At 37.4% G+C, this 144,179-nt stretch overlaps 1 protein-coding gene across 2 annotated transcripts; it reads left to right on the top strand.

Moving 5' to 3' along the window:
- Positions 1 to 55,266: 55,266 nt before the first annotated feature.
- On the top strand, positions 55,267 to 143,106 carry LRP12 (LDL receptor related protein 12). Of its 2 annotated transcripts, XM_014868475.3 has the most exons (7): positions 55,267 to 55,543; positions 99,787 to 99,843; positions 121,526 to 121,661; positions 130,400 to 130,602; positions 132,108 to 133,209; positions 134,792 to 134,924; positions 139,096 to 143,106. In XM_014868475.3, exons 1-7 carry the CDS (start codon positions 55,465 to 55,467, stop codon positions 139,960 to 139,962), a joined length of 2,577 nt encoding a protein of 858 aa, XP_014723961.2. In that variant the 5' UTR covers positions 55,267 to 55,464; the 3' UTR covers positions 139,963 to 143,106. The 2 variants fall into 2 exon arrangements, with proteins under 2 accessions (XP_014723961.2, XP_014724036.2); XM_014868550.3 differs by lacking the exon at positions 99,787 to 99,843 and having other exon boundaries at positions 55,332 to 55,543.
- Positions 143,107 to 144,179: the final 1,073 nt, after the last annotated feature.

Here is a 144,179-nt window from a genome sequence, read left to right as displayed (position 1 = left end):
ACTTTTTCTCTCTCATCTTAGAGGTAGTTTCTTGCCCTGCTTGGGCTCATAGAGCTAGTTATTTTTATCTGAATAGTTCCACTCTCTCAGATTCCTATGTTGCAACCAAGTTTAATGGCCCTTGTTTTTATTATTGATATAGGCCATGACTAAGCCACTTCATGTTTGTAACTTTATTTTTACCAAAAATGTTTCTATACAATGACTATAGAAATGATTCCAAAGCAACACAAACTCCCTAAGGGAATAAGAAGATTCTCTCAAAGTCCTATGCCTCAACTTTTCAGAAGTATGGTTTGAGAGAGACTCTTTTAGGAAAACGTCAGAAGAAGCTATGGCATAGATTCGTGGATGGTTAACAGTGTGAAATGTAAGTCATTCAACAAAGACTACGCTCAGAGATGAGGTCTGGGAAGAGTCAATGAAGGGAAAAAGTGAACCTTCTCAGCTGCTCTGATGGCCAAGAGATATTCCAGAGCAGTGATGCACAAATCTTAGGAAACTAATTAAGATCTTAAACTGTGCCTGGGGAAAGAAATGAAAAGAATAGGAAAAAAATTTTAACTTGAATACTGGGAGAACATAAAATTTAGGAAAAAATAAAACCTCACAACCAAAAAATTCTCAACAATGATACTTAAAGAAAAGGAAATCATGTTTTGCACTGCATCCTATGTGCCAGGCACTGAATTAGCTGCTCTTCTTGCAAAAATTTTGTGAGATAGATATTAGAATCCATGTTAAGTCCTAAAAGGATAAAAAAACCTACTGAAGCTTACACAGGTGTTAAACGACTGCTGGGCTTTGACCCCAAATCTGTGTGTCTCCAAAGTACATATATAATTCAAATCAGTAACGACGAACTCTTCAAAAATTGATTTACATAAGACTTCCATTTTTTAGGGCTTAAATATGTGATTTAACTTGACTTCTTTCTTAACTTCTCAACCAAGATCCTGCCAATGTCTCCTAGGCCTATCCTCAGGCTAGGAGCATTCATTCATAGCAGATAAACACCATTTCCCTAGAGGCCATAGGCCACATCAGAATGGCGCATCAGATCTTTGCCAATTAGACAGTAATTATCAACCTTGGGAAGAGTCAACCAGGGCTCGCATCCCTCCTCTACCATCTGTGGAACCTAGGCAAGTCACTTCTTCTCTCCAAGCTTCAGTTTCCTCCTCTGAAAAATGAGCATAATAATAGTATCTATTTCTAGATGTGTCTGAAGCTGAAGTTAAATGATATTAAAACAACTAGCATAGCAGTTGGTGAATAGAAAGGTTTTATCTGGATCAATACGTACAGTCATTTGCAGGAAACCAGGAGTTAGGTCATTTTTGAAACAATCTACAAATATCCTGCAATGAAACAAAAATTCCTATGATTAGTTCAGGTTGATTTAATGTGCCAGGAATTATGGGTACCTAGAGGCTGCTCTGGCTGCATACAAACCAGCGATGCCTGTAGGGACCTAGACAAAGATCTCTTCATGTTGGGTCTTGGGCACTTGTTTAGACAGACCATAAAAGTTAATTATACCCACCTTAGTGGGCTAAGCTGGAAAAACAACACAGCAGCTGGCAAAAAGGGAGCGCTGCCATGGACCTTTCATCTATTCGTGACTGCGCTTTGCCCTTACCAATCCTTCAGTATATAAGGATCAGAGTCCTGCCATTTACCTCAGTCTGCATCTTGAAGAATATGCAATAATTCATCCAGGCACCATTCTAGGGACTGAGGATGTAGAAGAGAATAAGACAAATAAGGATGGTTCCCCTAAGCAGCTCCCATTCCAGTTAGGGATACAAATGAATACAAAACATGATTTTGAATAGCAATGAAGGTTATGAAGGAAATGAAATAATTCATTGGGATGGAGAGTGATGGGAGGTTCTAGAGGCATCTTAATAGGTTTCGCTGAAGGATAACATCTGAGCTGATACCTAAATACTTTAGAAAGTAAGTGGTAATATAGGAAGAAATAGGAGTGGGCATGAAAAGATCAAATTACATAAAAACCACTACAGAAGACCCTGGAGTAGTTCAGAGATGTTTACAGGATTGTAAAATAAATGCATTTAAATACATTCATAATGAAACATCTTAGATCATAGATGGAAGGTTAACCATCAAGATGTGCCCAGTTCTAAAATATTTTGTTCTGACATAGCACTCTGTCTGTCTGCTTATATTTCCTCTGTCTCTGTTAAAGACCAAAATACTATCCTTAAGAGAAAAAGACTTTTACATCTAGGAGCCTCTGTATTCTCATCCATAAAATGGAAATAATCATGCCTCAGAGTTGTTCCATGGGCCTGTGGTGAGGACTAAGAGAGAAAATGTACACAAAACACCTAGCCCAAAGTAAGTTGGTCAACAAGGGTAGCTATCTACAGAGTGTGTACCTGAAAAAAATGACAAATTTGTGTGGCTTTGAATAGACATGAGAGAAACTCATAGTCATGTTTTTAATGTATCCATGTAGGATGTTTTTCATAAAAGTTTACCTAACATCTTTATACTAACAAAAATAAAAGAATCACAGGACCAAATAAGAAAAAGAAAAATGGATGAGCATGAGAGGGTCAGGAAAGAATAGGGGGAATAAAAAATAGTGACATCAAGCCTCCAGATAAAATAATGCTAGTCCCACAAGGATCTTGATGCTTTCCTGCTGCCTAGGAAAAGCAGTATGTTCCTGAGTCATAGGACTTATTCCTGAAACATACATCAAGGGGCCTTACTAGAAAAACTAACAGGCTTAGATCCATGTTTTCCCATAGACAACACTACTTTCCATCTCCTTCAGATTAAATCAATTTGTATGTCTTGTGAGCAGAAACTTTATGGTAGAGAATTATAGTGGTTATTTTTCATTGATTGCACAAACATCCCCTTCTTATGTGCCTGGTATCATGCATGGCCCTGAAGTTGAGAGGGTTGGGAGCTCCCTTCACTCACGCTCACCATGTCAGGGCAATGTTTCTGGGTGTGAATTCCTGATGGAATGAAATCAGCTCACCCAGCCTTTGTGCACAAGTTCCTGAGTGAATTGCAACTTGGGAGAAATGGAATGTTAAGCCATCACTGTAAAGTTAACAGTGAATTAGCATATTCCCTTTGGAGTGTGAAAAAGAGAGTGAGAAGCCTGGTTAATTCTCAGCCTCCCAGAGGAGCTTTGAGAAAACTAGTCAGTTATCTAACAACTTAACATTTTTCAACGCTGTTTAACATTCAACGACTATAAATGGGAGCCAGCTCTGGCTACTACTTGGTAAAACTAACAGAGCCCTATGGAGAAAGATTTATGTTTTTAAGATAGTCAAAACATCATTTCCAACAAAAATAAAAATCAAATAGAAAGAAAGAAATGCTATTTGGGGCTTAGCAAATACTTTGGAATCATCTATAATTCACATTACAAAACCTTTAAAAACATAGAGCGTCTCAAAAAGCAAAGCATCCACTAGGTAGTGAAACCAATACAGCAAATACCATTTCAACAGTATGCATTTCAAATATCTCAGCTTTCTTTCCAATGGTCTTACTGTCTGCATTTTAAATGGTTGTTTTCTCGACCTGAGCTAGAGTTACACTTTTTTTTTTTTTTTCCAAATTAGTCTTTGGTAAACCTGTTTCCCATCATTGCCATTTATTTTGCTCAAAAAAATCTAAACTCAGGTAACTACTTAAAAATATACCTGTTTGGGGAGAAAGAGAGTCTTATGCTCAAAATACGTTAAGAGAAAGATTTGTTCTGGGTGTGAACGAGGGAGTCATGTGCACAAAAGCATAGCAAGTAATTTCAGAACATTTATTTATAACTAAGTCACCTTCACAGAACTTAAAAACTAAAATTCTGTGCATGAAACACAAAATTAGATTTAGTATATGGTATTTCACAGCTCTTTAAAAGTAGAGTAGGTATTGCTATCCCCACTTTACAGTGACAAAACTGAGATGCTGAGTGGTTAAGTAAATTTCCTAGGTCATTTAGCCAGACTTCAAATCCATGTCTATCTGGCTCCAAAATCTGTGTATATTGTACAATATCTTGCTGCTCATTTTGTCCATGGCTCCCTTTCAGTCTTCTGCACATGATGACACTCTGGGACAAACCAAATCACACCCCACTGTCTACGTAGTTTGTACAGAACTAAAGAATTGGTAGGAACTCTAGAAATAACTGGTTAAACATCTGATCTCAGATGGATGAATTTATGGTATTTACCTTCAATGCTCAAAGGTAATAGTAATACCACCGAAAATTGCAATCTGGAAGACTCTTTTTGCTACATGGTACATCATTTTTAATTTTGGAAGGAGTATTGTGATGTTTTTAGCTCAGAATTCCTTTTGTCTCAATGATAGACAGGAACCACATTCATTCCTTCGATTTGCTTTTCTGATTTTTAGCAATTTAGAGGAGTCTTCAGTTCAATAGCATTAAGTTTAGTTTTGGATTTCAAAAACTTCAGGAATCCACTAAATTTGGAGTCTTTTGATCATGTGACAAAAATACAACAGAAATTAGCTTAAGCAACACAAGAAATTTAATGGTATGTGTAACTACTCAGTCCAGAGGCGGTGTGGCTGTGGGCACAGCTTAGCTAAATAGGTTCTTCCCCTATCTTGGCAAGATGACCACCAGCACCTCCAGGCTTGTGTTCTACCAGTTTAAATACCATAGCAGAAGGAGAAAGTCTCTCTCCTAATTGTTCTTCAATGGATCAGTTCTCTGCTGAACTAAGCGCCATGACAAGCAACCGAAATGTGCTGATTGGCTAGACTTGGGTCACCTGCTCATGTCAGGGACTCAGAGTTCGTGGTAGGAGTGGGGCTCCAAAGGAAAATTGAGACACGGTTTCCTGGAGAAAGGAAAATGGATTCTGAGCAGACAAAAATAGTAGGTGTGTGCACTGCATGGTTGTTACTTTCATTGTTTTGTTATGCCATTCTTTTTTTTTTTTTACTGTTAACATAATGAATCACAGAAATTTGTAAAATACTTTCTTGAGAAGTACCTTCTTGTTCTCAGAACATTAGGATCAATTCAGTCTAACAAGTTCAAGAAGTAATTGGTATATAACATACCTTTCAGGCAATGAATGGCCAGTTACGAACTGATATTGCCAAGCTCTGAATGGTTCCCATTGTCCATGGCCCACTAAGTGATAGGCTCAGTCGCTTCCTACCTGAGGACCAAACAAGGCCATTAGGCCAAAGGGTTTCCAGGGGCATGGATTCCATACTCTGAGATTCAGCGTCAGAGTCTGGTTTTGACCTTGCCTCCTTTCTGCCTTGCATCATAACTCAGGTATGCTTGACTGGGGAGAAGTTTTAAGACTTTATGAAAATAGGTCAATAGGCAAGAGATAGGCCATAACTAAGAACTAGAGAGAGAAAGTGACTTGAAATAGATATCCAAGAAGGGATAATTCAACAAGTGAGCCCTGCACCAGGGCATTCCAGGCACTGGTGTTACTTGAAGTCAGGTAAATGATAGCCTCAAGGTTTCCTATAGTTTTTCTAACCAACTGCCCAGCAGAAGACACTGGCAGGAGATTCCAGGAAAGGGGATTAAGATTTCGATAGAGTTCCAGTTCCAGTGGGAAGGAAGACAAGGTAAACATGGCATACTGGAGACTGGATTTACAACTGTCAACTCATTTCACACACCACCAGCCAATGTACCCTTTGTCAAAGGAAAAATTCAGCAGTCTTAGAAATGCCAACAAACATTGTGTATATATATACATTGCATGTGCTATACACTAAGCCAAGACCTTGACACGAAATACAGACAAATAAACTGAGATCCATGAAAATGAAACAGTTTATCGTAGGCCAAAGAATTAGTCAGCAGCAGGGCCAGAATTTGAAATCAGGTTTCTCTGATCTAGAAAACCTGAGCTTCTCTCAGGGATTCATGGTTCCCCGCTGCCCAGTCCTCTGACTGGGTCCTTGTTTCTTTCCAACAAACCGCCTGCCTATTGCCTTTCCAGGTCTCCAAATATCCTCTGCTCCCAGATCCCCTTATGGGGCTCAGCCTTGGGACCCCTCGTGCCACCTGCTCTGACTATTGGGTTGTTGTGGTGAGTGAGCTTCCTCATTCCCTGACTCATCACCTGGGCCAGGTGTTCTAGAATTTATAGCTGAATTTGTTCTCTTGCTCCCTCTCACATGGGTGGGCTTTCTAGATTCCAGTATCTCCCAGTCTATCCTATTTTGCTGAAGTTAATGAAATTAACTTTTTCCAAGTTCCAAGGCAATCACTGTAATCCTCTGTTGGCTTCATGGATACGTTTGGTAATAGAAAAAAAGGTTGCTAGGTTTTCTTTCTAGTAAAAAGCTTTAACTTTAGGCTTTTGATCCACAAACTCAAAGTGTAAGCGCCAGTGTCAAAAGATTGTGACCTATGTAATTTAAAAGTATATTCTGTTATTGAGAAAATATTGAAGGGATGAGAATTGCTGCAGGTACTCTGGAGAATAGCCTGGCAAGAGAAAGAAATTTGATACACACGTGGCCTTTAAACTCTCAGTCCTGCTTCTGGGACTCTACAGAGACAAAAGCTGCAGAGCCTAAGGGTAAACAACAAGGATGTTTGTTACAGCACTGCGAAAGTTGGCAGGAACTTACAACAACCTACTAGGGGAAGAGTTGAATAAATCATGGTGCATTCAAACTAAGAATGCAGCCCTTTAAAAGAATGAGCTAGATTAATAACTACTAAGCTGCAGGGAAGTCTGGTCCCTTAGACCAGCCTGACATTCCAATCACCATGCACACCCAGACCACTGACACAAGTCATGGACCATCCTTTTATGTTCCTCACCTGATCTCACCCTGACTGGGCTCTAAATTCCTGGCTTATCCTCCTACTTCGAATTCATCCTTGGCATTTTGACCTTTGGTACTTTATCAACCTAACATTTAACTCTCAATGCTCCCCAATGATTCTAAATATAGCCCTTAAAAAGAATGAGTTATATTTATAAATATTGAGCTACAGGAAAGTCTAGGATATTGTCGGGAAATTGTACTATATTCATGCACCACATAATGCCATTTCAGGCAATGACGGACCGCTTATACACAGTGGTCCCATAAGATTAATACCTATAGCCCAGGTGTGTAGCAGGCTTTACCATCTAGGTTTGGGTGAATACATTCTATGATGTTCACACAACAACAAACTCACCTAACGATGCATTTCTCAGAACATATCCTTGTCGTTAAGCAACATTTGTCTGTAAAAGATCTCATTTTTGGAAAAACAAACAGTGGCCAAAGATATAGACACTTACATCTAGATATTTGTATGAGTTTGACAAAAGTTGTTGATTTTTTTTTTTACACCCAGCTATTTTCATTGACAACCTCAGATAGAATGAGAATGGAAACCTGATGAGGGTATACTGCTACCTTTTCTAAAATTTAGAAGCCTTTGATTTATTTCAAAAGTTGTCATCACATAATTAGTATAATTTTGGAAGAGAATTTTAATAACAAATTTTTAAACGAAAAAAAAGTTCAATAAATATACCCATGAGGAAAAGGAACCATAAGGAAAAACGCTCCCTAGTACAACTTCAAGGACACCATTTACCTGTGTGAATGCCATCCCTCTCCCACTTCCCAGAGGACAACTCAAGAATACAAAGGAAATAGTGCTCTCTGGAGTTAGACAATACTGCAGTCCAGGATAAGCGACTCCAGGCAAAAGGAACAGCAAGTGAAAAGCATCAGGATGTGAATCTGTAAGCAGTGTGATGAGTCCTGCACGCCTGCAGAGGGCAGGGAAAGATGAGGCTGTACAGACAGCACAAGTACCAAGCTTGCATTTTGCTAGCAAATCTCAATGTGTTTTTCTCCAAAAGAGACGTGACAGATAACATTCTCATTCACAATACATGCCTAATAGGCACACCACGGTGTGACAAAGGCCAGCACTATAATAATTCATAATCACCTTTGGGTAAGAACTATCGGTACATTAGGAAAGGTTATAGCTCACTAAAAAGTTCAGCATACCTAAGGCAGACCTCCGGTTATATGCCATTCTCCAAGACCTACCTGTAACGCTACTTGTAACCTACTTACTTCATTCAAGAAAGCGCCTCAAATGTGAGAGAGACTGACAAAACATGAATTGGAGAATCAATGAGCTCTAATTTGTATTGAAAAACATGCTTCACAAACTCCAGCACTTTATTATGAGCAACAAATTACATGAGACACACCCAAATGTGACTGCACACGCCTAGTTGACCGCAACATACCAGGATGTTGTGACTCCACACCAGAGAGCATTACGGCAAGTGGTGAGATTCTGAGCAGAATCCTCAGCATGTTTGTTAGAAAGGGAGCTGCATGATGAAATTCACATTTTAGAGAGTCCACTTTAACAACTGTAAAGAGAACATATATCCTTCCCTGTCCCAGCCTGACACGCCAACCACCGTGCATGTACCCATTGACCAATAGACCTGAGTCATGACCATCCTTGTAAGTTCCCCACCTGATCTCACCCTGACCCAGCTCTACCCACCTCCAAATTCTTTGCTCATTCCCCAACTTGGAACCTACTGTTGGCCCTTTGGCCTTAGTATTTGAACCCTCAAACATTTAACTCTCCATATTCCTGAAATTCTCAGATTTCAATGTCCCTATTTACTTCCTCCACCTCTACACTGCCCTTGGCAGAAAAGTGCATGCTGGTCTTGCCTTATCATACCCAATTCCCACCACTGGCCCCTTGATGGCAATCCCAACTGGGTCAGTCCCAGGCCTGTCCTAAGGAAGTGGCTAAAAATGATGAGTTAGAGGAAGTGGAAATAGGAGGCAAAAGAAACAAAAAACTGACAAGAGCAAAATTACAAGAATTCAAACCAGAGACAATGGGGAATAAACTAAACTTGGAAATGTAACACTACACAAAAAAGAGCTGAGTTGACAATGACTAATTCTGTGCTAAGAAATGAATTGTGAAAAGTTTGCTAAAGTGCTAACTTAGGCAAATATATAACCCCCCCACACACACACACAGAACACATAATATAAAATGAACTTTTGTATTAACTCCAATCCCTCCACAATTGGAAACTTACTGAGGACAAAAGAAAAAACCTCTTAGCCATGCATGCTTTTAAAATATGATTCTGAAATATTCTTCTTTTATCTTGCTTGCCTCCTTTAGAAGTAACAATTTCTGATTTCAGGGCTTTTACAGTCATCATAGAGAATTCTCTCATTGCATGCAATTGCTCAAGTTCAAACTCTAAATACAATACCTTACGGGTCACAAATCAACCTCAGCGTGTTTTATAAGGTCATTTTTCCTATCTCAAATTGTATCTTAAAAGGCATCATAACTTGATGGGTGTTGTGCTTGGTGGCAATAAAGACACCAATATCTTACCTGCAGTTTGCTTCACACTTTATAGGATCTTCCTGGTCCCTGCGTACATTTATGTTATTTGCTTGCTTCCTGTATGCATTTCAGTTACTATCTCTGACATTATTTTCATAGCTTTACCTATATATCTTTCTATCTGCTACTACTCAGATCTAGACAATATGAGATTTAAGGTGGCTTCACTCTCCTCCAATATTCACCCTTCAAAGCTCTCTGCTGCTGGCTGCCTGCTATTAGGAAGTCTCCTCCCCGCACCTTCCCTCCTTCTCTCTCCATTTCTCCCTTCTTTATTCCTTCCCATACCTTACCCAAGGATTATAAAGAATCCAGACTGAGTGCTACCTGAAAAGCACCCCCACAGTACCAAAGCTGTGGCACCACCGCGCTTGCTGGGTTACGTGGTTAGGCACTAGCCTGGGTCTTGAGCAGCCAACTGATGGAGGGGAACTGTTTAGCAGTTTCATGGCCTCACATCTACAAAGCCTGATTGAAACTATTTTTCCAAGAGGTTAATTTACTACAGCATTTGAAAAATCTTTCAACCAGCTCAAGTCATTTGTAGAGCACGTGACTGCACAGGATTAGACACATTTCTAACCAAGCATCTAATCTCATCATATCACACACAAACCATCAGCTTCACAAACTGTTTACACTACTTATCTTCAGACACAACCTATTTCTCTTTAATTTCCAATGTTTTATATCTATCTACTTGGGGAAAAGAAAATATATTAGCACTAATAACATTTTTGGTTTGGGTTAGGGTGGAATGGACATTGCTCACTATGACAATTACTCTACTCTCCTGGTAACAAACATAATAATCACAAAAATCAAAATTAATAAACTGTAGTTGCAAACCTAATGACTAAGTCATCAGCACATTAATTTCCCTATATGCCAAACTAGCCACGTTTTTTATCTGCTGGTGACTCTGAATGAAATGGGCTACATTAAGATGGCCATCTGCTCTTTTTGAATTGGTTTAAGTAGAAATAAGACAAGAAACCGCCAGTTTTATAGTCAGTATGACTTAAACTTATGTAACAGAAGGTAAATCATCTTTCATTTAGGGGGACTGAACAGAATATTCTCCAAGGTTAGAACCTAAATTAATGCTTGCTCCATAACAATTCAAGTTGGATTTTTCATTTGGCCAGTTTCATCTCCAATGGACATAATGAAAGCTGAATATTCACACTTGTGACTTGCACATTCAATTGTTGCATTTTATCTCTCTTCCATGCTTCATCTGTGATAAGCAACAACAAACATTGTATAAAACTTTCAAGCCAATTAAATCATTCAGTAATTATTTTTACTTTCTGTTTTGCGTAGACATGATGGCATCTTATTTATAGAGCTTCCTGTTGATCATGGTGTTAGAGGATTCTTTGATTCTTTCATGGCAGCAGTGAGGCTGTTCCCAATTTTTAACATGAATGGCTACCTTGCTGCGAGCTCTTTAAATAGATTGTCAGTAGTCATTCTGCCAGAAGCAGTGCTTAAAGCACTAGGAGCTAACTGGAAACAGTTGCCTTGCTGAACCAACCAGTGAAGAGCTCTCAGAATCAAAACAACACGGGACAAGATGTGCTATTGTTCACAATGCATTCTTCCATGAGACCAGGCAAGTTCTGAGATGCTTTAGGCATGCGCACACAGATTTTCAGGATTAATATGCTTTTATTTCTTAACTAGTTATAATGTTTCTAAAGCTTTAAAAAATATGTCTTTTTCTGTTTTTATGGGTAATTCTCTATTACTGCCTGCAAGAGTAATCAAATTATTTTTATCACTTCTTCCAGGTCATTAAAAAGGACATCCAATATAAGTGGCCTCATGATAATAATCCCACCAGCATTCTCCTAAACAACCTCTTGCTCTCTCAATTCACAACAGGACCATCTTTCATTCTGTTTTATGTGCCTTTCCCACCATCCAATTCATTCTCCACACAGCAGTTCAGAGCAATCTTTTAAAACATGTCACTCCTCAGCTCAAACCCTTTCTGGGTGTCTCATTATACTTAGAAGAAAGCTCACAATCTTTAACCTCTTCTGAAAGGCCCTCCATGAGTTTATCCCTGGCTGACTCTCCAGTCTCGTATCGTGCCAATTTCAATCTCATTTAATATAATAGGCACCTTGGCCTCCTTTTAGTTTTTAAAATGTGCCAAAATCTACTTCACCTAAAGGTCTTTACACATACTTGGGGCGTAGAGACCATATTCTGAAGCTTAAAGTTTATCAGCTTCACATTTGCTTCCTCCCCTTCCTTCCGAACTTCTTCATAACATGCAACATCATTTAGGTGATCATTTGCTGACCATCTCATCAATTTGGCTCCCTGAGGGCAAGCCTGTGTTTGTCATATTTACCACAACAGCCTTTTGTGCAGATCATAGGCACTCAATGACTATTTATTGAATGGGTGAGTGGATATATTTTTTAATACTAAGCTTACATCTGAATCATTTAGAATTTTATTGTAGATTTTTTAAAAAGACAAAGACGACATTGTTTTGATTGTAGGAGTGACAAAAGTTTCACTTCAGAAAAATATAGCTCTTTTTCCTTTTCAGTCATCTCAGGAGAAAGTGCCCCCTAAACTGGCAATACGTAGAGAATATGTTTGTGACACAAAACCAGGGTGATATTTTTATTATGCTCGAAAGTTTCGAGTTTTGGACATATCCTAAAGAGACTATCTGGTTCTTCCAGTCTTCTGCTTACATATGGGATAGGTTCCATTAGGTCATCTTTATTTCTCACAAGGTTGCAAAGGACAGAATAGTTTGTAAAGTCTTTGAGCATGAAAATACTACAGAGTGAAACAGAACTGCATCCAGGGTTACACTAGTAAATATTTAACAACCAGCTAGGTATAGAGGGAGGAGAGAAGTATGACCTGTAGCGCTTGCAGGTTTTTGTGATGTAACTACTCCCACCCCAACCAATTTCAAGTTAACTGTGTTTAATAACCAACTTGCAGGTCTCCTGAAAATTTAAAAATTGGCTCTTATAAGCCCATATGAGCATCTTTAGCATACCATTGACTGTTTAATGCCAGAAAGTTACCCTTATTTTTCATACACACAAAATTGTATAGGATACAAGAAAACATCAGTTAAACTCACTTTCAAAACGTATGCTCTGCACAATATAACATGGAAGAAGAAAAAAGAGAGAGAACTTGTAGGTGCAAAGAATGTATTCTGTCAGTTTACTATGATAGAGTTTATTTTGTAATCATTTGATTTTTTCATCCTATTCCCATGGAGAGTCTGCCCCAAGGTAATTTCACAACTTAGACCCTATGGGTTTCACTTTATTCTAAGCTTTTAAGTGGTCAGATTGCAAGTGTTAAGTATCACAATAACACTTTCCCCTTAGTTACTAGGGAAAACAAGAGCTTACCCTTCTCTCTTTCCCCTCCACTTACTGCCTGCTATAATTCATTCACTGTGGAGTACACACGAGTGTTTACCATGAGCTGCTTACTGCAGACGGCTCTGGGGATTCAGACAGACACAACCCCTGCCTTCCAGGAGCTCACAGCCTGGTGAGGAGATGGACAAGGACAGTTCCAGACAGAAAGTCTGAGGACAGAGGTAACCACAGGGCCTAGAAAAATACACAGAATGTGTATGCAACACCGCTAACATTAATGAAGCCGACACTGAAGCTGCACTTGAAGGATGAATAAGAATTGACAATGGAAAAAAGGAGGGGAAAGACATTCCAGGGAGAAGGAGGAGCAAGTCCAAAATTATGTGCAGGGAAGGTGCAGTAATGATGGACATAACTGAAGTGCAGAGTACAGGAGGAGGGGGGAAGAATCCTGAGGCTGCAGAGACAGGGGTGGCAGGCAGGTGGGACCATAAAGATCCTTTTGTGTCATACAAAGGAGCTCAGCTTTTATACTGAAGATAATGCATCAGAGTGCATTTAAGGTAAGTGAGGGGACTGATGCTTTAGAAAGATTATTCAGGCCCCAGTGAGGACTGGTGCTATCATGACTATCTATTGCTAGTTCACCAACTGCCCCAGATTTCGTGGTATCAAACTACAACAGTCATCATTATTCTCTCTCACCGTTGAGGATTGACTAAATTCAGCTAGTCAGCTGTAGTTCTGGTCTCTCAGATGGTTGCAATCAATGGTGGCTAAGGGTTGGATCATCTCAAAGGCCTTCTCACTCATATTTTTGGTAGTTGCTGCTGACTTTTGGTTGGGATCTCAATAGGAGCAGTCAGCTAAGCCTCTCTGTGTGGCCTGGGCTTCCTCGGCCCATGGTGCTAGATTCCAAAGTGAGTGTTCCGAGAGAGAAAGTCAGGCCTTTTCTAACCTAGTCTAGTTCTTCACATAGTGTCATTTCAGCTACATTCTATTTTTTAGAAGTTCACTATGACCACTCCATATACAAGGAGAGGGGAATTACAGAAGTGTCAAAGAATTTACAGATGTATTTTAAAACCATCACAATTGCTTTCACATGTTTGATCAATGCAAGGGATATCCATTTTCATTTTGGTGCACCAAGCAGGAAGTGGGAAAACATAAGCATAACCAATAGTTTCTAGACTATGTTGAAAGGGAGGGAAACCTCTCATACATGCCTTCTGATACAGATTCAGGTCTTAGGCAATGACTGAAAAATAAATACATACGCAAAAGCTTAGACCAGGACACGAGGGTCCCTCTCAAGAAGCAAGTATCTAAAAGGCAGTAAGAAGAGAATCCAAGACTGTTCCCTTAGCACTATGGGGGAAGGGCTAATTCAATTTCCTCAGGGAGAAGAATCTGAAGACCGACAGCAGAATCTTTTTACTTTGAGGCATACACATATGCATAGCAAGTTGTAAATAGTTGTCATTAGAGACTATGGGTTAAATAAGTCTCAAAAAATTCCTTTATCACCTTCACTAAGGTGATAAATAATGCCTCTAGCTATTACATATATAGATACTTGGATCCCAGAGTAGACAAAAATAGGTAGGAAGCTTCCCTAATGGAATTTTCTCTTAACAAGATTTATTTCTGTCCAGGTGTGGTTTACATGTCTATCTTATAAGAGGAGGAATATTTGAAATTCACACAGCTTACAAGTAGGTTAGACTAATGTAGTTTACAACACCTAAAACACCCAACAGTTTGGTTTTTAAAACAAAATCTGGATAGAAGAGGGAAAAAAATGAAAAACTAGTTATAAATATTGAGAGAAAGGCTGAAGGGAGCCATTCCTTCCACCTGGTTTTGACAGTACAATTGGGAGATAAGAAGAAAGCACTTCTATTCCTATCCCTTTATAGATTGCCCAATTTCTCAGCCTGTTCTTCAAATAAGGCAGTTTGGGTTAAAAGAAGAGAATCAGAGACAATTCCCTAAATTCAACAATACTTGGCAGCCCTATATTTATTGATCTAGTAATGATTGTTTTGACAAGACTTTCGCAAATTTTAAAGCTCATAAGAATCATGTCTGGAGCTTATTAAAAATTCAGATTCCTGGGTATCATCACAGAGATTCTGATTCAGCAATACGTTTGGGTGAGAATTAAAATTTATTTGAGTGCCTGCTGTGTGCCAATCAATGTTTTAGGCAGAAGCGATATGACCATGAACAAGACAAAGTCTCTGTCCTTATGGAGCTGACATTCTAGGGGGAGATGGACAATAAACAAATAAATATCTATGATAATTTCAGGCAATGAAGTGCTATCAAAGGAAAATAAGCATTCTAAGTAGGTAGAGAGTACTGATACTGTCTTATTTATTTTAAATGGAAGTATCTTTATTGTTTCTTATAAATATAATACATCTAACAATAAAAAGTAAAACAATATATGTGTAAAAGAGAAAGTGAAAGTCCTTTGAGAGATAAAAATGATTAAAATTGCCCTGTGCTGCTTCTTAAGAAGAAATAATAGGAGAGATTTGGACATAACTGTGCAGAGATGCTAAGATTCGTTTGTGCATTTAGCAACTATTTATTGACCACCTATGATATCAGCCACTATTCTAGGAGCTGCGGACAAAGCAGTGAGGGGGCCAGACTCTGATGTCCTAAGGCTTACAGTCTTTCTAGTGGGAGATTGTGACAAATGCTATAAGGAAAAATCAAACAGGGATGGAATAAGGTTCAAGTTTGAGTTTAAGAGGTGTTGGGGAATAAATGGAACCAAGAATGAAAAGATGTCTTGGCAATTAAAAACAAGAAATTTTATACAAGAAACAGGATAGAAATAACAAAGAAAGAGTAGGGATAGAGAAATCTAAAAGTGAAGAGAGGGAACCGAGTGAGCTCATATCAGCTGACCTTGGCTTTCTTGCTCCGGAAACGGTCTTGTCTTAGGGAGTTGATAGGAAACTGGGAAGAGACCTGAGGAGAACTAGGGTGGAAGGAAAGCTTTTAAATGACTGTAGGGAAAAGCTGATTGAGAGTCAACAAGGTAGGAATCAAGAGATCACTGAAGAGCAGAAAAGCCCAGAAAGCATCTCCAACCTAAAACACTTGGTCCAAGCTCCTGCTGTCTCTCTCTGAACCACTCCTATCTCATCTCCCACATCCCTCAAACCTCCAGTCTCATCTCTCACAGCCACTCCATTCCCTTCTCCACCCTGCAGCCTGGACAATGTGTCTAGTGTAGGTCTTTTTTTACCCATGAGGCTGGTTTCTCAATGGGCTCTTCCAACCTGGAAACTCATGGCTTTCAGCTCTGGGGAAATCTTTAAAATTATTTCTTTGATAGTTGCCTCCCCTCCATTTTAAAATCTTTTTTACTGTAAATTATAACATCAATTAAAACCCGTAAATCTACAATATAATGTATATTTATGAGTAGTAATCTCTGTGTTCACTACTCAGGTCAAGAACTAGAACACCACCAGCATGCTAGAAGCCTGGGCAGAGTAATTTAGATAGGACAGGCAGGGAGGGCCTCTCGGAGAGATAACATTTGATGAGAGACCTGAATTAAACTTGAAGATCTGAGGCGAATGTCATTCCAGACCGAAGGAACAGTAAGAGTAGAGTCTCTGAAATAGGAATAATCTTGACTTGTTCCAAGAACTGCAAGAAGGCCCATAAGGCTAGAGCAGAGTGAATGAGAAGCGTGATGGTAGATGAAGTCAGACGTAGGCACAGAGCAGATAACAGGGCATCACAGACTATGGTAAGGAGTTTGGATTTTATGTTGAGTATGATGGAAACCACCGGAAGATTTTGAGTAGTAGATTACATGATCTGATATACTTTTTGAAATTATCATTTGGGTTATTATGTGGGAAGTTGACAGAGGGCACAATAGGGGAGTGGGGAGACCAGTTGGGAAGCTATTTCAATAGTCTAGACAGCAGATGGTGGTGGCTAGGAGAGAGTGCTGGCGATGAAGAGTGATTGGATCCTAGATATTTTATAAGATAAGCCAATAGAATTTGCTGATGGGTAGACTATGGGGTATGTGAGAAAAAGAAGGGCAACGATGACTCTGATGTTTTGGACCTGAGCTGTTAAATTCATAGTGGTGTTGTTGACTGAACTGGGGTACCCCGAGGAAGGAGCAGATTTAAAGGAAGGCATAGACATAAGAGTTAAGTTTGAAATGTATATTAGACATTCAAGTGGAGATGTTGAGAAGGGAATCTAATATTAAAGATTGGCATTCAGGGGAAATATCAAAGGGACTCAATAGCAAAAATGGTTACCTAGGAAGTGAGAATAGATTAAGAGAGCAGAAGAATGAGACTTGTGGTTCTCCACAATTTATAGATTTGGAATAAATAAAAATTCAAGGAAAAACAAGCCATTGCAGGAGGAAGAAATACCAAATCAGTATGTTGTCCCTGAAGATAGTGAAGACAGTTTTTCAAGAATAAGAAAGTGATCAACTGGGTAAAAGGCTGCTGGGAGGGTAAGAATTGACCATTGGGTTTGAAAAACTGAAGGTTTTAGTAACCTTCATAACCCTAAAAAGGTAAGTTTCTTGGAGTAGTGGGAATGAAAGCTGATTGAAGTTTACTGGAAGAAGAATGAGAAGAGACAAGTATAGAAAGTTTTTCAAGAGGCTTTTCTAAACCAGGAGCAGTGATATGGGGCAATATTACATGCAAATAGGGGTCTAGAGAATTGTTTTAAGACTAGAGATAGGGACCAGACAAGTGGTGTAGTGGTTAAGTTCATGTGCTCTGCTTCAGTAGCCTAGGGTTGCTGGTTCAGATCCTGGGCATGGACCTACACACCACTCATCAAGCCATGCTGTGGCAGCATCCTACATACAAAATAGAGGAAGACTGGCACAGATGTTAGCTCAGCGACATTCTTCCTCAAGCAAAAAGAGGAAGATTGGCAATAGATGTTAGCTCAGCGACATTCTTCCTCACTAAAAAAGGAGACTGGAGATAATACAGCATGTTTGTATACTAAAGGGAAAGATCTAATAGACACGGAGAATTTGATGATGCAGGATATTCAGGGTGATAATTGTGATACACAGTCCTTCGGTGGGTTACAAGAGATAAACCCAGTACACATGTGAAAGAATTGCCTTCCATAGAATCAGGGACAGTTCATCCTTCATAACAGGAGGAAGGGCACAGGCATATACATTTTTCATGACCCTAGGTGATTCTCATGTGGGTGAACCCCTAAGCACATTTTGAGAAGCACTGATTTAGATAAGCACTTCTTATACAAGGAAGAAAAACAGATTCATTCATATGCCAAGGTGAGATGAAGAGTGGGGAAGGGGATGTGAAGAGAACAAAATGACTCTGCAAAGGGCTGTTCCACTTTAGTGCAACTTGGGCTGTCAGCATCCCTCCTGAAATGGAGATGCAGCACAGAAGTAGGAAGGGGAACAGTGAGGTTTGGCTCACATCACTCAAATTCTATAGAGAGTACACTCCAGCCCTCTGCCTACCACCACCTTCTAGAATGGTGCCAAATCCCTTCCCAGTTGCTCCAGACTGGAAACGCTTAACATTCTTGGGGTTACTGACTGAATTGAAGATCTAATGAAAGTTTTGAACCTTCTCTCCAGAAAAAAGTTACATTTTCACTAGAGCTTTTTGGTTGCAAGTCACAGAACCACTTTTGATTACTCAAACAAAAACAATTTATGGAAGCATATGGAGGAGTTCACCAATATAAAGGGGAGGCAGACAAATTGACTAAAAAAATAGGAATCGAGCCATTCTAAAGGGTCCCGGTTATAGGAATTGTTCAGGACACATCTGCTAGAATCAATACACTCCAAATGATTTCAGTCTTTTATTACTTGGTTCATAATTCACATTCCAAAGAGTGACTATTTAATTAGCCTAACCTGGGTCATATGCCTAGACCTGGGCTGAAGAAGTCTGGGACCTTCATTAATAGCCTACTGAAGTTCATCCAGTGAAGAAGAAGTTGTACTCCAAAAGACAATTAGGGTGACACTATTACTAGAAGAATGTGGAATGCAACATACTAGAGTACCCCCAAACATCTAATGTTTCAACGATATGTAAATACAAAATGTTACGTATAATTTTGGAAGGTTCACAGACCCTTTGAAAGCCACACATGTATCTTCTGGGATTCTTGCTCCCACAAGGTCAAGACCCTTTGGTATAAACATAACTACTATATTCTTGGTCATCCCTCACTGAGTGCAGAAACTACTGAATTATTCTGGAAAAGGGAAAGAAAGCGGTGACTTTTCTTCTCCATCTCCTCCCATCCCTCCCAGTCTCAAGAAGGTGAGTTGTTCACACCCTCATGAAAAAGAAAAATGGCACTTAACTGGTGGCAAGACTTTACCGCAGTCCCCCATGATGCAGGAAAAGAGCTCAGGCTCTGAAATAAGAGGATTTGGGTTTGAAGCCCTTCCCTGCCAACCACAGACCAAGAGAACCTCAGCTTGAGACCCTCTTAAGTGATCCTATTTGCCTCAACCGATATTGTGAGGTTCATGTAATTACCTCAGAATGCATTTTCTAAACTATAAAGTTATGAACAAGTTTTAGATATAATCTGCATATCTATATAGATATAGATGTAGATAGATAGAATACTTCAGTTGTTGTCAAGTCTAGTTAAGGACAGAAACATCTGGGAATTTTTTTAAAATTCAAAATCTTGGGTTCCTTCATAGCCTATTAACTCAAAATCTCCAGGGGTGGGGATATATGTACACACATATATGAAAAACTTCTCACATTGTTCCCAAATTAACTAGATTTGCGATCCTACCACATTTTAACTCAGAATTATTCATAATGATCTGCTGTGTGTTGATGATTCTGAAAAAAAGTCAACATTACTACTTGTGAGACTATCTAGACTTTGGATAAAGAAATATGCTATTAACTTGTGCCACTCCATAACATATAGGCAATCATACACAGTCAGAGAATCCAACAACCCCACTGAGGAAGTGCCAGTATAGCAATAACTTGCTTAGAACAAATTCTGCTCTCACTTACACACTAAGAACCATTAAAGTAAGTATTTTACAGTTCATGATCATTTTAAGCACCATCGATTTATGAGTATAGCTGTTTCCACAGTTTCAAAAACTTTGCAGAGAAGTCTATAGCTTCCTGCAGCTCTTTAATGTGGAGCTGATGTAATGTATTCTTCAGCTGAGGGAAAAATGAGAGAGATTAATGAGAATGTAAAATACAAAATAATGGTGCCAGGCTTAGCCTTAACAACATTTTCTTTAACATCGGATGTGGCTTTATAATTAAGGCATGGGAATTAATTTTCTTCTTCAATCTTCCTTAGAGGAGAAAGAAATTGCATAAAGTATTTAAAAATCAAGGCACAGGAGGGGCTGGCCCCGTGGCCAAGTGGTTAAGTTCGCGTGCTGCGCTGCAGGCGGTCCAGTGTTTCGTTGGTTCGAATCCTGGGCGCAGACATGGCACTGCTCATCAGACCACGCTGAGGCAGCGTCCCACATACCACAACTAGAAGAACCCACAACTAAGAATATACAACTATGTACCGGGGGCTTTGGGGAGAAAAAGGAAAAAATAAAAAAATCTTTAAAAAAAAAAAAAAATCAAGGCACAGGAGACCTTCCGTAAACACCTTTAGTTTCCTCAATCTTCTGCAGTCGCAGCTTTGCACTGTTTTATACTAGATATTAATAATCTTCTCACACTGTTTCACGTTTCTGAAAATGTTAACTCTTCTAACGTAAGCCATAGATAAGCATGACACAGGTCCTGTCACCTTTCCTATGGTGAGTACTAAGACTTCTTCCTGGGGTGACATTGACTTTAGCTCTGTTTTCCTGAAGAATAAAGGCAGTGTGTTTTTGCCAAATGCTTTGTCACAGCCTTCCAGGTGGCTGCTTCCCGATAGAAGCACCAACTCCTTCCTTTCTGACCTCTTCTAGACAGAAGGGCCATCTTAGAGATGCCAATGTGGAGTCAGAAATACCATAGGTCAGGATGCTGATCTTTGAATGAATCAACAAAAATATTCAAAGTTTTAACATTTTAAACAAAAATGATTAAAAATGTAAATTAACAAATGAAAATACATCCTTGCATAACTAGAATATCCCCTTTAGTTTAGGTGCAAAAGACAACCCTCAGTGCTGCACCATGGAGCACTGGAGCCCCCTTACCACAGGTTAGAAAGAGTTCAGTCTCTCCTCCTCCTAGGCCCCCTCCCCTGAATGTTCAAAAAGCCTCAGACTGCTTTCTGGGGTCCAGAGTTCCAACTGATCTACTCTCAAGTTCCAATGAAGCCAGAACTCATAGATGCTCCCTTGAGGCTGATAAAAACCCAGCAGTCATGAAGGTTGCCTTTCTCCAGAAGTTAACACAATGCTGCTTTTACAGTCATCATCTAGACAGCCCCTGACATTGTCACTAACTGCTGATGCTATCACTAGCATTAGAGCTCACAGTTGCTACCTGTAGAGACTCAAAGGGCCACTCCTGGTGGTTCTCACCTTGTTGTTAAAGCCATAAAGCTGGAGGATTCTACCAGTCCGACTAGAAGCTGGTTGCTGTAGGATAGTGGTTGTCAACCTTTAGCCTATGTGAGAGTGACCTGGAGGACTTGCTAAAAACAAAATGCTGAACCAGCCCTGATTGCCTAGTCGTTAAAGTTCAGCATTCACCCCTTTGGCAGCCCAGGTTCACTTCTTGGTGGCAGAACCACACTGTCTGTCCATCAGTTGTCATGCTGTGGCAGCAGCTCACATAGAAGAACTAGAACAACTTACAACTAGGATACACAACCATGAAGTGGGGCTTTGGGGAGGGAAAAAAAAAAGATAGAGAGGAAGATGGTAACAGATGTTAGCTCAGGGTGAATATTTCCCTGCAAAAAATGCTGATCCCCCCACTCAGAGACTCAGACTCAGTAGGTCTGGAGTGAGACCTAAGAACCTGCATTTCTAAAACGTTGCCAGGTGATGCTAATGCTGCTGTTCCAGGGATTGCATTTCCCCAGAGCAGCAGCCTTGGAGAAGCCCCTTCCCAAGGCTGTCTGAAGAAATTTCCCATTTGTTTCTGCTGTTGCTTCTATAAGGACATAAACCCTTGCTATTCCACCCCAACGCAAGAGAGCTAGGCTGAGCCACCACTGTGGTGGAGACTCCTGGCCAGACTGTGCTAGTTCTTCTTGGAGTGAGAGAGGAAGATCCTTGTCTGGCCAGGGCTCCGTGCATTCCAGTCCTGAGAATCAGCCACTCAGACACCTCCCCAGGACCCAAGTCTTCCACCTAGATGTAGGTATAGACAGGTTCTGATGTCTGCTGCCTCACAGACCCCCAGAAAATCATTGCTCTTTAACTATCTATCTTGTCCAAACCAATCCTCTGGTTTTAAGTCTTTCCACCTTCTATAGTTGGTGGTCTAGTGGTTAAGATTTGGCACTCTCCCTGCCATGGCCTGGGTTCATTTCCCAGTCAGGGAACCATACCACTGTCTGTCTGTTGTCATACTGTGGCAGCTGCATGTTGCTGTCATGCTGAAAGCTGTGCTGCTGGTATTGCAAATACCAGCAGGATCACTCATGGTGGACAGGTTTCAGTGCAGCTTCCAGACTAAGACAGACTAGGAAGAAGGACCTGGCCACCCAATTCCGAAAAATTGGCTGTGAATATCCCATCAATAGCAGTGCAGCATTGTCTGATGTAGCACTGGAAGGTGAGAGGATGGTGCAAAAAGACCAGGCAGGATTCTGTTCTGCTGGACACAGGGTGGCAAGGAGTTGGAATCAGCTTCATGGCACTAACAACAACCCTTCCTTAGTAATTTTCTCTCAAAATTTTATCATTGAAGTATTTGTGTGTGTGTATGTGTGAGGAAGATTTGCTCTGAGCTAACATCAGTGCCAATCTTCCTCTATTTTGTATGTGGGTCACCACCACAACATGGCTTGACAAGTGGTGTAGGTCTGTGCCCAGGAGCCAAACCTGCAAACCCTGGACTGCCGAAGCAGAGCACGCTGAACTTAACCACCGTGCCATGAGGCTGGCCCCTGTCATTGAAGTTTTTATGCCTGCTCTGCCACTGGACCTTACTCGGACCAACAATGCTGTCTCAATACATTTTTATAACATTGACTTTTGTGATATCTCAATCTCTCTGTCCTGGAGGGTCCTGGGTTCCTAAAGCAATTTAGTTCACCCTTGTCTTAGCAATCATCAAGCTAAGACATTCCGGATGTGAGGTGCTGGAAAGAGGCCAAGTGTTACCATGGAATGTTAATAGATTTTATCACTTTGGGTGATAAACTCTAATTAGTACATACAGTACATTTTTAGTGAGGATGTGAATGTGTACACATGGGAAAAAAGAAATTACAGATTTTATAACAGAACAAAGAAAAAACATACAAGGTTTTCCATTGTAATGAGATTGCTGTATATCCTGGCAGTTCCCTGCAGAATGGTGGCTTGAGCATTAAGTTATTCAGGAATCAATAGTCGTCGGTGACATGGCATAACACATCCCAAATCCTGATGCTTAGCAGTAAGCATCATGATGTTAGCACAAATGTGAGCATCATTACCAAGTAGGTAAGAAGACAGGTAAATCTTTTCTAAGATTGTTGACCTTTATTATTTCAGTATGGTGTTTTATTATATATGCACCCTTAGTAGGCTTGGAAATAAATGTTAATAATAACAAAAGCCTTGCATTCTGGCTAACATTTTCTTGTTTGATATGTATAGAGTTTTAAATGCATAACAATGACAAAATTTGCTCAAGGTTATTCACTACCAATGTTTACTCTGTAAAGTGCCTTAAGGCATTCTCAGCATAAAGAGTATCACATAAAATATTATTTTCCATTTCTGTTGCTGGTGTAATAGCTAGAACAGCTTCTATACGGTTTAAGGTAAAAATAAATCACTCATCAGCACCTTTCATAGGCAAACAGCAATAAAGTAGCAAATAAAAAATTAATAAGGGGCCAGCCCGGTGGTGTGGCAGTTAAGTTCGCACACTCTGCTTCGGCAGCCCAGGGTTCACCAGTTTGGATCTCAGGCATGTACCTACACACTGCTTGTCAAACCCTGCTGTGGCAGGAGTCCCACATGTAAAATAGAGAAAGGTGGGCATGGATGTTTGCTCAGGGCCAGTCTTCCTCAGCAAAGAGAGGAGGATTGGCGGCAGATGTTAGCTCAGGGCTAATCTTCCTCAAAAAAAAAAAAAATTAATAAATATAAGACTTTTCTCTTGCAGATAAACACATTTGTATTTAATAATTTAAGCATTATAAATGCCACGTCTCATTAATAATTTTTTAAATTTCATCTTCATATGTTTTTCTTCATTTTTTACTTTTTGAATAGGAAGCTTTGATTTTGTTTTCATTCTATTGTACAAGTAGTACTCAAATTATGCATGGGTTGCGCTTTCATGAATTTTTTTCTTCTGTGAAATATAGCAAATAGTTATATGCACAAGATAACAATGTAGAGTTCAATGAAGTATTGCAAAGGGAAGTACTATCTGCATATAACGCAGGTCAATGGGGACCATCAGGATACGGGGATTATTCTGCAAGTCAATAGGCACTGTCGGCACCCCAAAAGGCTCCTACCTATCCACTTCCAAGCACTAAACTCCCTCCCCTGCAGAGATAACTACTATCGTGACCTATATAGGAATCACCTCCCAGCCTGTTTTTAGATGTACCACCTGGGCTTTCATCCCCTAACCTCTAGAATTTAGCTTTGCTTCCTTTGTGAATTTTATATAAATGGAATTACACGCCATGTGTTCTTTTGTGTCTTGCCTCTTTCACTTAACATTGTGTTTGTGAGTGCCATCCATGATGACTGCAGAGATGTAATTCATTCATTTTCATTGCTGAAAACTATTCCATTGTAAGAACTAGCAATTTTTTAAATGCATTCTATTGTGGGTGGACATTTGAGTTGTTCTTAGTTTGAGACTATGAAATTGTGAAACACTGTAGATGTTTGGAGCAATAAATTTTTTAGTAAATCAATAGCAGTCAGAAATGTCGTACAACACATCCCAATTCCACTCCCTCAGTATTGAGCACTGTGATGCTGGCACAAATCTGAGCATCATTACTGAATATGTAAGTAGACAAGTAATCCTTCCACATAGGTCTTGGTCTGAACATGCTGGCTGTTCTGTTGAGTATATACCTGGACGAGGAATTTCTGAGTCCTAGGGCATATGTCTCTCCAGTTTTTCATGGATTATACCGAAGTGTTGTATTAACACACACTTACACCAGCACTAAATAAGTGCTCCTCCTGCTCTCCATCCAGGCCTCAGCTCAAAGTTTATCTCCTTTGAGCATCCTTTCCTGACCATTCTAGTGAAAGCAGCTGTCCTAGTTAAAGTTCCCCCTCATCTGTCCCCTTACTCTTTAGTCCATTACTCGAATTTATTTTCTTTGAGGCACTTCCCCCTGTCTGAACTGAGAAGTAAGCTCCATGAGAGAGGGACTTTATCTTGCCCATGACTGGTACATAACGTCTGGAACATAATAGAATCTCGATAAATATTTGTTGAGTGAACAGTTGGGGACCTCCTATATATAGTAAATATTCACAATAATGCCAGTAGAAAAGACTTTACAGAATATAAACTTTGAATCACCTCTTTGCAAGGAGCAATACTTTTTAAATAGGAGTTTCATGCTCCATGTAATATTTTTAACTGCTGGTATTCAGGAAAATAATTATCCCTTTAGATTTTCCTGTAATATGGCCATCATGATACGTGTCGAATAATTTTTCCTGCCTCATGAACACAGTGGGCACCAGCATTTCATATCCACTGTGAGAAAACAGGTGCCTATAAACCAAGGCTTCTTATTTTTTAAAATACAAACCATAATAATCAATCGGCACGCTTGCCATAAATAATAATGCATGGTTTCTCAAGGAACCTAGCATGTAATTGATTCTTTAGTCTGAAGAAGCTATAGGCCTATGATTTTTTGATATCTGTGCAATCCTTCAACCAACTTTATTGTCTTGTTTTCAGCTAGCACTTGAAATAAAGGTTCATGAATCTTTATTGTGCATCCAGCCTCACTGGAATGGAGAAGTAGTCGTGTGTGACTCTTGGAATATGCTCAGCCCTATCTTTGCATTTCTACTGTAAGGCCACGGTGACACATATCCAGTGAGGTAGCCAACTGTGAGCTCCTTTTGAGTCCAGAGCCATCCCCAAGTGAATCCAAATACTTGAGGCAGGCAATGATGTATTAGACTATATTTCCACAATAGGCTAAAGGAAAAAAAAAACCAACTCAATAGGCTATCTCAAAAGCCCCAAATCATTAAATACTAATGTGACCACATATTAGAGAGGTATATTTATCTTCCAAGTTCTTGACTGGTCCATAGTTTGTTTTTAAGGAGAGCTGACCACGTGACCCTACTACTCTGGCCACAGTTAATTGGAACAAGGATGGGTGCCTGACTCAAGGGTGGCCAGGGGCATGTGAAATGGCATGAGACCTCTGCCAGCAGAGCTACTTTTCTTGGGAAAGTGACCAACTAAATAAATCAGATTACCTCTCTTGGAGAGTTTAAATGCAGGGCACGTGTAGCGGTAAAGAAAGATGAGGGAAACACAAGAGAATACGTGATTTTAATTACATAACTTGGGAATATAAACCATGGTTTTATTTCTTCTATAATCCTGAAAATATTAAAATTATTCATGAGGATAGAAAACAAAAACAAATAAAAACTATGAGTGTTATCTGGTACAGAGATCTACTAATCTCTGATTTAAGACTGTGTGCACCATCTTTTGCCTGGACAATGACAAAATCAGCAGTTGAGAGGAAAGGCAGAGCAGACAGAAATCCAGAGAACAGGCAGGAAGCAGAAGCCACGAGGCAGTAGAAGCTGTAAGGTAGTAGAAACCATCAGTAAGCGAAAACCAGGAAGGAGCAAGCAGGAGAGTAGAGAATGCTAGTTGTGAGAACTAAAGAGGTCGTGATTGAGAATAAAAAAGCTGAGTCATAATGGGGAGATACCAAGATAAGTAACAATACTGCTAAAGAGACAAAAACTATCACTAGAGTCACACTGATTTTCAAAAGCTCTCACAGTTTTCTGTAAACTAACAACAGTTATAGCGCTTACTGGTCTTCCTTTCATTAAAAATTTGGTGTGCGCAACTATCTGAGATGTGAACTAAAAATCCATTACCTCCAACTTCAAAGAATTTCTGATCTAGTAGATTGGGGGCATGGCCTAGAAATCTTCATTTTATATGTGTGAGCCCGATATTCCAATGAATATTAAGAAACAGTAATCTAAGGTATCCTGAAGTTGTGTATATTCCTTGAAACTGGAAAGTAAAATCTACCTAACATAGATCTCCTATGTGTAACTTTAATTTTGCAAACATGGCCCAGAGTAGGAACATCTAAAACACATTGCTATATTTCTTTTATAATTATTTTCATATTAAATTTCATTTCTAGAAATGCTGCATCTCAAGTATTCCAAGATATAAGGCCCTCTCCATGTTGACCTCTCCATGTTGACTCTACCAGGCTTGTCTTTCTCTGTTCCCTCAAAGAACTCTGCTCCAGCCAAACTCATTGATTCCCAAACAAGGATCTAATTTTTTCCTGTCTGAATCCATCCATATCCTCAGCCACACTATCCCCACTTAGGGGAATAGTGAAGAAGGAGCCCTAGGGTTGGCCTATGTGGAATACTGGGTGAGAATAGTCTTGGGTCCACAAGACTGAGTTTGTGGTTTGGAATGGAAACTAGAACTTCCTGCTAGAGACAGTCCAACAGGCCAAGACTTAAGACAATAGTCAAGTCAAAATCCACTGATGAATACCAAGTTTTAAGACTGGAGAGAGCAAGTCCAAAGAACACCATAGAAGCTGGAGGCAGGAATCAGGGCAGAGGTCTCAGAGCTAGAAGGATAGAACAGGAAGAAATAGACATCTGAGTAAGAAAGTTCTGGGCAATTGCAGGCCAAATGCCACAAATGTCACAGAGTGGTTGCAGCTTATATTCATGGGCTAGTGGGTACCTGATGAATGGGTGATTCAGGCAGCTTACAAACCTTGAGTATTAACCCTTCTCCTATCAACCTGCCTAATTCTCAGATCCTTATGGGGCTGGATGTTACAAAACAGCCTTTGCCCAGACACTGGTACTATTTGTGGACAGAACTTCCTTATGACATTTGACTGGTAAACATCATCTACGTATTGAATGATGTCTCAATATCCCCATCTGTAAAACGGGAATTATAAGAGTACCTAATCTATAAATCAGTGAGGATTAGAAGAATTAATACATGAAATGAGATAATATATACATGCCTGGCATGTAGCAAGCACCTGAAAATTGTTAATTACTGCTACCACCATTATTGTTGTTTATCTTTATTGCTATAATTAACTATTATCCATGAACAATCAATTATCTTCACATCTTTCTCCTTTATGCTGGAGCTCTTGATTCTGACATCTTGCCTAGACCATGTCACATGTTGTTGGCTGTTAGTTTCTCTCTAGATGCCATATTACAGACTGAACTCCCTCTCAGCAATTTCCCTGTCTGATCCTGGTGCTGGAGCCATACCATGGTCTGAATGTTTGTTTGTGTCCCCTCAAAATTCATATGTGAAAATCCTAATGCCCAGTGTGATGGTATTAGGAGGCGGGGCCTTTGGGAAGTGATTAGGTTCTGAGGATGGAGCCCTCACTAATGAGATTAATGTCCTTATAACAGAGACCTGAGAGAGCCCCCTCGCTCCTTCCACGGTGTGAGGATATAATGAGAAGTCTGCGAGCCAGAAGACAGCCCTCACCCAACGATGCTGGTGTCCTGATCTCAGACTTTCAGTATCCAGAACTCTGAGAAATAAATTTCTGTTGTTTACAAGCTACCTTCTCTGTGGCATTTTGTTCTAGCAGCTCAAATGAACTAAGACAACTCACTACTTATTACTTCCTGATAGTGTTACCTGTCCAACTAGGCAACAAGACATTCATACTTACGTCCCTAGACAATAAAAATTTCTTTTCCCTTCCCAGACAATCTTGAAGGCCTAACTCAAATATTTCCTTCTTCATAAAGCCTTATACAAACTAGAGGGTTCTCCCCTCTCTCTGGAATGCCTACTATATGTAGCCTGAATAACTAATCTGCCAAGTAATCACTAACTGCCTCATGAAATCTTTTCAACGAGTCTCTCAAATCGCTATTTAAACCATGTATTGTTACTTAATTTATCACACTTTTGTCTTGTGTGTCCAATAAGACAATATCCTCCTGGATGACAGCAGCTATGCCTCATTCATCTCTGTACGCCCTCTAGCTGAGCACCACGCTTTGCACAGAGCTCAATAAATATTATGTGTGATTTGACTTGAAATGCTTAACTTAGAATATCATAAAAGACTATGCCATTCCACACTCCGAGGAAGTCATTAAGATTTAAAGAGACCATTAAGGACTAATCCTACAACTGAGAGAAGAGTAAATTGCTTACTTTTAGGCAGATATGTTAACTTTCTAGGCCACTAAGGTTCTATTTGAGCAATTTACTAAAAGTAAATTACTAAATGGATCCAGGTAGCTCAAAAAGCTTAATACCTGTTACTTTCTCCTAAGAGGTAAGCTATTCCTCTTTTCCCTGCTCTGAGCAACCCCAGTCAAGTCCATCTACTGCTTATAAGATATTGAGAATTATATTTACACAGAGCTAACTTACATAGCTGAACAAGGCAGTCCTGTAAACTGCAGGATTGCAGTACACTGTTGGTACCCAGTTGCTAGTGGATGCCATGATATTAACATCACTCTTCTCTTCTTCTTACCCCATATTCTAAAATACTCATATGTAACACGGGAGAAAGGGAAAAATAATTAAAACAACTGCATTCACTGTTAATCGATGCTGGAAGTGTGCTCAGGAGTAGGGATACAAAGAGTTTTAAAACATAAAAACATCATTCTTGCTTCATAGACCTGCCATTCTAGTTGTGGGTGAAGGGGTGGAAAGGGAAGTGGGATAGAAAACACATAAAATGTAATACATACTATAATAATGATGTTTGCAAAGTGTTCTGGGAAAAAAGCGAGGAGCCCTGCCAGCTTTGGGGAGAAGTGGGAAGAGTAGATATTTGAGCTGTACTGTAACAGGTTATTGGGAGTTTTCCAAGGGAGACAAGAGGAGGAAAAGCATTCCAAACAGAGAGATGCATGAACAAAGCAGTGGTTTGATTGGGAAATGGCAAGAATCATAGAACTGCAGGACAGAAAGAGACCTTAGAGGTACTCTAATCCGAGCTCTGAATTTTATAGACTAAAAACCACAAGCTGAAATGAGACAAGGGATGTTACATGACACAGAGCCACACAATTAAGAATGGAAAAACAAATCTTGAACCTACAGCTGTCTGCCCTATGTCAACTCTGGTGCTTAGCCTACCTTGATGAGTTGCATATTTAATAGAAGTTCAATGCAAAAAGGAGATTGGTAAGTGAATGCTACCCCACTGGAAGTCCCCCATCAGTTGTGTTCGTTCATTCATTCACTCACTGACTCACCCACTTACTCACTCAAGACATAGTGCCATCAGCTATGTGCCAGGTACTCTACTAGGAGATAGGAAGCTAGGACTGCAATAGTCACCAAGACAGACATAAATCAGAATCTCTCAGAAATGACAAATTAGTGGAGGATGTGTACAAGGAAACAAGCAGTTAGAATCAGGTTTTGACGTGTGGCAGGGGAAGTAGAGAGGACTATGGAAACACAAAGAACTTGGGATAAACTTTACTGCACAGAGAAACATCTCTGTAGGCTAGAACTTGGAGATTGAGAAGGAGCAAGTGTTCCACAAAGAGGTAACAGCAAGTGTAAAGGTCCAAAGATGAACAAAGATCCAAAAATAAGAGAGTGCCGTATGCACAAGGGAAACTAAAATGCGTTATGTTTTAAAGTACATATGAAGCATGGAAGTATGGTTGGCTTCCTTCCTTCCTATGCCACCCCTTAGCCAACTCCCACTTATCTTTCGGTTGCAAATAACATGTTATTGCCCCCCTTCCCTGACACTCTCCAAACCAGGTCCCCTTAGTGCTATGGTCTTCACTTCATTGTAGACTGCAATTGTTGATTCATTATCTGGCTTTCCTACCAAACTGTAAGCTCCTTGAGGGCAGGTACAATGTCCTGGCTCACTGTTGCGTCTCCCATACGTCATATAGTATCTTGCACAGATATTTGTGGGGGGTAATGCACGTACCTTGTGGTAGACTAAAAAATGCCCCCAAAGATATCTAAGTCCTAAACCCTGGAACTGTAATTGTTACCTTACGGGGAACAGAGTCTCCTCAGATGTGAATCAGTTAAGGACCTTAGTGGGGGAGATTATTCTGGATTTTCTAGGTGAGCCCTAAATGCAATCACAAGTGTCCTTATGAGAGAGATGTAGGGGGAGATTTGACTATGGACAGAAGAGAAGAAAGCCATGTGACCACAGAGGTAGAAATTGGAATGAGGCAGCCACCAAACAAGGAATACGAGCAGCCACCAGAAGCTGGAAGAGGCAAGGGATGGATTTTCCCCTGCAGACTTTGGAAGGAGCACAGCCTTGCTGATCCCTTGATTTCAGCCCAGTAACAATGACTTTGAACTTCCAGCCTCCAAAACTGTGAGAGAATAAACTTCTGTTGTTTTAAGCTACCAAGTTTGTGGTAATTTGCTGCAGCAGCCACATACACTAATACAAACATGGATACACACCTTTTACCTTAAGGATTGTGTTGGTTTTGATTTTAGCAATTAATTCCTTTGGATAGATTCCCGGAAGTGCAATTGTGGGTCAAAATATATGACCATTTTTTAGGCTCAATGAAGATTACTAAAATGATTTTTAAAAACAATTTATAAAAACACCAATAATGTCTATTCACCACACCCTCTCTATCACTAAATAGTTTCATTAATTCTAATGTATGCTATTTTGGTATGCAAAAATAGTATCTCAGTCTTGTTTTAATTTACGTTTCTTTGGTTGCTAACGAAGACAAACAGTTTGCCATATTTGTTTATCAGTTTTATTTCTTTTGTATGTGTGTGAAGTTAATTTTTTGAGAGATTTGTATATATTCTTCCTATAGTAAATATGTTAAATGTTTGTTTCTTAAGTTTGCTAAAAATACTTTATCTTACTCTATCATTTGCCAGTTTATGTAGGTTGAATTTAGGTTTTTGTTTTTTTAAAGGGGCTGTGCAAAACTTTTATCTACATGAATAAGACAAAGCTGTTGATTTTTTCCTTAGTGCTTTCTTCTTTTGCTTCTAAACCTAGAAAATCTTCCCCCTTCTAGAAGCCTGATAAGAAGTAAATTCCATTTTCTTTTATATTATCTATAGATTGGCTTTATATTTAACCCATCTATCTGCCTGAAACTTACTTTTGTGTATGGTGCAGAATGAATAACTAAACTGATTGTTTTCACATTGCAACAATGCCAGTTGTTGCACCATTTATTGAACAACCGGTTTGTTCTCCACTGCTTTGTAATGCCTCTTTTGTTATGTATTAAATTCTCGTATATAGTGGTACCTGTTTCTGGTCTACATGTTGTGTTTCTCTGATCTGAGTATTATTGTACCAATATCATACAGTTTTAAATACTGCATTTTGAAATTTGTTTTCAAACATGGTAGGTCTCATCCCTATGCATATTACTTCTTTTTTTTTTTTTGAAGTGTCTTTGCACTTTTAATCTTTCAGTAACTTTTCAAAATAAGTTTATATTCTTTTAAAACAGATTTACTCTATAGTTTTCTCCACAACATAAGGTATAGTCACAGATCCATGATAAGTGTTTCTAAATAGTAGCTATTATTAATGTTGCTAAAGAATAACTAAAAATAAAAACCACTTTTTGTCTATTTGGTTTCTGTGCTATGTAGAGCAGCTTTTCATTTTGCCAGTTAAAAAACAACCTAGTCCAAGAATTGGAGGCAATCTTCTTTTAATGAATAAAATTATAGCTAGCATCCCCCATACACACACACACACACATGCTAAATGGTATCCATTTTAAAAGACTTTAAAGAGAGAATAGTTCTTAGTTCTTAAGAGAATAGTTCTTCTCTTAGTGAGCTGAACAGACCCAGTCTTTTACAGGACTCTTCTTCAAGTTTCCAAAACTGCTGAGCTGTACTTGACTTGTGAGCCCTGAAACCACAGTACATTTCAATAAAAATTAGGTCAATGGTGAACTTTGACTAATTGGAGAAACCATTCACTTCTACATATTACTAAACATCTGCTATAACTTTCAAAATGTAACTAGACAGCATTGCTTATTAGTTAGCTCATCTACTTGGCTCCTCCTTTTTTATCTCTTGCCGTAGATAAACAAAGCTAAGCCTTAGGGATCACCTATTTTTGCAGTTAAATATTATTTATCCTACATCTGTTCATGTTTTCTATGAGCCAAGCACTGGGAATACAAAAATTAATACGACATTGACCTGCCATTAAGAAGCTCAGACACAGCAAGAGAAGTAGACAAGTCAATAACCACAATGGGACTCTGAGATAACGCTCACTTCCTTCAAATAGAGTCAGTAAAAGTTTTTATCTTGAGGAGAAGGAAGGGTAGAAGCCACAAGAATCCTTCCTCCTAACCCCAACTTCCTCCTAACTCCTAACTCTTTTTCTTTGACAAAACAACTGGCACCTCCTATAACGACAACGCAATAGGATGAAAATTACAACAAAAGACTATGAGCGCAGGGAAGATGACATTTAAACTGGTCCCTAAAGAATAAGCAGGAGTTTTTTTAACATGGAAAAAATATGGGAGGCATTTCAGGAAAATGAAACATGAGGATGTGGGAGAACATGGAATGTTCTGGGAAAAGAAACTACTCCAGTGCAGCAAAAGCGTGGAATTTCAGTTACACACACATGTGGACAAGATGAGACACAGCATAGGGAGCCAAGCCTTGAAAAATAAGTTGGAGGTGGATTAAAAGTCCTTAAATGCATTTGACCTCTATACTGTTGTCAATGACAGTCAGATTGGGATCTTAGAGAATAAGATAATTCATTAACCTGGTCCTTTCCAGCTTTCACTGCCACTGTTCCACTAAAAATATTATTGTCAAGGCCACAAACAGTCTCCATGTTGCAGATCAGTGTATTTAAAAGCATTAAAAATGGGTAATAATGCTGGTGGACATATGGAAGGTCGATTGGAGAGGATCAAGACTGTGGCAGCACTTCCAGTTGGGACATTGTTGCCACAATTAAAGCAAGAAATGCTGAAGGTCTGAAAGAAGGAATTGGCAATGGTATACCGATTATAGAATTGTTTACAACATAGAAAGGAGAGAAATCTGTGATTTGGAAAGAAAGGAAGGAAGGCAGGCAAGTGAGAAGGAGGTGAGAGAGAGGAAAAGGGAGTGAGGAGGAAAGAAAGGAGAGACAGATTACAGGCAACCAAAAGTTAAGGGTTTGATTTTCAGGAACAGTTCAGAGCAAATTATATAAGGAGAGTAGCTTCCATTTTGTACTTCTTAAAGACTAGAACAGAAGAACTTCTGTAAGCAGACATTTGGCATTTGCCTTATGACACCAACACTCAAACAACTGAGAGAATTAAAGCTGGTAATTAAGGCTGGCAATCAGGGTTTTTCAGCTCTTGTGGATTTAATAACCCTTAATTTAGAAACGCTTGTGCCAGAAAGACTGCATCCTCAAAAAAATCAAAAACACGGAAGCATAACTAATAAACAAGCACCAGTGTTTGATTAAATATCAAAGGAAAAATGGAAACCTGAAGAAAACATTTCCGTGATTCAGTATATCCTAATAACAGTCAGGAAAATGTGGACTAGAGTGCTTCGCAGGATAGCTGAGGAGATGTGCAGAAGAACTGTGGTCATGCCAAATCTCACCTCCTTCCCCGAAGTCTCAAGGGAAGAAGTGTCCTTTTTGTTCTGGGTTAACCTCTCTACCTGGGTTCCTGAATCCATTTCTTCCCATCTCCTCTGGTAACATGACGCAAAGGTTATTTCCCCCTTCTCCTGTATTTCAACATCTTGTTCTCTCCACAGGCTGCTTTCAGAAGCCTAATCAAGCTTAAGTTCCTCTGTTTGGAAACATACACTTTGGCTTTTAATTTCCCACGAGCAATCCCTGTCCCTTCTCAGCAAGTTGCTCCAAACAACAGTCTTGCTTCCCTTAGTGACTCTTCAGTGAACTGTAGTCAAGATTCTGCTCTTACTACTCCCCTGACACACTGCTCTGGCAAAGGTCATCTTTGACATCCTAACCCACTGGTCTCTTTTTATTTGAAATCTTGACCTCTCCGAATCACCTGATTATATTGATATCTCCCTGCTTGGAACAACTCTTCCTATGGTCAATAGAAAATAGCTCTCTTGAGACCGATGTGCCTAATTTTGCCACTCTTTCTTGGTTTATTTGCCAGATCCCCTTCCTCCCCAGTCCTCTAATGTTGGTAATTGCCAGGGATGACTTCTCTGTTGCTTTCCTATATTAACATTCTGCAATGTTATCTTAGCAATTCCTTTATCTTCAAGCTTGACATCTATATGCCAGTAACACCCAAATCCATGCCTCTATATCAGACCTCTCTCCTGTGGTCCAGAAGCACCTATTTTACTGCCTGGATTGCTTGCAGACATCTCAAAATCATCTCCAATCTATACTCTGTATTTGCTTCTCTGCTGAACTTTCCTCATCTTAGTAAACGGCTGACCACCCATCTGATCATCCCAGACAGGAATCTGGGGATCATCTTATACTTCTCTCTCTTCTTCATCCCAGTCCACAACCAAGTCCTGCTGATTCCCAGTATCATTTCCCCAGTATGTCTCCTTCTTTCCATCCTTGTGGCTACTGCTTTGTTCAATCCCAAAGAAATAGTATTCTAAGGTTCTCTCTATCTCCATCTAACATCCATTTTATCCATCCACCATGTTATGGTCAGAATTTTTTTCTCAAACTGCAGTTCCTTCCCTGTATCCCAATTCTTTATACTTTTGTGTCTGCTCACTCACATTCCTTGGCCTAGAGTGACTTAGTCCTTGTTTATTCAGAGCATTTACTCACTTTTTAGGCACATTTCAAGGATAACCTTCTCCATGGAGACTTCTTAACCCTCCCAATCCCATAAAATTGATGACTCATTCTTGCAGTCCCATTGCATTCTTTGGCATCTGTCATGCACCCCAAACACTTCATTGCACCTAAAAATAATTCTACTATATTCTAAGTTCCCCTAACTCTATTTTAGGTTCCTCGATGTCAGAACTGGAACTTATTCATCTTCCTACTCCTGGCGCAAACAGACTGTGCAACATATAGTTGACAACAACATTAGCTGGCTAGATGAGTAAATAGCCCTTACAGTGTCAGAAGAATAAAACCACTATCACAAAAGATACTTCCTTTTGTCTAAAAATGGTAATAATATAGCACATTAAAATTTCACTACAGCAACACAACTCAGCCTCAAAATTTGGTTCTGCCTTTAAAATACAATTCTAACTATAATAATAATGAAATATGAAATGCTCATTGAATAATATTTTCCAGGGCAAATAGAAAGTGTAGGTTTTCATAATTGCGTGGAGATTTGCTATCCAATGTAGTAAGACTCTTCCACTAACTACAGCCCCTCTGCCCCTGCCCCATGTAGAAACAGTGTGCCCCTGCTGACCCTTGAGAGTCCCCTCAGGCTACAGTTACACACTTGTGGGCCCTGAGCCATGTTTGTGCTGCTGGTGCATAAGAGCGCGGAGAGCAAAGAGCAGAAGCAGTGTTAGTTTACACCGACACTCTGTGCTTTTGAAGGCTGACTTGCTCTGGGGCCAAGCTCACACTAGGGTTCTACTGAAGACGTTATCCAGCACTCATGACCTTGCCTTGCTTAACTTTCTCTTCCTTCCTGAATCTAGTTTGACCAACCCAAATCTGATCTATTTCTTGCTCTGACCTTTAGTTCTTTCTCAGAGTTAATTCCAGGAGGACGTTCACCGCATCCTACAAAGCAAAGGGAGACAGCAGCTAAGTAAGGGGGAATTCACCAAAATTTGGCAGGAATAAAAAGAACAGAGCCAGAAATGGGGTCCTCAGTGGCAAAGGTCAGAGATTTACAAGGAGCTACTTACAGATGCAGTCCAGTCTCAGGCCTGGTTCCTTGAAATCAAAGATTACCTGATCCAAGGGGAATTTGCTGGATAGAGCTTCAGAAGTAGGGATAGGGAGAGTAGACCTGTCAGAATCAGAGGCAGGGCATTTCGGGAACTGGCCTAAGCTGCCAAAACAGGCGGGGGTGGAGTCACAGCAGGAATCCCACTGTCAGACCCCCAAGCTTGTGCTTATTGAGCGACCACCCTGAACTGTCAAGGGTGTTGGTGAAAATCAAAGCTAAGGTACATAAAACCCCTTCCTCAGTACCTGACATGTAGGATGTGGCTACTGTTCATACTACTAATATTATCTCACACTTGAATCCACAAGGTCATCAGCCACTTTTTTCCTCTCAGATTTATCTTAATTGGTTCAACAGTTCACTATCTGAAGAAGCTTTGTGAACTCTTCAACCCCGCAATTTCGTCATGCTCACCTTCCTTATGAATTTTTTCAAGAGTTTGATGGACTTTTTCCTAGGGAATTCCACTGTGAAACATTCTCTGTACAGAGAATTTTCTGGTACACTCATCCTGTCTCCAGTAGATTTAAATAATACCACTGTGATTTTAAAATATGGTTCTCATTCTACGGTGATTCTGTTTTTTTATTCATTTGTTTTGATGATAAACTTCTGCACTCTCTCTGGATACACCTTCTCAGCATCTTCAAAGGCCTCTCTTCCTCCACTCAAGCTTAAAGTCTTGGAATTCCAACACCGATCCTCCTTACACCCTGAAGAGCTGGGATATGATATCTGGTCACAGGCTGAATGAAGTTCTTAAATATTATTTCTTAAATTGCTAAATATCCAGAATGGACAAATTCCAACACTTTTCCTACTAACACCCTGATGGAGTAGTAGCTATGCTTTGTTTCCTATAAATGTACACCAAAAATTATATATAAAATATATTTTGTTAGTGTATTCGATAAAACAAAGAAATATATTTACAGGATGAATAATCTTACAAAAGTAAATCTCCTATCATAAGAACCAAATAAGGAAACAAAACAGTCTTTAAAATTTTGTCAACCTTACACAAGAGACACATGTGTACATTTCAAGAAGCTTAGAAGAGATCAACAAGAGGAACTTTGTTCATTTTTGTCATGTTTGCATTTCGACTTTCAAATAATTGATTCCACATAGAAACTGAAGGATAAGCAATTTTAAAATATACTCCATGTCATATATATTGTCACTCGATAATATTCAACATAAATTTAGCAACACTGAATCCTCCAGATGAGTAACAGCATTAATATTTCACCATACTGATATTCCCTTTTTAAACATGGTTTATAATATTTGGAGAGTTTTAAAACAGAAATCTGAACTCCCATAAGAGTATACATTCCTCTGCTATTTTTCCTTTGTGTGTCTCAAATTTTGTTGTTATTGTTCCATATGACATGTGCATGAATGACTGCAGAGTTTCTGCTAGCCTGGACCGCAGCTCCTGGAAATAGTAGCACGTTACCCAGATCAAGTGCTGAGATCAAGTGCTGCCTAAACAATAATTCTTTTATTGCTAAAATTTACTGTTGGTAGTAAATAGTTATGCTCACTCCTAAAAAGAAAAGAGCTAGGAAGAATTTGGAGTTCAGAAATGGACTCTTTTAGCTTCTTAAATTTGGGGTTACAAACTTCATACCATCATACTGATGAAGTCATAATTGCTTGCATTTCAAATGTTGCAAAAACTGCCCAAAGTGATTCAGCTCTTAAACGTGGAGAAGAGAGAACAAGAAAGATGTAGACTTAAAAGGTTATACTTACTTCATAGATTAAAAAGTTTCTTTGCAATTGCTGGTGACATTTGTTTCCAACGAGCAATCCAATTTCTGATTTCTGCACGCTCCACTGGACTGTCTTTTATTACTGTTTCTCAACGCTCCACAGTCATCCTTCATGGTGGGAAATGTTCCTCAGTGTTCTTAATGCGTTTCCTCTTCATCCCTCACTTGCACTCACTTCATTTAAGCTTCATATGCAGTAAATGCTTACAGCTCTCATTACACAGCTCTCATATCTTTCAAGAGCCATTAAGAACTCTACTTTTTTGAAAATAATGTTTATACTATTCTTGTTAAAGCCATGAAATTTGGACTTACAAGACCCAATTTTGCCACTTACCAGCTTTATAAACATGAGCAAATCATTGATCTCTCTGAATCTTAGTTTCTTCACCAGTAAAAATGGGAATCATAATGACATCTCTTTTACTTATCCAACCTCCACCAGTAACTAGTTGTTTGATTTGGGCACATTGTTTAACCTCTCTGTGCCTCCATTTCCTCTTTTACAAAATAAGCGTAGGCATACTACCCATGTCGTAAGGCTGTTTAAGGACGAAATGAGACAATACACACCAAATGTATAAAACAAGTACATGGTAATTGCTCAAAAAATGTCGGATCTTGTTATTGCTGAGGAGACAAAATGAACTAGTACATGCAGCATGACATAGTGGAAAGAGGAAGGGCTTCAGAGTTCAACAGACTTGGGTTCAAATTATGCTCTGCCATTTATTGGCTGTGACATCTTACATGTTACTCTACCTCTCTGAGCCTTAGTTACCTCAACTGCAAAATTCAAAATTATGAATATTAACAATAGCAGACATAAAGAGTACAGTGAGTACTCACATAATGGTGGTTATTATGAGTATACTACACAAAAGTTACTTGCCAAAAACATCGTTACTCAAATAGTACTTAAGAGAGTAGTATTCAGATATATGTGAAGTCCCTATCTCAAGCCTTACCAGGAAAAGTAAAAAGAAAGCATATTCTAAAGAAACAAGAAAAACAACAACAGTGAAATGGAACAAATCTATGTCTATAACAAAGTAATGAATATATCAGCAAAATTCATAAAATGAAGAGAAAGGTCTGTGGACTCACAGCTACAATCTTCTGCCTGGTAGGTTTGCCAAACAGCAACTGGTAGGTTATACATATATTTCTTTCTAAGGAAATCAGACTTAGTCAATGGGTGGCCCTCACCACAATTCTAACAAACATCTTCACTATCCAGAGCTAAAATGAGAAATCTATATGTAGCATAAGATAATTCCGAAAAGTCAGGATAACTTCTTGTTGGCCTGGTGTGACATGCTAGGTTAGGATGGAGATTACATAGTGAGATAGCCAGTCCCACTTGCTATAGTAAAATTAGTAGAAGTAGGATCTCATTTTAGAGTCCATGATGGAATTCACACTGACATAGGAAAACTGCTCAGAATCATTACCATTGTTGCTATTATCAAAATCAAATGCCCAGTATTCATTATCACATGACATTTTTCTAAAATTATTTTTATATTTTAAAATCAAGAAGTAGGGAAAATACAAAAATATATATCGAATAAAAATAAGCATAGAGGATTCTTTTGTTCTATTACATGAGATATATATCTTATTTAACGTTTTATTTGTAGTATGAGGAGATACAAGGAAAATTGTGATAACTATTAGGCAAGTATACTCAACATATACGGCTAGAATGTCAATGACCATAACTATTGTACCCTAACTTGCTCTAACAATTGAAGACCGATATTATACCTACCTGCTACCTTGGTTCCTGATTTTAGAGCCAATCTCATTCCTATATATCAGGACAATAAAACTCTCCAGTTAAGTGGCTAATTGACCCAGCATCGTCAGACTGAATGTAGGGTGAGTGTCCTCCTTGCTCCTCATTGCTGCTTCCACACTGTTTTCCCATTCTTCTCCATTCCATTTCCCCCTAACTTTGATTCTTATTTCTTCATACTATATCACTGTGGGTTAATTTAGTAAATATGGTTAACAAATGATGGTTAATTTGCTTAATTCAGACTATACCACTCTGATGTGTCAAGTTGGCTAGGCCATGGTACCCAAATATTTGGTCAAACACCAGTCTGGATGTTGCTGTGAATGTTTTGTAAGATGAGATTAACACTTAAATTAGTAGATTTTTAAGTAAAGCAGATTATCTTTCTCAATGTGGGTGGGCCTTATCTAATCAGTTGAAGGCCTTACGAGTAATGTTGCGGTTTCTCCAGGAAGAGGGAAGTCTGTCTCTGCCTTTGGACTCAGGCAGAAATATCAGCTCTCCCTGGGTCTCCAACCTGCCCTGCAGACCTCAGACTTCCGGAATGCCAGCCCCCACAATCACATGAGCCAATTCCTTAAATAAAATCTTTCTCTCTTCCTATTGGTACAATTTCAGATATATATATTTCTCTGGAGAACTGTGACTGATATGCCTAGCTTGGGGCACATGATTAGGTCACATTTAATTTTGTTTAAAGCCAACTATTTTATATCCTTATTTCCATTTATCTCAGTAATGCATTTCCTTCCACAACAGAAGGTCTCTCTCCCACTCCCCAGCCACAAGATAAGTCAAAAACTCAAATAGGGCGGAAAATTGTGTCCTCCCCCTATGATGTGTCCTCCCCGTCCTCCCCCTGCTGATGGTCTTGATTCCTATTTCACTGGGAAATAGAAGCAACCAGAAGAGAACTTCCTCAAGCTCTGACCACCTCAACCTACCCATCTATCTGCTATTGGTCCTTGTACTCTGCCTTCCTCCCAGTGTACTCCTTTCTGAGATCAACTGCTCCATTGATCCCACCTCCTCTTACCCACTCCAGAAATTCTTCCCTTCCTTTTGGCTCAATGACAACAGCATAAAATATGCTGTCATTTCTCCCATCTTAAGAAATAAAATAAGTTTTCAAATCACTCTTTAATTCAACATCCCCTTCCAGCTAACATCTCAATGCTCTGTTCCCCTTTATAACAAAGTTCCTCAAAAGAGTTGTGTGCACTTGCTGTCTCCAATTCCTTTCCTTCTATTCTTTTCTGATCCACAGCCTTCTGGTTTTCACCCCTACTATACCATTGAATCTATTCTTACTAAGGACACCGAAGACCACCATGTTGTAAATCTAGTGGTCAATAACCAGTCCTCATTTTACTTGACTTAGTAGCAGCTTTTATGACAGTTAATTGTTCTCTCCAATTGTTACTTCTCTTGCTTTTTAGGATGCGGACATTCTCCTGGTCTTCTTCCATGGGCTGCTCTTTCTCGATTTTCTTTTTTTTTATTTAATTAATTTTTTATTGAGGTAACCTTAGTTTATAACATTATGTAAATTTCAGGTTTACATCATTATATTTCAATTTCTGTGAAGACTAATTATGTTCACCACCCAAAGTCTAATTGCCTTCGGTCACTGTACACATGTGCCCCCCCACACCCCCGTCCCCTCTGGTAACAACCAATCTATTTTCTGTGTCTATGTGTTTGTTTGTTGTTGTTGTTGTTGCTGTTTTTGTCTTCCACATATGAGTGAAATCACACAGTATTTGGCTTTCTCTGTCTGACTTATTTCACTTAGCATACTGCCCTCAAGGTCCATCCATGTTGTCACAATTTTCTCTTGCTGATTGCTCCTCTTCTCCAAAATGAGAAGGATCTAAGGGCAAGGACTCTTCTCTTCCTCGTGTATCTTTACTTCCTTGGTGATTTCATTTAGCCTCATGACCCACAAAGCTTTAACTCCAGCCCTCTTGACTCTTCCCTCAGATATCTGTATGGCTCACTCTCTCACCTCTTTTCAGTTTGGCTTTAACGTCACCTTCTCAGGGGGGCTTTTGCGATATAAAATTGAACCTTCCTCTCCCCACCGTTCCCCAGCTCTGAGAATCTTTAGCCCACCCTTCTTTGCTACTTTATTATCCTTTATAACATTTATCATGCTCTCACATATCACATTTACTTATTTATTTAACCCTGTGTCCTCTTCCACTAAAATCTGCATTCCGTAAGAACAAGAATTGCGGTCCTCTTTATCTATTGTTTTATGCCCAGAGCCTAAAACTTTGGCCACATCGTAGTTGCTGGGTATGCTTGCTGTGTGAATGGTCTTGTCCGACTTTGTTCCCCACTTTCCCTATAGTGGAGGAACTGAGATTCCTTACTCAGTTTTCCTACAAATTGGGGTTTTCAAAATCTGTTGATAGACTTCCCTGATGCAGAACATGCTCCTGCCACCTCGACCACTTAATTGCCTGCCATCTGGATTACACCAATCACGTACCCTTTTCTGCATAAATGAGTTCTTCTGAACATTTTGTTAACAGTACTCATCTCTGTCCTGAGGTGGGAGAGTTATTGGTCTGTTCAAGGAACAAGAAGGTGGTCTGTGTGGCCGGCTGGGGCAGACTGAGCCAGGAAGACAGTGGAAGGAGGTGAAGTCAAAGTGGTAACCAAGGGGCATAGAAGGAAGATGCGGGTTAAGTAGCAGCTTGTATAAAATGGAAGGACTTTGGCTTTTTCTCAGAGTGAACTGAGAAGTCCTTGGACATCTTTGAGTAGCTGTAACATGATCTGACATGTTTTTAAAAATTCACTCTGGCTGCTGGTGGAAATAAATCACTATTCAAAGTCTTTTAATTTTTCTGTACCTCATTTACAAAAACCAGTACGCTAGATTAGAGATCCTTTGGAGTTACATCAACTTTTAAGAAATCATAAAACGGTGAGGAGAAAAGTATTCTTTTAAATCTCTAGTTTAATTAAATGTTTTGTGATTGACAACAGACAGTCAATTAATTGCTTAACTTGACACTATTTGTTAATAAATGCTTGGCAACAGGTAATTCATGATGAACTAGGCTGCTCATTAAAGCACCCTTTAAACTCTCAGATTCTTCTTTTTGCCATGGCCTCACAGATATTTTCACACATTCCCACTAAACCTTGCTTAAAGAGCTCCTGAAAGGAAAAATGGTGGAGATTTAGCAGATGCTAAACTTACTGTGATTCAAATTTAGACAAAACTAGTCAAGTCTTGGATGGGAAACTGAAGTACAATGTATTGAGATGTGTTGTTTTCTTGATAACACTTAAAGAAAATCCAAATGCTACTGGCCTAATCAGACCAGGCTACCTGAGATACTAAAGATTTTTTGCATTTGATTGATTCTCAGTGGGAGAATAGTCCACGTGTATTAATCAGGGTTCTCCAGAGAAACAGAACCACTAGGATAGATAGACAATAGACAGATGATAGATAGATGATAGACAGATGATAGATAGATAGATATTTTAAGGAAGTGTCTCAGGTGATTGTGGGGGCTGATTAGTTTGAAACTCGTAGAGCGGGTCTGCAGGCTGGAAATTCAGGCAAGAGTTGATGTTGCAGTCCAAATCCCACAGTGTAGCAGGATGAAAACTCAGGCAAAGCTTCTATGTTGCAGTCTTGAAGAGAATCCCTTCTTTGAGAAGCCTCAGTCTTTGCTCTGAAGATGAATAACTAAGGCACAAGCTACCTGCACAGGAGCCACTACCTCCTTGGATTTCCCAGTCCTAACTGTGGGCCTCCCAGCACCAGCTATGTGCCATCCAACTTCCAGACACTCCTGCTGCCTCTGCCCTTCCAGCTGGGGCTACTTTTTCAGAATACAGCCTTCTCTCTGTTGCTGTACCCTTCACATGCCATCCTCTTTCCATGAGATTGGGCTTCCTCTCTGGAAGCCAGTCCTTCTTTCCTTCCTCACCTTCAGCCAAGTCTGCAGGTCTAGTTATAGGTCCCCATTTCTCCCAGATTGCCTGTCCTCTGGCAGAATTCACAGAGTATTATTACCCTTGTATAAATGTGCCTGGGCTTTCTCACCTGTAAAATTAGGAGACTGCCCTCGAGATGACCCTTTCACTCTAACAGTCTTATGATTCTATAAATGCCTCTTCTAGTTAATGGTCCTTGACAGCGCCTCAGAGAAAGTAAAATCACACCAGGTCCTGAGGAGATTATTTCTACTCCTACATATCTATGCCTACCTCTTTTTTTGCGATGATCAATTTCTCACCATTCCTTTGGAGTAATGCCTCTATTGCTTAGAAAGTACTATTCCTTAAGTACTCTAGTTATAATCAGTTCACCCAATTTATTCTAGTCAGACCATCAAGGGATGTGCTAAAGATTTTCCTTCCGTGTTTCTTACACAACACAACTTGAACTTAAATGGAAAGCACTGCTGATGGACTGCTTCCTGCCCCTCAGGAGCTTGTCACTGAGCTTTCTGGCCAGGACCCATACATAGCTCTGGCACTGGGCCTTTGCTGATGGGGAGATGTTTGAGCTTGGCCACGTCCTCCTCAATTTTGGTAAAATATTTTACACACAATGCATTTATTAGGAACCTTGTTCCCTGAGGCTTAAATGTAAATAGAGGATTAAGAGCATAACTAATTTACATGAGATACAAACATATCCACGAAAGTCTAACACATTTTAAATGACATACTCAGAAAAAGTTAACACAGTTTTCCACTGCAAATCAGAGTATGCAAATCCTCCTGTTATTCACCCTTACTTTTAGAGACAAAGTTCACAACAATAAAAATTTTCACTCACTGAGCTACTCTTTTTTCCCAAAGAACTTCAGTAGAGACTGTTTCAGGGAGCATGGTACCTATACCGCACGCATAAGCTGAATCTAGAAAATGATTAATGAGATTGTTTCCCCTTCCTAGACAACTGAATTAAATTAAAAGCATGATCAAGCTGCTCGGCTGTACAGAAGTCAGTCATTAATATGGTTTTAAAAAAATTCAATAGGAAACAGCTGATTCAGTGGACATGGATATATGGCCTCTGTAGATTTGAACTTGTCTGTCCCAAACCACATTTGAAGGTATTCCAATAGCTCTGAGCAAAACAGTGACAGAGTAATTGGCATTAAACAAGATAAAGGATATGTGTTCCTTGGCTATTATGTTAGCAGCTAAGTACATTGAAATACTATCAGCCAAAAATATAATTTCCAAAAAGAACATTATGGATATAATAAACGTTTGTGACCTTTATGTCTTCTAAAGGTTTAGTATGGTTCTAGGAGGAAAAATTAGGCATTCTTGCACAGCCATACCTTCTATCTCAGGCAGGAATGCCCTGCAGTAAGAGGTTACTTTAAAAGGGGCATTCGGAAAACCTCCCTGGCCCCCAGATCTCTCGCCCCTCTACTGACATTCCACCCTGAAACATCCACTAAGGATGTTTCACATTTTCTCCCCTGTACTCCTGGGAGAAAAACCATATTTGGCTTCAAGATGGATTTGCTTATAAAGTTCTTTCCTGAGAAGCATTTCTGATGGAGGAAAGGCGAGGGTGAGAAAGCATGAACATGTCAGGAGTCTGAAGTCGGAGGAAGAGAATGTAAGCGAGGCTGATGAGGGGAGAAAAGAAACAAAAACGGAAACAGTGGGTAGTGAAGACAAACTTTATGTACTTCAATGCTGTGTCTAGCGTCAGTGCTGAACTTAGAAATTCTTAAGTTTAAATTCAAAATGGATGATGCTGTGACCCAACAAGCTGAGAAAAAAATGGTAAAATGCTTGATTAAATAAGATTATACAGATCACCAAGAAATCAGCTTTGAACTAAATTAAAGGCCAAACAAGTATCTGTAGAAACCTTCAGATAAGTACGTTAGACTTTCTTGTAGCCAATCCTGTTACTTCTTCACATCTTGACCTTTGACTACTTGAGCTCTCTTTGGTACTGACTCTCCTCACCTCTCCTTTCTTCTTAAAATTCTCTGCACTTGGTTTCTGTGACACCAGGCTTTTCTGCATCTCCTCCTACCCTCTGGCTATTTCTTTTCACTCTCCTCCTACTATTGGTTCCTCCTCTGCGACCACCTCTACTCCCTGAAATGATGGTGCTTTTCACATTCTCTGAGGGAAAATTTGTCCTCTCCAAAAGCAGTATTATCAATGCCAGTAGTTTTCTATCTTGAGCTAACATTGTTCCTCCAGGATATTTGGTATATCCAACTGCCTACTGGACTTCTCTACCTGAATGTGCTGCTCAAAGTTATCATCATTTTCTCTGCCCTCTTCTTGCCACCTCACTCCCCTCCCATATTCCCTATCTGAGGGAATGGTACTACCATCCAGTTGCTCAAACTAGGAATCTGGGAGTGATGATTCTTATCTTCTATTGATTTTGTTGACTACTCTCCATTCCCACTCCCACCGGGCACTCGTCAGCCCATCTCACCCCTCACTACTATCATATCCTCCTGACTGGTCTCCACGTTCCCTCCCCCTCCCATTCCAGGCTCCAACATAGATGGAACATGACTCCTCTGCTCACAATTCTTTCGAGGCTTCCCATCTCCTATATCTCAGAGAATAAAATCTGTACACATTTGCATGTCATATAAGACCCTTTAGCATGTAATTTATGATTATATGTTTATTTCCTCCCCGTTCCCCCAACACATATACTTTCAAATCAGCAATACCAAACTACATTCCCAGAACACACTCTATTCTCCTCTCCTATTTCCACTTGATGTTCTTTTGCCTGGAATGCTTTTCCCTCACTCCTTATCTACCTTGTTTTTCATTTTCAGTCTCCTCCTCTTGTTCCTCAAATCAAGTATTTTCCCTCTGTGGGGCCTGCTCTGACTCTTCCCTGTGGTGTACCTTATGTGCACCAACTTCTATCAAGACAGTTACCATGTTTATTCATGAGCATTCCCAGCATCTGGAAAAATGACTGGCACATAGTAGATGCTCAATAAATATTTGTTGACTGAATGAGTGTTGCTTCTATTTATTGTATATCTGTTTCCCCACTAGATTATAAACTCCTTTGTCCCTGTGCTGATTAGTCTGACGGAGTAGAACCTCCACCGTTAAGTTAGTGAGTCAGGTAACGCGAACTTCTGCATTTTACAATCTTCAGCATATTCCAAGCATTCAAAAATATTAAGTGAATTATTATTAAATTCCCAACAACATTCTAGTTAACTTTTAGAGAATCAATTTTATTTTGCTGAACAATCAACTTTAGCAAATACATATTAATGGAGAGAAGACAATATTGAAAATAGCAAATGATAAATAAAGATAATTTACTTTGGGATTTGGAAGTTGGAAAGTGCTCTTTGTACTCACATTTTAACATGGGAGTGACTGATGACCCAGAAATTCATAATACATTGAACAAATCTTGAATTCATACTGCAAAGGTCTGGCCATCTGGCGTCCCATCTCCGCCCTCTGATCTTGACTTCACACTGGGCATCAATTTCCTCACCTCTTAGACTGATACCAAGGAACAGCTTAACTTCATGACAACAGAATAGAATCTCTTGGCACACCTGAAGCAAGGTGTTAGTTCACAGCTTCCTGAAGAAAAACATTTTTAAAAGCCTTCTTTTCTAAGGGTTGCTGCTGGGTTAAAGAACAAAAGTTCCTGATTATTTTAATAGTCAATAAAATAAGTAATGCCCAATTTATCATCTAAGGCCAGTTAAGGTCACTAAAAGCCCATTTAACCTATAGTATACTGGAAATATTAAACTTTGGCAATAAAATTGTAGAAAACTATGGCTTCAACACCAGCACATTTTTTTTTTAAACCTCATTAAGCAACATCTTGAATACCAGCACACGAGGTTATACGTGCCTCATCCTGCAGTGAGGTTTCTTGGCTCTTCCTAGAAGGCTCCATTTGTGCCTGGGCTCCAAAGCAAGCAGCCTTCTCTGCAGGCCACCTGGGCACTAAGGTCAGGAAAAGCGTGGCTGGTCTCTCCTCTATTACCCTGACAAAGAGCCTTGCTTCTGCTCTTCACCCAGGGATCTATTTCATTCCTGAACTTCCTTATTCACTCACTCAACAAATGTTGACTGAGCATTGACTGGGAAACATGCCTCCTTCTAGGTGATGAGGATACAGTAGTAAACAAAACAGACCAGAGTCCCTGTCTCACTGGAGATGTCACCCCTCCCTCTCTATCCACCTCCCTCAAGGAAGATGGGAGAATCTGAATATGCTGATTCTACTCCTCAGATTAGCAAATGCAGCAGTCCATAGGCCATAAACGGGATTAGTGAACTCAGAGTACTTCCTCCATCTTCAGAGATTGGTCCATGTCTCAATTCTTAACACATTTCTTTTGCGTTAATGAGGGGTGTCCCTGAAGTGGCTCGCCAGAACAGGTCTGAAACCTGTACTAGAAGGAGTCTCCTGAGGGAACAGGTTAACTGTTCTAATGAGGGTAGGTGACACTGAGGACAGACTTCCTGGAAGACATCAAGCATGAAGAGAGAGAGAGGGAGTGGGAAAGAGTAAGTGGGCACAGTAGGCGGGCTGGCTCTCTGCTCTGTGAGGCAATGAAAAAAAGGGCAAAATGTCCTTAGGAACCTCATTCCCACAGATCTTGCTGCCTGGAGTGCTGAAGGTTAGAGCTGTTGGGAATCTAATCCAGAGACAGCAAGTCAGCACAGCTGCTCTGGGCCTGTGTCCTTATGCTCATTCATGGGCCAGCTGAAGCAGCCTCCATATAGCTAGGTCTCTTCCTGCTAATTGCCATCAATTGCCCCAAGTCAGGCATTTAAAGGGCTACAAGTATTTCACGAAATTTTGTACATATAAGTATTTATAAACTGGGTTTCCATCTCAGGAGTGTCTGTACTTAAGCAGAGTTAGTAATAACATGGAAAAAAGTTGTGGTGACTGGAGTTAAGTGCCCTGGTGACTAGAACCAACAGACATAATGTTCTTGAAGTGCTGGACGTTTTTCCAGTTCCTTAATTCATTTTATTGGGTATGAAAATAAAATTTTTATACTGAAATACTTTTTGACACCATTTCTTTCATGTCCCCTGCTGTGCAAGTGAGGCAGCGGACTACAGGAATCGAAAGGATTAGACTATTCCTTTCCATCACAGCTGGTACTTATTCAAAATGCAAACCCACCTGGGTATTTCCAAGGAGAATATTCTTCTCATGACGAAGCCGGGGTAATCTATTCTTTAGTAGGAATGACCTCTGTTTTCACAACCTGATAACTGAGCGGTTTCATATGATTTGGTGTATTCTTTGGGATCACAAAAATCTGTCATAGATCTTTTCTGAAGATTAGGGCAATAAGCAACCCAAGGCTCTCTGATCTTCAAAGGAAACTATAAATAATGACTACAAGGTCACTGAAAAAATAAATTAGAACAAGCAGCAAAAAGCCAGACTTATGCTTCATCTAACTGATATTCACTTGATGTTTTCCTAAATTCAAGGAATAAAACTTTAAAAAATTACTTTCCTTTTTAGAAAGAAATCTAAAAGAGGCTAATTTATGTCTAACTTAAACGAAACTCAAGGTAGTATCAGTTACTTCCAGGAAATGAAAGGAAGAGAGACAGAAAATAACTATATGTATTTTATGTTTAATTGTATGATATTAAAGAATAAGGACTGTTTTGTTTATGTCATTTATGTGTTTTAGTAACAGTAGCTGCCATTTATTGAGTACCTACTAAGTGCCTGGCATTGAATTAAGTGCATTACATACATATATACATGGTAGAATGATTAAGAGTGTGTGCTCTGGAGTCAAATTGCCTGAGTTTAAATGCTGACCATTTACTATCTGTGTAATCTTGAGAAAATTACTGAACCTCTCTGTGCCTGTTCGTTCATTTGAAAAACGGAAATGATAATAGTATTGATATCACAGGATTGTTTGAAGACTAAATGTATAGCATTTCAATATATATTTTGTAATTCTGTATTCCGTAAGCACTCAATATATATTAGCAACTATTATTATCTCATTTAAGGCATGTAGATAATTTAACGAGGCCCTCATTTTTTCCCATTCTGTAAGTGGGAATATGAGGTACAAAAGGTTAGGTTACTTGACCCAGGTTAACTACCTAGGTCAAACTCAGCTTTGTTGAACTCTCAAGAGCTATACCCTTAACAACTACAGTCTACTATATTGTTAAATATACTGGGGAACCTCAAATCCTTTTTGGACTTGGAGAGAGTACTAACACATAAGTTATATATGAAATTCACAACATTTCCCCATAAAGGGCCATTGGGTTGCCACACAGTTGCCAATTCACTTCTGCTGGGCTCATATGGGACTCAATTCCATCCTAGGAGCATTTCCAATTCATATCCTCAATCAATTATAGGAAGAACTTAAAAAACACAGTTATGTGCATTTTGAAACTTAGCAGTTAAACAACAAAAATGCTCAGAGTATCTTTTTATAAATACCAATGTCTAACATTCCTTCTCCTCATTTTCTTGGTAAGGGTAACTGTTTCATATGGCTATAAGAGGTACATGTTATTAGCACTGTAAATTCACGCATGCTCTTTGGCTAGGTTTTGCAATTAAGAAGTTGAGTTTATGAGGGCAAAACTAAATCTATGTGAATTGGGGCTATTTAATTTGAGCCAGGATTATGTCTCTGCTACTTGGTACAATGCTAGGTATCCTGTCAGAGCACAGACCATAATAAACAATAACCACAATAAATGTGCTAGGGAGCTGGTATAGGAGTTGCCTAGATTGATGAACCTCATTTGCTACCCAACATTACTCAGTTTCCGTGGAAATTACAATCTGCTTGCAAAGATATCTCATTTATTTAACTTCAATCTTTAAAAAAAATTTTTTTTCTTTCCCGTTTAGTTATATATGTTTATCAAGCTTGTTTTTCTTTTTTAAACATAATATTTCTTTGAGGGGAAGTTAAAAGATTTAGCTTTGCCTGGTAGCATGCCAAGTAGAAGAATTACTATCATCAATTTTCTTTCCAATAAAAGATGATGCTCAGAGTGGTAGACTTAAATTCCCAGTATAACCTCATAGCATTGATGAGAGTCTCAAATGTTACTAAATGGAGAAGGGTCTACATCAGGAAGAAGTGAATTTTTATTGGTGGCAAGAGTAAAAATTAAACCATTATATGTGGTAATAACCAAACAAGGAGGAAAGACAAGCTTAAAATCAAAACAGAAGGATTATTAAGGGCATGTCTCCATAAAGTGGAGGGTTGTGGCTCTTTTCAAAATATATCAAGGGAAAAAGAAACAGTTCATGTACTTCACTCCCAAATGCATATATTTGAGGAATTTAAGAGTCATTTGGAAAAATATTAATAAGCAGCTCAAATAGTTGCCTCATTCAATTTATCTTAAACTTTTTTAATGGTTGACACAGCCCTTCAAGAATCTACTGGAAAACAATGAATCTTCTGCCTACAAAAATACACAAGCACAAAATTTTCATACAATTTCAGGAAGCTTAAGAAAACCCTTGAAGCCATCTACGGATTCAGGGACCGGGATTAAGAACCATACGAGTCTCAGGAATTTGCTCTACGTTTTATAGGGTGCAAATCTGAAAATGGCCAAGTTAAACTAGCAGCCAACTGCAACAGAACTGTTTCCAATACTAACCACTTAAAATAATTTTTATAGATTTCCAAGTGCTTTCTCCTATATGTTGATATACTAGCCCAGAAGTAGACATCTAGGTACCAGCTAGATGGATTAAGAAAAAGGGTGATATTGAGTACCTATTCTGCGCCACGTTGCTTACCAATGTCTGATATTCTATCAGAATTAAATTTCATATAAATAAAAATGTTCTCTCATGAAGGATAAACATTCCTGGCTGGCGAACATTGAAGTGTTCAGTTGCTTATACCTTAGAATACATATTTATTAGATTCTTTCCAACAAGAAACAAAATGCTTAGGGGTTTTTTTCCTTTATTTTATTTATTTATTTATTTATTTATTTATTTTTTGAGGAAGATCAGCCCTGAGCTAAGATCTGCAGCCAATCCTCCTCTTTTTGCTGAGGAAGACTGGCCCTGAGCTAACATCCGTGCCTACCTTCCTCTACTTTTATATGTGGTATGCCTGCCACAGCATGACTTGCCAAGCGGTACCATGTCCGCACCTGGGATCCAAAGCCGTCAACCCTGGGCCACGGAAGCGGAACATATGAACTTAACCGCTGAGCCACCAGTCAGCCCCAATGGTTAGGTTTTGAAGGCATTAAGATAGACACCTAGATCAACAGTTCTCAAAGTTTTATCTGAGGACCCTGGGGAGGTAGTGAGGTCCTCCTTCTGTCAATTATATATCTGTGCGAGGCTGGGTTTTTTTCATGTACTTCAACAAACACAACATATTGCAACAGACTGGATGCACAAGCAGACAGGAGAATCCAGCTGTCTTCTATTAAGCCAGACCTTAAAGAGATTTCCAAAGATGGAAGCAATGCTACACTTCTCACTAAATCTTTGTGTTTTGGAAAACAGAGTTAACTTGTAATGCATTTTTTATTTTAAATGAATTTAAAAATATTTGAAAAATTTGGTTTAATTTCTAAATGGTAAATATCGATATGACCCATATAAAAAGTTCTTTGGAGTCCCTACCAAATTGTGTTTTTAAAGGGACCCTAAGACCAAAAAGCTTTAGAACTCGTTAAGTCCCAGAAGACAGGTCTGGGTGGAAGAGCAAGTGTAGGGGTGGGAGGGGCGTGAATGCATCAGCCAAGGGACTGTTGCCGGCACAGTGTGTCTTGTGTTCTGGATAGGGTTCCCCAAGTGGTACTAAAAGTGGAGAGGGGAAGATGCAGTCCACAGTCTCTCCTCATTTTGTTTGTTTGTGGCCTGTCCTAAACACAGCAGTCATGGGCAGCACAGTTTCTACAATTTCTATCTCAAGACACAACCAAGTAGAGCGTAGATTCCAAAAACTAGGAAAGACAACTGGGGATTGTTTAACGAAGAACTATGAAGCTGCTCCTCTTCTCCAATGAGAGTGGAAAACATTTTTGGAGGTCTGAGTTTTCCTTTTTTTTTGCCAGATGATACAAGATTTGTTAATTATTGGATTTTGTATTGTTCGTTAATAAATTTTTTATCTTTTGGAATACCATTTCCTGGAAAAACCATCTTAAAGGGGACACATCGGTGGGGGATAGAGGGAAAGCCTTAAATGTACATTCAAAAAAGTATGTCTTAACATTTAACACTTACCTCCTATATACTAAGCACCGTTCTACAGAGTATGCTGTGGTATAGGGAAAACAGTCTTGAATTTGGAATGAGAAAAATTGTTCCAAAGCATTTACTTATATTGTTTTGGCAATTTAAACTGAGTCCCATTTTCTTATCTATAAGACGTGGATAAAATATGTCACAAGGTTGTTAGGGATTAAAAACAGGTAACCTCTGTCAATCGGTCAGCATAGTGCCTTGTAGGTCTTCAATGACTTGCCGGGAGAGTGCGAGTAAAGACCAATGATAAATCCAGCAGGCGAGATGAGACGTGCAGACAAACACTAAAAACACGAGGCGAAGGTCTGACGTGCGAGTGTCACTACAAAGGTATTTAGAAACTGCTAGGAGATCTAAGGAAGGAGGCGTCACACTTGCTGGGATGGGCGAAGATGTTTAGGGAAATTAGGAAGTGCTGAATGAACCCCCCCTTCCCACTTCTCGACTCCCCAAAGACGGCTCCAGCCGAGCATCCCGGCCCAGCTCTAAACACCGCCCCCACTCCGTCTCCCCTGCGCGATGTCAAACTGTCTCCCGCGGCTTCCACGCCAGACTGGAAGAGCTCCACACTCCAGCCTTGCCCGACTTATCCCGGGCACCGTGAGCGTGGTGTCCAGCCCGAGCTCCCCAGCAGGCCTCTGCACCGACCCCTGGCCTGGATCAGCTGCCCTAACCTGCGCCCACCCACCCAGGGCTCCGCGCCGATATTAAGCGGAGGCATGAAGGGATAGGGGAGAGAAACTCCCAAGTTCCCAGCCTTCGACCCCCACGCTCTCCGCACACGCAGCTACGCTCAGCCTCCCACCTGGCCCTCACGCCACTGCTGGGGCAGCACGAGGTCTTGGACCGCGGCTGAGCTCCGCAATGGGGCCCCACTCAGCCTGGGAGCGGAGCGGCCGGCGCTCGCGCGCTCGCTCATCGATTGGCACTGCCTTGCTCCTCCGGCTCCAGTCGAGAGTAAAGCGGCCCGGAGCCTCGGAAAGTCCGGCGGAGCGCGGGGCGGGCACCCAAGCAGGCGGGCCAGGGGATTGCCGATCGCACGGATCAGCGCAAGGGCCGGCTCGCGCTCCGTCTGGCGGTTGGCGGCGCCGGCCGGCCTGTGCAGCCCGAGGCCCTGGTTGCGCATCCGCCAGCCCTCGTCTAGCGCCGGCGCGCGCGCTGCCTGCCCCCGCCCCCGAGAGGGCCGCCCCGCGTAGGGCTCTCGCGCCGCCCGGGGTGGGAGCTGGCGAGCGGCTGAGGGAGGGCCAGAGGGAGAGAGGGAGGAGGGAGGAGGGAGCGCGCGCGGGCGGCGGCGGCCCCTCCCTTCCCCCTCCCGCCGCCGCGGAGAGCGCAGGGAGCAGCCGGGGGCTCGGTGGCGGCTGTGTCTGGCCCCGGCTCCTCCTCCTCCTCCTTCTCCTCCTCCTTTTCCTCCTCCTCCATCTCCTCCTCTCTCCCTCCATCTGCCGTGGTTATGGCCCGTCGCTGGAGCACAAAAGAGTCTCCGCGGTGGAGGTCTGCGTTGGTCTTGCTTTTCTTCGCCGGGGTGTACGGTAAGTGTCCGCGTCTCCGCGCCCCGCTGACCTCACAAAGCTGGGGCGACCCCGGGCCCCGAGGCCTCCAGGACAGGGCTTCCCCGGGAGAACTGGCGAGAGACCCCGGCCACCGGCGGGACAAAGACCCGGCGAGGGGTGGATGCAGCGGAGGGGGCGTCCGCACGCGAAGATGCTTTCGCGCGCTCGCCCACCTCCGGACCCGCGGGGTGTTGGAGAGGAGCTGGGGCGTCCCGGCCGGGGGAGCCCCCGGGGACCAAGGGGTGGCGGGCAGACTTCCCGACCTGGGCTGGAGGGCCCCGCGGCCGGCTCCTCGAGGACTCATAGCCCCTTGCACAACCCGCAGACACAAAGATGTGTGACTGTGTGGGAAAGAAGGTCGCCCCCGCCGCTGCCGGGACGGTCCTGCCACCCCGACCCTTCCGGGGTCGAGAAGTTCTCTCCCCAGTGAAATTCCCACCGCATCTCTCCCCGCTTCCCCACTCCCTGAACGAGCAGCCCGCTGCTTTCTTCCCCTGCCTGCCCCTCGGGGGCCGAGGCTCCGTGGATCCCGGGCGGGCAGGATCCTGTGCCTTCCCCAGGAGCGGCACGCGGGGAAGGCCAGAAAATAGTTTCCAGCCCCACCTCAGTGTCTCCGTCTTAGGGCGTTCTGACTCCTAGTTACTGACTCCTTAGTGTCTACCCTGACTCCTAGTTCGTTTGTCATTTCATCCATCATTGTCTGCTTATGTCGTCACTGTTGCTTTATTCTAGTCTATGGATTGCATTACCTATATTCCTTTGAGGTTAAGAGAAGGCTGAAGACGATGTGTGAGGACCAAGCTTTATATTACGTTGGGTTCCGAAAAAGAGCTAAATGGAATTAATTGGAAAGAACATTCCTTGCGGGAGACTTTAGTTCCACTTCTGACTTCACCGTTCTTAGTTCATCAGTTAAACACATTGAATAGGTGTTTAGAGAACACGGTTAACCTTTGCTTTTTGGAGTGGTGCTTTGATTTCTTCAGAAGAAAATAATTAGAAGTTATCATGCTTTGGTAAATTTTACTTAAAATTTGCCACAAACACTCATTCCAATAATGGCGGTGGTGATGGAGTGCAGTCAACATGTAATTCATGAGCGAGTATTCTCTCTTTTGAAAGCGTTTGTCTGTGGAATTGAATGTGATGGTAACTTTTAAAACCTGAGAAATTACGTTAAATGAAGAATTTAATGAACTTAAATTGAAATTTACTGACAGCCAAGAAATAGTTTTTCTGTGTGATTCAGAATGTATTGAGCCCTGACCTAATTACTATGTTATTATTTTTGTTTGTTTGGGGTGGGAAGCTGGGGAGGTTGGTCCAGATTTGATGTGGTAATAGCCACTGGTGTGCTTGTGTGTGACCAGAAAACCCAGTGCATGACTTTTGATTGTTAGTTGCATCAAGTGGCTGTGATCCCTACTTGCCTGATGACTTGTGGTTTTGGGTCTACACCAGAGATCAATAAGCTATTATGTTGTTTCCTGTAGCCTGAAGGTGGGTATAGTTCTCTAGGTTTGGTGTAATGGCCCAGGAGAGAGAAGAAAGTGAGAGGCATCTTTAATCTAGGGTGATTAGGGGTGTCCAGCTTTGTCGTCTACTGTAATCGGAATTGAGTTTTAGTGATGTCTGATCAGAATGGATAAACAAACGAGTTCTTTTGCTCTTCTCTCATTAAAACCTGTGTCGTTAGTGTTTGAACTAAAAGTCTTTTTGCTTCTAGGAATAAGAGGCTGTGAACCTGTAATTTGTCTTGGTGCATTCTTTTAGACCTGTACACAAAATGACTTTCTGGTAGGTGCTTATCAAAGATGTATGTTTTTGGAATTTGTGTTTAATGAGGAGTTGTTAGTAGGCAAAGACTGAAACTCCTTTTTCCAATCATGTGGGATCAAATTATAAAACTAGCCAGTGATTATGCCAAGGGTTGATGTCTCAAGCCACAACAAGTTTCAAAGTATAAGAAAAAAGGAGGTAGTGAGCTAGGCAGAAGATTAAACTGTGAGCAGAGATTAAAGGAACCCTTCAGTCTGCAACTGGGAAAATTCTCTTTGTAGCTGTACTTTTTGTCCTTTTCTCTCTATCCAACCACATGCAGTTTTGTATTAGAGAAGAAAAAGCTCTAACAGTAGTACGGGGGAGGGGGGGATGTGCTTCCATGACAATAGTGGGGTTTGTTTACCTTGAATATACAGTAGTTGTGATGAGTAGTGGGTGCATCCTGAGAAATACCCATCATCTTGAGCCTTTAGAACAGATATTAGCTGTAATTTATGAAACTGTCCCTTCTACATCAAAAAGTGGTGTTTTTTTTTTTAAGTGGCTTCAAAAATAATTAGAAAGCTCTGTTAAAAGAACTGAGCTTTCAGAGTAACTCTTAACATAGACCTGGTGAAGAAATGCAGATTGAGTGGCCAATATTTAGGCAGTTCCAATACTGACTCTTCAGAGTGACTCTTTCTTACCTGTTACCTGCAATATTAAATGGCTCCAGGTTGTGCCTTGAATCTTGGAAACATTTCATATACCTTTAAAAAGAGATCTTTGTTTACTTTGGTGTTTATTCTCTTCACATGACCATTTTAGTGGACTATGTGACTATTAAATGTGACCTGAAGTAGAATAGTGTGACTGTTTTACTTCCAAGTGATTTTTCTGAATGCCAGAGTCTTATTTTTAACCTCTAGATTGTAATATGGAATACAGTTTATGTTTTCTAGAAGCAGTTGTTCAAGGACCAGTGATTACCTTTCAGGAGCTCCTGTATCTTAACTGCACTGAACGGTCCTGAGAGTTAGGAGGAAGTAAAGATTGACTTGTGCGTTGGGAAGTTTGAAGGGATAAGAACATTAGTGCGGGCACCTGTGAGCTTTGCTGGGCATGTTTTAGGCCTTCTGTAAGAGGAAAAGGTACTTCTTCGCATCTCACAGAGGGATGTCCGGCTTTTACAAATGTATGAAGGTTTCTAAAACTGTCTGCTACTCAGTAGAAGCTGTTAGTCTTGCTCAGCCTCCCAAACAATAACTTGGTAAATGTAACAGTTTCATTGCTTTATCGTTTTTTCCAGATCAGTATTTTCTAACTTTTGTTTTCTAGTCAAACCCACCCTTAAAATACATATTATGTTACTCCCAGTATACAGAACAAAACAGAGTTCATGAAATAATACTACCTGTTCATGAAATAATGCCCTTATTACCTGTAAGCACTCTGACATTTTATATTCTATTTATCCTCCCTTCTTTCACCCTTCCTTTCTTCGTTTGCTGATCTGGACTCCTTAAATTAATTTTGGACCCACTAATAGACTGTAGTCTGTAGTTTGAAAAATGCTGCCCTAGATGAAGCCTTAAAATGTAATTTAGAATGTTTGTTGTATTTGTCTATCATTTTACAATAGCAAGGTGGTTAGTTTTTGGTTACTTGCTGGCAGAGCATTTGCTGTTCTTGAGAATTCTTCCTGGAATATACTGACTGACCTGTGATAAAATTCATCTTTAAACTGGTTTTCAGCTTATTATGTTCAAGAGTCTTTGCTCTGCACAGTGTACTGTTTTAGATGTTGTGGTAGCATAAAATATTCTTTTTACTCTTGGATTTTATCTAATGGATAAATCTTTACCCATGAATTTTATGGGAGTTTCAGCAGCATTTTATACATTTCCAGTTTAAGGATAGAAAATAAGTTCCAATTTTAGAAAGGTTGTAGAAATAATTGGAACATGAGAAAAAAAATCTAAACCAGATTCCAATTACTTCTAAAAAAGTCAAGCTTGATTACATAAAATATATTGAGTAAAACTGAATTAAATTGCTTAACATAAACCTTTCCTTGGGTTTAGAATCTAAATTATATCCACCTCCTAGGGAGAATATGAAGGTATGTAGCACAGTCCACCAAATTCAAGGTGGTTATCAGGCAGAAAGTATTAAATGACCTCTTTCAGAGGGGTACTGTGTTCCAGGAAGAGTATGGAGGAGATTTGAATGAGCTGTGGTAAGTGATTTAGAAGATTTCTAGAAAGTCAAATCTCTGAAGAGAACATAAAAGTCATGTCAGTTTGAAAAGTGAGCAGTAGTTAATGAAAATGTTAGGAAAGAAAATACATACTTTGATGGTTAGAAAATTTAAAGCTTATCAAGAAATTGAGGGAGCAGTGAGACCTTTTTGGGTCTCTGATCTGAGGGGTTTTTGTGGCGGATGGGTTTTTTTTGTTGTTTTTCTTATGTTTTATCAATGACATTATGGTTTAAGGAGTGAAAGGTAAAAACGAGGAAAATACGTTTAATATGGGTGAGATTTACATGAATTTAAGCAAATAGAAAATGTTTTTATTTCAGAAATTTAGAATGAGTATTAATCCTGTTCTTGTTGCAAATCTTTATAGATAAGTAAAGGTTGTTCTAAACTTAGGAATTGAAGTTGAATTAATGATTTCTCATTTCTAAAGTTACTTTTCCCTCCTGTTTCTCCTCTTTTTCTCTTCATACTCCCCCATCCATTTTTTGGGAGGGGCGAGTAATAGATGTACATTACTTATTCCCACTTTCTAAGGTATAGGATTAGATCCTGCAAATACAAGTTCCCAATCTATCTGTTCAGATGCATGTCGTCAGTCTTTTTAAATAGATGCAACAATAGATATATATATAAATGGATCTATCTATCTCTATATATGGTTCCAGTACTGAATTAGCTGAGGGAATGTTCACTGTCTAAGCTATGGAAGGAAGGGAAGGAAACTGAACATTTATTAAATTAAGTTTATAACGTTTATTAAATTAGGTTCAGATACTGTGCTTGGTCTTTATTTATTGCCAGTTAATCTTCACTAGGTATCATTTAGCAATCCTGTGAGGTATTTATCCCTTTTTTATAGAAGAGAAAATTGAAAATTGAAGCTCAAGAGAAGTTGTGACTTATCTAAAATTAAACCACTAGGAGGTGGTAGAGCAGAGATTGCAACCTAACCCCGTCTCTTCACTCATTCATTCATTCAGCAAATACTCATTGAGCTCTTATGTCTGGCACTGTGTAAGGCTCAGCAACCTGATGGACATAGTTTCTGCCCCATGGAGCTTACCGTCTAGTGAATAAGTTGTAATAAGTGCTCTAATGGAAACAAAGGCCCGAGGTAGTGAATAACAGTAATTAGGGGAAGGCTTCTTTGTCAAGGAGACGTTTGTAAGACCTAAAGAATAGCTAAATATGTTACGATTGGGATAAGAGAACCTTGCACCTGGGAACAACATGAAAGACTGAGAATCAGGAAAGAGTGTGAAAGAACTAGTGTGTTGCAGGTAAATGAATAAAAGTCAGTGTGGCTGGAGCACAGTGGTCATAAGGGAAAGTGACAAGGTGAAGTTAGAATGACAGGCAGGAACTCAGGACTTTGGAAACCATTGTAAAGAGTTTGGGTTTTATTTTAAGTGTAATTATTGAAGAGGTTTAAGTGATGTGTGATGTATATTTTGAAACAGTCGCTTTGGCCACTGTATGTAGTATTGTTGTGAAGTAGGCAGAAGTAGAGATGGGACGATCAGTGAGGAGGTTCTGGCTGTAATCCAGGCCAGAGAGACAGGAGCTTGGACCAGGGTAGTAGTGATGGAGACAGAAAGAAGAGTATGGAGATCAGGAAAAAAAGGAGACTTCCTTTCTTGTCACAAGAGGGAGGAGGTAAATTGGTGCAGGTGTTCTTGGGTGTGCAGCTTTGCGGGTGGGAAGGTGGAGATTTCTCCAAGTAGTATGACATGAGATCATCAGGTGAGAGAGAAAAGGAGTGATGAGAGGTGAAGGGAATTTCTGTTTCTACGATTCTGTAGAACAATTTAGACCCTTGGGAAGTTAAGTTTCTATTATTTAATCTAAAAAAGAGAAAGCTAAGAACATTCAGTGTACAAAAGGACATTGTGGTGCATGTAATTGTCCCTTGGGGTTCCAGGACACCCCTCCACACACACAGATACCAAAATCCCAGGATGCTCAAGTTCCTTAAATACAGTAAAACGTTGTAGTATTTGTACATAAGCTATGTACATCCTTCCATATACTTTAAATCATCTCTAGATTACTTATAGTACCTAATACAATGTAAATGCTGTGTAAATAGTTGTTATACTGTATTGTTTCGGGAATAATGACAAGAAAAAAAAGTCTGTGTATGTTCAGCAGAGACAGCCGTCATAGGCCTTTCGATCCCTGGTTGGTTGAATCCGCGGATGCAGAGCACGCGGAGGCGGATTCGGAGCGCCGACTGTTATACAACACCTGACTAGAGAGGATGAGGATTAAAGTTACACGGGGAGAAGTTTAAGAAGGGGGTCTGTGGAGAACTCTATTCTAAGGGCTATCATTTTTGTCAAGGAAATAGGTACAGAACGTAACTTGCTACAGTGTTTTAAGAGTATTTCAGGCAAGAAGCGAACGGTGGGGCAAAAGTTAGATTTCAAGTACCTTTTTGCCCAAGTTAAATTATAAGTGATCAATAAAGATTGCTGTATGTCTCAGAAGAGTCAAGAGTATATTAGTAGCTTAGAGAATTTCAGAAATTTTTAGAAAAATAAAGTGACCTTTTACTTTTTTTCTCCCATGTTGTATAGTTTATTTACAGAAGATATAACTTTTGAATGTCCCAAAACTTCAAAATAAATGAAGCTGACAGAACAGTTTTCTGGTTTTCTCTCAAATACTTAATAACTCACTGCCGTGCTAGTCTCAGTTTGGTGAAGAACTGAACTTGTTTCACACTCATGTTCTTACCACTGAATGAGAGTAACTTGATAGCTACCTTTAATTCACTTACATTTCAGTTTTTAGGGAAATGGTGCTGAGATTAATATTGAGATTAAATAGAGCGTACTATGATGGTTAGTAGCTGAGATTTACTTTTCAAATATAAGTAAGAGTAAGCCTTTTATTATCTGACTTAATTTCATCGATTGTTAAAGCGTCTTTGAGGTTTTAAGTTAGTAAGATGTAGAAAAATGAATCTTTGTGTATAGTATATTCTGAAATAGAATTCAGTTTTTTGAGATTATTGCCTGTACTAGTGACATTCAAACTTTTTACTGAGAGTTAGAATACAGAACACTTTTACAGAAATCCATAAAATACTCTGTGAGGTAGATATTCTTATTAGAAGAAACTGAAGCTTTTGGAATAGTGCTTTTGCTGTAGGTTCACATCCCTCTACTGCTGTTCTCTTCACCTAGAGACCCATTTGTTTGTGTCTGCGTTATTGTAACGGCCCCCAACTGGTCTTGACTTTAGTTGTATCATACACAGCAGCAGCCAGTGTGACTTTCCTAAAGTACAGATAGGATTATGTAACTTTCTTGCTTAAAACCCAACAGTAGTTCCCTATTCACAAAATACAAACATAACTCGTTAGGCCCTTCATGGTCTGGCTGGTTTTTACCTTTCTTGTCACTTGTCAGTCCCCTTCACCACTCCCCTCTGCTGCACCATGTTCCTGCCACACTGCACACATTTCTCTTCTCTCCTGGTCTTTGCACACACTGTTCCCTCTGCCTGGCTTTATCTCCCTTTCTCTGCCTCTTTCTTCACTAGGCTAACTCCTGCTTGTCCTTCAGCTTTCCTTTAGATGTCACCTCCTCTGGGAAGTCTTTCCTGGTTCCTCAAAACCCGATACCCTTCTCAGAAGCATCTCAGACTGTTCTTATATGCAGTGTTAGTATTGGCCTGTTTGACTTCTCTTTTTCCCCCTGGAGCAGCTCTGTCCAATAGATATATAATGGAAGCCTCAAATGTAAGTCATATATGTAGTTCTGTATTTTCTGGTAGTCACAAAATACAAGAAAAAGAAAGATGAGATTAATGTGAATAATATATTTAACCCACTATATCTAAAATATTATCATTTTGACATGTAATCGATAGAAAATGATTATTAGTGAGGTTTTCTGCATTATGTTTTTCATACTAAGTCTTTGAAATACAGTGCAAATTTTATACCTGTAGTCCCTCTCAATTAGATTAACCACGTCAGATGCTTAATAGCCGCTTTGGAAAGCATTGTCTCTTAGAGCTGAATGTTAACATGCACTATGATCTAGCGACTTCTAGCGATTCTACCCCTAGTTATAAACTCAACAGAAGTATGGACATAATGTGCGCCAAAAGACATGTACAGGAATATTCATTGCATCCTTATTTGTTATGTTCCCAGACTAGACACAGCCCCTATGTCCATCAACAAAAGTGGATGAATAAATTATAGTATTTTAGCATAAGGAATACTGTACAGCAGCAGTTCTCAAATTTTTGGGTCTCGGGACTCCACAATTACGGAGGAATCCAAGGAACATTTTTTATATGAGAGAGAGAGATTCTTTAAAATTTTTTTTATTGAGGTCATAATAGTTTATAACATTGTGAAATTTCGGGTCTACATTGTTATTTGTCAGTCACCATATACATGTGCCCCTTTACCTCTTATGACCACCCCCAACCTTCTTCCCCTCTGGTAACCACTGATCTGTTCTCTTTGTCCGTGTATTTGTTTGTCTTCCACATATGAGTGAAATCATACAATATTTGCCTTTCTCTGTCTAGCTTATTTTGCTCAACATACTATCCTCAAGTTCCATCCATGTTGTTGCAGATGGCATGATTTTATCTTTTTTATGGCTGAGTAGTATTCCATTGTGTGTGTGTGTGTGTGTGTGTGTGTGTGTGTGTGTGTGTGTTGTGTATATACACACCACATCATCTTTATCCATTCATCAGTTGATGGGCACTTGGGTTGCTTCCACATCTTGGCTATTGTGAATAATGCTGCAGTGAACATAGGGGTGCATACATCTCTTTGAATCGTGGATTTCAGATTCTTTGAATAAATACCCAGTAGTGGGATAGCTGGATCATATGGTATTTCTATCTTTAATTTTTTGAGAAATCTCCATACTGTTTTCCATAGTGGCTGCACCAATTTGCATTCCCACCAGGAGCGTATGAGGATTCCCTTTTCTCCACATCTTCTTCAACATTTGTTTTTTGTCTTGGTAATTATAGCCATTCTAACAAGTGTAAGGTGATATGTCAGTGTAGTTTTGATTTGCATTTCCCTGATGATTAGTGATGTTGAACATCTTTTCATGTGCCTGTTGGCCATCTGTATATCTTCTTTGGAAAAAAATATCTGTTCATATCCTCTGCCCATTTTTTGATTGGGTTGTTTGTTTTTTTGTTGTAGAGTTGTGTGAGTTCCTTACATACTTCGGAGATTAACCCCTTGTTGGATATATGATTTACAGATATTTTCTCCCACTTGGTGGGTTATCTTTTCATTTTTTCCTGGTTTCCTTTGCTTTGCGGAAGCTCTTTAGTCTGATGAAGTCGCATTTGTTTATTTTTTGTTTTGTTTCCCTTGCCCGAGTAGGCATTGGGTATTTGAAAAGATGCTTCTAAAACTGATGTCAAAGAGTGTACTGCCTATATTCTTTTCTAGGAGTTTTATGGTTTCAAGTCTTACCTTCAAGTCTTTAAGCCATTTTGAGTTAATTTTTGTGTGTGGTGAAAGATAATGGTCTACTTTCATTCTTTTGCATGGGGCTGTCCAGTTTTCCCAACACCATTTATTGGAGAGACTTTCTTTTCTCCATTGCACATTCTTGGCTCTTTTGTCAAAGATTAGCTCTCTGTAGATTTGTGGGTTTATTTCTGGACTTCCTTTAAATTCTGTTCCTTTGATCTGTGTGTCTTTCTTGGTTCAGTACTGTTCTGTTTTGATTACTACTGCTTTCTAGTATATTTTGAAATCAGGGATTGTGATGCCTCCAACTTTGGTTTTTTTCCTCAGGATTACTGTAGCTATTCAGGATCTTTTGTTGTCCTATATGAATTTTAAGATTCTTTCTTCTGTTTCTGTGGAGAATGTCATTGGGATTCTGCTTGGATTGCATTGAATCTGTAGATTGATTTAGGTAGTATGGACATTTTAACTATGGTTACTCTTCCACTCCATGTGCATGGAATATCATTCCATTTCTTTATGTCATCATTGATTTCTTTCACTAATGTCTTATAGTTTTCAATCTATAGGTCTTTCACCTCCTTGGTTAAATTTATTCCTAGATATTTTATTCTTTTTGTTGTGATTGTAAATGGGATCGTGTTCTTGAATTCTCTTTCTGTTAGTTTGTTATTAGAGTATAGAAATGCACCTGATTTTTGTAAGTTGATTTTGTACCCTGCAATTTTGCTGTAGTTGTTGATTATTTCTAATGGTTTGCCAATGGATTCTTTAGGATTTTCTATGTATAGAATCATGTCATCTGCAAGCAGTGCAAGTTTCAGGTCTTCCTTGCCAATTTGGATATCTTTTATTTGTTTTTCTTGCCTAATTGCTCTGGCCAAAACATCCAGTACAATGTTAAATAAGAGTAGCAAGTGGGCACACTTGTTCCTATTCTCAGAGGGATGGCTTTCAGTTTTTCCCTGTTGAGTATGATGTCAGCTGTGGGTTTGTCATTTACAGCTTTTATTATTTTGAGGTACTTTCCTTCTATACCCATTTTATTGAGAGTTTTTTTTTTTATCATAAATGGATATTGGATCTTGTCAGAGGCTTTTCTCAGTGTCTGTTAAGATGATCATGTACTTTTTAGTCCTCGTTTTGTTAATGTGGTGTATCAGATTGATTGATTTGCAGGTGTTGAACTGTCCCTGTGTCCCTGATAGAAATCCCACTTGATCATGGTGTATGATCCTTTTAATGTAGTGCTGTGTTTGGTTTGCTGGTATTTTGTTGAGGATTTTTGCATCTATGCTCATCAGCAATATTGGCCTGTAATTTTCCTTCTTTGTGTTGTCCTTGTCTGGCTTTGGTATCAGGGTGATGTTGACTTCATAGAATGAGTTAGGAAGTGTTCCGTCTTCTTCAGTTTTTTGGAATACTTTGAGAAGGATAGGTACTAAATCTTCCTTGAATCTTTGGTAGAATTCTACAGGGAAGTCATCTGGTCCTGGACTTTTATTTTTGGGGAGCTTTTGATTACTCTTTCAATCTCTTTACTTGTGATTGGTCTATTCAGATTCTCTATTTCTTTTTGATTCAGTTTTGGGAGGCTTATGTGAGTCTAAGAATTCATCCATTTCTTCTAGATAGTCTCATATATTGGCATATAGTTTTTCATAGTATTCTCTTATAATCCTTTGTATTTCTGTGGTATCTATTGTAATTTCTCCTCTTTCATTTCAAATTTTATTTGAGCCTTCTCTCTTGTTTTCTTCATGAGTCTGCCTAAGGGTTTGCCAATTTTGTTTATCTTCTCAGAGAACCAACTCTTAATTTCATTGATCCTTTCTAGTGTTGTTTTGGTTTCAATTTCATTTATTTCTGCTCTAATTTTTATTATTTCCCTCCTTCTGCTGACTTTGGGCTTTGTTTGTTCTTCTTGTTCTAGTTCTGTTAGGTGTAGTTTAAGATTGCTTATTTGAGGTTTTTCTTGTTTGTTGAGGTGGGCCTGTATTGCTATGAGTTTCCCTCTTAGGACCACTTTTGCTGCATCCCATATGAGTTGCTATGGTGTATTTTCATTTTCATTTGTCTCCAGATATGTTTTGATTTCTACTTTAATTTCTTCAGTGATGCATTGGTTGTTCAGTAGCCTGTTGTTTAGTCTCCACGTATTTGTCACTTTCTCAGCTTTTTTCTTATAGTTGATTTCTAATTTCATAGCATTATGGTTAGAAAAAATACTTGATATTATTTCAGTCTTCTTAAATTTGTTGAGGCTTGCCTTGTTTCCAAGCATTTGGTCTGTCTTTGAAAGTGGCTGTGTGCATTTGAGAAGAATGTGTATTCTACTGGTTTTGGATGGAATGTTCTCTCTCTATATATTAAGCCCATCTGGTCTAGTTTTTCATTTAGTTCCACTATTTCCTTGTTAACTTTCTGTCTGGATGATCTGTCCATTGACGAAAGTGGGGTGTTAACGTCTCCTACTATTTCTGTGTTTCTGTTAATACCTCCTTTTAGGTCAATTAATAGTTGCTTTATGTACCTTGGTGTTCCTGTGTTAGGTGCATATATAAATGTTATGTCCTCTTGATGGAGTGTCCCTTTTATCATTCTATACTTCCCCTTTTTGTCTCTCATTTCCTTTTTATGTTGAAGCCTACTTTGTTTCATATAAGTATGGCAATACCTACTTTCTTTTGTTTGCCGTTAGCTTTGGGTATTGTCTTCCATCCCTTCAGTCTGAGCCTGTGTTTGTTTTTAGAACTGAGATGTGTTTTCTGGAGGGAGCATATTTTTGGGTCTTGTTTTTTAATCTATCCAGCCACTCTCCGTCTTTTGATTGAGGAATTCAATCCATTTACATTTAGAATGATTATTGAAATATGAAGGCTTAATGCTGCTAATTTGTCACTTGTTTTCAGGTTGTTCTGTATTTTGCTTGTTTCTTGTCCTGTGTATTTCGTACTGCCAATTCAGTTTGGTGACTTTGATGGTTTTCTCTTTATTTATCATTTGTCTCTCTGTTCTGATTTTTTGTTTAATGGTTACCGTGAGGTTTGTATAAAATATCTTGTAGATGAGATAGTCCATTTTCTGATACCCTCTTATTCCGTTAGTGTAAGCAGGTGCCATCCCTTTTCTCTTTTCCTTCTAAGTTATTGTCACAACTTATTCCATTTTGTATTGTGTTTGTGGTTAAAATGAAGTGATTATAGGGGCGAGCCTGGTGGCGTAGTGGTCAAGTCCATGCACTCCTCTTCGGCGGCCCGGGGTGTGCCAGTTTGGATCCCTGGCACAGACCTGTGCAGTGCTCATCAGACCGTGCTGTGACGACATCCCACATGCAAAATAGAGGAAGATTGGTACAGATGTTAGCTCAGCAACAATCTTCTTCAGCAAGGAAAAAAAAAGTGATCATATTTATTCTTGATGTTTTCCTTCTTTAGTGTTATAATTGTTTGCTAATCTGTTCTGATGGATAGTTGCAATTTTCTGATTTTGTCTGCTCTTTTATCTCCTTGCTCAAGGCTTTCTAAACACTTGTATGAGGGCCTTCTTGATCCTATCTTGTGTGGGAGGAGTCTTGTGGTGATGAACTCCCTCAGCTTTTGTTTATCTGGGAAAGTTTTTATTTCGTCATCATATCTGAAGGATATTTTCACGGGCTAGAGTATTCTTGGCTGAAAGTTTCTGTCTTTCAGAATTTTCAAATATGTCATTCCACTGTCTCCTAGCCTGTAAGGTTTCTGCTGAGAAATCCACTGAAAGCCTTTTAGGGATTCCTTTGTAAGTTATTTTCTTCTGCCTTGCTGCCCTTAGTATTTTTTCTTTGTTGTTGACTTTTGCAAGTTTTACTCATATATTCCTTGGAGAAGGTCTTTTCACATTCATGTAATTAGGAGTTCTGTTATCTTCTGTTGTTTGGAATTCCAATGCCTTCCCCAGGTTTGGGCTGTTCTCAGCTATTATTTCTTTGAACAAGCTCTCTGCTTCTTTCTCCCTCTCTTCTCTCTCTGGAATATCTATAATCCTATGTTGTTTTTCCTAATTGAGTCAGATATTTCTCAGAGACTTTCTTCTTTTCTTTTTACTCTTAGTTCTCTCTCCTCCTCCATCTGAAGTGTTTCTATATTCCTGTCCTGTAAATTGCTAATTCTGTCCTCCATAATATCAGCTCTGTTATTTAAGGCCTCCAGATTTTTCTTTATCTCATTCTTTGTGTTTTCATCTCCAACATTTCTGATTGTTCTTTCTTTATGGTTTCAATCTCTTTTTTGAGGAATTCCCTCTCTTCATTAATTGTGTTCCTAATTTCATTGAACTGTCTTTCTGAGTTCTCTTTTAACTCGTTGAGCTTTTTTTATAACTATTTTGAATTCTGTATCATTTAGATTGTAGATTTCTGTGCCTTTAGGATTGATTTCTGGGTGTTTGTCTTTTTTCCTTCTGGTCTGGGGTATTAATATACTACTTCATACTGTTTGATGCTGTGGATTTGTGCCTTTGCATAGTGATAGTATCTGGTTGCAGATTCCACCTGCCACCACTGGGGGTGGGGCAGGAGCTATGCATTCTGAGCCTGCTGCAGTCCCTGTCACCTGTGCATGTCTGAGCCTGGGCCACTCCTTGGGACTACAGTGGCCCTGTAGGGTCTCCCACCAAATGGGAAAGTGATCATGTGGGGGCCCAGGGTTGCTGCCACCTGCTCCCACACTCCTGCTGACACACACTCCCCGCTTCAGAGCTGCAGCGGTACTGTGGGCATTCACAGCAGCCAGGAACTCATTCGCCCATGCATGCAGATCCGCTGCCATCTCCTTCTGGGTCATACCATTGTTGTGCTTCGTAGGTGTGGCCTCCTCACTGAGTCTGAGCCTGGGCTGCTCCCTAGGGACTGTAGCATCATTGTGGGCTCTTCCACCAGATGGGAGAGCTATTACATACGGGCTCAGGGCTGCCATCACCTGTTTCCACAGTTGCACCAAGGCACGCTCCCACCCTTGGGGCCGCAATGGTGCTATGGGCACTCCAGCCAGGAGAGCTGTCACACACGTGTACAGGGCTGCCAGGGGGCTGGAGAATGCTCACCTATCTCTACCACCTCCCCAGGGGTAGTCTGTCCTCCTGCAGATGGATAGCTGCCTGGGTCTCTCAAGCATCCTGCTGTGCTGTGTGTGTATCCTCTGCTGATCAGTGAATGTCCATTTAGTTTTAATTCGAAGAGAAGAGACAAAGGAAACAGCTCACTCTACTGTGTTGTCGATGTCACTTGATATATGTGCTTTTAAGTAACATTAGAAATTAAAGTTGAGAAATTGTTAAAATGTTTATTAACTCATTTAAAATGACAATAAGAAACCATTACATGTGATCATAAATAATATATGCTAAATAAAACTATGTAAAATTACAACTGTATCTTCAAAAACAAGAAAAATGTAGTGAGACGAGTAGCATTGCTTTACATTTTTGCAAATTACTATAATGTATGACTCGATATAAGACAGCTGATTTCTCATGTCTGCTTCTGCAGTTAAGTCTGTTGTGACATATTTTGGTTGAAGTATAGAAAGAAACTGTCTTCACATAGATAGATATGTAATTGTAATGGGAGAAGTATTTTAATAGCCTTTTCAGATAAATGTGAATATTCTTTGATGCTACACCAGAACTCGACAAGTAGTTTTTTAAAGTTTGGTTGCAACATGGAATCTGAAACCACATCAATGAATTTTTTGTATTCTGTTAAACTCTGAAAGGGTCTTGGGGATTCCCAGGAGTCCACGGACCACACTGGGAATCACTTGCTACATGGTAATGAAAATAGCAAACTGAAAAAAAGGAAAAAAGAAAAAATCCAGTGCTACAAGTAGCATGGGTGAATTTCACATGGTGATCAAAAGACATCAGATGCAAAGATATAGATACTGTATGGTTACAATCTAAGAAATTAGAAGCAGGAGAGTAGTTACCTATGGAGGAGGGAGGGAGGTGGATGGTGATGAGATGGGTATCATGGTAGTTTTGGACTGCTGGTTGAATTCTATTTCTTGACCTAAATGGTGGTTTACACAGAGAGGGATATTTTTGGTGATAACTCATAGAACTGTAAACTTTCAGTTTGTGCATTTTTGGTATGTATATTTCAATTAAAAATTAGTAAATAAGAAATTTTAATGTTAATAGGACAGTGTTGAATAGTTGTATCTATGGGTTGTCCAATAATATAGATTCTCTGTAGTATTTTTCTTTTTGTTTTTGTTCTTTATTGTCTGATTTTTTTTTTGTGTGTTTAATAATTAAAAACAATTTTAAAACTTTGTATTTTGGAAAATTTCAAACATATTCAAAAGTAGAGACACTAGTATAATTAACCTGATAGATCCAACGTCCAGCTTCAACAAATGATCATTATATAGCCAGCCTTGTTTTATCTAGACTTCCACCCACTCCCTAAATGCAAATGACTTTGAAGCAAATCCAAGCCGTCTCATCTAATAATTCAGTATGTATTTCTAAGATATGAGAGCTTTAAAAAAAAAAAAAACCTTAAGCCCAATACCATTATCACACTTAAAGTTAGCAATTCCTAATTATCATCAAATATCCAGCCATGTACCTATTGTCCTGATTCTCATATAAACATGAATTTTTAGAAACTTTGTGGATCAGGATCCAAATAAGGTCCATACTTGGCAATTGTTGATATCTGTTAGGTCTTTAATTTAATGGTTCACCGCTCCCTTTTTCTTTCTTTTTTTAAAATTTTAAGTATGATATTTGCTAGAGGTATCTGGTATTCTTAATCAAATTGTAGATATTCCTTAAATTCCTATATTAATAAGATTTTGACATTAGATATTTAATTTTGTCATATAAGTTTTTCATTTCCAAGATGATCAGAAGGCATTCATGAGGGCCAGAGTTATGTGAGTTTAACATAGCTCACATAATGCCAGACAGTACTTCTTAAATAAATGAATTCATTTATCCGTGAATGGAGTAAATTACATTGATGTGGTTCCTAGTGTTGAACTATGCATTTATGGAATAGGCCATAACAAGTTGGTAATGATATCTTTTAAAATCTGCTGGAATAATTTACTCATGTTTTAAAACACTTTTCATTGATATTTATGGGATCAATCTGTAGTCAGTCCTAGCTATCTTTGTCCCTCGCCCCTTTCTTTCTCTCTCTTTCCTGTAACCTAACTTCCCCTCTCCTCTGCCTGATTTTCACATCTGGTAATCTATTCTTTTAGGTACGCTTTTACTCTTGTTGATTTCATTGGTCAGGAACAATGAGAAGATTTTAGTGTTCCAGTTGTGATTATTTTGCCTTTTGAGATTAGGAAAGGAGAGTAAGTATTTATGAACTATATAGGTACTATGATAGGAAAGCAAAAATTAACAGCTTTGTCTTGTTGACAGGAGAAATGTTTTTGTTCCTAGTGTGGTTAAACTTTGTTTCATTTAACAGGATAATAGACATGAACCTATAAGAAGTAGATCCCTTCTTATGAACTGGCCTTATGACCAAATAAGACAATAAGATACCTTAGTAGAGATGGATTGATCCCATGAGAAGTGGAATTCACATCTGAAGGAAGGATCTGTGCAGGTAAAATGGAGATGGTAAATGAAGATGGAGCTCAAGTCAGGGGGTAGGACTGCTGTATTCTGTCAGTTGGGTGCTTCTAGTCTGTTGGGGATGACACTTTAAGACTAAACTTATTTGCTCAAAAGGTACCAGCTATAAAGTTAACCAAATGTAGCACCAGTACTATCTAAGCCATCACCAAGCGGTGTCACTAACATGGTTACAGAGAGTATTCACCCTAGGAGAGAGGGCAGGAGATTAAGGGGGAACCTGCACATGGTACTCCTGGAGTGGAATCACTACACAGAGTTTAGATTCTGATGTCAGTGAGTTAGGATAAAATATAGTTCTTTTAAAAGTCCCTTAAATCATCTTCACGTACAATATACATGGTTTGTATATTTAACGTTGAATAGCATACTTTTGTTAAGTACGAAACATTCAGTTTTCTCTCTAGCGTTGGTAGAGAAGGTTTTTTGAGCTCCAGATAAAATGGTTGTATTTAGGGGCTATATGAAAAATATGAATGAGTACGTATAGATAAAATTGCATAAATTAAATCTGAATAGAATTCAATTCCACGTTAATTTTTTCCACAGCATTATGATAAGGGACTGAGTGATTTGATTGACATATGTGGGTGGGTTACAGAGAATTTGAATTAGAATGCATGATTTATCTCTGCTTTTTATTTATTTTTTTAAAATTAATTATTTATTTATTCTTTTATTGCCTGACCTAAGTAGGAGGCTAGCCACAATAAAATTTAAAATAATAGAAGTTATGTTTCTTAATGGTTTGTTAGAATTCTACCCTAAAACTATAAGGGCATGGTGCTTTTGTGGAATAACTCTTTATTTTTTCAATTTCTACTTCTTTGGATCAATTTTTGCTAACATACTAAGTTATGTTTCCCTAGAATATTATAATTTCATTTGTATCTCCATATTTGCTTTAAAGTTATGAGTAATGTGCTCTCAAATATATTTTCTACGTGTGATTATATCACTATTGTCATTTGCTAATACCTGTCATTCTTTTCTTGAACGTACTTATCACAGGTGTCTCTGTTTTAGGTTTTCCCAGATAATCAACTGGTGGTTTTATGGTCTAGTGATTTCTCTGTTTTCTATTTTATTAATTTTCTCTTTTAACTTAATCTTTTTTTGGTTTATTTTGTTTTCCTAGCTTTTAAGGTGATTGTTTATTTTTTTATTTTTTAAATTATACAATAATATTGGCTCTCTTTCATTTTGGTGTACAGTTCTGTAAATGTTAACACATGTAAAGATTTGTGTAGCTACTACCAAAATCAGGATATATCAGCTGAAAAAACTCCCTCCTGCTTTTCCTTTATAGTCACCCCCTCTCTCCACCCATAGTCTCTGATAACCACTCATCTGGTTTTCATCACTATAGTTTTTTTGTTTTGAGAATGTCATATAAATGGAATTGTACAATATGTAACATTTTGAGACCGGCTTCTTTTACTCAGCGTAATGTCTTTGAGATCATCCACATTGTTGTGTGGATTAATAGTTCATTATTGCTGATCAGTATGCCTGTGTATGGATGTACCACAGTTTGTCAGTGCATCTGGTGAAGGACACTTGAGTTGTTTCACTTTTTAGCTATTGTAAATAAAACTGCTATGAACGTTCATGTACAGGTTTTTGTGTAGATATGTTTTATTTCTCTAGAGTAAATACTTAGGAGTGGGAATGCTGGGTTATAAGTTGTACATATATGCTTAACTTTATAAGAAATTGCCAACCGTTTTCCAGAGTGGCTGTAACAGTTTGCGTTCTGATGAGTGATGTGTGAGACTTCTGGTTGCTCTACATCATTGCTACCACTTGGTATTGTCCATATTTTTTTTTTCTTTTTATGATAGGTGTGTCGTAGTAGCTCATCTGATTTGAATTTGCATTTTTTTTAATGACTAATGATGTTCAACATCTTTTCATATACTTTTTTGCCATCTTTGTATCCTCTTGGGTGAAGTGTTAAGTCCATTACCCATTTTTAATTTGGTCGTTTTTTTACTGTTGAGTTTTGAGAGTTTTTATATCTATATCGATATTGATAGATACTGATATAGATATAAAAATGGATATAGATATAGATGTATATCTCCCCCAGGTCTGTAGCTTGTCTTTTTATTCTTTTGACAGTGCCATTGGCAAAGCAGAAGTTTTTTATTTTTATTTATTTATTTATTGGTGAGGAATATTGGCCCTGGGCTAAAATCTGTGCCAATTTTCCTCTATTTTGTATGTGGGATGCTGCAGCAGCATTGCTTGATGGGCGATGTGTAGCTCTGCACCTGGTATCTGAACCCACAAACCCCAGACTGCTGAAGTGGAATGTGCAAACTTAACCACTAGGCCACTGGACTGACCCCGAAAGCAGAAGTTTTTTAATTGATGAAATTCAATTTGTCACTTTTTTATTTTATGAATTATGTTTTTGGTATCGTTTCTAAAAACTCTTCACCTAATCCCAGATCATGAAAGTTTTCTCATATTACTTTCCTAAAAGTTTGAGTTTACATTATACATTTAGATCTAAGATCCGTTTTGGGTTTAGCTTTCTATAAGATGGAAAGTTTAGAAAGAGGATCCGTTTTTGAATATGAATAACCAGTTCCAACACCATTTGTTGAAAAGACTATCCTTTCTCCATTGAGCTGCTCTTGTACCTTTGTCAGAGATCAAGTGGTCATAGTTGCATGGATCTATTTCTGGACTCTGGTTCCGTTCATCTGTGTGCATCTCTTTACCATTACCACAGTGTCTTAATTACTCTAGCTTTTATAGTAAGTCTTAAAATTACGTAGTCTGATTCTTCCAACTTGTTTTTTTTTTTTTGGCTGAGGAAGATTCACCCTGAACTAACATCTGCTGCCAATCCTCTTTTTTTGTATGTGAGCCAGTGCCACAGCATGGGTACTGACAGACAAGTGGCATGTGGCATAGGTCCGCACCCAGGAACTGAACCCAGGTTGCTGAAGTGGAGCATGCCGAACTTAACCACTAGGCCATGGGGGCTGGCCCCCAACTTTATTCTTTTTCGAAATTGTCCTAACTACCCTAATTCCTTTACCCTTCCATTATAAATTTTAGAATCATCTTGTTTCTACCTACTAAATATCTTGCTGGCATTTTGATTGGTATTCTGTTAAATTTACAGATCACTTTGGGAAGAATTGACATCTTCACTATGTTGAGTTTTCTAATCCATGAATGCAGGATCTCTCCATTTATTTAGGTTTTTGATTTCTTTTCATTAGTTTTTGTGGTTTTCAGTATATAGATCTTGTATATGTTTTGTAAGATTTATATGTGTTTCATTTTTTTTTGGAGCTGTTGAAAATGGTATTTTTTAAAATTTTGCTTTCTAATTGTTCTTTGCTTGTATATATGATATGTGATTGACATATGTGTGTTGACCTTTTATCCTGCAACCTAACTAAACTCACTTCTTAGTTCTAGGAATATTTCTGTAGATTTTGCTGGGGTTTTCTGCATAATTATGGCACCTGTAAATATGGAAAGTTTTATTTTTGTCTTTCTAAGCTACATGCCTTTAATATTTTTTGCTTGCTTTATTGCATTGGCTAAGACTTCCAGTATATATCCAGTAGGAGCGGTGAGATTGCTTGCCTTGTTTCTCATTACAGAGTGAAAAGTATTCAGTTTCCACCTTTAAGTACATTAGCTGTAGATTTTTTCTAGACTCCCTTTATTAGGTTGAAAAAGTTCCCTCTCTATTCCTAGTGTGCTGAGAGTTTTTATCATGGGTGGCTGTTGTATTTTGAAAAATGCTTTCCTGCATCTATTGATGTTAATTATGTGATTTTTCCTTTTAGATTGTTAGTATAGTGAATTATATTGATTGATTTTTGAATATTTAACTAGTCTTTCATTTGGGGGTAAACCACTTGGTCACAATGTGTTATGCTTTTTTAAAAATAACAATTTTATATAATGAAGTTCAGTGTTTTCAAGTGTATAAGTGAGTTGTTTTTTTCTATTTTCAGAATATTCCAACTATCACCACTATCTAATTCTAGAATATTTTCATCAGCCCGAAAAGAAACTGTGCATCTTAACAATCACTACCCATTTTCCCTTCCCCCATCCCTTAGCAACCACTAATTAACTTCATGTCGCTATGGATTTGCTTGTTCTGGACATTTCATATAAATGGAATCGTACAATGTGTGATCTTACGTGTCTGGCTTCTTTCACTAACATAATGTTTCCATGGTTCATCCATGTTGCACCACGAATCAGTACTTCATTACGTAAGAATGGCCAAATAGTATTCCATTGTATGGATAAACCACATTATGTTTATCCACTCATCAGTTGACAGACATTTGAGTTGTTTCCACTTTTTGTGAATAATGCTGCTATGAATATTTGTGTACAAGTCTTTGTGTGGGCGAGTGTTTTCATTTCTCTTGAGGATATTCATAGGGCAGAATTGCTGGGTCATATGGTAACTCTATGTTTCCCTTTTTGAGGAAATGCCAAACTGTTTTCCAAATGGCTGTCCAATTTTACATTTCCCACTAGCAGTGTTTAAGTGTTCCAGTTTCTCTACATCCTCACCTACACTTGTTATTGTCCATCTTATTATTACAACCATCCTAGTGGGTATGAAGTGGTATGTTTTTTAGCACTTATATTTGGTCTCTGGTCCATTTTGAGTGAATTTTGTATACAGGTAAGGGTCAAATTTCATTCTTTTGCATGTGGATAACCAATTGTCTCATCACAATTTGATGAAAAGATTATTCTTTCCCCATTGAATTAACCTGTCACTCTTGTTGAAAACCAATTGGCTATAAATGTAAGGGTTTATTTCTGGGCTCTCAGTTCTATTCCTTAAATTTATTTGTCTATCCCTATGCCAGTATCACACTGTCTGCATTACCGTAGCTTTGAAGTAAGTTTTGAAATCAGGAAATGTTAATCCTCTGAAGTTATCAAGAGTGTTTTTACTCCTCTGGATTTCTTGAATTTCTATATGAACTTTTGGATTAATCTGTCTATTTCTAGGGGGGGAAAGGGCACCTGGGATTTCGATTGGGATTACCTTGAGTCTAGATCAGTTTGAGGAGTATTGCTGTCTTAGTGATTTTAGTCCTTCTGATCCGTGAACGAGATGTCTTTGCAGTTATGTAAGCCTTCTTGAATTTCTTTCAATAGTGGTTTGTAGTTTCAGAGTGTAAATTTTATACTTCTTTTGTTAAATTTCTTCGTGTTTCTTGTCCTATTGTAAATCAGATTTTCTCAATTCGAGTTTAAGATTGTTCGTTGCTAAAGTATGGGAATACAATTTTTCTTATATCCTGCAACCTTACTGAGCTTGTTTATTAGCTCTTTTTGTGTGTGTGGATTCCTTAGAATTTTAGGAAATTCTAAGATCATGTCATATCTGTAGACAGAGATAGTTTTAATTCTTCCTTTCAGATGTAGATGCCCTTTATTATTTTTTGTTCTTAATTGCCCTGGCTAGAATCTCCAATACAGTGTTGAATGCAAGTGGCGAGCCATCCTTATTTTTAAGTAAGGATGCTTAAAATAAGCAGATATTTTATTTTTGTTTATAATCACCTTTAAAGCAATTGTATTAAAGCATGTCATTTTTGAGGTTGGGAGGATGGGAGAATGATACATAAGGACTTACTATACTATTCTCTTTTGTGCATATTTGAAGTTTTACAGAAGAAAGCCAGAAAAAGGTGTTAAAATATTTCCCCAAATTAATTGCATTAAAATTAACATCCCCATTCTCAACAATTATTTTGATTTTTTAAGTTTTCTTATCCCTCTCCCTAACCATTTTTTTGTCCCATGTCGTTTTTCTTGAAGTCTTTAATTAGATTGATATTTCTTTGTTTTGCTGATGCACATTCTTAAATTGTATTCTCTTTCTCTATGAAATATGTGTTGGTTGTATATATTCTTAGGTATACACAGCTGAAAATGTTTCTTTATTTTGCCCTCACACTTGAGTAATGGTTTGGCTGGGTGTAGAATTCTAGGTTCTGGTATTTTCTGTTCAGAATTCTGTGTATTTTACTTTATCATCTTGTAACTTTTAATTTGCCAATTTGGTTCTCATTCCTTTGTTCCTTTGGAAGCTGATAATAATTTCCTTTTTATCTTTGGAGTTTACAGTTTTCACCAGTATGTGTTTGTGTATATGTCTTCAGTCATTATTACTGTTTGGTATCTAGTGGGCATTTTATCTGAACATACCTAGATGTATGTTCTAAAGATATTTGTCTAGAATACATATGTGTGTGTGTAAGTATGTGTGAGTATGTATGCACACATGTATATATTGTGTGTATGTATATATGTATATGTGTTTTAACTCCCTTTTATCCTATAAATTTTCTACTTTTAGGACTCCTACTAAGTGAATATCGGGTATCTTAGCTTTATCTTTTTTGCCTCTTAGAGTTTTATATCCTTGTCTTTTTATTCTAGATTTAAAGATTCTTCAGTTTAGTGTTCAAATTGTAATTGTCTGCAATATAATTGTCTGTAATATAGAATTGTCTATGATTCTTCAATTTTGTCTTCTAAGTTATAATTATCTGTTGTACAAATATAAAATATTTGTCTTTACAAATAATTTTCCTTTTTTATAATGACAATTTTGTTCTTTTCAGTTCGTTATGGGACTGATTTGTGTCTTTCTCACCTCTCCTGTGAATTTTGTTACTCCCTACCTGCCCTTTCCACTACTCTCACCCCACCCCCTGAGAATATGGCAGGAACTATAGGTCCTTTCCTCAGAAAATAATCCACAAATGCACATTCACAGAAAATTGTATAGATGTCATGTGATTTCTGAATCCTTAAAGCTCATTTACGACTCCTAATAGTGCTATTCTTGTGCCTTCGTCCTACCTGGGAGCTTGTTAGAAATGCAGAATCCCAGGCCTTGCCCCGGGTACTGAATTAGAATCTCTGTTTTAACAAGCTCCCCAGGTGATTTCTTTCGTCTTCAAGTTTGAGAAGCACTGCTGTGGGACGTTAGAAACCTCTTTGGTGGTGTGGTGCATGTGATCTGCATTGTTTTTCTTTTTTTTCCTTGTTTTTTTTAGATAGTATATTTGGTGCATCATCAGGAGCACTTTAAAAAAAAATCATACCTTGGTCACCCAAATTGTGCATGAGTAATTAAAGTAGAAATATTTTGAAATAGGTGGACTACAATATGATATTTGAATAGCAAGCTATACTATATGAAGTAGCAGGAGACAAGGAGGGACTATTTATAAACTCATTTTTGTATCAATAGCAAACACTTTACGTAGTAGTTACTGTGTGCGAGGCAGGGTTCTAATCACTGTTTGTTGTGTATGTATATGTATGTATGTACACACACACTCATTTTCTTCTCATAATAACCCTATCATCCTAGATACTGTTGTTATTTCCACTTCACAGATAAGAACCTGAGACACAGAGAAGTTAAGTGTTTTAGCCAAGGTCACATAATTAGTAAGTGGAAGAGCTAGGATTTGAACCCATGTAGCATGGCTCTGGAATCTGTGCTCTTAACCATTATACATACTTCTTCTTTGTAGATTTGCTTAGAGACCTCACTAAACTCAGTGCAGCTCATATGCAAACTGATTAATTCCTGATCCATTTGCTCTTTTAAATTCATTACCAGAACTCATCTGCTTGTGGTGCTGATAGATGAGCCACAGATGCCAGATGATTAGTGTTTTCTGAATTAATTTTGATTTGCTATTAATTGAGATTTCTAAATGGCAAGATGCTGGATTATTGGATTTTATGCTACCTACCCTCAAGGTTTGTTGTGGAGCTATTAAATAACTTATGCAAATACTTTCTACATTTAATTTCCTTCTTTCCTCATAGATGGACAAAAGATAATTTGTAGAAACAGTAATTGGATGGCTAAGAAAATTAGAAATAAAAATTAACTTCACAAAGAAATGCTAATGTATACCACATACTAATTTAGTAAATATGTAAAAATCAAACCATTTTGTTAACTGTTCAAAATGTTCAATAAAGACATAAAAATCAAAATGCAGTTAGGGTCCAATGCAATGAGCATTCATACATGACTGGTTTAAATGGTAATCTTTGACTGATGGATTTATTGGTATTACTTAACATATGTCTTGGGCATTTTTCCATATCACTTTTTCTTCATAAACTTTCTCCCTAATGTTTAACATTAGATTGTTTACAGTTTTTTTTCACATTTATGAGTACTGTAATTGACATGACATGCTTTTATTGATTTTTATCTTAATTTTTTATTATTTTCCTTGTGATTAAGTCATAAAAGTAGAATTACTGGGTCAAAGGTTGGAGTATTTTCAAAGCTCTCAATAAAAATAAAAATAATACCTGATTTTTATTGAGTGTTTATCATATGCTAATCATTGCTTTAAATATATATATAAAATTTTAATTCCTTTAAATCTTTGTATCAAAACTATGAGATGGACCCTATTTTAACTCCATTTTACAGAAAACTAAGTCATAGAGTAATTATTTCTTGAGGTCACACAGTTAAAGGCAGGGTTTGTTTTCCAGAAAGAATATACTACTTTAACCTTCTGCTCATGAAATTTAAAGTTGTATATCTTTTTATACCCTCAACAGTGAAATGTTGCAATCCTAGCACAATAGCAGTGAGCACAACTAGAACCCTAATTATCATCTCTAAATACCATTCTTCACTGAAAGGATCCAAGGGTCATGGATGAATGACTGATTCCAGTCTGAGGCAGAAAATAGAAAAGATGAGCCTGGTACGTTCCCTTGTATCAGAAAGCAAGGAAACTCTCAAAGGCTAGTGGTTCATGTCAGAAGGACACAGGGGCCAATATAAAGGGGCTCCCATTGGCCAAAGATGAGAGAACTTAAGTATCAAAAGGAGTAATGAAGACGGTTGGTTGAAATTCACTCAATATAGAAAAACTCCTTGGTTCATAACCACAAACTTGCAATAAACATACACGTACCACTACAGCAAGTTACTGGATACCAGTGGTAACAAATAGGGCATTAACTCCATGCTCTTTAAGCAATTATAAGGAAAGAATTAATCATTTATCCTCCCTCTTTCTGCATGAATTGTGTTTCAGGGTAAGCAAATAACATTTGTTGAGGGAAAGTTCTTTGCAGAATTTCAGTTAACGAATGTATAAAGAATGGCAGGATTAGAAAATCATTTTGCAACCGCTAATGAAATAATTTATTCTATGATCATCGATAGATGAAGCTATTAGACAAACGGTCATGTGAGAACTTTACAATGGAGGGATCAGGCTGCCCTACCTGAGCCTATTGATTAACCTCTGTCTTAAGAAAAGGAGGGCCAGCAGATAGTGTGTGTGCCTCCTGCTGTGATACATACAAAGCATTCAGCACCAGCTCTCAAGAATTCCAGCCAAAGATGTTGAACCTATGTCAAATCCAGCTTCTACAGCAGTGGTTGAGAACTGTGGCCTTTGAGCCAAATCCAGCCCACTGCCTGTTTTTTGTTTTTTCATGATGTTTTATTGAAACAGCCACTCTGATACGTTTGAGTATTGTTTATGGCTGCTTTCATGGTACAGTGTCAAAGTTGAGTGGTTGCAACAGACAGTGTATGGCCCACAAAACTTAAAATATTTACTATCTGGCCCTTTTACAGAAAAAATTTGCTGACCCTTGAGCTAGAAGAACAAACTTAAGTGACACCAAAAGGAAGTGACACCACAGAATATGGGCCTCTTAGAGGACAACTGATCAGGTTTCTGTAACTAGTCGGTGGTAGGGAAAATAAGGAAGTATCACGGTTAGGAGAGACTCAAACACACCAACCAAATGAAACATTGAGACTTTGGATCCTGTTTCAAATAAGCCAGCTGTAAAAAGACATTTAGGAGACAACCAGGAAAATCTGATTATGGTCTGGCTCTATTAAATGATGTAAAATTATTATTAATTTTGTTAAAGTAATAGCATTGTAGTTAGGTAAGAAAATGTCTGTTTTTAGAGTTGGGTATTGAAGTGTATAGAGGTGAAATGATACATGGCATATACTTTAACATACTTGAGCAAAAAAAAAAAAAAAAGAAAATGTATCAAAGGCAGGAGTCAAACTCAAGATTCTTTGCTCTGTGTATACTTTCCACTTTCCACATCATGCCATCATATACTATCTATGGTAGATTTTAGTATTGCTTTCTGGGTTGCTTTTGACAACCACTAACCTAACTTCTTAAAATTCCCTCATCTCTTGGAATCCTTGTCAATGTAAGCACACTCTTGGTTTTCTTCTGTTTCACTATATGTAGACGTCATTAAGAGAGCATCGGTCAAGGATGGATCTGTATCTTCTGATCTTAGTAGCAGAAGAGCCTGGCATTCCATACTTGATTCTACGTTTCAGTAGCTATGAGATTTAGTGCTTTCAACTTAATTGCCGAGTCTCAATTTCCTGGGCCTTAAAATGAGACTATCAGTTACTTCTGGGGTTGTTTTAAAATTAAGGATATGTAGTAGGAAAGTGTTTTCTACATGATGAAATTATTATCCAAAATAGGACCTATTTATATTTTGAGAAGAACTGTAAGGGAATTAAATGCACGATCTTTGTAATAGGGCAGACCTGGGTTTGGATGTTGTTTCCTAGCCATGTCACCTTGGGAAAGTTGTATACTATTTCTAAAGTTTCTTCATTTGTAAACTGGAGGCAGAATCTGCCTCCAGTTTGTTCTGATGGTTAAGTAAATTAAAATTTGTAAAAGTACGCATAGCAACAAATACAGGGTAGATAGGTAAGTATTTTTTCTATGTTCACTTGGGGAAACAAACTGTATAGCAGGGATAGATATATTTACATTGGATAATTTTTAAAGTTATGTGAAGAAGATAATCTTCAACTTCACATATGATCCTTCTATAGGAAAATACCCAGGTGACAGGATAAACTGCAAGATACTATTTTAAGATTCTGTGAAAGAGTAGGTAAGTTACGAGATGAACTTCAATAGAAGTCAGTGAAAAGCTAGCCATTTGCTCCGAGAAAAAAAGAATTCATTAAATATATTCATTAGATTGATGAGCTTTAAGCTTCTAAGAACCCAGGAGTCACTGAAGAGCAGAAATGGTAAAAGCATCGTGCCTTTGGCTCGGCGTCCTCTCCCCCCAGCCAGTTGCTAAAGCTAATGCAGAGTAGAGTCCCTTACTCTAAAGACTGAAGCTGCTCGAGAGCTTCGAACAGTCATTTACCAAATATTTTACATTTTGAGGGACCATGATAAGAAGTGAGCAATTGAATCTGAAATCTCTTTCCTCTTGTGGCTTTCTAACTTCACTCACTAATGAAAGAATGCCTATCTCCCTCTTTATATTTCTTCAGCCTTTTTCTTTTTTCCTCTTACCCTCTGAGCAAACTATAACATGAAACCAAATTGTTAGTTATACAGAAGATATTTCATGTCTCATTAAAAAATCTGATAATTTTGATTCATTAAATCAACAAACATTTGCTGAGATCTCACTCTTTGTCAGGAACTAGGAGATAGTTGCTGGGGAATAGGAAAGCAGGTAGAAAGAGAGTGAAAAAGAGAAGGAGAGAAGAAAGTAGCGGGAATTCTTTCTTGCCCTTCAGACACTCAAAATTTGGTGTGGGAGATAGGTGGTTAAATTAATAACCCCAAACAGGATGGTAAGGACTGTGTAGTAATATGCTCCTAACTCAGTACTAATATGGTGTACAGTGGGAACATCAGGGAGGACTCCTCACCTGAGATGGATGGAGATCTGTTTTCTGAGCGGAGTTGAAGGAGTTAGGCAGGTGACTGGTGGCAGTGCGCTAGACTGTTCCAGGCAGACAGAACATCATGTTCAAAAACATCACAATTTCAGAAACTGTGTACTTCATCAGTGCTAAAACCAGAATGTATCTGTATGAGATGCAAGCAGACAAGGAGTAGTAAAAGTTAAGGGTGAAGAGATAGAGAAGAGCCAGATTATGGTGGGACGTAGAGGCTCTTAATACACATGAGGAGTTGAATCAGTTACAGTTTTATAAGATGAAGATTAATATCAGATATACCTTTTAAAAAGATCTTTAGTAGCATTGTGAAGAGTGGATCAGAGAGCTGCAAGACCAAAAGAAGGAAGCTTACAAGGTAATTCAGTTATTCATACATTAAGCAAATATTTATCAAATGTCTACTATGGGCCAGGCACTGTTCTATACTTTTGTCCTCATGAAGCTTATATTTAATGCAGTAAAACTGGGAAGAAATATCAGTGACATCAAGGAAGGAAATAGCAGCAGATTTGAAAAGAATGAAGGAAACTTTAATATATAGTGCGTGAGGAGAAAAAGAGGATGGTGAAGAAGAAATCTGGAATGACTTACAGCTTTCTGTATGGACAATTGGTGTCATTCACCAAGGTGACGAAGAGCAGACCAAGGGTAAATAAAAGGAGTTTGGTCTTGGACATAATGAGTTTCAGATACCTAGGTAATATTAAGGTAATTCTGAATTCCTGTTTAGTAGGAAGTTAAAAGACAGCTTTTAGGATGAAAATAATAATGACAGTCCTTCACAGGTGATTATGAAGATTAAACGTACTGAAGCATGGAAATTGCTTAGACCCTCATCTGGCACATGGGACATACTCATATCAGTTGCTGCTACTGCCGTTTCAGGAGTATGGGCTTTGAGCTAGACAAATCTGCCTAAATTCTGGCAGTGCCACTTACCAGTTGTGTAGTCTTGAGCAAGTCTCTTAACCTCTTTGAGTCTCAATTTCTCTGCATGTGAAAGGGGGATAGTATCTATTTTACAGGGATACTGTAAGGATTAGTTATAGTGTATGAAAAGCACCAACCACAGTGACTGGCACAAGGTAAGTGCTCAATGAATGTTGGTGTGTGTGTGGAGGGGGGGGCGGGCGGGTCAAGTAAAACTTTTCACCTCAGAAGGAGATTCTGATTAGGGATGGAAATCTCAGAGGTATCAATGTGAAAGACATGAACCTTTTAAACATATATACTGAAAAGGAAGAGTTTCTAGAAAGGGAGAGGATAATATGCCAAAAGATCTCTGAATGGTTGGCAAGAGAGAGAACTTACCAAGAGTATTGGCCAAGGAGGTTGTTTGGAGGCTTGAAGAAGATAATGAAGGACGAATGTAGTTTTTGAGGAAAGTGGAGATAGAGCTGAATAAGGCTTTATTAAAAGATTGTACTCCAGCATTGAGTATCCAGATGAGCTGAAACTGTGAATTTATAGTGATATTGTTCCTCACGTGATTTTCTCCAACTATCAGAAAACTGGATTCAGAGTTGATGTTTTTGAGGATAAAGTGTTTGATAGGTCAGTCACTGGTAATCTTTGCCATATGAGTTTCAGAGATGTGCAAGGGGTAAAAGCTAGACTGAGGCAGGTTCAGGAGCAAGTGATAGGTAAGGAAGCTCCATTACGGAGTGTAGATTCTTGTTTTTACAAAGTTGGCTGAGAAAGATGGGAAAGCAGAAACAGGAAGGTGCACAGGCAAGAAAGAGGTTTTCTTTGTTAAGACCTGATGTATCAAGAAGAGACAAAGGTACAGAAGAGAGGAAAGGTCTGAAGGGGAAGGAAAGTGAGGAGCTAATGAATGACTCCAGGGTCCAGTGATTTTAGACTTACTGTGTCGTTGGCTCCCATGATGGAGCCTCTGGTAAACTTGAGACCAGTCTTCCCTATCAGTGAAATACTTTCCTTCGTAATTTTCCTGTTTCCTTTCATAGATATTACTAGAAGTAGAAACAAGCTACTTACTGTCTCGTCTTTCATAAATAATAAAGGTAGGAAAAAGACACAAGTGTGGATCTTTGATGCAAAAAAAGAAAAAACGGAGTTAATGTCAAGTAAAATGCAAATCTACAAATGCTATTGACTGTGATTTTAATGATTTAGTAGTTTCTTTTAAATATTGTTAAAAATATACTTTTTAGATGGTTACTGATTTTTAAATTCTGCTTTCTTTATAATGCAACCTCTAAATGGCTATTTTCCTGCAGTCTGCTACATTGAGAATCATTTATCTTTGTTATTACAAAAGCCAACATTGTTTCTATTTGTTTGTTTTACTCTGTGCATTCACATGATAGTGTTATTAGTGATGTCAGCAAGAATAGGTAAGTTGCAGCCACACATTGGCCTTCTCATTATTAAATCTCATGTATAAGAACATTTTTTAAAGTGACCTATTGCTATATAAGAGGGTAATGAAAACGTTTTAGTATCTATATTAAATGATAGTTCTTGTACCATTTGGTCAATAATATTAAGGAAAAAAGTCACCTGTAATAATTTTTCAATTACAATGTTATAAAGAAAAACTTGAAACTACATAGCTACAGAATTTAATGTTGTGTTAATTTCTTTCTGAAGGTACCATTCCAATACATAATATTCAGCATAATAGTCAATCTACATGAATTAACTTACGAAAGCAATATATACTTTAATAAGTCAAACATTATAGAAATGCATTAAGAACGAAAGTTAATCATTTCTGTCCCTCCTTCTTCCTGTCTTGGAAAGTAGTGTAGACATTGTTAGCAGTTTAGTTTGTATCCTTCCATACATTTTTATGCATGTCTAAATTGGACTCATAAAATACACCAGAGGTCACAAATTCAAATGCTGACAAAGACCAGGAAGGTAACACAAATGAACTTAGAGGGCCTGGTGTCAGCATCAGATCAGAATGACAGTAGAAGGTAGTGGGGCTGTGGGGCACCTAAAAAAAATGCATACTTCTCCTAAAAGAGAGAAGCTCAGTAGGTTTGCATGCAGCAATACATGTAGACAGATATAATTTTTTTTCAAGAAATTTGGTATTTTTAGGTGAAAACTCAGTTTTTAATGTTGAATTAGGTAGATCTGGATACCACTTACTACTGAAAGAATCTTACTCAATTTATTTAACCTGAGTCAGTTTCCTCATCCATAACACGGGGATAACAGTATCTATTCTTACAACTTTGGAAGGAGGATTAAATAATACATCATGGGTTCAATACAATGCATAATGCTTGTAAGTTATACTGACTGTCTATGATCAGTATTCGTCTGGCTTTAGGAGTGTGGGAAGGGGATTGACTGCAGAGGGGCCCAGAGAGCATGTTTGGGTGATGGAAATGTGTGTCTTGATTATAGTGGTGGTTGTATGACTGTACGCATTTGTTAGAACTCATCAAACTGTATACCTAGAATTAATGAATTTTTTGCATGTAATTTATTCCTCAACAAATCTGATTTTAAAAAGGTAACTGTTTTTGCCTTCTCTCTCTACTTCGTTTCATCAGCTGTTAGAATAGAGTTAACATCAAAGGTTTCCAACATTTTTATCACCAGGCTTCTCCTACTGTTCCTTCCCAACCCCAGTCACAGGCCCCCATGTTTCCCAAGATTTTGCCTGTTGGGAAACAAGGAAGAAAGAAAGAAAAACTACCTTCATTTGTCTGTTACACTTTTCTCCTTTGCTGAGCTGACCATGTACTGGATTTATCTATTTGGGTACTGTGCCTGATACATCATTGAGTAAAGCAGGCCACTAGCCACTTTCCAGAAATGTTATAATGTAAGCAAGAAGCTAATTAGCTACTGTTCAGTAATAAGCTCTGAAGCTTAATAAACCAGGAAGAAAAATTAGAAGCAAAAGCAATATACATGGTTTTTCTTTAAATAATAAAATACATAAGTAACAGTACACAATGTGTGTTATTTGTGTATATTTGTATTTTTATATGGATGTGTGTATATATATTTGTGTGTGTGTTTACATGTATATCCTTTACAGACTCATCCCAACTCTTTCTGTAAGGCCAGTATTACCCTGATATCAGAAAAAGAAAACTGCAGACTAATTACCCTTATTTATATAGATGCAAAAATTCTCTAACAAAATACTAGTAAACTGAATCCAGCAATATATAAATAGAATTATAAACTATGACCAAATGGAATTTTTCCCAAGAATGTGATGTAAGGGTCAACATAGGAAAATCAATGTGATATACCACATTGATAGAATAAAGGACAACAACCCACAGGGTCGTCTCAGTAGATGCAGGGGAAGCATTTGGCAGTATCCAAAACCATTTCATAGTGAAAGCACTCAACAAACTAGGAATAGAAGGGAACTTCCTCAGCCTGATAAAGAGCATCTGTGAAAAACCCACAGCTAATGTCGTACCTAATGGTGAAAGACTGAAAGCTTTCTCTCTAACATCAGGAACAAGACAAGGATGTCTACTCTTGCTACTTCTATTCAAAACACAAGCAATGACAACAAAAAATAGGTAAATTGGACTGTCTCAAAATGAAAAAACACTTGTCCTTCAAAGGACACCATCAAGAAAGTGAAAAAGTGCAACTATGGAATGGGAGAAAATGTTTGTGAAACATATATCTGATAAGGGGTTAATATCCACAGTGTATAAAGAACATTTACAACTTAAACAACAACAAAAAGACAAATAATCTAACCAATTGAGAAATAGAGAATTTGAATAGACATTTCTCCAAAGAATATACTCAGTGGCCAATAAACAGGTGAAAAGAACCTCAGCATCGTTACTCATTAAGGACATGCAAAGCAAAACCACAATGAGATACCACTTCACACCCACTAAGATGCCTGTAATAAAAAGACAGACAATAACAAGTATTGGTGAGGATGTAAAGAAATTGGAATACTTACACATTACTGGTGGGAATGTAAAATTGTACAGCCATTTGGAAAACAGTTTGGCATTTCCTCAGAAGGTTAAACAGAGTTTCCAAAAGACCCAACAGTTCCACTCTGTGAGTATCCTCAAGAGAATTGAAAACATGTCCACACAAAGACTTGTGCACAAATATTCATAGCAGCATTATTCACAGAAGGTGGAAACAACTCAAATGTCTTTCAACTGATGAGTGGATAAACATAATGTGGTTTATCCATACAGTGGAATACTGTTTGGCCATAAAAAGGAGTGAAGTACTGATTCATGGTGCAGCATGATGAACTGTGAAAACATTATGCTAGGTGAAGAAACCAGACACTTAAGATTACATATTGTGTGATTCCTTTTATATGGATTGTCCAGAACAGGCAAATTCATAGAGACAAAAACTAAGTTAGTTGTTGCTAAGGGCTGGAGGAGGACAGAAAGAAGAATAACTGCTAATAAGTAGAAGCTTTCTTTTGGGGGTGATGAAAACATTCAAGCATGAGATGGTGGTGATAGTCACACAGCTTTTTGAACATACTACACTTTAAAAAGGTGAATTTGGGGCCGGCCCCATGGCCAAGTGGTTAAACTTACGTGCTCACTTTGGTGGCTCAGGGTTTCGCCCATTCGAATCCTGGGCGCAGACATGGCACCGCTCATCACACCATGCTGAGGCAGCGTCCCACATGCCACAACTAGAAGGACCCACAACTAAAAATATATACAACTATATACCGGGGGGCTTTGGGGAGAAAAAGGAAAAATAAAATCTTAAAAAGGTGAATTTGATGATATACAAAATATGTCTCAATAAATCTCTCATAAGAAATATAGGTGTATAATTTCTTCCTTTTTTCTGGAGTTCTGAATCTCTTCAAATTTTGGTATTTAATCATATGAACCAGAGGAGTCACAGATAGGAACCTTTGAACTCATACAGTCTTTAGTCCTTTCTAATTTACTGAGTTCTTGACATTAGTGGTTCAAGCTATTTTAGAATAAAGGAAATTATTTCCATCTGCATGAACGCTGTCACTGAGGCGCTCAGTAGTAGGATTTATAACCATCTTTCATGTTCTTTAGGGGCTGGGATTCATTTTCTGAATGCTGGGAACTTGTGTTTGTTTAGTATTTGTACTTTGAGTAATAGTTTATTGTCATCATACCCTTATTTGAAGACATTTCAAATGTAAAATCTTACTAACATAATACTGCAGGAAGTCTAAACATATAAAAACATTGAACTCCCAAATATCTGTTAAAAATGTGGTTTGAAAATTAGAATGTATATTTCCATAAAAAGTAATGTTATGAATGATCACTACTATTATTTTAAGTGGCAAATAGATTCAGGCCAGTTCATTAAAGTCTATTCAATCCATAATGAATGGCTACAATTAAAAAGCTATAGAGGGACCAACCTGGTGGCACAGCGGTTAAGTTCACGTGCACCGCTTTAGTGGCCCAGGGTTCACCAGTTTGAATCCTGGGTGTGGACTTTACACACTGCTTATCAAGCCATGCTGCAGCAGGCATTCCACATATAAAATAGAGGAAGATGGGCATAGATGTTAGCTCACGGCCTGTCTTCCTCAGCAAAAAGAGAAGGATTGGCAGTGGATGTTAGCTTAGGGCTAATCTTCCTCAAAAAAAAAAAGAAAAAAAAAAGATCTCCAGAAAAAGCTATAGAAATAATACTTTTAGAATACTAGTAAGTAAAGCAAGAAAATAAACTATCTCCCAGGGATTTCTTAACCTTTGTATGGGTGAAGCATCTCATTATAGGTATTTGTTAGACACTATGGAACCTGTCTTCAGAAGAATGTGCTGAATTTTTCATACACTTTCAAGAAGTTCACACATGTCTTGGTTGAGCTATGACCTGAGAAAAGTGTGTGTATTAGTGTGCTTGGGCATAAAATACCACAGACTGGGTGGCTTAAACAACAACAACTTATTTTCTCACAGTTCTGGAGGCTAGAAGTCCAAAATCAAGGTACCATCAGGGTTGGTTTCTGATGCGGTCTCTCTTCCTGGTTTGCAGTGTGCTCCTCACTGTGTTCTCACAGGACCTCTCCTCTGTGCACAGGTGGAGAGAGCGATTTCTGATATCTCTTCTTAAGGAAACCAGTCTTATCAAATTAAGTCCCACCATTATGACTTCCTTACCCCCTGAAAGGCCCCAAATTCAAGTACAGTCACATTGATGACTTAAACATATGGATTTTCAGTGACACAATTCAGTACATAATAGTGTGCTACTCTATACCTTATTTTGACCAAACAGAAAGAAATAGCTAAGTTATAATTGCTTTTTTTTAAAAAAAAAGATGAGAGTGGGCACAATCAGAGCTTAAGACCTATAGATCCAAAAGTAACTTACAAAAAAAGTAATATGCCTCAAAAATATGAAAATCTGGAAGGAAACACAGTCCAGGGAGGTTATTAAAGTCTCAAAAATAATTTCTGGTTATTAAAATCACAAATAATCTCAAAAAGGAATGAATGGTGGAGAAATCTAAAGAAGTCAAGTTGTCCAATGACTTCAGGCTAATTAAGAACATATTCCCAAGATGGAAAGGATATATAACCAAGAATAAATTATAAATATTACTAATGTAGAGAAAACTCAAGGTTGAGTTGAGCAGAAGTACCAATGACAACAAAATTGGTCTTTGAAGCATTTATTTCTGGAATAAAGAATAGCAGAAAGGTGTATAGGACTGTTGCTTGGGCAGATTGTGTAATACTGGTAATGTTTATGTCCCCTCTGTCCAGTGTGCTCTTCAGACTGAAAGGATGAGATTAACTGTTTCTGAAAACCTTGAAGAACATAGCTGCAAAGATTATTCAGGTATTCTAAACAACTTTAAGAGTTCTGACTTAGGTACTGAAATACTTCCGAGGAAAGAAAGGTCAGATGACTGGAAACAGGAAATGCAGTTTTGATTTTCCAAAATGGGTCAGGAGGGATGAGAATTCCACAAACCAACAATTAGTGGTGATGAGGAAAGATTATAAGTGAAGAGTAAAAGAAGTGGCTTATGAAGACCTAGGAGAGGAAATAAATCTGTAAGCCATATGAATTTGGTGAGAATGATGTTAGAGAAACCTTATTTCCTTTACAGATTGACACTCAGACTAGTAGAAATGACTGAGACAAATGCATATTAGCTTCTACAAGGGTCTTACAAGTTGTCTTAAACCCTTTGCACAATTTGGAAAAATTTGGTCTGGATGCTAAAACAATGTCTAACACAATAGCCAACCTAACCAGAAATGACTACTACTTTTAAACTCCTGTGGTCACCATTTTGCATCCTTTGATGAATACCACACACACAAAAGGAATCTGAATGAAAAAGAGTGAAGATAGCATAAGGGACTTATAGGACAACATCAGTCAGACCAATATCTACTTATAACTAAATCATCAAAAATTAAAGCCAAGGCGAGAATGTTAAAAGCAGCAAGAGAAAAACGATGTGTTACCTACAAGGGAAAGATAGTAGCAGATTTTTCAGCAGAAACTTTGCAGGCCAAGATGGAGTGGCATGATATATTTGAAATACATCTGAAAGAAAAAAAAACTTCCAACCAAGAATAGTTTACTCAGCAAAGCTGTCCTTCAGAATTGAAGGAGGAATAAAGAGTTTTCTAGACAAGCAAAAGCTTAAGAAGTGCGTCACCACCAGACCAGCCTTACAAGAGATGTTAAAGGGACTTCTTCAAGCTGAAATGGAAGGGTGCTAATTAGTAATAAGAAAACATATGAAAGTATGAATCTCACTGGTAAAGGTAAATATATAGTTAAATTCAGAATACTCCAATGTTGTAATGGTGGTGGATAAATCACTTGTAACTCTAGTATGAAGGCTAAAACACAAAAATATTAAAAATATAACTAGAATAACTTTTTATGGATACACAAGGTAAAAAGATATAAATTGTGACATCAAAAACAAAGTGAGGGGAAAGTAAAAATGTAGAGCTTTCGTATGCATTCGAAGTTGTTACCAGCTTAAAACAGACTGCTATAAGATGTTTTATGTAAAGCTTATGATAACCAGAAAGCAGAAAAAGTGGATACATAAAAGAGGAGGAGGATGAAATCTAATCATACCGCTACAGAAAGTCATGAAATCACAAAGGAAAAGAGAAAGGAAAGGAACAAAGGAATTTTATAGAACAGCCAGAAAACAATGAACAAAATGGCAATAGTAAGTCTACTTTGGATTTCTTTCTCTTCTTCTTGGTCAGAACTTCAGCCTCTTCCAACTCTGTGGGATGGAAGTTTTTAAGCGTCCAGCTTCCAGTAGTTGTTCTTTGACTGTCGTTGTGAAGTCTCACCTTACAGCTTAGCCGAGCTCAGTGCTCAGCCTAAGACTAGAGCCCTGATGCAGACTTTTGAAGTTTTTTTTTTTTTAATGAGGTTCCTCCCTCCCTGATATTCTGAACATTCCAGCTTCCTCAGCCTCTCTGAACTCCAGTCTCTGTCTCCTCAGCTTGTCGAGAACTTAACTGCTTCCTCAGTGTGCCAGGGTCCAGAAAGTCTCCAGGCAGAAAGCCAGTGCAATAATAGGGCTCATCTTAATTTGTTTCCCATTTTTCAGAGATCACAGTCTGTTGTCCAGTGTCTGAATTTTTTTTCACGTGTTTTTCCAGCCTTTCTAGGTGTCTGTAGCAGAATTGCTGTTCCATTACCAGTTACTCTGTCATCACCAACAGCAGGAGTTCCATCCTTTTTTTCTTTTTTTCTGAGGAAGATTTGCCCCCAGCTAACATCTGTTAGCTTCCTCTTTTTTTGCTGAGGAAGGTCATCCCTGAGCTGACATCTGTTGCCAGTCTTCCTCTGTCTTGTACGTGAGCTGCTACCACAGCATGGCCACTGACAGACGAGTGGTGTAGGTCCAAGCCTGGGACTAAATCCGTGCTGCCGAAGTGGAGCACGCTGAACTTAACCACTAGGCCACTGGGGCTGGCCTAGAAGTTCTGTGTCTGAGTTTTCAAAAATCTTTTTTTGTCACTACTACAAATGGGGTCTTCTGCTGTATCATCTGAACTGGCTATTGTTTGTATTTATGAAGACTTTTGATTTCTGCATACTTATTTTATATCCTGCTACTTTGCCAAATTTTCATGTTGTTTATAATCATTTTTCTGTTGACTGTCTTGGGTTTTCCAGATAGATACCCAATTGTGTCATCTACAGAGAGAGACAGTTTTACCTCTTTTCCAATTTTTATGCCTATGGTGGACACCCTGTCTTCCATTCCCATTTTCAGTATAAAAGCTTCTAGGGCTTTCCACTTGAGTAAGAAGCTTGATAATTATTTTGTCTTTCTGTTGTTTGCTTCTATTTCATATATTTTTTTATCATTTTTTCAATAGATTGTCAACTCTTTGCGAGCAGGGACTATTCCTCTTACTTATGTATTGACTTACCATTCATTCATTTACTTGAGCAGATATGGACTAAGTATCTCCTATTATGTGCTATGTTCTGTGCTACTCAGTGGGTTGCAAACCAAAACAGACCCAGCTATGTCCCATCACCCCATCAACCTCCACCCCCCGCCCCCCGCCAGGATTAAGATCCTGTGGGAAATATAGACATTACACGAGATAACACAAGTGTGATGAATTTAGAAAAGGTGACAGAATTGCATACCATAGAAGCCTGTAACAGAATGACCTAACAGTGTGGGGGAATCAGGAGATGCCTCCCTAAAGAAGTAATATTAAAGGAAAATCCAAAGGCACAAGAGACAGCTGACACTTAAGAAATCCATATTTCTGGAGAGAAGAGATAGAGTGGAAAGTGGATCACAAGAGGTGAAAATTTTGAGGTAATTAGGAAGAACCAGACAGTAGAGAGTTTGGTAAGGCCTATTAGGATTTTGGACTTTTTTCCTTAAGTACGATTTTACTAATAAAATAGAATGATGTTTGCTTTTATGTGTATATGTGTACACACGTGTTTATGTTTGATAACTTCTTGCTGCACAGTGAGAACGAGATTGTAGGATGCTGAGCAGATAATTCACTTGTAACTGCTGCTCATTACCTTGTAACCAATGATTTTCCCCCATACAAATCGGAATAGTTGTGGCAAATGGATTTTAACTCTGAAAGCTAAGTACTATTTCTTTTATAAACAAGAAGTATATTCATGCCTGAATTCTTTTAAAAAAGTAAGGAACACAAACTTATCAGTGCCATGGGAATTGGTATAGAACCTGAGTTCTGTTTTAAGAGAAACACAATCTTCTTAATGACTGTGGATTTGAATTTTCAATCCATCCAATTACTAGCTCTTTGCAAAAATTACTAAATTGCTAAGAGCTTTGGTTTTCTCATCTGTAAAGTGAACTTATGTTTTAAGGATGAGCTGAAGGAAGGCTTGTAAGGCCACTAGGGTTTGACTGGCACATAGCTATCATATCTTAGCTGTATTTATTAGCTGTTCTTTAAGAACTTTAGTTCTTAAATAAAAAGAACAGAAATAAACAGAAAGAAAGATAGAAAGCAACAGGGACGCAGAGACCATAAATTTAGACATTCTCTTAATGATGACACCCTGATTATTCAGATGAGTAAACCAAATCTTAAGATAAGTAGTTTAATTAAAGTGTTTAATTAATGATTAAATAAATTGTAAAGCTGGGGTTCCTAAAAAAGGATCTCTTTTGGAAGATTCTTTTTCTCTCTTGTATGGCAATCAAAAATCTATAAAACCATGTTTCAGCTTGGCAAGAAGAATGGGGACGACCGATCGCCTTTGGTATTTGGTTAGTGGGACTAAAAAAAATTAAGCTATAAAAATTATTTCCTGGTTTAGATGATAATGAAACTTTTTCTTACTTGAAAACTGTTTTTTAGAGTTCTAGTTAATTAGCTTGTCCATTAACTAATTAGTCAGCTGCTAATGTATAGTTATAGAAGTAATGTTTTATCAGACTGTATTTTTCCAGTATATGCTACCTGTAAAGGGTGACTTCTGTGAGAATATCTAACTTGACTGCACTGTAGTTATAGTAAGGAGGTGGTGTGTGTACATCATCATATTAATAGGGTCTTCTCTCGGATGTTGGGGAGAGGCATTAGGGAGAAGGTAATTAGCTTTGTATCAGCAAAGCAGTTTGGGAGGGCTGTCTGCTTATCACCTGGAAATAGTTGTGTTATATAAGTGGCATCTTTGTAAAAATACTTTTTAGCATGGCAATACACCTAAGTTAAGTAGCCCACTTACTTCAGGTGATACTCAGAATAAGAAATATCTACTGGAACCAAAAATGGATAGTCACTTGATGTTAATAGAAATTATCATTGATTTTTTAAACTTCTAAATGGGATTGTTTTTAAGTTAAAGTAAATATATGGGAAATTAGCAGTATCGTGTTTGATGTTTTAAGGTATTGTTCATCAGTTTTAAAAATCATTAATAATACTTTTCTTAAATTATGTTTTGTAACATTTTGCACAATATTTATCAGACTTCCGTTTATTCAGAATGGTCGGAAATGAACTATAATCTCTTCACCTATTTTTTTTTTGGTAATATGAATAAAGTTTTTAAAGAAATCCATGCCTCTTGTAACAAATTCAGTTAGTTCTAAAGTATACAAAACAAGTCTTCCTCTATTTTAATTTCAGTTTCAGAGATTTTCCTTCACAATTTATGTGGAACCTTAGACTCTTCAATATTTATATAAATGCACATACATACATATATGCTTATGTAAACATGCATATTAACTATACATCATTTTAAGGTTAAAATTAGATCATATTTTAATATTATTCTGAAACGTATTTAACTTAATGTTATATCTTTCCAAGCTAGTACATATAGAATTACCTAATTCAGTTTATTGAATATTTCATTATAAGGGTGTTTAAGTTTATTAATTTGCATGCTGATGGAGATTTAGATTAAATTTTATTTTTTTCTATTATAAAGAATTCCACTAAGCCCTATAAGATAGGTATTATCTTCTCCATTTTATTTTTTATTTTTTAAATTTTTATTTATATTTTTTTATATTTATTTTTATTTTTATTTATTTATTTATTTATTTTTATTTTTTGAGGAAGATTAGCCCTGAGCTAACATCTGCTGCCCATCTTCCTCTATATATGGGATGCCTGCCACAGCGTGACTTGACAAGTCTTGCGTAGGTCCACACCCGGGATTGGAACCTGCCAACCCCGGCTGCCAAAGCAGAACATGAGAACTTAACTGCTGTGCCGCTGGGCTGGCCCTATCTTCTCCATTTTAGACATGAAATTAAGACACAAAGAGGTTAGGTAATTTGCCCTAAATTGCACAGTAGGTAAGTGGTGGAGCTCATATTAGAATCCACAGTCCCACATACCACATTATATTACTATTTCCTTCTGCCTACCTTTACTCTGTTTACTGAATTGTAAAAAAATTTTTATGTGTAAAATATATCTAATGTTAAAACTCTCCTGAGGATAATTTAATATACTACCTTAAGGATAATGGAAACTTTAGGGTCACAGATTACACAACTGTAGTTTGTAGTTGCATCTAATATAGAAGTAGAAGGTTTAAGCCAGTGCCACTCAAACGTTAATGTGCATTCAGATCACTGAGAGTATGGGAGGGTCTTGTTAAAATGTAGATTCTGATTCAATAATCTGGAGTAGGGCCTGAGACTCTGCATTTCTAAAAAGCTCCCGATGATGCCAGTACTGCTGATCTACTTGTTAGTAGCAAAGGTTTAGGCAATTTATAATGACCTTTAGTAAATCTTGTTAGTTGTTTTGTTAAATCAGCTTCTTACATTATTTTGTTTATGCTATCAATTTTCATGAGCTGTGTGTGTTAAATGGGTGGGGGCTTTCTAGTAATTTCAGTTCTATGTAGCATTTAACATTGCGGGGAAAAATAAATCTTGGTTTCTGAGATATTAATGTACAGTACTTAAATGACTGTAATCAGATTTCTTTGTGTACCAAATACAGCTTACGCACCTATGTCACCATTTCCACTGTATCATTCTTATTTTGAAGGCTGTAGCTGTAGTTGAACTAAAAAGTTTGTTTTACCACTATTATTTTATTCTTTAGTAATATTAATAATACATTTTACACAGTTAAAAAATGAATACCTGTTCAGTGCTATGTACTGGGCACTGTATCGAGTGTTTAATTGGTATGATTTCATTTAATCATCATGACCTCCCTCATTTATTCATTCATCAACTCTTTGAGCACCTGCTCTGTTCTAGGAACTGTGCATACAATAGTGAGCCAAATAAGCACAAATTCTGCTCTCCTGGAGCTTAGTGCATTGGGGGATGCTATACAATAATCAAGCAATCATAACTGTGATATTGTGAAAGAAAAGTTGTTAATTACAATATTTGCCATTGTCTCTATTCTTCCAAGCATCAAAGAGAATTCTGCTTTTGCCCTCTAAGCTTCTCCCACCTCGCTTCCTCCCCTACCCGACTGCAAGGAGAATTCTTTCTCTATCAGCTCGGTTCCTGAGCTGTTGTGATGCCAAATCTACCTCGTGAGTAGAGGGAGACGAAACTTTAGAAGTAAAAATGAGCCATTTGTACAAGAAAAGAAACAACAGAGGAAGATGAAATAATTTATAATATAACAGAAAAAAAAAGAATACTTTAGAGGTCTGTTCATGTTAATTTGAAGGAGTAAATATCCTCAGTACTTTAAATGGGAGTCTTTTTAACACAACGCTTTTGTTAGGTGATACTCAGTAACTCATTTCAGTAAGTTATATGAATGCTTCCATGTGTGCAACTTTGTGGTAAGAGGTATAAAAATCAGGGGCTACCAAAATAGGATATAATTCTGTCCCTACTCTTAAGACTAATAAAGTTGTTGATGCACAAAATTTGAAAGATTTAGAAGACAATGCAAGACATATTTTTTTTAACTACCAACATGTGTAAGCCTAGCAGAAAGCACATTGTGGACCGATTGAGCATGCTGTTCGAAGAATGCTGTTTTTAAAAAATATATGATTCTGTCTTTTCTAGTAATGAGTTCTCTTTTGACTATTCACTTGATAGGCACTTCTTTCTGGTATGAATCAGATCTATATATTTGACCTTTATGTATTACCCTCTGTTGCTGTGATTTCCAAAATGTTTTGTTTTCCTTACTACGATTATAATTTTGGGCTTCATAGTATTGTTTTGAAGATTATTACAACAGACTTTAATTTAGTTTCTGAATATTACAAGTAGCTCTCTGTAGTTATTTTTCTTATAAAGGGAGAATCTGAAAAATTTTTATAAATTTTATCTTGGAAATTAGTTTATTCATTATGTTTAATTTTAGGAAATGGTGCTCTTGCAGAACATTCTGAAAATGTGCATATTTCAGGAGTGTCAACTGGTAAGTCATTTTTTGTAATGTTTAAATTTCATGCATGACTTATATGGTAAATATTGAAAACCACCTGGTATCTTACAAAGTGATATTTGGCTATAAAAATTATTACTGCTTTTTGCAGCATGTAATAAGGAATGAAGTAACTGGAACATGGAGAAATTCACCTAAGATAAAATTGATACTTGCATGCCCATGGATTGGTTATACTTTTCCAAATGGACTGCATAATTATTTTTTCATGCTAACATTGAACCAGGAGAAAAGTTAGCTCAAGTTGAATTAGTATTTTCTTTCCATACAAAGTTTTTTATGAAGTGTAACTTATTAAAATATAATTTTGGGTGCTATTCCTAACATTATAGCCTTAGAAATTAAGCATTTTGCTTGATTTTTAGAGTACCACTATACATAAAACTGCAGTACTTGAGTACACAATTTATATGCTGTTGAAAAGCAACCCAACAGTATATTTGTGTCCATGCAATTCAGAAACTTGTTGAGGTAAATGCATTTTTTTCACTCAGATAAGCTTTTATAACTTAATAATTACTTAAAAGCCCATAACTATTAAAATTTTCATTCTTAGGTGACCTCCACAGCTTTTATTACCATTTTTGGTGTATCAGCTGCAGTTACTAGGGGAACAAATCTTTTATTTTTGCATACAATTTTGCAAAATTTCTTTTGCAAAAAAGAAATACAATTTCTTACTGTTATTTTATTATTTCCGTATATTCTTGATAAGTTTTCTGTGGTTAAAATTGTGCTTAGTGTATTCATCAATCTACTGATTGACTTCTTTGTGATATCTTGTAATTTGGTTATTTTTTCTCATGAAGCAAAACTGTAAGTTTCCTCTTTTGTTTTATGTCTGGTTTTATATTCAGAGAGTTCATAGACTTAACAAGTACTCTATGACCTAGTGAACCCTGGCCAAACAAACTGACAAGCCTGGTTTCCTGAAATTGAAAAGCAGATGCTTTAGTAGCCTGCATTAATTCTTTGTTTGTTTCACCATTTGTATATGCTTTCAAATGGTGTATAATTATATACATCAAGTAAAAGTGAGGTTATTTTAAAGACGACCTTAATTTTCTCCCTGTTTCTTTCTATTTTGAATAGCTAATGATAATTATGATTACTTTTACAAGTTGTAACTATGACGTAAGAAGGCTGTTCACAAACATTTTAACTGACACCACCAAATGGGTATTGTCTAATTCAATGATTTTCAAAATTTTTGATCTCAAGATCCCTTTTAGGCTTTTAAAAATATTGAGGATTCTCCAGTTTGCTAGGGCTGCCATAACAAAATACCATAACTGAGTGGCTTAAGTAATAGCTGTTTATTTTCTCACAGTTCTGGAGGCTAGAAGTCTACGAGCAAGGTGTTAGCGGGGTTGGTTTCTGGTGAGACTTCTTTTCGTGGCTTGCAGATGGCCACCTTCTTGCTGTGCCCTCACCTGACCTTTCCTCTTTGTGCACTGAGAGAGGGAGTCTCTGGTGTCTCTTCCTCTTCTTGTAAGGACCTAGTCCTATAGATTAAGGCTCCACCCTTATGACCTCAGGTAACCTGAGTTTACCTCCTTAAAGGCCTAGCTTCCAAATGCAGTCATATTGGGTGTTAGAGCGTCAGCAAATGGGTTGGGAGAGGGACACAGTTCAGTCCATAACAAGGACTTCAAAGAGTTTTTGTTTATGTAGGTTATAGCTACTGATATTTACTGCATTAGAAATTAAAATTGAGAAACTGTTTAAAAACTCAATTCATTTGCAAATAACAGTAATGAGTCTATCACATGTTTACATCAATAACAAAAATTTGTGTAAAAATGTATTTTCCAAAGCAAAAACATCAAGAAGAAGAATGGCATTGTTTTATAATTTCGCAAAGTTTTTAAAGATTGCCTTAAAAGAAACTAGCTGCATTCTCACATCTGTTTTTGCACTCAGTCTTTTGTAACATGTTGCTTTGTTTGGCATGTATGAAGACAATCCAGCATCACACTGATAGACAATTTGAAAAGGGAGGAGTATTTTAATAGCCTGTTCAGATACTTGTGAATATTATTCTTTGATGCTATACCAAAGCTCAACAACTGGTAGTTTCTTGAAGCTTAGTTGCAAGTGGAATCTGCAATCATATGAGTGAATACGTTGTTCTCTGTCATGTAAAAATCCAATGGCCTTTTTTGCCCTTTGAATGGATTTCTTTTTTACCACGCATCATTTTGTAATTTGCATTAGTTGTTTGCAAAATATTGTTTTTCTGAGTTATGCAGATTTATATGGAGTATGGTAAGTTATGGAAATTCGGAGAGATCCAGAATTTACTTAAATTCTGAATTTTGCTTCAACTCATCAGGATTAGATTCTACTTCTTACAGTTATCTGTTTGCTTGAAATTAGACAACTAGGCTCTTGTTGAGCACTGAAATTACCCTTAAATTCCTATGTGAAAAATATTCAGCAGTTTAAAAATTCATCACTTAGACCATGTAAAACATGTTTTGCATATTTTAATCTTGTTTATTTTCTTTACTCTTTTTTATTTTCTACTGATATATTTCAGACATATATTTAGAAATGTGTATCAGTTTGCTGGGGCTGCCGTAACAAAGCACCATAGACCAGGTGACTTAAACAACATGGTTTTATTTTCTCACGATTCTGGAGGCTAGAAGTCCAAAATCAAGGTGTTGGCAGGGTTGGTTTCTTCTGAGGCCTCTCTCTTTGACCTGTAGGTGGCTGTCTTCTCCCTGTGTCTTCGCATGGTCTTCCCTCTGTGTGTATCTGTGTCCTAATTTCTTCTTATAAGGTCACCAGACATATTGGATTAGGTCTCACTCATCTGACCTCATTTTAATTTAATTTTCTCTTTAAAGACCCTGTCTCCAGATCCAGTCACATTCTGAGGTACTGGGAGTTAGGACTTTAACATAACAGTTTTGGGAGTGACACAGTTCACCCCATAACAAAATATGTTTTAATTAAGTGTATTTATACATCGATAAAATACTTAATTTCAGAGGTCATTGAAACCTTATTAATGGCTTATTGTTTTTCCTGAAGGTTGGTCTTATAAAATCTTTCTTTTGTAGAAAGAGAAGAATCATATGAAACCTTTCCCATTATACCATTTAAAAAAAAATAAATGGATGCTGTCTCATAAGGTGCTTTTGGATATAGAGATTCATGCCAGTTTTTCTTTGGTCGGCATGGAGATAGAGAAATGTAACGCTTGATACTGTATAAGCCTTCTGAATTCCTTGCATCCCCAGTTGAAACAAGAGACCCTTCAGTGCTGGCCTACGTGGAGAACTAACCTTTGGAAGAATCTCTACATGTAGGACTTGCTTTCTCTTGAGACCAAGCAGTGGAGGTGATGAGGTAGCTCGGTGTTCTCTGGTGCTCCATGTTTCTGCGTCTCACCTGCCCTTTTCACCTCTGCTGCTCCGTTTGACGGTGCTCAGTGCCATAGCCCATTCATCATTTGCGTTCTGGAAATTTTACTGGCAATTTTAGAAAGAATTTTAACTTATCTGCAGTTAGTATTTTCAGGTAATTTATTGTCCATATCAGGACACTTTGAAAGTGAAAGGGTACACTATTTTTAATTATGCTGATACAGACAAGACTAGGACTGTCTTAGACAATTTGGGATGTATAATGAATTAAATTCATTTAGCATGAATTAACCACCTGATGTGGACCTTGTGTCAAGAAGTGTTGGGAGTAAGCAATGAGTAAAATATTCTTGTCTCAAGGAAGTTACCATTTAATGGAGTAAATAGACATGTGCAAAATCCTCCTATAATGTGGTCTTAATGTGGTCAATCCTGTGGTAAATAATGAGCATATTAAATTAGATAATGAATTTATAAAAGGCCTAGTTACAATGTCTGGTGAGTAGTAAATGACTCAATATTTTTCTTATTTATTATGAAAGTACTAAGTGCTTAGTTTTGCTTATTCAGGTGAATTTTTATAGGAATTATTAATTTCTGATTGATAATATAGTTTGGGTTCTTATGCTTGGGATAATTTGTTCTATTTCTAACATGCTGTTCATTTTCATCTTTGCCAAGAGAAATAAATCTTTGCCCTTTTTCTGGTTCTTATGCTACAAGTAGTAGCATAAGAAAACATAAATTATCAAAAAGTGTGTATCTAGTTATTATATAATGGAAAAGAATTATTGGATAAATTCTTATTTTTTATATTTTTTCTTTACTTTAGAACTTTTCATGTTCCAGAATTTTAAATCTACTTTTGTATATAAAATAGAGAAAGAAGAAAAGACAAATGGTATTTTCGTGAATGTAATAATTTGTGAAAATCATTATGAAATTATATCATAGAAACTGCCAAGTAGTTTAATTGTATGTATGAGAGAGTAGGAAGGCCATTTTAATATTCTTTTTTAAAAATGTCTAAATTAAATCTCATGTTCTTTTTTAAATGTCTAAACTTTATAAAATAGCTAAATTTTACTACTCATCTGTATAGAATGAAACGTTTTTAGGTCAAATTGATTTATAACAAGATCTTTGCACATATTTAAAAAAATATTTGACTTTTTAAATGTATCTACTTTTAAATTGAATTTTACTCTATGATCTATGATATTTATTTGAATCAGAATAATTATAGAAATAATTTGATTATGCCCTCCCTACTCTTAATTACTATTTCCAAATTAAGTTTTTTACTTGTTTTCACAAATACTGTTTATTCATTATACAAGTTTTATTAAACATTTATAAAAATTGGAAAAAGAGCAGAAAGATTAAGAAAATTACTCATTAACCCTGAATTCTTAGTATAATTAATAATAGGTTTTATTTGTCCTTTTTCTGTGCATACCTTAAAAATAATTGTGTATGCATTTGAATTATAACTAATTTTATCTCCTGCCCTATTTAACATTTTATAGAATACATTTTTTCTTTATCATTATTTTAATAATTGTATAAAATTGCTATCTTGTAGCTGTATTCTAATGTTCTTAAACATATCAATGGATTTTTTCCACTGGGTTCTCTATAGTCTGGGTCATGTTGCTGGGGACATATTAATATATGTTTAGCACTTTTTTATTCCTAAGGCTATTTCTTTAGTATAGATTTCTAGAAGTGGAATTTCTGTATCAAAGGTCATAAATAATGATTCTAGAAACCTTTTGACAGATCACTTTCAAAAAGGTTTGTACTAGTTTACACAGCTATCTGCAACGTATGAAAGCACTTAAATTGGGTACGATCATGTTTTTCCTATTTAACTTTTTTCTTACCATGTTTCTATAAAGTCCCCAACCTTTTATTTTCCCCAAACTGTTCAGAAATGTCACTGTTTACCTCTCTTTCTGATTCATTGCCTGGAGTTATAACATTGCAAAGAATAGGAGAATGAGATTGACTTTCCCTTATAGTTAGGCAAAACTACCCTGAAATTTAAAAAAGATTTTGTGGTTGCTAATAGGAACAGATGTTGAGACTTGCTGCTTTCTCAAGTAGATAGTTTTTACACATGAGGATTAGCATGTTATTCCTAATTCACCAGTGATACAGCTTCTAAATTTTCCTACCTTATAACGTCCATAGCTGAAATCTCTATCTGAGGTTAGCTTGATCTTGAGTCTGCTTTACATTTGACTTGGAATCTTCTGTCAGGCAAAGCTGACATTTCTGAGAGCTGAGAAAGAGAATGTCTATTTAAGAAGTTTCTTTCTTAATCCTTGTTCATATTAACTGAATTAGCAGAGTATATAAAGTGGATTTCAAGTAATTGTTAAGTATTTTTCCTTTATTCTGTCATAATTTTTATTCCATCAAAATCGTCACCCTTTCTTGCTTTTGTGTATCTACATTTTATAGTTCCTGTTCTAGTACTCAAAGGCCTAGCACACTGCTGGTCCTCTAGCCTTTTAAAACTAATAATTGAGTTGGAGCCGTTTTAATTAGGATATATTTTTGTCTAAATTGCAGTTAATTTGCTTACAAGTTAATTAGCAACATTTTAACATTTTACAATAGTGCCCTACACTATTGTAAAATGGCTTTTGTTTTAGCCACAGGTTGAGACTTAAATACTATAATATGGTATTTTGAAGTTTCCCTGGAAGAATATCTAGTCTGATAACACTTTTATTATTCTAGGATTTTAAGATCTTCCAAATAAAGAATCTGAAAGGAAATAAAGCTTAAACTATAATGACTTTATACAGTTTACAATTATTTTTTAAATATGGAAAAGTTGCATGAATAAAGTAGCAGGTGGAAATAATCCTGAGGATCTCGTCAAGATAGCGGCATAGGCAGACTCTGAACTCATCTCCTCCCATGAACACAACCAGGTTACAACTATTCTTGGAAAAACTGCTCTGGATAGAGAACTGAAAACTGGATAAAAAGAACCCCCACAACAATGGACAGTCCTCACTAATGTGGAAGAGGCAGAAATTCCTTCTGGAGAGAAAAAAGCCACCTTCAGGAGCAGCAGAGTTTCTCAGCCAGCCAGTCGGGAGCCACCCTAAGGTACGCAGCCCTCCCTGGAGGAGCAAGGTCTAGAGTGTGGGCCGATGCTGCTATAAGCATCCTTCAGACTCAGAACATCTGAGACAAGGGTCTTATTTGGCTTCACTGGCTATTAACTGCAGTGGGGAATACCCCCAGAAAAGCTGTTTATGAAACCCAAAAAGACTCAGGTCTTAGAGGGCCCATACACAAACTCACCTGTCTCAGCAACCTAAAATCACCAGAAAGAAGGCTGACAGTCCTTTGGTGAAAAGAGACTCACCTGGTGGGCTCTGGGGTCATCTCAGTGAGAGGAGGGACCTTTCTGGAGACTGAGACATTGGTGGTGGCCATTGTTATCACCTGGTCCATGCGTGCTGACACAGACAGGCAGACACCATTGAAGTTCTTACCCTGTCCTGTTAGCCCAGGGGTCTGCTACACCCACTAGAGTGCAGATTTAATCTAGTTCAGCCAGGGCAGGCAGCCCACCCTGGCCCCACCCAACAGCAAGCCCTCAGGTTACTTGTCCTGTGTTGACTGGGTGCCTTGATCCTCTACAGGCAGGCACGTGTGTCCGCTTTTGTGGGGCAGCACCTGTGTGAGGACCAGGTGAACTGTGGGGGACATTGGTGGAGAGATGAGGGCCTCTGCAGTGGGGCATTGGGGTATGCTTCAGGGGGTTGGGAAGTGTGCATGGATCAGGACTGTGTTGACAGTGTTTGTGGTCCTGTGGGGGTGAGACTTATCAGTGGCAGAAGACCTGTGCTTCACAAATAGCCATAAAAAGGATCAACCCGACCTTCCAAAACCTGAAAAACAATCAAGTGTTCCCTTGCCCAGGGCCAGCCCCACTCAGCTGCACTCCTAAGAGAACTGACAACAGTCTTGTAGGCCTGAAGCCTATAGCAACTGTAAGCCCCTGAGCCTAGCAACCAGCTACACTGGGTACCTACCCAATTAACAGGAAAACTGCAACAGGAGTGTGCTGTTAGACCTTGTAGCCAACAGTGCTGAGGCTAGCCAAACCAGATTTACAATCAGCTGGCCAAGGAAAGAAAGACTAGACTCCCTGGGTGCCTGCCTTATGAGTAGCTCTGCCACAGCAGAAAGACACAAGTAGCCCTCAGAGGAGTCACTCCTAGATTATTTCGACTGGTGACAAGAGGGAAGCACACTGCTGGGCCTCAAAAGGCATCTCTTACATAAGGACACGTTTCCAAGATCAGGAGACATAGCTGACTCACCTAATACATAGATATAAGCACAGAGAAAGAGGCATAATGAGGAGACAAAGGAATACATTCCAAACAAGGGAACAGGACAAAACCCCAGAAAAAGGACTAAATGAAACAGAAATAAGTAACCTACCTGACAAAGAGTTCAAACAAAAACGCATAATGATGCTCACAGGTACTGGGAGAAGACTGGATGAACACAGTGAGCTCATCAACAAAGAACTGGAAAATATAAGAAAAGAACCAATCAGAAATGAAGAATAAAATACTGGAAATGAAAAATTCACTAGAGGGACTCAACAGCAGAGTAGATGATACAGAAGAACAGATCAGCGAGCTAGATGAAAGAGGAAATCACCCAAGCTGAACAGAAAAAAGAAAAAGGAATGAGACAGAATGAGAACAGTCAAAGGGAACTCTGGGACAATATCAAGCACAGTAACATTTGTATTATAGGTGTCCCAGAAGGAGAAGAGAGAGACAAGGGGGCAGAAAATCTATCTGAAGAAATAATAGCTTAAAATTTTCCTGAGGAAGGAAACAGACATCCAAGTACAATAAGCACAGAGAGCTCCAAACAAGATAAGCCCAAAGAGGCCCAGACCAAGACACATTATAATTAAAATGTCCAAAATTAAAGAGAGAATCCTAAAAGCTGCAAGAGAAAGGCAACACGTTGACATACAAAGGAAAGCCCATAAGGCTATTCAGTGGACTTCTCAGCTGAAACCCTACAGATGAGAAGAGAATGGCATGATGTATTTAAAGTGCTAAAAGGAAAAAACCTACAGCCAAGAATACTCTATCCTTCAAGGTTATCATTCAGAATGGAAGGAGAGATAAAGAGCTTCCCAGACAAGCAAAAATTAAAAGAGTTTATCACCAAGAAACCAGTTCTACAAGAAATGCTAAAGGGACTTATTTAAGTGGGAAATCAGTGACCACAAACAGGGATAAAAAAATTATCAAAAAAAAACAACCCAAAAACCAGGCAATAAATCATTGGTAAAGGTAAAAATATAGTAAAGGTAGCAGATCAACCACCTGTGAAGATAATATGAAGGTTAAAAGACAAAAGTACTAAAATTACCTATTTCAATGATAAGAGGGTAAGGGATAGACACATACAAAACAAGAGATTAGATATGATTTCAAAAACATAAAATACAGGAGGAGGGGAATGAAAAAGTAGAGCTTTTAGAAAGAGGTCAAGCTGAAGAGTCTATCACCTCAATATAAACTGCTGTATACGTAGAATATTATATAGGATCCTTATGGTAATCACAAATCTGAAATAATCCTATATCTATCAAAGAAATTGAATTAGTAGTGATAATCTTCCAAAACAATAAAATACTCATATTGTTTCACTGATGAATTCTGCCCAATTCTAACAAAGCAACACGTAGTCTCACTGTATGCGTTCACAAATGTGGTCCTCGTTATGCAGACAGTCCAGGGACAGGTTAAGTCTCTGGCCGTATGTCCCAGCCATCCTTCTACCCGAGGTCTCTCAGTCAGCACTGCACCTGCCTGACATCCAGTTGCTAGGGAGTTATTAGGTGAAGCACAGGGGATTTTTAGGGCAATGAAACTTTAATGCAGTAAATTATAATCTTGAACATGAAATTATGCATACTTCAAAACTCATAGAACTCTACAGCCCCAGGAATGAACCATAATGTAAACTGAGGACTTTAGATCATAATAGTGAAACAATATTTTTCACTAATTTTCACCAGTGTAGCCTGCTAATGTAAAAAGTTCATAATAAAGAGCACTGTGTAGTAGGGATGGGGGAAGGGGCAATATGGGAACTACACGTATTATCTGCTCAATTTTCATGTCACTCTAAACCTCTGCTAGATGATACAAACTATTAATTAAAAATTAATAATCTGGCATTACTGTCTCAGGCAGAGATCTGATTTTGCTAACGTTCAACAATCAGATAACATCTAGACATTAGCTCGAAAGATTGTCTACTATGAAATGTTAACCAAATGAGATTTCATTGCATCTTTAATTCTGTGGCGGTAGGAACACTGTTTGACTAGGTTAAATGAAATTTTCACATACAAAAAAAAGAATACGGTTTAGCCTTTTTGTAGTTTTATCTAACAGGAAATTTAATAAGCTACCATTATTAATCTTGAATCAACCGAATGATTGCATTTCCACAATACCTTCGGTGCAGTTACTTCTCAGACACACCCTGTTACCTGGGCATACCAGGATCTTCTGGGCTTTTGGAACATGAAAGCCTATATGAAAATACATCAAGATCGTTTGTTGGGGGGGCTGGCCCCGTGGCCGAGTGGTTAAGTTCATGCGCTACGCTGCAGGCGGCCCAGTGTTGCATCAGTTTGAATCCTGGGTGCGGATATGGCACTGTGCCACATGCCACAACTAGAAGGATCCACAACAAAGAATATACAACGATGTACCTGGGGGCTTTGGAGAGAAAAAGGAAAAATAAAAAATAAAATCTTTAAAGTTTCTCCACGTCTTTAAAAAAAAAAAAAAAAGAAGAAGATCGGTTGTGGGAAGTTCATTCACAATTGAGAGAGTTATTGACATCTTGTTGGCAGAAGACTAGAGGAAAATTAGTAATAAATTCTTCTCAGTTCAATATTTTCATCTTATAGTTCACTGGATTCCCATCTGAATCAAAGTTGGGCTTCAGAAAGATTATGGAATTCAGTGTGCACTTGAAACCCCTATCAGACAAGTTGTGTGGGAAACACACTGATGTGGATGAGACCATGCAGAAAGGCAGCAAAGCACAGGGGCTGAGAGCAGGGCTGTTGGTGCCCGAGGATCTGATGATCCAATTTCACTGAGAAGCCACATGAACCTGGGAGAGTCAAACTGTCCCTTTGTTTTCAGTTCTTTTCAGGAGCATTCAGATTTTAATGGGTCTGACCAATAGCATTGTCTGATGCTAAAAATGATTGAATACTGGTAAAGCCGTTAATAAAAAGGACTAGACTTCATAAGTGAAAAAAAAAAATAAAGTAACAGGTACAAGTGGACCTTGGTTACCTTTCCTATATGATTTTAATGTTATTTTCAGTTTTTCAATCAAATACCTGGACCTCTTGCTAAACTTAATAAAAAGAATTTTACCAGTTCTTTTAACCAATATTATACAGTGTGTCTTTTATCCATGTTTCAAATGAGGAAAGGAAAGAAAGCTTATTGTATTTTAGGTGATAATGGATTCATTAGGGTTTTTAGAATTTCAGAATATAAAAATAGAACTTAGCGTGAACCCGAGAAACTATCCTTCAGATGAAGAAAGTAAGTAGAGAATACAAGACAGAGTACATTTTTTTAAAAAAGACCAAACACATGAGTTTAGGATACTGTTAATTTTTAGAGACATTGCCTGCCTTCAGAGAGTTTATTTGAGACACTTAAGCTTTTGGAGTAGAGCACTCCCTGTAGGTTTTAGAAAAGAAAGTAATGGTAGTATTATAATTTTTATATATTATGCTTTTATATGTAATATTATATGCTACGTAATTAAATCTTATAATGTTTTGTTATACAATAATATATTTTATGTGAAGCATATTTCTGTATTACATGATCATAACTTTTCATGTATTATAAATATTTTTTGAACAATTTTATGTTTATAACAAGATTATTGCATCTTAGAGTTTTATATTACATTATTATAATAAGCAAGAAATAAATTCAGCATTAGAACAGTAAATGGGAGCTCCAGGAACGTAGACAGAGCAGATCGTAATGTGACAGAAGTGTGTGATGCTTAGATGGTAGAAGTGAAGTTCGTCCACTCAAGTGAGTGGGCCAGATCCAGTGAAGGAATAAAAACGAGTTGCATTCAAACATTTGACACTTTCTTCTTCACTCTGTAACTTTGAGAATAATCGTTTTTCACCTTGAGAATAATCCTTCAGTGTGACATCATGTTAATTATTTGTAGCTTTGCTAAGGCGTGAGTTTGAATTGGATGTGCTGTGCAGCTGTGGTGCAGAAGCCAGTCACTCAGCAGGGGGGCAGACTGCACACTGGTGTTCAGTTGACAAATAGCCTGATTTAAGTTAGGGGGTGACTTGATCTGAAACTGCAGCACTGGAAAGACAATATCTGGAACAAAGCAGATGATAGTTCTTCTCCACCCCCCCCCCCCCCCCAAACACTCTCTGAGTATTGTGTTTGTTTCTGGGCATCGCCCTTGACAGAAAGACACTAACAGTGGACCACACTCAGAAGATGTATCCTAAAAACCATGTCAAAACTGATAGAATTGCCTTAGGAAATGATGAGCTCCAAGGCCAATTTATCTTCACTCAGGTGCTGATTTCTGCCTTATTTCTTCTATATTTCCAGCAAGAATCACAGTAAACTTCAAAAATTAATAATTTTTCCCATTCAGGAAATAGAAGTAGTAGCTTACATAGCATTTTAGTCTTCTGTAGAGCTTAAAATTAGAAAATTTAAGTACCAGATATCAATAGTTTTTATGCCCTTACAGGAAAAAAATGCCCTTTTATACCCTTTAAAGAAAAGATATAAAAGATTGGATCTTCTGTATTCATCTTATCTGATGCTTTGCTAGCAAAAGTCAAAATTATTCTTACTTGTTAGAAATTTTAGGGTAAAGCTAGTTACATAGTTCCATTAACATCCTCTCCTCATCTTGTTCATATTGTGCTGTGACCTACTGGAACTAGAAAAACTCTGTTTTTTCTATTTTTTCTTTGTCTTTTTCCATATTTTGTGTCTCTTTTGACTTTAAAATTTTTTTTATTTTACTGCCATGTAACCCCTGATTATTATTTGTTTGTTTGTTCTGGACATTAGTAGCCTTCAAGAAACCAAGGAATTACCTGCTTTGATTAGAGCTAATGACCAAGTGAAATGTTTTGGTCCTTAAAAAACATCTCTAAGAATAATAGGAATAAATAGATTGCTGCATTCATTCTTAAGTATCTGTGCTAATGCAGAGGAATATTCATTTAATTATAAGCAGCTGGGTGTAGGATTGCCTGCTTGCTGTAGAAATGTGTGGTTTCTGATAATAGGTCTGAGGGTAATGAGAGAGTGTCCTGAGTGTGAGTGGTAGCTTAATATAAATTTTTCTACTTGGACTGCTTCTTACTTTTTAAATAATTAAAAGCTTCCCCATCTTAGACTAGTAAGTATTGCTATTACAGAAATTGTTTCCATAAAAAGAGAAGTTCAGTTTTCTAACTTACTGAAAAAATTGGAATGAAAATTGGAGTAATTCTAGGGGAACATGAGTCATGTCCAATCTCTGTCTCTTTCCAGCTCTGTCCATCCTCAGTGTGTTGATGCTTCTGACATTCCCATTATGTCAGAGCTCAGAGGTATTCAAGGAGTCTGAACAACAAAGGGTCAAGGAAATCAAGAGACTAGGTGGGGGCCACAAACCCAGTCAAGTTGCAAGAAGAGGACTTTCAAACTAAAGTCGGTTCTTCCTAGCCTTGGACTTCTTGTTTCCCATTGAGGTTGCAGGGCTTAGCTGTGTCGTATGGGACAGTCTGACAAAGGGCCACTCTTGTGCTTTAACTTCATTTATCTTGCAGATTCTGATACTCACTTGATACTTGCCCTGTGGCCCATAGACTTCATAATCAACATGCTTGCTTTCTAAGTTCTGACTCTGTCCAATATCAACCATCTTTAAGAATACTACCACATTTCATTGTCACCCAACCTTCTCTGCTTCTCTGTTCCTCTTTCTTTTCCAGTATCTCCATCAGCCTTCAGCATCCCCTTATTGCTACTATTCTACCCCATGCCCTAATCATCTTACCTATAATTAATGTGTATATATATACCTTTTCCTTATTATTAAAAGGTGGCTCTAGAATGCTGTTTATAAAATCTTGTTTGATTCCAAAGAGTCTAAGAAGCAGTTTAGTCCTGCCTGCAGTCCCTACAGAGACTGGAGGCAAGTAGGAATCAGTCTTAGAAGCTTTAAAACTAAGTATACTTTCTTTCTCTGTGTTATCATAGATTCTGTCTTTGCTTTCCATGTTAATATAGGACCAAGAGATCTTTTTTCCAAGACAGATGACTTTTATCTTTATCGAAGTCTTTTGAGGCAGCTCTCCCCCTGCCCCCACCCCAATAATTATCCAGTGTCATAGGGAGCTCCCTAGTGGGCAGTAGTGTGCCTGGATGGTCAAGAGTCCAGCTTCTGAGCCTATTGCCTGGCTTCCAGGCCCAGTTGTGACACTTACTAGCTTTTTTGTGATCTTAGGAAAATTACTTAATTTCTCTCCGCCTCAATTTTTTTCTTATCTGTTAAATAGGGATAATAATATGAAGAATTAAATAATAAAAGACATGAGAAATGGAAGTACCTGACATAGTAACATTATCATCAGCCATGGGATCCACAGACCTGACCACACACTCCTCACTTTGATTTTATCACAGGCCTTGAGCTCGTGAACCATAAACTTCTGACTTGCAACAGAAGTATCCTCAGCACTGTGCACCATACTTAGCCTTTAAGTTTTCAAACCGCTCCCTTCTCCCAAATTAACAGTGGGCCAGTAGGTATCTGGTTTTCTACATGTTCTAATTTTGCCATGTCTCGGTGCCTTTTATTGCTTGATAGGCACAGTATTTTCCGTGAATTGCATGGTTCACTTGTTAACCTTCAGAATCATTCTTGCTCTCATCCCATGTAGCCATCCAACAATCACCACTTGCTTACTAGTTTTTATTTTGGAGATGGTATTTTTTCCTTCAGTACATTTATTTCCATTGGAATCAAACCCTTCTTACTAGTGTTTTCAACATTTGGAATTATTTTTGTATCCATCAGCCATTATGGAGTTAATATTTATAAACCACTCTGTACTCTGAGATAGCTAAAAGCTAGTCACCACCATTGACTATAAATGTTATCCTTTATAAACTGGGTGAGTGTGCTTTGTTAGATAGTGAAACTTTCATTGTGTAAAATTTTACACGTAGAGGAGCTTCTGTATTTGCTTTTTACCTGATCTCTTTACCTCACCAGTTTTTTCCCCCCACAGGATATAGCATTACAAAGTAATCTTTACAAAATATTTGCATCATATCACTTCTTTTCGCAGTAGCCTACCTTGGCTTGCCTAGTGTCTACAGAATTGAGTCATTAAATTCTTTTAATTTGGACTATGCTCTTTGTTCTGGCTTTGTACACTTTGGTTCTGTGAAAGAAATCCTATGTTAATAGTCAAGTAAACCCTCCCTGGTCTATACTTACATAATGCTGTTTTTTGAGATGGGCTTTGCATCTTTTTAATAATACCAGTTGCCCTTTTGATACATTGTTTAAAATTACTTTAAATACGCATTGTATCATTTAGGACTATATTGTCATATACTCTCATAATTGTTTATGTGTTTCTTGGATTCAGTCAATAAGTATATCCTATTATTACAAAACTACAATTTTCATGACACCATGAATTCTCTTCATATTCTCTTTTATGCTTTTCGTATGTATCTTAAGTACTTAGGTGGTCTGTAAGCAGGGCTGCGTTTTGCTTGCATTTCAGTTTTGTGATTTATTAAAACCAAAAGCACAGAGATCTTGTGTCACTTTTAGTCTCCACTACTTCTAGTCATAAAGTATCAACCCTTGTCAGGTTTGAAAAGAAACCCAGTTCTTCATCTGTAGAACAGGAAATTGTACTTTTTTTTTCTTTTACAACTAGTTCAGCTCTAATAAATTTCCTATGCCTGCCTTTTTTTTCAGACTTTAAAACATGAAATCTCAAATCAAAGGGCAGTTTATTGGACATTATTTGGAAGTCATCCTCTCCTCTTGCATGTGTCTTCTAAAATAGAGGTGGTTAGAACCCTCGCTATTTTTTACATGATTTTTTTTTAAAGATTTTATTTTTTCCTTTTTCTCCCCAAAGCCCCCCAGTACATAGTTGTATATTTCTCGTTGTGGGTTCTTCCAGTTGTGGCATGTGGGATGCCATGTCCGCGCCCAGGATTCAAACCAATGAAACACTGGGACGCCTGCAGCGGAGCGCGCGAACTTAACCACTCGGCCACGGGGGCCAGCCCCTTTTACATGATTTTTTTAAAGATAATAGTTACAATGCATAAATCTAGTTTAAAACCATAGTTCTTTGCTTCTCTTTGAGGTTATTGAAATAGTATCAGGATGAACATGAAGAAATCTTGAGTATTTCCCCATCATTTTTGCCCTGTTTTCTAATATACAGTGAGATCTTTGTATTTTAAACCCGAAACTAGTATCAAAGTTTTATTAACTCCATCAGGAAATCTTTATGTATCCCTTCTTCGCTTAATTCTCCCTTTCTTAATTGACAGCATACAGGATAAATTAAAGACTGTATATTTAGGTTAGCCTTTTAATGTAGCTTAACCAGTAGCATTGTAATAATGCCATTTTCTTTTATTTTTCATTCTAGATGTCCTGTACACTAAAACCAATATGTATTAAATAGGCTTTTTAAATCAGGTAACCTAATCACTGCATACTCCTGTGATGAAGATGCTGTCCGTCTGAGTTGAAAGTTGCTGTCTTTTGAACAAACATTTGGAAACCTTTAATTTGGGGGTTTCTATTTCTGGAGTTATGGGAAATTTATCAAAAGTAGAGATATATATCCTACTCCTTCAAAATACTTGAATGTTTGTTTATATCTAAAGATACTGACTAAAGTAAATTAAATGGATATGAGTTTTTTTGTAGATTTTTGTATTCCAAGAACAGAAAGTTGATACTGGTTATTAAGAAATATAGTAAGAAAGGAAAATGAACAAAGACTAAAATATAACCATTCTGCCATGATGCCTTGTATATGTTCCTGGGAAATCTCATATTCTGCAAAATCAAATACTAAACTAACAGACCTTATGAGAAAAGTAGTGTTGGTACAGATCCCTTACAACCATGTACCTTAGTAGGTACAGCCTAACAAATCAAACATCAATCCAGATACTCACACTGTCAAATATCCCCTGACATTTACACCTAGAATCAGTCCATACTTTGCAGCCATATACTCTGGGGTTCATACTTCTCCCTTAAAGACATTTGCTTCTAATGGAGACCAATTTAATCAATTAAAAATATAATTTAGAGATATCCTTCATCAATTAAGGTATTTTGTTTTATAGCAGGGAAATTTCTTCTCATCTCCATCTGTATTTGCAGCGTCACAAGATAGCTTTATATAGAGGAAAGTCAAGCAGTTCTTAGCTAGTAAAGTAACCTCTTCTTGTAATAAAGGAAGGCTATTCTATAGAGTTTTTATATTTTTTCTTCAACTGTGAAAACTCCTGCCTCTGGTTACTTCAAATCATTAATATGCCGGGAATAAAATTTTTCACAACTTTGTATTATACTGGCAAGATTCCTCTTTTTTGGCAATTACATAGAAACTAATTCTCATTGAAGAATTAATCAGACTGTGGCTAAAGTAATTATGTTTAAGCAATAAAGAAGGTATGGGTATAATAAATGTAGGTAAAAATGTAAGATTTGATATATCCTAAATTGGGAGTGTAGTCAAAATCTAGAAAGATGAGGTTCAAACTAGCAGAATCATATAAACACTTTGGTTTAAAACAAAGAGATTTATTCCTATAGCAGTCTGTTGTGAGTATGTATCCCAACTCCATTCTTACTCTGGCTTCTACCTTGTCAGATAACCAGTTAATTGTGGCATAATTTCTTATTCTTTCCAGAGCATAGTGGTGCCCAGTACGTATAAAATGAACAGTCACTGCCCTCCTTCCCACTTAGTCTGAACACAACCTTAGTAGCCATCTTAATACAGCATTTCAGGCATTAACACCAACCAGTCTGATTGTATATCATATGCTGTTATTTATTAACAATTTACTGTAATCTAAAATCTGAAAATCCTTGAAATTGTCTTTGGTATTCATAAAGTAAATTTCCTATTTATTTGAATTAGGAAAAGTGAGTGTTCTTTTAATCAAATGATTCCTAAGACAATAAAGATTCAGAATATAGGATACAGAGAAGGTTTGGGAAACACGCAGTTCTGATCATGTTGAATTTGAGGTTGGAATGTCCAGTGGACATTTGACTGTGCAAAATCTCTGTGTTAGAGATTTTAAACCCATGACGTATAGACCATAATTGAAATTGTAGGAGTGAATGAGATCTTCCATAGAGAGTGAGAAGAGCAGAAGGTTTGGGAATGAACCATGGACACCAGCATACCAAGAGCTGGCTGAGGAAGGAGGAGCCAGTGCTAGGGGACTAGCGCAGAACAGTCAGAATTAGGAGGAGAACCAGAAGAGCTGATGTCAGTGAAGTCAAGGTAGTACAGCATCAAGAAGAAAAAAAGAAATCGCTGTCAGGGACTTCAGAGAGATCAAGTACGGTGGGGACTGAGGGTCGTTGGATTTGGCAGTGAGGTCAGTGATGGCCTTTGCCTGCTAGCAAGGTTTTCATGAAGTTGAGAATTGGAAGTCCCATTTCAGTGGGTCGAAGAGAAATTGCAAAGTGAGAAAATAAGGACAAATCTTTCAATGCATCCTGATGAGCTATCGAAGTATAGTAGAAATATATCATGATGATGAGATGGGTGGCATGATTTAGGGCTGAAATAGACCGTAGAGATATTCAAATAGCAACTCTTTATTTTAACACATGAGGAAACCAAGACCGAGAAGTTTTTTTGTTTTGTTTTGTTTTTTTAAATTTTTTTTTTTTTAAAGATTTTATTATTTCCTTTTTCTCCCCAACACCCCCCGGTACATAGTTGTATATTCTTCGTTGTGGATTCTTCTAGTTGTGGCATGTGGGACGCTGCCTCAGCGTGGTTTGAAGAGCAGTGCCATGTCCACGCCCAGGATTCGAACCAACGAAACACTGGGCCGCCTGCAGCGGAGCGCGCGAACTTAACCACTCGGCCACGGGGCCAGCCCCAAAACCGAGAAGTTTTAGTAGTTCACACTATGGCAAAGGCAGTAAATGGCAGGTAGGACAGACGGCATCTAGGTCTTCTGATTCTAAATCTACCAGTGTGTATATGCAAATTCTTAACCCAAAAGGAAGGGAAAAATTTTTTAATGGTTTCTAATGTTAATCGTACTGTTTTGGCATTTGAATTTATTCTTTCTCAGATAGAGAAGGGAGTAAGTTAGGGTTGTGCTAGAGTATATTTACCTACATGCCCAATGTATTGTACTTGCAAAAATATGTTAATAAAAAGCTCTGGTTGGATCTGAAACAAAATGCCAAACTCAGTCATGTTGCAAATGTGCAAAATTAAATCAAAATATGTACTTATAACCAATTAAGGGAGACACAGGATACTATAGTTTTGTTTTTAAAGTATTTCTTGAATTAGAAATGTAAAATACTGAATCTTAAAATAACCGTTCTTATTTATGTGTGGTATCTCTTATCCTTGGGCAGTTTTATGAAAATAAAATATTCACAATGGTATTTTTGAGCATCCATACCAGAACATAACTTCTTTGGTTTTTGGTATAAGAGCACCACCTATGGGTTTCTCAGATATTTGGGGAAAAAATTTTAAACAAAACCTAGTAAAATTCTTTCTAGTTTTTCCCTATAGCTATTCCATCCATTTATTTTAAAGGTTAACAGTTACCTGCTTTGTCCTAAATTATTTCCACCTAGTTTTTGGATGTATCCTACTGCTGTTAAATTAGCTAATAAATATTTGAGTACTTAGATGGCAGTACAGTATTATAATTCTAAGTTAAATAATTGAACTCAAAATTATATTATTTTCTTTAATGTAGATGAATCCTTTAACGAAAATGAATAATTTTCTACATTCTAGGGGAGGGGTAGTTGTTTTTTGCCTGTTTATTTGTGTATTTGTTTGTATCTTCATGAACTGAAGAATTCCTTCAATATACTACTCTAGAATGCTTTGGCAAGAGATAATGAAGAAATAAAAAAGTCTTATAAAGGACTTAGATTATCTTTTCATTAATTATTGTGGTGATAACTCATTAAAGCAAAGTTCTGGCACTTCATTGTTAATAAGTTCTTAAAATAGAGTCACATTCAGATAAATTTAGTCTTTTTCTGAAGTATCATTCATTAAAATTAAAAAAATTTTTGTAAGGGAAATTTTACTCTTAATGAAACTTTAAAAAAAATTGAAAGCTTTGACTATGAATGGACAATAAGATGTATGCTAGGCCCTTGATGTATTATGTCCTTGTATTCTTTGCCATTAATCTACGATCTAAAAGTGATTGAAAACAAGGTCTCTTTGGCATGTACCCTAAATCCAGGGTAGGCATGAACAATTTCATTTTAGGCATGAACATTTTTTCTGCAGTAAAATATATTTTTAAAACCTTGATTGCATGTTTGCTTCAGGGAATGTGTTATCCTGTAGAAATAAGGATTGACTCTTTAAGCAATACAGTTTGCTTTATTTTGATCCTTATGGGAAAAAAGTTTGTAGAATTATACAGTATACTTTCTAGCATTTTTAACCTAAATTAAACAGACTCTAACCTCTATTACCAGAAAAAAAGTCATTTTTGCAAATTATAATTGTAATAGGCATACTTGCCTATCAGTAAATTGGGTTACTTTAAACTAACAGCAGAACTCAAAAAGCTTGGAATTTCAGGCCACATGTTGGACAAGGCACTTTGCTTGCAATGATTCATTTATTCATTCAACAATTCTTCTAGCTAGGTATAACCGTTAATTAATTAAGATATAATGAGAATCTTCTCTTACCTTTTGGAAGATAGGCAGTGTTGTACGTCCATCTTCTGAGCTCTCATGTTTTTTGAGTTCAGCACATGGTTTTTATTACTTTTCTGAAAATTACCCCATCACTCTGTTAACTCTCTTTGTACCTCTGGCAGCTCCTCTCCCCACTTCTAATTTGCTGCTTCTAATCTGCTCTTACTTTAAAAATCAGATCATACAGTTTGTCAAAATTGGATCAAATAAGAAATTCTAGGACTTTAAATTTTACTGAAGGTTTATACATTCACATGTTTTTGGAGTCCAGTGAATATTTTTTAAATTGAGGGAGAACAAGTCATCAAATTATCAGTGGAATTCTGGATAGGTAAGATGTTAACTGTACTACTGTGAGAGTTCAGACCTGCAAGAACAGTCAAGGAAAGTGTTGGCAGTAGTATGAATTTATTCTGTATTTCTTCTGTGATATTCAGAAATCTAATTATGTGATGACATTTCAATCACTATTTCAAGGCTTTATTTTTTAAATAATTTTGGATTCATTCCTGACCCTGTAATGAAATTTGGAAGTATCAGTGGAACAAATTAAAGAACTACTTTGCAGTAATTTTGAAGTAATGTTTTGCTTTCTTTATCCAATCATCCGCTCACTTCTTAACAATGCAACATCTTAGTATTATGTTTATTAATGCTTTCCCTTAATTATTTTGTTCAGAAAACTATTTATATATTTATTTAAAGTGTCCAAGGATCTAAACATAGTAGTTCAGTATGTATTGAATTTTAGATAGTGTATAATAAAGAAAATAAATTTAAGAGGTGAGTTTTGAAAAAAGATAGGTGGATGGATAGGTGGGTCAATGGACAGATGCATGGATGGATGCATAGATCAATCGATCGATCAATCAAGAGATCCTTCAATCTCATGGCTAAAACTAGCAATCTTGACTCTCAAACTGTTACTCAAAGATCCAATTTTAAAATGAGTACTTAATTACGATAGGATACTTTGACTAAAAGGGAGGAAAATAAAATAGATCTCATTACAATAATAAAAGCTTTTTAAGGTTGATAATACCATATTTTATTGCATATGATTTGATGTCTGAAGTGTGTTTTTTTTTTTTAAATAAACACTGGTTTACTTAATGTTTTGTGTTAAAGTATAATAATTAGCTAAGATTGCTTTGGCTGTCTTCCAGCTTGTGGAGAGACTCCAGAACAAATTCGAGCACCAAGTGGTATAATCACGAGCCCAGGCTGGCCTTCTGAGTATCCTGCCAAAACCAACTGTAGCTGGTTCATAAGGGCAAACCCAGGGGAAATCATTACAATAAGGTAATTCTGATGCCTTTGCGTTATTATATGATGTTTTATTACAAAATATAAATTCAGTTTCCAAGTATCACCACTCAACTATGCAGTAACATAAAAACACAGTTTGCAGAAAACGTAATAAATTACAGTTATCAGTACCATCTTAAGGGGTAGGAATAATGGCCCATCCTTCCCCTACCATTAGGGAGGTGTTTTGAGTATTTTCTGATTGTGATAATAGATTTGCACTGGGCCATCCATATTCTTCCAGGCCACTTTTTAACAAAAGGTACACATTTACTGAATAGCTTGTTAGGATCAAAAGTAATTTTTAGCCGTTAGACAAATAAACAAAACTCACTAATCTGCTTGGAGATCTAGCCCATAACCCTGGTCTCGTTAGTAGAGTCCTCTACCTTAATGAGTTAAGACATGAGTGTTGGGTGTGTCTTTGTATGTGTGTGTACATATAAAACTTGAAATAGTTGATACTGGATAAATACTGTGTCTAGAAAAATCTCTTTTTCGTAACAATGAAACAAAAGAATATTTGTAATCAGAATACAAACAGAAAGATATTTCTAGGGGAAATAACCGTAAGTTTAAGATTCTATGAATAAATATGATATAAAGAAGATTAAGATTCATTTTAAAAACATTTAAAATTGCAGAGAAAAACTTGGGGGGTAAGATATTAAGGAGAAATTATTCAGTGGAAGTAGATATTGCTTGCTTAAGGAAGTTATATCAAGGCTATTAGAAAAAAAATTTTGCCTGAAGGGCAGAAAAAAAATAGCATGCCTACACAAAGAACTATAGTTAGAACTAGAGCACAAATCAGAATGCCGTTCCTGTCACAGAGACAGCGCTCTGTACCGCCACAAAGGCGTCTTCAACAGTCTTTCATTAATATCTTTTATAGGTGAGAATCGTGGAATTTTAGATTTAGAAGAGACTTGGCAGATCATGGACTCAAATCCTTTCATTTTACATTTTTAAAAAATGAGATTGTAAATTTAACCTACTTTTGAATCTTTCCATCTTCCTTTTTTATATCCATTAACTAGTGAGAGAACCAGTCTCTTGAGAAACACAACTGTTATCTGTCCCCTTTTTCTATGGAAACCATAAAACGGGCGCCGAATAGGTTTGTTTTCCTTTGGTCCCCTCTGCCCTAGGCCACATCTCCTGGAACACGAGCTGAAGCTGTTCCACTCCTCTGTCAGAAGTGTGATTCTCTTGCCTGATGGATTGGTAGGATGTACGTTAAGGTTATCATCCTTCTGCAACAGTACCAATGTTGGAATCTGAACACTATGCCTGTTTTCTGTTACTTGTAATGTGACTAAGTATAAATGTGTTTACAAAGTAGCATTTTTACCATAGAGATTCCAAATATTGGGGATTTTTCAACATGAAACTAGAACTTTTGAAGAATTTTATATTTTAACATAAAAATCCAACCTCATAATTAAACTCACAGCTTACCAGCTCAGTCCTGTAAAACTTGGAAATTCTTGCCAGCTCAGAGGAGGTTACCTGGAATACTGCTGTCTGGTTCTGATCATATATTGGATCTTTGAGATTTCACTAAGTAACCTACACTGAAAACCAAGCACAATGCTGAGATGCAGAACAAAATTAGAAGTGAACCCCACATCTAAAGGAAGATTTCCTGAAGTCTAGAAGGAGTTAATGAATTTGGATTTACACAACCTAATAAGATCAGAAAGTGATTTTAGTAATTTCCTAGTTCTTATTGAAATCATTATCATGATAATACCAAACTTTAAAAAGATGACACAGGGGAGGGCCTGGTAGCATAGTGGTCGAGTTTGCGTGCTCCACTTTGGCAGCTGGAGGTTCGCAGGTTCAGATCCTGGGAGTGGACCTGCATGCTGTTCATCAAGCGATGCTATGGCAGCATCCCACACACAAAATAGAGGAAGAGTGGCACAGATGTTAGCTCAGCAACAATCTTCCTCACCAAAAAAAAGAAGAAAAAAATGACACACATACAAAACAGTCAAGTTTCACTTGTGAATATTGATGTAAAATCTTAAATTGTTCAAAAGAATTTTATGCTGTTATCAAATGCAGCTCATTATACATACACATGAGTCAGTATTAGGAAATTTTTTAATTAATTTACCATATTAAATCAAAGAAAAAATATATGATTAGGTAGCATAGATAGATGTTTTAAAGCATTTTGGTAAAAAGAAAGTCAACATTCATTCCTGAGTTTAAAATAGAATTAAAATCTAGATAAAAGAGGGAAACTGAAATTACAGACTATAAACAAACAACACTTATAGCTCTTCTTATACAACTGGTTAAAGATGGTGATATCAAGGCATTTTTACTTCAGTCCTCTCCCCTGGAACCTACTAAATTCAACAAAGACTACCTTACGCATGGGAGACAGAGGATTGGATTCTGGCTCCCTGCTTGAAACCAAGCACTAGGGTCAGAATATTTTGCTTAAGAAAGGAAGCTGAAAACTTCCGCTAGCCACTGCTTGAACTTTTATGGTGCTGAGAGCTCAGAGAGATGGGAGAACATACCCTGACAAATAGGAATTTAAGCCACCTACTGACTCCATGACAGCATCCGTAATACTCTGCATCACCATGTTAAGACTGGTTCTGGATTGGAGACCCAGGTGGAGGTAGCTAGAAAACTGTCACACTGGGGGAATATTGAGGGAGAGGATTGAAAAAAGAGAAAGAACCAAAAAACCTGCAAAATAAGCCTGTAACCCAAATTTTCAGAAGGTATGAAAAAATTTAATACTAACAAAAACAGCCAACAAAATCAAGTTGCAAGACAGATTTGTGCCAGGCATTATAAACTTTATTATATCGGAATTTTTTTCTTAACCCTTTTTATGCCATTAACACTTTGGTAGTTTGGTCAAACTCACAGATCCTTTCCGAGAATAATGTTTTTAAATTCGTGAAATAAAATACATAGCATTACAAAGGGAACCAACTATATTGAAATACAGCTATCAGACATTTTTTTTAATTTGTAATATAGTACAGTCATGCATCGCTTAATGACAGCGATGCTTTCTGATAAATACATTGTTAGGTGATTTGGTCATTGTGTGAACATCCTAGAGTGTACTTATACAAACCTAGATTGTAGCGCATACTACACACCTGAGCCACATGGGACTAACGTCATGGGACCACTGTCCTTTATGCAGTCCATCGTTGACCAAAATGTCTGTTACGTGTGCATGGCTGTAATACATGCTTATTTATTAACATATTAGCAAGCGGTGGTCCTAACAAGTACTGTAATTTCAAAGTGGTTTTGAATGTAAACAGTTATTCTAGATATCTGTTAAAACTGAAATGTAATGTGAAATCTGTGGTTTCTGTTGGTAACAGAGTGACAGGTATTGTCAATACTGTCATAGTTCGGTTTTTATAAGTGAAAGAAATGCTAAATTGCAGTTTGAGATTAGTGAAAATAAACTAAGTTTTTCTACCAATTTTGAGAATTTAAGAGGAGACTAGAAACACTGGATACTCTTACTTGAACTTTACTAGAACAGAAGTGTGTTTTAGTATTTGAATTACAGCATCTAAAGATAACTACTGAAAAAATAGAAATAGTCTTAAGTATCCAGTAAAGAAAAAGAAACTTTAAAGAAAGCCAAAAAAATCTATCAATACAAAAGAAGATGGGAAAGGAGGAAAATGGGGACTTTTCCCTAAATAGAAAGGCTATTCAATAAAAACTCATCTAACCTTTAAAAGACAGACTGTCTGATTGGGTTTATTGGTTGGTTGATTGGTATGATTCCCCTAGAAAGAGCTTATAAGAACATACATAAAGCAAAACCAACATAGTCTAAAAAAGAGGGATAGGAAAAGATAAGCTTTGGAAAGATTGATCAAGAGAAAGCTACAGTGGGAAGGTTAACATCAGATATAATTGGACTTAAGACACAAAATAATAGTGATAAATGGAATAATCCACTGGGAAGATATGATTGCGGTAAACTTTGTGTACCTAACAATACAGCCTGAAATATATAACAAAGCAAAATGTGGGGTAATATTTGCCAAGCAAGTTTAACTAATCCACAGTTATAGTGGAAATTTATAAATGTACCTTTAATCAGAATTTAATAGATTAAACAGAAAGAAATTAGTAAAGATATAGAAGATCTGATAAACAAAATTGACAATTGTTGGTTTGATCAGTAGGAGTATGTATTACATATGTGTGTAATGTTTACACCTATTTCAATGAATAGAGAATGTGTATTCTTTTCAAAGACATGTAAAACATTTATAAAAAATTGATCATGTATTAAATCACAAAGGAATTCTCGAAATGTTTCCAAGACTTTACATCATTAGATTGTGTTCTCAGACCACAGTGCAATTAAATTAGAAACAAACAATAAAAAATGAGGGGAAAAAATAACTACAAAACCCATTCGTTTGGAAACATATTCCTGCATTAAAGATGAAAATCACAGTGAAACTCATAAAATATTTTGAAAATAACCATCCATAGTGAAAGTTTTGTATATTAAAACTGCTGGAATACATTTAAAGAGTACTTAGAGAAAATTTTACAGCTTTAATGCATTGGTTTAAAAATTAGTAAGATGGGAAATAAGCGCAGCATTTACTCGAGTTTAGAAGAACTACAAGATAAGTCTTCGGTAGAAAAGATGAAGATAAAATCAAAAATAATTAATAGAAAAAATAAACATTCAGATTCAGTAAAACAAAAAACTGGCTTTCTGAAAAACTGGGGGAAATAGACAAAGACAAATCTCAAGGCAAGACTAAAAAAAGAGAAAAGGTACAAATAAATAAAAAGAGTAAAAATGTCTATAATTATAAATATAGTAATAGATATTTTAAAAATCGTAGGAGAATATTATGAATAGTTTATGTTAATACTTTTATACAATTAGATGAATTGGATAATTTTCTAGAAAACTCATAGTACCAAAATTGATTCAAGAAGAATTAGACAACTGGTTAAATCACTAGCCATTAAAGAAATTGAATCAACGTTCAAAATGAGATTTTACACCCAGATAGTTTTACAAGCAAGTTTTACCAGATGAATAGATAAGGAATTTCCTTAAAACCTGATAAAAAGTATCTGTTAAAAAAATTTTTAAGTCAAACTTAATATTGAAGTTAATTTAGCACCAAGAGCCAAGACAAGGATATGCATCCTTTCACAGCTTGTACTAGAACCCTCAGTCAATGCCACAAGACAACAAATAGAAATTAGTGATAAAAAAATGAGAAGGAAAAGATGAAACTCTCCTCATTTGCCAATACTCTGCATATCTACATACAAAATCCAACCCAATTTAAAGATCAGAGATACGAAAATTTAAAAAATTGTACAGTAGGGGACCGGCCCACTGGCACAATGGTTAAGTTTGCATGCTCTGCTTTGGTGGCCCAGGGTTCATAGGTTCGGATCCCGGGTGCGGAACTATACACCACTTATCAAGCCATGCTGTGGCAGGAGTCCCACGTGAAAGAACTAGAATGACCTAAGACCAGGATATACAACTATGTGCTGGGACTTTGGGGAGAAAAGAAGAAAACAAAAAGAGGTGGATTGGCAACATATGTTAGTTCAGGGCCAATGTTCCTCACCAAACAAAAAGGCATTAAAAAAAAGACCTATTTCCCTCTTGTCCCTCACAAAAAAAGATTACTATCAAGGTACAATGATAATTTCTAAGAAGATTTAAATTATCAAAACTGACTCAAAATTAAAAATTTCTAAGAAGATTTAAATTATCAAAACTGAATCAAAATTAAAGCTTAGGAAAAGCTGATAAAACCAAAAACATGAAGAAATTGAAAATCTCTATAAATCTACACTCCGAAGAGGCAAAAGGCACAGGTATGTGAACAGTGTCTTTGTTACATAAACTATTATGAAACATGAAAAAAGAAAGACTGAAAACTGTTTCCACTTATAAATGTATTTTTAAAATCCTAAATGAAATATTAGCAAACAAAATGCCACAGTGTATACATGAATAAAGGTTGATTGATTATTTCTTTTGCTCTGGACAAGGTCCTTGCTTTCATGAATGTTAAACATTTTAGTGGATTAAAAGTATGGTAAGGGATTCTCTAGCTTGACTCCAGCTAGCCCTGCCATACACAACACTTACCAAGTTTGGATAAAATTTTTTTTAAAAACTATTTGAGAGCACTGGAGACTAATTAAAAGCTGGCCGAAACTGGAGGGAATTCACCCCTTGAAAGAAGAGAACCACACTGGGTGAGATATGTTTGTTTCCTCTGTGCTCCCCAGTCTGTGCGGAATGGAGTGACGAGAACTCAAGCATCACCACAGTCTTCTCGACTGGTGGTGTCAGAGGATGGAGTTGAGGCTGTCAGAGTGGCTGAAAATTGAAAAGGCAAATCCTGGAAAGGAGAGAGCCGCAGAGTAGGAAGCCGTTATGTCTGCACATAAAATCCTTCTCAAATCCTTGGCCGACCCCCGAACTGTGCATGCTTAAAGAGACTCCAAGCAACCCGGTAGGATAAGCTGTGCAAGGACTTCAGCTGCTCTGCACTGCAGGTGAGGCAGAGTTTGAAGTTGGAATCCCGTCCATCACAGGGGAGACGGAGTTTGGAGTTTGAAACTTGCTAAGTTTAGGGGATTGGTAAATAACTTGGAATTTTTATTGAAATCCCAGAAATATCATACTTTGTAAGTAAAGACAATGTCTTAAAATTAAGAGTTCATCTAAGACTTAGAGCAAAGCTGAACCAAACTCACTAACAAAGTGTAAAACCAAACCTCCACAAGTTCAGGGTGATCAGACAGTAATTTAACTGCATGATAGAATGAACATTAGTATAAGAATGTCGACCTATCCCTGAGAACACACAAAAATTAATTCAAGATAAATCCTAGGCGTGAACGTAAAAGTTAAAGCTCTAAAATATTAGAAGAAAACATTGTTACTTTACTTTTTGGATCTTGGAGTGGGCAAAGGTATCTTAGGACACTAAAAGCACTGAACGTAAAGGAAAAAATGATAAATTAAACTTCATCAGAACTAAAATTGAAAACTTCTGCTCATTAAAAGATACCCTTAAGAAAATGGAAAGGCAATCTACAGACTAGAAGAAAATATTAGCAATACACATATCAAACAAAGGACTTGAATCCAGAGTATAATAAGAATTTTTATAATTCAAGAAATGGGCGGAAGACTTGGACACTTTGCAGAAGATCTAAGAATGGCCAATAAACGTGAAAAGGTGTTAAACATCATTAGTCTTCAGAGAAGTGCACATAAAACCAGAGAGAGAGATGCCATTTCACGCCCACTAATGACTAAAATTACATACAAAGACTGACAGCATCACCTACTGGAGAGAGTGTGGGTGTGTTCACGTAGAACAGACATGCCCCCAAACAGGTTTGTGGTTATACACCGTAAAGGGCTCTTAAATAAATAAGAAAAACTCTGAACAGATGAAGGATGTAGCAAGACAATTCACAAGAAAAGAAATAGAAATAGCTAATAAAAATAGGGAAAAGTGTTTCAGTCTCAGTAAATAAGGAAATGCAAAATAGCACAATGATAAATCTTTTTTTCCCACCTAATTGGCAAAAATTTTTTTAAAAATGGGATATCACTTTTGCCAGAGTTGTGGGATATAAGGTACTTTCATGCACACTTGGTGGAATTGTGAATTGGTGAATTTCTCTGTGTCTGTCAAATTTAAAGTGGAATTGTGTCTTTTGACCTAGCAATTATACTTGTAGAAAAATTTGTCCTAAAGAAATAGTTGCTCATGTGTATATAGAGAGATACATGTATAAGGATTCTTTAAAGCGTTGTTCATAACGGTGAAAAACTGGAAACAATCAAATTGTCAGCCTTTGTTATCGTTCTTCAGAATGTTTAAAGAGGAAATACCCTGATTTAATAATCCTTAGATAATTAACTTCATTATCACTTCGTTTAAGGCAGAGGCAAGGACATAAAGTCAGATCTTCTCTTTTTGGTGAGACATGTTACTGGAAAATGATGTTTTGGTTTCTCTTTTTCATAGCAGTGGCTAATTTTATAGGTGCTTTTATTTATTTGACTTTATTGCCCTTTATTCATGCCCATATTTTATGATCTACAAGATAATGTTTGGCTATAAAGTAATTTGTGTAAAAAAATTATTCCCAAATTTGGGGACTTTTCACTGAAAAAATTTTTTGTTCATTTTAATTTTTTTAATTTTGCTGAGATTTGTGCTGTTTGCTCTCATGAAAAAGCAAGCTATAGACTTTTCATTTAGCAAGCAGATGAAACAGTCTAATCTGGCAGAAGGCTGGCTTTCTCTGTGTGTGCTTCAGTTCATCAGGTTAGCGAGTAGTGTTTCTGCTTCACACAGAACAGTTTAGGATGTTCTGAATTAGAAGGGTCATTCCTAAACACAAACACACAGAGAAGAAAAAGAAAGAAGATGCCAACTATCACCTTTTTTTAGCACCATTTTGGAATCTGGTGTTATTTATGAAGTATTATTCTGTAATCTGGGAAAGAGATATAAATATTAGGAACATAGCAACAGTGTTCTTATGTGCTGATGATATGGCTGTATGCTTGGAGAACCCAGGAGAATCAATGACTATATGGAGGCTTATAATAAAATCCTCAGCTATGTTGTATTATTATGAAATTTTTTCCAAAATTACTTATTAAGCCTTTTCTGACTTCTTATTTGTAGTTTTCAGGATTTTGATATTCAAGGATCCAGAAGATGCAGTTTGGACTGGTTGACGATAGAAACATACAAGAATATTGAAAGTTACAGAGCTTGTGGTTCCACAATTCCACCACCATATATTTCTTCACAAGACCACATCTGGATCAGGTTCCATTCCGATGACAGTATCTCTAGAAAGGGTTTCAGACTGTCGTATTTTTCAGGTGTGTTTTTAAATAAGAAGGAAAATACTGGACAGAATTCTGGAGTATTAAGTGCTCAGTCACTTCGGGCTAGTCTTCTAACAATGTCCATTTAATTGTAACTAAGTCCTCAAGGCCCCTGAGATTGAGGAATTAAAAGCTAAAGGTTCAGGTGCCCTAGAGCTGGGTCTTGAAAAGGTGTTTTGTATAATCCCAATGATTAATTTTATAAACTAAGGTCAACTGTCTTTTAAAATATTTTAAATACGTTTACTTTACGTGTAATTTTTTCTCCCTCAAGTGCTTACCCATATCCTGAAAGTTACTTCAGAATATATTTTTTTATAAAGTATAAATTAGCATTGTCTTTACACCTTCAAAAAAAGGCATAACTAATTTTGCTTTCATAGTTTATAGTTTCAGAAGTCTTCTTTTGCTTTTCTTAAACTTTATTCAAAGAGTGACTAGATCATATAAATGTAAATAATTCAGAGCATTAGAGTTATGTATGCTTTTTGCTGAAAATCATTTTACATCTTCTGAAATTACATGATCTCCTTTAGGATACATGCTGCTTTTTCTTTTTTCTTAAAAACGCAGTCTTTACAATATTTATTTTGCTTCTGAAGCATATTTTCTGTCACCCATTTACCAATAAGTAAGTCATTAATGGAGAAGTAAACATTGGCCAACACTGTCAGTTTGGGCACTGTGGGGACCTAAGGTTTGGTTTTTTCCCCTGGTTATTGTTATATATTTAGATGGTACACTAAGATAATTAGAATTCTGTAAGGATTTCAGTTTTTTTCTCTCTCCTTCTCCCTACTATTTTGATGAATAAATTTATACCTTTAGCTCAGATTCATGCAATATTTTGCAGTTGTGTTAAAACAATAGGAATTTTTAAATGGAAGTACTGTGTTAGGATTACATGAAATGTTATGAACAGTATAAAGTTAACCTTATGATAATCTTAGCAAATATTTGACTCTAAGTAGTGGGCTTGCAAAATATGCTATGAATTATACATTGCAAAATATTGTATATGTAAACAACAGCTAGAAAAGAATATGAAAAAAGTGGATTTGAAAAGGTGATTATTGTGGATGAATTTTTCTTCATTTCAAAATGTCTACTATTCTAATGATGTTTACAGAATAGATTATTTAAAATTCTTAGGCAGTATATGCTCATTGGCTCATATATCTTACGTCATTTTACTAGGTGTTCTGCAGTAAAATAGCTCTCTGCAAAAACAGAATTGGTCCCTTTTCTTTAGATCTGACTGCAAAGATCTTCATGGAACAAATCATACTTGTTTAATACATTGAATTGTTGAGTAGTGAGCCAATGTTAATTTGCCTTTAGAACTGAACCTATTTTTTAAAACAAGATCTTTTAAACCCCTATCACTTGGGCTTAATCAACATTTATTACAAAAATATCACTTGCCATTATATATCTTTTTAAAGGATATGTTTTTTCCTCCATCCCTCTCCATCTGCCTCCTCCCCATGTCCTCCCAGGGAAATCTGAGGAACCAAACTGTGCCTGTGATCAGTTTCGTTGTGGTAATGGGAAGTGTATACCAGAAGCCTGGAAATGTAATAACATGGATGAATGTGGAGATAGTTCCGATGAAGAGATCTGTGCCAGAGAAGCTCCTCCAACATCTGCTTCTTTTCAGCCCTGTGCTTACAACCAGTTCCAGTGTCTGTCCCGGTTTACCAAAGTTTACACTTGCCTCCCCGAATCTTTAAAATGTGATGGGAACATTGACTGCCTCGACCTAGGGGATGAGATAGACTGTGATGTGCCAACTTGTGGGCAGTGGTTAAAATATTTTTACGGTACTTTTAATTCTCCCAATTATCCAGACTTTTATCCTCCTGGAAGCAATTGCACATGGTTGATAGACACTGGTGATCATCGTAAAGTTATTCTACGCTTCACTGACTTTAAATTGGATGGTACTGGTTATGGTGATTATGTCAAAATATACGATGGATTAGAGGAGAATCCACACAAGCTTTTGCGTGTGTTAACTGCTTTTGATTCTCATGCACCTCTTACCATTGTTTCTTCTTCTGGACAGATAAGGGTACATTTTTGTGCCGATAAAGTGAACGCTGCAAGGGGGTTTAATGCTACTTACCAAGTAGATGGCTTCTGTTTGCCGTGGGAAATACCCTGTGGCGGTAACTGGGGGTGTTATACTGAGCAGCAGCGTTGTGATGGGTATTGGCATTGCCCAAATGGAAGGGACGAAATCAATTGTACCATGTGCCAAAAGGAAGAATTTCCATGTTCCCGAAACGGTGTCTGTTATCCTCGTTCTGATCGCTGCAACTACCAGAACCATTGCCCAAATGGCTCAGATGAAAAAAACTGCTTTTTTTGCCAGCCAGGAAATTTTCATTGTAAAAACAATCGTTGTGTGTTTGAAAGCTGGGTGTGTGATTCTCAGGATGACTGCGGTGACGGCAGCGATGAGGAGAATTGCCCGGTGATTGTGCCTACCAGAGTCATAACTGCGGCCGTCATAGGGAGCCTTATCTGTGGCCTCTTGCTGGTCATTGCATTGGGATGTACCTGTAAGCTTTATTCTCTGAGAATGTTTGAACGAAGGTCAGTATCAAGACAAAACTACGTGGTTATGCTCTCCACGATAAAAACATGACCCAAATATTTGCAACAAGTACTTTAATGTGATTAGCAGTGTATTTTTGTTTTATATTGTTTTAGAAATACATAAATGTTGTTTATGATTTATAAAATTACTGTTAAAAGCCTACAACTCAAAAGGCTTAAACACATTAAAAAATAAATAAATACTTAGAGTTATGATGTGAGAAAAGCCAATCTATATTTACCAGTTCCTATTTTCAGATTAATCTGCTTTATAGGAATTTTGTAAGCCACAGCTCTCAGTTGTAATTTTTTAACCTGAGTTTTTATAAATATTAATTAAACAATTGCAGATATTTTGAGAACCTACTATGTTCAAAACACTACAGAGGAATAGAAAAATGAGTAAGGCATAATCTCACAGGCAGTTTACAGCTATAAGGAAGGAATTGGTGGGTGGAACTAGATGACAGAAAATATCAGTGTTGTAAGAGCTATAAAACAAAATAGTATAAAAGTCAAAAGATACCTAATCTGTTGGGAGGAGGAGGTGGAAAGACTTTGATTGAAGAGGTGCCATTTGAAATCTCTGAGTGGAATGTAGATAGGAAAAGTTATTGTAGTTGAAAAAAATAGCCTAGGAAAATACAGAGAAGTAGGAATGCCCAGCATTGCTTGGAGACTAAATACTCTCTGAGTTCTATTATAATACGTAGTTCTATTTGTCTAGAGCCTACGACACATACGAAGGACTAATAGGGATAAGACTGGAACCACAGGACTAGTGTCATGTTGTGGACTCAGTGAAAGCCAGGTGTCAGAGTTCTCAGTTAAGCAAGAAATGGTTACACGTTAAAGGGTGACCTTCAGTGAGAGTTGTCTTCCATGTGGTGGAGGATAGACTGACCTAGGATAAGCTGATGGGAAAGGGCCTCCTAGGCTGTTGTGGAGACAGTGAACCTCCCAGCCCCAGAAGTGTTAGAAACAATCGATTCAACAGAGTACTTCAGGAACCAGACAGCTAAGAGTGGAAGCACACACACACAGTATCACAGTAAGCATGCTGCTGCTTTTCTTTGGATGAGTATAAATGGCCGGAAAACTTTTTACGACATGCAACATGAAAGCACAATGAAGAGTTAGAGGTCTTGAGTTCAGATTCCAGAAGGTGTATGGTGACTCATTTCACTCTTTTCCTTATCTGAAAAATAAGTGTTGGACTTCATGACACTTTGTGTGTCTTCTAAGAGCATTCAGATACTTTGACCTACAGTCTCGAGCTCCCTATATTCTTAGGAATTTAAAGATCTAATACCTTTACCTTTTACAGGGATTTCTAATTTATTAAAACTTAAGAGATCCAGGCTCCTAGTGTAAAGCCCCATGAGGACAGACTGTCTGCTTCATCTGTGTATTCTCAGTGTCTAAGGGTAGAATAGATATTTGGTAAATGTTGGTTGACTAGGCTTTAAAAATGATCACCTATATTAAAATTCAGATTGTTTTAGTTGTTGGTAATAAAAAAAATAATATTTTGGCTTGCCTTTTTTTTAACCCTTTTTATACCCATTTCCTCTCAAAGATCATTTGAAACGCAGTTGTCAAGAGTGGAAGCAGAACTGTTAAGAAGAGAAGCCCCTCCCTCTTACGGACAATTGATTGCTCAGGGTTTAATTCCACCAGTTGAAGATTTTCCCGTTTGTTCCCCTAATCAGGTATGTTGCAGTTTATGACTTCTGTTTCAGTTCCTCTTAAAATGAAATCTATACTTGTATGTATGGTAAAGCACCCTTGACTGTGTCAGAATTTTTGCAGTCAAGTCAAGGATTAAATATATGGAAGATTTGAAATTACAATTGTTTCGTTGTATTTTAACAAATATTACAAAATATAAAAGTATACTGGGGCCGGCCCTGTGGCCAAGTGAAGTTCGCACACTCCAATTCTGCGGCCCAGGGTTCTGCCAGTTCGGATCCTGGGCACAGACATGGCACCGCTCATCAGGATGTCATGTTGAGGCAGCGTCCCATATAGCACAGCCGCAGGCACTCACAACTAGAATATACAGCTATGTACTAGGGGGCTTTGGGAAGAAAAAGAAAAAATCAAAAAAGATTGGCAACAGATGTTAGTGCAGGTGCCAATCTTTAAAAAAGAAAATGGTATATTTTTCATTCTTCCAATTTGGTTATGTGATTCTTAAGCATTTTACTGTTTAGGATAATTTAATGCATTGAAATTCAAAAGTAAAGTTTGGCAAATTTTCTACTTGAACTGAACATTTAGAAGATTTAAGAATGTGTACTAAAATTAATATGCTAGTACTATGTTAGTAACGTGCTAGATTAACTAGTTATAAGTAAAAGTAGTTGAAATGAAGTTAACATTTTCACCAGACTTAGGAGAAAACTTTTTCAGCTGAATTTTACAGTGTTTAAGAATTCATACCATTTTCTTTAAATAGTCATTCATTCTTTATTAATGTTTCTCAATTCTTTAAATTTCTGTTAGCGATTTTTTTAGATTTCTTTTTTAATGCTTAGAATTGTGCCAGGGTTTATAAGGGTGTTGAGTTTATACATTTAAAATGTAAATTCATCCAGAAACATTTATAAAAATTGTTCCCAGTAGAAGAATTAAGAAGAGTTGATAAACAGTGATTTAATTCTGTTCAAAATGGAAGAACATTTCTTTTTCAGTAAATGAGATTTCTGATTACAGTCTGTTGCCTTATTTGAGTCTTTTAGGAAATCTTTGGTGAGAATTCCTAGTTGTAAAACATTTCTCTGGGTGTAATTTGCTAATAAATAAATAATTGAGAAGTTCCACTGTTTGGAATTTTATATGCAAAATAGAAAAAACCTACATTGTGGCTTCTGTATATTATTGGCCTGGCCATGGGGAAGATTTCTTTTTAGGCAGGAATTCAGATGATGGTTAATTCCATTCACCCACTCCACCATCTACCACCCACCACCCCTGTACCTTGAGGCTACCTTCAAGAGTTTAGCCAATCTTGAGGTTAGAGGGAGCACAGGCCACACATGACAGCCCTCACTTCTAACACCAATTGCAAGTTCAGGGGTTCCCAAAACCATCCTAAGTTTTGATGATTCACTAGAAGGACTCAAAACTCATTGAAAGCTCTTATACTCATAGTTACCTTTTACTGCAGGGAAAAGACACGGGTTAAATCAGCCAAAGGAAGAGACAGTAGGACAGGGTTCTGGAAGGTACCAAACATGGACTTTCCAGTTGTCTTCTCCCTGTAAACTCAGGACAGTGTCACTCTCTCAACACAGCTGTGTGACAGTATGCACAGAATATTGCCAGCAAGGAAAGCTCACCCAAGACTCAGTGTCCAGAGTTTTTACTCGGGCACCATGACGTAAGCATGATTATTTGCACCTGTGGCTGCTCTCAGTCTCTAGCCCCTCCAGAGACTGACTGATAACGCTGACCCAAAGCCCCCAGCCTACATCACATTGTTGGTGTGGCTCAGAGCCTCCACCTGAAACACACTGTTACTGTCTGGCTGGCCTAATCTCCAGGCATTGACACCTCTGTCAGAGATGACATTCCAAGGACAGCGATCACATCCCAGAGCAAGAGGCAAAGGTCAGACCTCACTTAGGGTAAGGTTTAGATCTTTATTACATACTACACCATTCTCTAGGGTTACAATTTGCCCTTGTGATGGAATTATTCTTCAACAAAGTTTTAAGATAAAATATGTTTATGATTGATGAACTAAATTTTATTCAGTTAATAAGATTGAACTCAAATTTGAAACTTCTGGTAACAGATTATCAAATTTCCATAGCCGTTTTTAAAAGGAAAAATAATCTTCTAAATTACCATCTCATTCAAAATAGAAATGCTTTCTAAAGGATACTTGCTTTTGCTTCATAAACTGAAGAAGTATATGAAATTACTCCTAAAACATTCATGAGATCCCCTTGTACCATCTACTGTTAAAATGGTGGTCCTTTAGTTAAACAGACTTTGAGCTAAGTAGAGAGCTTCGCCTCACTGTGACAGACTGTAACACTGTCACGTGAAAGTCAGCAGTAAAGTGTGCTGAAGGCATTGTGGATCTTGATGGATGGGAGCTGCGTGAAAGGGAAGGCTATCTGAAGAGCCGTTTGTGCCTTGCTGGCTGTAGTAACTGCTCACACAAGCCTCAGAGCCTGCGTGCTAAATGGCGAGGACCAGATCTATGGAGAAGTTCATAGCGATGTGAACCACTTTTTTTTTTTAATTTATAGTTGGGTATTGCTTAACTGGTGAAAAATCTTACTCATTTGTATAGCACATCTATGTGTGCTAACATCCAGATTTCTTACTGGCAATCTGTGCTATACCAAAGATGGACTATGAAATATTCCTGTGATAGTAGCTTCTTAGCTTTCTGTGAATTATATTCCATGGATTATGTTCAAAACACCTATATGGAAATCACAAATAGATTCAATACCAGTCACGAGAGAGATGGAGAACATAACACTATGGTATCATCCTTATTCTCTTCCCCTCTTTTTGTCTGTGAGGGGAAAGGCAAGAGCCGTTCTTTTTGGCAGAGGGAAACTGTATCATCATTTGAAAGGGAGTGTATCAAGTCACCATTGTTTCCTGGAAATACTGTCATTTAAATACTAAACGCCAGATTGATGAAAGCTGTGTCTGTTCCAAGTATGAATACTCCTTTTTATAACCACTAGATGGAGCCTAAAGACTGTTTTACATAAAAAATGTACATTTTTAAAATGATCCGTAAATTCTTTCATCTATAAAAAAAGAGTAGAATTTTCTTTCAGTTGGGCAATATAGTTCACCTCCCATATGCACTAATTAAAAATCACCAATTTTCAAAGAATGAGGATATGATAATTTATGCTTAACACTAAGCTGTAGAAAATAAAACTTAATCTTTAAAGATTGGGAAGGAATCCACATGTCTCAGATACTATTGTGTAGTGCTATAACCACATTAATTTCTTTGGCTTGTTAGTTTCCTGTTCTTAGTATTACAAATGTATTAATTCCTTTATTTATGATAATATAAATAAATCCTCAGTATTCATTCATTCAGCAAATCCCTGAGATAAACTGTGAAATATAATTTTCACGTTTTGGAAAGTCTCAACCTTGTAAATCAAGTCTAACTTGTTCTGTGTTTAAACAAACAAAAAACACCAGATAAAGAGCCTAGTTGTCACACTCCTTTAGGTTGTTTAGTGAATTATGGTAGAGATTCTTCTACCTTCCTAGCTAAAGAAGTATCAAATAATTTTATTTTCCAGCTCTGGGACACTTCTATGTGAAGTTTTGAAATAAAATAGCTATTATAATTGACATTAAATATCATTTTAAAGTTGCATATATTGGGGCCGGCCCCATGGCTGAGTGGTTAAGTTTGCACGCTCTGCTTCGGTGGCCCAGGGTTTCGCTGTTTCGGATCCTGGGTGTGGACATAGCACCGCTCATCAGGCCATGCTGAGGTGGTGTCCCACATGCCACAATTAGAAGGACCCACAACTAAAATATACAACTATGTACGAGAGGGATTTGGGGAGAAAAAAGCAGAAAAAAGAAAGAGTGGCAACAGTTGTTAGGTACCAATCTTTAAAAAACATAAATAAAATAAAGTTGCATATATAACAGGAAGCGTCAAGAAAATCTTAAACACAGTGAGCAGTGGTTCAGGTTACAGATTAGATTCTGTAGTGGGGTGAGCCTCTGTAGATGAGAGAATTTAATTCATCCTTCATAGACCCTAACAATGGGTAGTAGAATTTTTAGCCACAATACATTCTTAATGGAAAGATGTTTTCCATCTTAATACTTGGTTGTTAGCTCTCTTAAGATGTTTTCTTATTTTTGTAGGCTTCTGTTTTGGAAAACCTGAGGCTAGCTGTACGATCCCAGCTTGGATTTACTTCAATCAGGCTTCCTATGGCAGGCAGATCCAGCAACATTTGGAACCGTATTTTTAATTTTGCAAGATCACGACATTCAGGGTCGCTGGCTTTGGTCTCAGCGGATGGAGATGAGGTTGGCCCTAGTCAGAGTACCAACAGAGAACCTGAAAGAAGTCATACTCACAGAAGTTTGTTTTCTGTGGAGTCTGACGACACAGACACAGAAAATGAAAGAAGAGATACAGCAGGAGCATCTGGTGGTGTTGCAGCTCCTTTGCCCCAAAAAGTCCCTCCCATAACGGCAGTAGAAGCAACAGTGGGAGCAAGTGGAAGTTCTTCAACTCAGAGTACCCGAGGTGGTCACACAGATAATGGAAGGGATGTGACAAGTGTGGAACCCCCAAGTGTGAGTCCAGCACGTCACCAGCTCACAAGTGCACTAAGTCGTATGACTCAGGGGCTGCGTTGGGTACGTTTTACATTAGGGCGATCAAGCTCTGTAAACCAGAACCAGAGCCCTTTGAGACAACTTGATAATGGGGTAAATGGAAGAGAAGAAGATGATGATGTCGAAATGCTAATTCCAGTTTCTGATGGAGCTTCAGACTTTGATGTGAATGACTGCTCCAGACCTCTTCTTGATCTTGCCTCAGATCAAGGGCAAGAGTTTAGACAACCATACAGTGCAACAAACCCAGGAGTAAGGCCAAGTAGTCGAGATGGCCCCTGTGAGCGCTGTGGTATTGTCCACACTGCCCAGATACCGGACACTTGCTTAGAAGCAACATTGAAAAATGAAACGAGTGATGATGAGGCTTTGTTACTTTGTTAGGTACGAATCACATAAGGGAGGTTGTATACAAGTTGGAGCAATATCCATTCATTGTTTTGTAACTTTAAAATTAAACTAGTTTTAATTTAAAAAGAAAAAAGATGCAGGGTGATTTCTTATTATTATATGTTAGCCTGCATGGTTAAATTAAACAACTTCTAACTCTATGAACTTTAGAGTTTACTATTTTAGCATCTGAAAATGCATTATGTATTCATATTGTTCAGTAACGTTCTTCCGTTTGTTTCTAATTGTTTTTATCCTGGTACTGTAGTTCACGGTAGAAATATGGCTGCTGAAATTCATTTGACTGTCCGTTTATCCTATCTTATGTTAAAACATTTGTTTGTACAAAATAATACCTTCTTTTAATTGAAGCTTTATGCTTTTGCCAGTACATCTTGTAACTTAATATACTAGATGTTAAAGTTGTTAATATACAAAAAAAACCCTTATACTCATGTATGTTTTTATTTGTATAACATTTGTCTAAATATTATTGGATTTCATCATAATATGAGCTTGTCAAAGGGAAAGAAACTTTGTCTAGAGACTTTTCTCTTATGTTTAACATGTGATGTGAAATTTAGATAGAGTTAGATAAATTAATGGCAAAAACAAAACTTTTATAGATTTTCTAATGTTGACTTTAATACTCTAATATGGTACAAACCAAATGGTAAAATCCCAAATCATTTCTTTTTTCATCTCTATTTAGGGACAGAATTAAGCAGATGAAGATATTCTACTATGCATTAAATCTTGAACTTTATAAAATATGTACAAAAATTGTACAAGATAAGTTCCAACTGGTAATGTCTTTCCCTGATGCAGGGCTATGCTTGTATTGGACCCTAGGGATTTGCACTAAAGTCGTATCAAGGTCTCAGATGAGTTTAGTGCACAAGCACTATCACTTTAAATACTATTATTTGCTATCATAATGACTATATATTTCCATAGCTTTTTGGGGGGGATGGGGGGCATTTTTATTACAACTTGAAATTGCTTCGCTGGTTTCGTATTTATTTGTTGTATTTAAAGACTGCATTGTTGTAAGAAAGTGATTTTTTTCAATATATTTTATTCGTGGGGGCGATCATGCTACATGTTGAAAAGCAAATTAAGAAGTCATTCAGATCACCCCCCCCTTTTTAAGTAAGAGTTGCAAAACCTGCATTTTTTTATTTGTCAATTCCTGTTTATTTATTCTTTAGCTGTCTGTTTTACTAGCTTAATGATTATGAAAAATGTATTTGTGTGTGATTATTGCTATTTATTAAATTTTAAATCCTTTGCTGAATGTCCTTTTAAAGCATGTTTGAGGTCTTGTGTATTTGTCGTGTTATGCTGTCAGGAAGAACTGACTGAAATGTTTTAATATGTATCAAAAATTAAAATGACTTTTTTTATATTGTCTTGAGGTACTTTTTAAGTCAAAATTGCTCTTTATTTTTCTTTCCTTTTGGTGCATATACAAATTCAGGTCACAAAATATGCAATTATGTCTAGAAGAAAAATTAAAGGCGGTTATTGTTCCTCAATTACTTTATAGTAAAGTAGTAGCTTATACCAGTACTCAAGGGTAAAAATCCTTAAGGACCTGAATATTATTTTGCTTTTGAGAAAACTTCCTCTTAATTGATATACCTTGTAAATACAGTAACTCAATCAGTTCTCTTTTTATATTATTTTCAGATACATTTCAAACTGCTATAGAATATTCTACCAGCAGATTTGGGTTACCAAATTAAAAATAAGTCCTTCTAATAATATACTATCATATATAGGTTTTTTGGTTTTGTTTTCTGGCATGTTTTTTAATTTCTTTTTTTTAAATTAACAGATACATCCTTTCTGGGTCAAACAGGGAAAAGTAAGTCTCTCCTACCCCTGATGCTCAGCTTTTAGTTTCCTTTCAAAGAGACAGATACCAATACCAGATGCTTGTGCATCCCTGAAGAGATACCATATGGATACATAGATGTATCCATACATATAAATGCCATATATAGTAATGCAAATTGTAACATTCCATGTATACTTTTTCTGCATCTTTCTTCAAGGGAAAAAATGTATCAGAGTTTGAATATTAAAAGTAAAATTGGATATTTCTATATTTGATTTTTTACCTTTAGATCATTTGTCTATGCTGAATTTAAGGCTATAGTCTTTTTCCCAGGTAATTTACCTAGTTTCCCTAAAGCTGTTTATTACATAATCTGTCCTTTCCTTACTATTGAAAATGACCCTTTTATCATATTGTAAATTCCCATATTATTTGGATATGTTTCTAGACTCTTATTTTCTTCAATTGTCTGCCTTTTTTTCTCCAGTCACTGTTTAAATAACTATAATTTTTAAATGTTTAAATATTCTTAGTTATTTTTCTGTTTGAACTTTAGAATCAACTTACTGAGTTTCACAAAACACATCTATTAGTACTTTTTGGGGGGCAGTTTATAGGTTGACCTCGGGAAATTTGACATCATTATCATGTTAAAGCTTCTGTCTAAATCATGGTGCCCTATCTAAAAAGGGTTTCCATTTGTTCAAGTCTTGTTTCCTTCAGACACATTTTACATTTTACTTTACAGAGATTGTATATTTTTCAAGAGTATATTCTTAGGAATTTCATGATTTTTGTTGCTATTCTTAAGGAAATACTTTCTGTAATCTAGTCTGATTTTAGTGTATATGAAGGCTAATGATTTATTTATGTTAATCTTCTTACCCAACTACCACACTCCCATTTTCTTATAATTTGTAATAGAGTTTCAGTTAATTCCTTTGTATTTTCCAGATACACACTTATGTCTTCCAATTTGCATACCTCTTTATGTCTTAATTGCATTGTCTAGTACTTCTGGAATAATGTTAAATGTATTGGCTGTAATGAACTGAGTTGAGACAGATACATTGTCATGTTAAGGAGTATCTGTTGATCCCTATTTTTTTAAAAGTTTTAATTAAGAATGCATGTTGCATTTTATCACATGCTTTTTTATTATCTATGGAGATGATCATATGATTTTTCTCCTTTGATCTTTTAATATGATGGATTTTGTTAATATGTTTTTGTAATTTTGAACCATCCTTGCATTCCTGAAATAAATTCTACTTGGCCATGTGTATTATTCTTTTAATATTGCTAGGTTATGTTTCATACTTTATTTAGGATACTTGCATCTGTCTTCATCAGTGAGATTAGTCTATAGTTTTTGTGTGTGTGTGCTATCCTTAAGCAGTTTTGTTAGTAATTTTATGGCTGGTGAATTTAGAAACTTCCTCCCTTTCCTATGCTCTTGAGCAGTTTAAATAGCATTGGAATTTTCTGTTCCTTAAAATTTCAGTGGAGTTACCTGAGTCTGGTGGATGTTTGGCAAGTAGCTCTTTGACAGCTTTGTTGGTATCTTTTAGGGTAATTGGTCTGTGTAGTTTTATATCTTAGCTGGGATCGTAAATCATCCATTTCATCCAGGTTTTCAAATTTATTTGCCTAGAGTTCAACAAAATTATCTTCTCTTCTGTGCAAATAGCTCTTTTCCTCTTATTATGTATTATACTTGCTCCCTTATTTTCTCAATTAAGATAGCTCACTGTTGACCTATTTTTTATCTTTCTTTTGTTTCCCCCAAAGTGGTATGCTTTGAATGTCTCCATATTCGTTATTTTTGTTTTCCAATTGATTTTCACCTTAATAAATTTCCTACTTCTTGCTTACCTTAGTTTATTTTGTTGGCTTTTTCCCCTAACTCCTTGAGTTAGCACTTAATTCATTCATTTTTATTTTTTCTTAGTTATTAATGTGAGATTTAAGGTGTGGGCTTAATTCTGAGCACTGCTTAAGCTGAGTAACTTAGATATATTAGTGTTGCCATTACTTTTATATTCTAGGTGTTCTGATATTTCTGTTTTTATTTCCTCTTTAACCCAAAAGTTATATAAAAGAAGGCTTTTTCCGTTTTTCTTTTCTTTGCTGTTTTTTCCCCCCAGATAATGGGATTTTTGGTGTGGTCAGTAGTTTTGTTTTCTGCTTCTTTTATTAATTTTTATTTTTATGGCATCAAGATCAGAGAACATTATGTGTATTATATCTGATTTGGGGAGTCTATTGTCTTTCCTCAATTTTTGAAATGTTTGAGGAGCACCTTAAAAAAAGTGTATTCTCTGTTTACAGGATACAGATTTTAGTAGATATTACTCAGATTTATCCT

The sequence above is a fragment of the Equus asinus genome, chromosome 12 (genome assembly GCF_041296235.1).
Source record: "Equus asinus isolate D_3611 breed Donkey chromosome 12, EquAss-T2T_v2, whole genome shotgun sequence".
In the NCBI taxonomy this organism is placed as follows: domain Eukaryota; kingdom Metazoa; phylum Chordata; class Mammalia; order Perissodactyla; family Equidae; genus Equus; species Equus asinus.
Note: the sequence above shows the minus strand (reverse complement) of the source record. Positions and strands in the feature narration are given on the sequence as shown.

Bases quoted from the DNA above. Each gene is read 5' to 3' on its own strand.
- LRP12 (XM_014868475.3), top strand. From the start codon at position 55,465: ATGGCCCGTCGCTGGAGCACAAAAGAGTCTCCGCGGTGGAGGTCTGCG. The intron at 99,844-121,525 runs GTAAGTCATTTT...GCTGTCTTCCAG, and splicing joins TATTTCAGGAGTGTCAACTG to CTTGTGGAGAGACTCCAGAA. The intron at 121,662-130,399 runs GTAATTCTGATG...TCTTATTTGTAG, and splicing joins GGGGAAATCATTACAATAAG to TTTTCAGGATTTTGATATTC.